This window comes from Camelus ferus, chromosome 19, assembly GCF_009834535.1.
Source record: "Camelus ferus isolate YT-003-E chromosome 19, BCGSAC_Cfer_1.0, whole genome shotgun sequence".
In the NCBI taxonomy this organism is placed as follows: domain Eukaryota; kingdom Metazoa; phylum Chordata; class Mammalia; order Artiodactyla; family Camelidae; genus Camelus; species Camelus ferus.
The window spans coordinates 27,706,621-27,850,799 of record NC_045714.1 but is presented as its reverse complement, the minus strand read 5'-3'; the positions used below and the strand labels follow the sequence as shown (position 1 = coordinate 27,850,799).

The 144,179-nt window shown below is 42.0% G+C and overlaps 2 long non-coding RNA genes across 2 annotated transcripts; both read left to right on the top strand.

The window, feature by feature from the left end:
* Positions 1 to 22,479: 22,479 nt before the first annotated feature.
* On the top strand, positions 22,480 to 60,919 carry LOC116657949. Its single transcript, XR_004313128.1, has 4 exons — positions 22,480 to 22,604; positions 23,512 to 23,755; positions 25,659 to 25,732; positions 59,084 to 60,919. It is a non-coding gene; the product is annotated as an uncharacterized LOC116657949 (long non-coding RNA).
* Positions 60,920 to 69,490: 8,571 nt separating this feature from the next.
* On the top strand, positions 69,491 to 125,947 carry LOC116657948. The gene is made up of 7 exons (XR_004313127.1): positions 69,491 to 69,694; positions 107,302 to 107,401; positions 116,947 to 117,049; positions 118,946 to 119,030; positions 122,554 to 122,622; positions 124,868 to 125,081; positions 125,814 to 125,947. It is a non-coding gene; the product is annotated as an uncharacterized LOC116657948 (long non-coding RNA).
* The last annotated feature ends 18,232 nt before the right edge of the window (positions 125,948 to 144,179 follow it).

Genomic DNA, 144,179 nt, shown 5'->3' with positions numbered 1-144,179 from the left:
TCAGGCTCTTGGGAACTGCAGCCATCACCGTGGGAACAAGCCTTGGCTGGCCTGCTGGAGGAGGAGAGACAGTGTGGAGAGAGGCCCTGCCACGTCAGACATCCTGGCCCCCCCAGCTAAGGTCCCAGATTAGAGAGTGAGTCCATCTAGCTCATCTACCCACCAGCTAACTGGCCAGCTGACCACACACACATGGGCGAGGCCAGCTAAGACCAGCAGAAGAACTGTGCTGCTAAGCCCAGCCCAAGCTGCCACCCCTCAGTATCATGGATTAAATCAGTGGTGGCTGTTTTAAGCCACCATGCTCTTTGTGGTTTGTCTCCCAGGAACAGTTGATTGACACAAAAACTCTTCTAATGGGAAGGATAAAATTGCAGTGGGCAACTGTAACGTGGTTTTTAGGAGCATGGGTTTTTGAGTTAGACCCTACCTTCTGGTTCCTAACTGCGTGCTCTTGAAAAATTTTATTAATCTCTTATGCCTTGCTTTTCATGTCTTAAGAATGGAAATAATAATAAAACCTCATGTACTTAATCTGAAAATAAAGGTTAAAAATGTATGGGAAAGACTCAGATAGTCCTTGGCATATAATATATTTCATGTCCCATAAATTGCTAGAGATGTGTGTGGGGTGGGGAAAGGCACAGTAACACTGGGGGTTGCAATCAGAGACAAAGGGTGATGTTGTCAGGTACACTGCATTAGGGAGAAAAAAGGAGAGTCTGAGTGTCCTCTCTACTATCTTCTGGCTGTGTAATTTTAGTCAAGTCATTTTGTTTTCTAGTTTTGTCCACCTTGGAAAAAAGTTTTACTGATGGATTAGACTACCTCAGTGGATTTATTCATATTCCGGGACCGTGATTCTATTTATTTTGATTCTATTGTTCATAAGTATCCATTACTTTTTTGAGAAGAAATTCATGGAGATCAGAGCCAGAACTTTCCAGGGTATAAGATGAAGATTTAGGCTAAGAGTCAGGCAAATTCAGACACAATCATAGCTGCACATATTAATGTTGTTAGACAAAGCTAATTACTAAGGAGATCCAGGAAGGAAGTATGGGTTTTGAAGTTCATGGTGAGTAGATTTCTATAAGAAATGGTGCCTTTCAGAGGGATTAGTCATGGCTGGATCACTGTAAGGTGAGAACTATGGGCACACAGGCATTAAATCACATCACAGACTTCCTATGAAGTTCAAAGGCGGGTGTGTTGAGGTCATGTTAGCTGCTGTAACAAACAAACTCAAAATGGGTAATCACTCGGATATGATAAAAGTAGTTTCATTTGTTCTAGGCGGATCTGCCAACCCAAGATCCGTCTGTTTTCAACACGTGGCTTGATTGGATCAAGTGGAGATGAAAAGAGCATGGATGATCACATGTGGGAGATCTTATGGTACTCACCATAAAGTGGCCACCTACATTCCTTCAGCCAGAACACAGCCACGTGCCCACACCTCCCTGCCAGGGAAAATGGGAGACAGAGTCTTACTGTGTGTTCAGAAGAGGACTCACTCCAGTTTTTAAGGATCAGTCGGACGTCTCATTGATATATAAAATCTCTTGATTTTAAAATGTTGGTGATGAATTTATAAAAAAACAATAGAAGTGTAGAGCTTAAATAAAATTCATTTGCAGGTCCAATGTCACCTGCATATTTCAGGTCTAGGATCTATGTTGCGCTAAATGGGAAATGCCTAGAAGACCAGATAAGAGCCTGTGGGGGCAGATAACCTGTGGGTGACAACCAGGCCGGGGAAGGCTCTACGCATAAGGGTACAGGGCAGAAATCAGCCTAGGTTCTTGTTCGGGCTGCATCCCAGGGCCTAGGAGAAGCTACAGGGGCTGGGGAGAGGCCCTTTGATCAGAGATTTCCAGACACCTTTCAAAGAGAAAACAGTCTTTTCCTCCATTGTCACACAGGGGCAGGTGGCAAGACTGAGGACGATGGCTAAGAAAGGAGGAAAAAGCAAAATGCCTGGGTCAGAGGACATATGTCCACCTGTCTTCAACCATGTCCTGCCCGCCTGCATCACCCCAGAGAAGATGGGAGAGGAGCCAGGGCACAGGAAAGGGATGATTTCACCGTAAGTCACAGAGGCAGTGGGTTATTTACCACTCCAAGGCTCCGTTTGTGTAGACACACATTTCCTGTAACCCTATGAGTACCTGTCAGGCTTGGGGTTCACACAAAATGTGTTCTAATCATACTTTTTGTAATTTAGAAAAACGGCAAACACTGGAACCAAAAGCCTATTGTTTTCTTATTTTCTTGGGAAATTGGTAATGACCTCAAAGGTAAGCCATGAAGGCATATTTCCATTGTATACCAGTATGGCAAATTCTGTCTGACTGTCTGGTGTTCCAACCTCCATCCTAATCAGTCAGTGACAAGTTTGGGAATGTGAGAAATGGGTCGACTATACACCACGCCATCCTGCTTGAGGATTTTATGATCTCGGGAAAGAGGGAAGAAAGATATAGTTCAGAAAAAAAGCAAAACTGTGTTCAGTACAGGCAGGACATGGTAAGTGAGAAACGAGCGGTGGGAAGGGAGGATCCCGAGGCCTAGGTGGGGGAGGGGGAGGGCCTGATGGACTGGCACGAGGTAGGGAGTAGGACTCACTTTCCTGCCATACACAGCAGTTGTACCTAAAGATGCAGCAAATGCTATTGCTCCTGACGGTCTTATTCACAGATTGATTGTGACTTCAGTCCCTTTTAAAAAATAAAAAGAAATGAAGGCCATTTCCGCAGGTATTTGGGAAGCTTTGTTGAATTTGAGGCTTGTTTTATCACAGTACCTTCAGTTTGGCAAGATGTGATGGTCACAGGAATGGTGCACGGTTGTAGGCTGTGCTGACAAAGGGGCCCCTGCTTCCCACCAGAGGAGTGACCTCCTGGGTTGGAGACTTAGAAATGTCCTTTCCTCTGAAAAATTCTCTGCCAAGAAATCAGCAAAGCTCCCAGAAGTCTCTGCTTAGAAGGTTTGAATAAAAATCCTTCTATGGTCCTGCTCATTATTTATGTCAAAATGAGAAATATGTCCTTCACCCATGATGAGAAGTATTTCACTCTTCTTCATGGTTATAACCCTTGAGACTACGTCCTCCACTTGGCAGCATTAGTTGGGAGGGGAAAATCATGCCAACTTTGGACAACATATGATTGTGTATTTCCAGTTATGATCCAAAGTCACACTTTAGACTGTAAAACTGGTTCTATCTCTTTGCCAAGTTGGGCAAGGAATCTTGGCTGAAAGATGCCTTTTAAAGACCTGGAGGATTGGATTGGATGTCGAGACATTTGTATCTGGGCTTCTTTGATGCCACTGTTTGAAAAAGCAAAGGCATCCTGGCTTTGCTGTTTCTTTCCATTTTAATGCAGCACGAATGATCCCTGAGCCCACAGCTCTTACAGAATGTTGTGTAGCTCAGCAGGACTTCATTTAGAAATATTTAGAATCCTCTCTCTAAGTTGGCGTGTCTCGAGTAATTATTGTTTAATAATGCCATTTCTACTATTATTATTGCTGCTGGGTTATTACATTTTTGGTTATGGTTATCATACCAATGTCTCTTTATTATAAAATAAGTTGATGACTGATGTTCTTTTCAGACAGCCCCAAACTGTCCCAGAGAGATTAAAAGTGAAAATAATTTATGTCACACTGCTGAGGAAACGAAATACCCAGTGGTTACGAAATAAATCTGTCAAAGCTTCTAGGAAAATATTAACTGGGAAGGTGGCTTCAGACTCACTCGGTGTGGGTACTATTTGCTGTTTTTCACTCGCGGACCAGCTTTAGGTATCAATATCTTTGCTTATATTAATCTGCTTTAGACCTACCTAAACTTATAAATCAACATTTTGGCTTTTCTGATATTCACCCCATTTAAACCCATCTAGAGTTGTACGTAAAAATATGATTTTGATATTGCAGTTAGATTGTAAGGGATGAGAGTGCTAGCCCGAGCCACAAATTTGGAGACAGGAGGTAATTTTAGCATGAACATCTTCTACACTGACTCCTTGAACACTTCTGTACTGTCAATCTCTTCTGACACCAAAAATATTAAAAAAAAAATGTCTAGGACACAGGAACAAGTTGGGCTTGTTAAGAGCATGTCAGCCAAGAAGTCAGGGACAGTAGACTGCAGGTGGCAAACGAGTATGAAGTACATGGTCAGCATGAGAAGCAGCCTCCGCCGCCCTCGGCAGGGAACCGGAGACCAGTTACAGTCTCGTGATATGATAACGATTCAACAAGTCATTGTGTGCTGCCTGGGTTCACCGCAATTAACATTTTGGAATTGCGCAATCTCTGTCTCTGGACTCATCAGTTGGCCCAGCTTTTGTGTCCCTGGTCTGTCATTTCTCCCCGGTCCTGGGAGCCTCTAAGTGCATAGCTAAATGAATTCATTGCTGGAACAAAGATATGGTGGTCGAATAGAGATGGCTATCTTTTGTTGTCAGACATTCAATCCCATATAGCAATCCAATTACTTAAGCTGTTTCTATCAGTCTTATGAGGGCTGGCCATTGAGGCCGGCTAGAATGCTGATCACTGTGTCTTGGAAGAATGTGGTGGAACAGATTAGCGCTTTAATGAGAGACTTTCTGAAGGCCAGATCTTTTCCATTGTATACATATCGAGATCTAAGAATCATTTTTAGGCAAAAGCCCGGAGTCACTGTTACAAAGACTGATCAAAGGATGGCTGGAAATCTGTACAACTGCTTGAAGAAATTTTATGGGTTATAAAATATTGGCATGGGTTCTGTCTGTTATGGGCTATCTGCTGAAAATCTCTGGTAGGCTGGGAAAAGGAAATTGCTTATTGGCATTTATTCTGTGGGATGGATATCTTTGGAGTTTGCATTTGAACTCTTTCTTCACTGTGTTACAGGTCAAATTCTGTGCTTAGCACTAACATTCTAGGAATGCAGGCTACGCAAAATCAACACAAGCCTGGCTCCATATTCTGCTACCCAGAAAAACAGATTGCGAGAGAGTGGCTGAGACGAGGGTGAACAGACGATTGCTAAGGACAGATAGCAAGGGTGGAGTAAGATTGCAGTGGTTAATGTGTAAGGTTGAAACCTGAAGTTAAAATGAGAGTTGGAATGAAGTTTGAGAAACAGCTTAGGAAACTATTCCTATGACTACGGAGAAAGGATGCTAATTGAGGTTCTGTGTTGTTGCTTTTTTTTTTTGGCAATTGGTTTTAATGTTGAAAGAAACCGTATCTGGACTCTATATGCTATGCCTATTGCTTTGGGAATATTTTTGAAATATCAGATGCGAAGAGGTTTTATTTTAGAGGAAAGCCATCTACTCATATGTGGAAGATTTTAAGCAAAATAGAAAAACTATTTTTTTCATACACGTATCTTATTACTTCAAACAGACCCCAAAGAACTCATCACTCAGCTTTAATAATTAGTCATAGCTAATTATTGAAGATAATAATAATTATCATAGGTCTTTCACCTATGCCTTCTAACTTTTCTGGAAAAATCTCTGGCTTCATATGATTTCGTCCATCACTACAACACTCTAAGAAATAAGTAACTCTTAGGAAGGCATCAACTGCACAGCATCATCATGAAATATTAACAATAATTTCTTAACATCCATGAATTTTCACTTAATTAAATTTCTCATAAGCAGAAGAATATAAAGATATTTGGCCTATTTTTTGGAGGTATTTTTTGGCATGGCATATTTTACATAATTTTAGACAGTAAATGCCCCTCTTTTTTCCCAGGAGATTGTTGTTCATTCCCTTCGACATAGACTTATTCCAGATTCTCTAAAGATATTAAAAATCAGAGTAAGGATATATTCTATTTGTACGGAATTTTGTAGTTTTCAAGATATTTTTATGTGTGTAGATGTTTTGGCTTTCATGTTAGCCTTTGTGAGACAGCTGGATAGATTAGAGATAAAGAAACAAACATAGCTCTTACTTGAATTTAACTCTTTTGACCCCAGCACAATGTCCTGTTGATTTTCACTGTCTCTTTCTCAGCAGAATGATTTCTATCAAGAATTAAATTCCATGGGCTTTGGCTTAGACTGAATTTCAGATAGTGATTACACTGCTCAATTATGTATGATCTGAGGTGAATTATTAACCCCGTGGAAGCCCAGTTTCCTTGTCTGGAAAATGGTGAGTTTAACAATGGACCTCCTGAGTTTATAGAAGACTAAAGTTAGGAGTGTGAATAAAGGGTGGGAAGGGATGCCTAGTTCCTTGTATGTTTCCTTCACAACTAATGGCCTGGCTGAGGCCCCACCTTTCACAGTTTGACTTTGTATCTACTTCCTCACATCCTGAATCTGAGCTGGACTTATGACTTGCTTTGGCAAGTAGAATGCAACAGAAGCAATGTTGTGCCATTTGTATTTCTGCCTGTTCTCTTGGACTCGTGCCATTACCATATGACAAGCCCGGGCTAGCCTGCTGTGGGGGTGAGAATCACCTGGAGAGCCCAGTGGTCTCAGTGGAGATCATCCTGAATCAGTCTATAGTCAGTCATCTTCAAAAACATGAAAAAGCTTAGCTAACATCAATAGAGTTGCCTATCCACCCAACATGCAGCTGACCACATGCATGTGTGAGTCCTGCCAAGACCAGAAGAACAACCCAACTGCCCCCCTACACTTGAGAATGGTAATATATGCTTATTGCTTTAAGAAGTTGAATTTGGGGGTGACTTGTTATACAGTGATAGCTAACTGATACACAGTAATTGGAGAGAAAATTCATTAAATTTGATTCATTGAAGTATCTGGTCACTGTTGAATCAAGGGTTAAAGTGTATGATTATACAAATCCATATAGAGAAAAGGGAGATGAGTGTGGTATGGGATAAATGGGAAAGACCTCTTGGAGAAAGAAAACTTGTGCTGGGTTCAGAAGCCTGAGCAGAACTTCAGAAAACAGGAGGAAGTAGAGAGAAGGTATGTCTATAATAAAAAGGCTTGGAGGCATGAACCTGCACAGTGGGTATATTAGTTAGGATGGGCTAGGTTATGATACAGTAACAACCATCCCCCAAGTCTCAGTGACATAAAGCAATGGAGTATATGTTCCATTCAAGCTAATGTTCATCACACATCAGTAGGAGGAGTCTGTTGAAACTCATCTTCACTTAGGGATCCAGGGCAATGGAGGCTACAATCTGGAAGATTATGGGTCTTTGTGGCAAAGAAGAGAGGGGATGAGAATAATGCATTGTCTCTTAAATGCTTCTACTCAGAGGTGTAGACAGTTGTGTCACTTCTGTCTGCTTAGAATTTATTGGCCAGAGGAGGTCACATGGCCACATTTAACTTGGTGAGTGCCTGGAAGGAGAGGTTTAATAGATATTAGTAAATAGTTATAATACTCCTCAGGGAGGGGAATGGCTTGGGAAAAACCAGCCTTATTGGATAAAGGTTATATAGCAAATAAATGGCAAGAAATTAGATAAAATGGGAGAGGATTACAGAAAGGCTTTTGACCTAGGAAGAGGAATTTAACCTTGATATTAGGCAGTAGGAAGCCATTGTAGGTTTTTGAGCAGGGAAAGGGCACGATGACAGCCCTGTTCTAGTAAGACTAACCTTAATCTTGCAAATAGGATGGAGAGAAGAAACTGATAGGAGGCTGTTATGCTATTCCAGAAAATTAAGGCTTAGAGTGCTGAGCAGTGGTGGGGACTGAGCTAAGGGGGATGTGTGTATGTGTGTGTGTATGTGTGTGTGTGTGTATCTGACACGAGACACTTCAAAGTGAGATGCAGCAGGATTTGGTGATGGACTGAAATGGTAGATTAAGATCTGGAGGATCGATGTCTTCAATATATACAGTCCTTTTCCTAAAAGGTAGGAAGAAAATGAGCAAGAGGAGGAGGTTCAAGCTAACTCATGAACTAAGGTAGTTTCAGACCTTCGGAATCTGTGTGGACTAAACACTGAAGTAAAATAATGGCTGATTACACAAAACAAAACAGAAAGGATCGCCTTCAAGTCCCAAGTATGGTGTGTGTCTGGGTGTGTATGATGTGTGTGTCTGCGTGTCTGTCTGTCTATGTGTGCTTACAAAGAAAAGCAAATAGACTTCCTTGGATTGCTCTAATACCCTGCTCATTTCTTTATGAGATAAAACTACAAAAACTAACAAATGCAGAATTCTGCTTTTGCTTTTTACTGAGAAATGCAAAGGTGCTAGTGCTGCTTTCTTTTGTTGAAAAAAAAAAAAAAAAAGAGAGTTGGAAAGGTCATCCAAGATAGGAATAAAGAGAGGCAGAGGCGAATCAATGTTTAACTTGGAAATATTTTTCGGTTAATCATCTCTGACGGCTCACACCAAGAGGCACTCCCAGAGTGTGGGCACCCTTGAACTGGAAGCCATGAAGATTCTAGTAAAACTGCCAATGTTAGGATCTATATAATCAGAAAGGCTTATCCACTGTAGCTTCAACCTAAAATGGGGAGGAACTCTTCAGCAAATATATATCTAGGGAGATTTTGACCTGTAGACTTTTGCTTCCAAATCTGATGGTTATGAAACCATAGGATTTTCCTTGTTTTGAGATTTTCAGAGAAAAACTGAGGGCTTTTACCTGGTAAGAAATTTGTTGAAAGGTGTGGGAAATCGTCTTGGAATCTGGGTTATGGCTTTCTTTTCCTGTTTTCACTGCTGGCATACATAATTTTACAGAATACTACATAATATGGTGTCTTAATTTAAGGCTGTTTTGACGATTTTTTGCGGGGTCATTTTTATCCAAGGAAGCCAATCTTTAAGAAAATTATGGAAGCTTGATGGGGCTAGTGGGGCTAATATTTGCCCTAAGAAGAGACAGACTTTTTAAGTCTTTTCTCTATTTTAGTGTATTTGCAGATGGTCAAGGATGAGGAAATTATGATTTTTGATAGACTTTGTTCATTTGCTCTTCTATACGAGGTGAAATAATGATCTATCAAACAAAAGAAGTAATGCATTTGGCCTTTGAATATAATGTACCCATTGCATTCACATAAAGCTCAGTTTGTAAAGAGATCCTTAGTCAAAGTGTCACCCTTGACTTCAGGCCACTGTGTGGAGCCTGGGTTGTGCTGTTCCATGACCCATCACGCCAGGGAGTTTCCTACACGACGGACTTTGCTTTACAAGCAGAGAGTAATGTGACTAACGCCCAAACAACCAATATTCTGGAAGCGCAAAGATGTCTTTCTCTTGAGACCTGGTCTTTTCTAGCATTCTGATTCTAGATACGTGAAACAGCTTGTAATAATTCAACATCAGTGAAATTCCGCGAAGCTGTGTTTGAATTATTAGAGATGTCTTGATTTTATTTTTGCATTTGGGGAGCTTTAAAAAAATCTGATTTTTAAATGCTTTGGAGGAATTGATACAGATTCCATGGATTTTACAGGAAATATGAAAAGTACCAGCTTACATGTGTCTCTTTTCTTATTCAAAAGAACAAGTTCTGATTATCTTTTCTGTTCTTTTATGGTGAGTGGGCAGCCAGATGCTGATGGAAACCTAAAAAAAGCCTTTGATTATGGCTTGGATCTTGAATCTTGCAATGCTTTAAAATAAATGTCATTTTCTATTTTTTATTATTAGCTATTAAGTTATTTGGGGTCTGGGTTTCACTTCTCATCTTCTGCTATAGCCTTGGCCATCACCTTGATCCACCAGTAAAGTTTGACCAGGGATTTGTTGTTTATTTATTTTGGCCAAATTTTATCTCCTTCAGATTCTCCTGAACAGAGGACAAATGGTAAGGACTTTGCCTTCTGCATCAGGTAGCTATTGTCGTAAAAGAAACTACACCAACCTCTGGCCTAAAAAAGTAAGATTTCTGGATCTTGGGTCAGCTGGACTGTCCTTCTGTTCTTGGCTAGGCTCCCCACGCATCTCTGGCCCACTGGGGACCAGGTAGGGAGCTCTGCTTTTCTAGGCTGACTATAAGCTGGTCCAAGGTCGCCTTGAACGGGACAGTTGGGACCTCCTCCATGTGTCTCTCATCCTCCAGCAGACCTGTCTGGGCTTGTTCACGTGGGGGTGATAAAGATCCGAGAAAGAGGAGTATGCAAGTCTTCTCAAGGCTCAGACTTTGGAAGGAGCACACTGAGACTTCTATTCCAAATTCACTAGCAAGTCATAAGGCCAGCCTAGACTCAAAAGGTAGGGAAATAGACTTCCTTTTGATGGGAGGTGCTGCAGAGTCACATGGTAGAAAGTGTGGATACGGGGAGGCCATTCCTTGGAGCCACCAGTGCAACCAATCTACTGCATCTTCGTTGGGAAGTAATCTTCAACTAAGCTGGTGATCTCTGCCCCAGGTGAAAGGTCCAGGACTTATAGTCGATTGCGAGAGCTGTATTTCTCAAAATGTGGTCTATATGTATTTCCTACATCAGGTTCACTGTGGGACTTGAGGTGCCCTGAACCTACTAATTACCTACTAAGTTTCTGGGCCTGGGTCCCACAAATCTGTGTGTTAATCAGTACCCCCACCCCCACCCCATAACTCTTACCCTCAGGTCTCAGAATCTCTGCACTAGCCTCTCCTACTCAACACAATGAAACATGCAGACACAAGTAAAAGAATTTTTTTTTTCTGATACAGAAAACTAACTTTGAAATTAATTACGGAAAACAGAGTTGGATTTTTCCAGTGAATTGCCTTAAATAAATTCTTACCCTTTCCCAAACTATGATAAATATAATATGTCACAATTACACTAGATTAATCAATAAACTCATCCTGATAAAGTAATCATTGCTTTTGTTCTTCTATTTTGTACCTGCAAGGGGTCCCTAAGAACTGATGCATCTCAAAATTGGGCCATTTTCCCTTCCTTACCAATAATGTCCAAGTCAACATTTCTTTGGTTTCTTTTATAGAAAGACCCAGAAAACTTCCATTATGTTATCCCCTCTAGAAGCCTGTGGTGTAGCAAAGGTGAAAAATGTCTACATTTATACTTCAGAAGAAAAGAACACAGATACATGGGAGTTATAGATTTTATTCAGTGCCTCCTAGCATGCAAGTAGGGAAGGAAAAAATACATCTTTACATTTAAAAAATGTGTATCTTTATCTTCTACTCAGAAGACTTCAGTGGGAGTCATCCAGGTGCCCTTCAGGTAGAGACTATGTGTGTGTGTGTGTGTGTGTGTGTGGTGTGTGTAGTGTATGTGTGTATGTGGTATGTGTAGTGTATATGTGTGTGTGGTGTATGTTTGTGGTGTGGTGTGTGTGTGGTGTGTAGGTGTAGGGGGGGTGTGGTATATGTGTGGCTTGTGTGGTGTATGGGTGTGTGGTATGTGTATAATGTGTATGTGAGAGTAGTTTTATCATTTCACTGTAATCTTCCTTTGAGCCATTGACTGAAAATTTAAGACATTCTAGAAGATTTGGGGGGGGGGGCAAAAATATATTTTAATGAAAACTCAAAGGAAATAAATCTGAAAAAAGCAAAAAGAGCTTTAAAAGAAGACAAGTACTCTAGTTAATCTAGTCTCTGTGCTTCCAGTCTTTTCTGGTACTAGTTTAGCCTGCTCAGGGGACCAGATCCATTATCTGAAAGCAGCATTGGGTCACTCACTTTCCTCTTTTGCCTGAAAACCCTTCAAGGCAAAAAACATTTGCCTCATTCAGTTGTCAAAGTCACATGCATTAGGAGTAGGGGGTGGGGGAGTCTGTGGTAAACTGGAAAATGGATGTCTTATTGAGAAGTACCCAATGCAAAGTTTTAAAAGAAAAATTGGATCTGGCCAATAGACCACATTTGTGATTCAATTCAGGCCTTTGGCCACTTGTGTGCTACCTCTGAGGTGGCTCAAGTCCAGACATTAATCTGGCATTTAAGATTCTCTATGACCTAATGCAGTCCTGTGAACAGAGTGAGATTTCTCACATTCATTTTTTTTAATTCTTATTTTTTTATTGAAGTGTAGTCAATTTACCTTGTTAATTTCAAGTGTACAGCAAAGTGATTCAGTTGTATATACACATACACGCACATATATATCTTCAGATTGTTTTCCCTTACAGCTCATTTCAAGAAATTGAACACAGTTCCCTGTGCTATACAGTAGGTCCTTGCTGTTTCTCTAGTTTATATATAGTAATGTGTGTCTGTGAACCCACACTCATTTTCATTGCAGCAAGATGTAGGGAAAGATCACCGGGCCTTGGAAGTCTTGGGATTGAATTTGATTCCACCATTCACCGTGGTGTCCTTACAGCCTCAGATGAGTCACTTTGTCATCTCTAAGCCTTGTTTGTTTTTCATATGTACAGTGTGGGTAGTAATGCCTGCCCAGCCAACCTCACTTATTTCCTAAGAAAATAAAGTGATAATCAGAGCTGAACCACCACTCACACAGGGCTATTGAGCACTTGGCATAGCGAGGGTGTGACAAGGGAACTAGATTACATGGTTGTATTTAATTTTAATTCATTTAAATTTAAATTCAAAACCTATTTAATTTAGTTCTTGTGAAGCCTTTTTTTTTTTATTTAATAGAGTTACTGAGGATTGAACCCAGGACCTTGTGCAATGCTAAGCATGCACTCAACCACTGAGCTATACCCTCCCTGCCAGTTCATGAAAACTTTTAAGAATGGTTGAAACAAACTTGACAATTTGTCAATCTACATTTTTTTGCTGAAAACTTTTATGAAATCTAAATGCAGGTCAAATATTTCTGATGAAAATTTAACATCTGAATTGAGAGGTCTAAATGTAAAGTACATCCTAGATGTTGAAGACTTAGTATGAAAAAAAGAAGGTAAAACAGCCCATTAATAACTTTTTATGTTGACTACATGTTAAATGATAATATTTCAAACATATTGGATTTAAATTAAGTATATTGTTAATGTCACTTCTCTACATTTCAAAAAAATGTGGCTATTGGCTATTTTAAAATATCACGTGTGGCTTACGTTATTGTATTTCTATTGGGCACTACTGCTCCACATGAAAGCTTTTAATAAACTGTGATGTTTTTATCAGCAATAAATGCTGCACAAGCAAAGTATAATACTTGTGAGAGTAGCAATTATCTCTGTCTTGTTCCTCATCGAAGAACTAGGGCCTGGCTTTGTTCCTGGCACAAAGTAAAGGCTGGATAAAGATTCTTTGAACAAATAAAAATTTAAATAAGTTGAAATATTTATGAAATAGACATGATTCAAATGGTGTCTGTGTGGCATTGCCTATAAAATCAGGTGGCTGTAAATTGACACCGAAGTTGCTTCCAACTCTAAGAAGCAGTGAGGACACCATACAATACAGTGCAGTATGCTTCTACTCTGTGCACAGGTGTGTAATCTCTTTGATTTGGCTGCCCAGCTGGGATTTAGCTATAGTATCTTCACACAACACATGCCAATGCAAGAAAGACATGCAAATCTTCATTGGATGACGAGAAGTAACTCACATGGCTAGGCTCTGATTAGGAATGAGGGGAGAAGAACTGGCCAACTCAGCACCTGTATTTCAGATCCGATCCACTTTGTCTTTGTTATTTTTGATTTTCAGCCCAATGTCAGTCTTACTAGAATAATCCTCACATTAGCAGGCTTTCTTGCCTACAGATCGGAGAGTGTGTTTATGCTCCTGAATATTCTACACCTTGAAGTGAGAATTTTCTCTTGGGAGATAACGTGCTTTCGTGGAGAATGAATTGTCGCCTCACATTTTCCATCTGTCCTCAAGGAAATATGTTTATTTTCAGTGAACAAGATAAACCCTAGAGGGAATAAGTGGTAAATTCCCCTAAAAGCAGTAGGTTTCACTTTCCTTCATTTCACATGTAGTAGAGGACTCTTTTGATAATTCACATATCAGCTTTCTGAGCTCCCTGGAGCTCCTCTTGCAAGGAAGCGTGTATATGGTGTAAGTTATTTATGCAGTATGCGTATATGTGTTTCTGTTTCCATGGGAAATGTTACAGTATGATTTATTTGCCATATCTAAAACTTAATATTTTGAAAGGCTAACTTTCATTCCATGGAAATTGAAAGTGAGAAGCTTCACTGTGTCATGTAAGTTTTTTGGAAATGAATGACAGCTTGTCATTTTCCTCTGTTTCTTACTGATGGAAATTGTGAGGGATTCCAGTGTTTTCCCCTGAGAGATTATCTTCCCTTGGCTGCCATCCTAAGTTTTCAGATGTTTACTCTAGAAGCAATTCAAACAAAAGGGAGGAAATGCCCTGGACTAGTGGCTGCATGTAATCATCATGAAAAATGCTTGATATTGAATCAAAGGAGTGGGAAGATGGTGTCCTGATTCCAGACTTGCCCTCCCACCTCTGGGGACAGGACTCTTCTGGATAAACGAGGATAAAAGGAAAGCATGTTGTGGCAAACCTGGCCCATTTATAGTGCATGTATTTCCCTTTTTCCCCTCCTTTTTACAGTAATGTCACCCTGTGAATGAAGAAGCCTGATGAATTGTGTGCTAATGTAATCTAAGGGTTTTTCCTACCCTGTGATGGCATTCAGTGAGTTAAGTGTCTACGATGTTACTTACATAAAAATAAAACACAGGAGCATTAGAATAAAAATGGATTCAGGCAGGAATCATCAGTGGGTATAAATCTAGAAGTAAAGGTTCAATGAAGGACAGAAAACTTACTCAAGGTATCTAAAAGTACAGAAGGAACAAGCTAACTCTACCGTGAAGCCATGGAAGAGCATCTTAACCAAATGATAGAAATTAACATCGCCAAAAAGGGGCAAACGGATATCACAAGTCCTGAGATGGGACACTTTGAGAAGAACACATCATTATAGAGTATTCCAGCCCCAAAGGCGATCCATGAACCTCATCACAAGGAAATGTCAAAGAAACGGAAATTGAGGGACATTCTATAACATAACTGAAAGGCTGAGGGATGGCTCCCAGGCTCAAGGAGATGAAAGAGACATGACAACTGAATGCAATATATATATATACACGCAAACTGGATCCTTTACCCCCAAATAATTATTTTGATGGCCATTATTGGGGACCCATAATGAAATTTGTATATGGACCATCGATTAGATGAAAAACTATTACATCAATGTTAAATTTCTTGAATTTGATAATTGCAATGTGATTATGTAAGAGACCTTATTCTTAGGAAATATACATTGAGGGATTACAGAGTGAGGCATCAAACATGCAGCCTATGGTCACATGGTTCTGAAATAATTATATCTATATTTGTGTGTATGTGGATACACACTTACACACACACACACACACACAGAGAAGACAGCAGGGCTGCCTTAAGCAAACACTGGCAAACTATTAAAATTTGTTATATTGACATAAAGGGTGTTAAGCATTTGTAACTTTTCTCTGCATCTGAAATCATTTCAAAAGAAAAAGCTTTTCAAACTAGAGCCCAGCCTCCCCACCACACACATATATACATGTGTCTATTGGTGGGAAGGTTTTCTGGGAGAAGAATTTAGAATACAAGCCGTTTGAACATTAGGAGAAACTAGAAGGATGAGCCATGAAAATGCCTTCTCATAAATATTGTTGGAAGCAGGCTTTTTACAATGACAGACTCCAGGAATTCTGTGTCCATCAGGGTAAGCCCATTAAAGACATTTCAGATGGCTGCAAAGCCCCGAGAGTCCAGGGTGTAAGGTGATGAAGCCCTGGTTTGAGGGTTGATTTATTGGCTGGCTTAACCTGCTTGTTACCGGGAACTTGCAGAGCAGCAATCTGGGTCACGGCTGTGTGCCCTGTGCTGCTCCCCCAGAGGGAAGGCATGAGATTAGTCGCAGGAAGAAGCACGTGAGCCATCCGTTAAGTGCTGTGGTCCCAGTCCTGGGGCGGACGTTGGCCAGCTACCTTCTCCGAGCGCACTGGTGTGTCTGCAGTGACTGAGCCCCGCAGACAATTGTGAAGCACTTGGAGGGAAAGTTGTCTTCATGCAGGCTCTTGCAACCAGGCAGCAGTCATCGTGACTCACGAGATTTCAAGTGAGCAAGCTTGCTTTCCCTGTAGACTCAAGGCTGAGGCAGTGCACCCACATACGCTGTGCACAGAGCCTTGTAGGAAGGGGTGCGCCTGCTAACCAGCCCCTTAGAAAGAAGCTGTTGTTCCCCGCCTCTAGGGAAAAGTCTCAGTGGGATCTCCCTTAACCTGTAATCGGGTGTTCCACCAATACACAGTTAACTCTTTATACAGACCTTTTGTCCTGCTCTAGGAAGCACCCTGTGGGGTTATATAGGAAGGAAAATTCAGCCATTTATTACTTAATCACATCACTCAGTGTTAGAGGTTTTCATTGTCTCATAAAATGCTTTCCAGGGGTAGGGAAAGGTGGTTTGGGAGAAATTTTATTGACTCGCCTTGTTTCCAATTTTGTTAGCTTTCAAACAAAAATACATGTGCCCTCTTTTTATTTGTTGATTTAAGAAAAACGACTTTTGTGCAAGACTGGCTCATTTTTGAGGCCATTTTGTTTTGTCCTGATAGCAATATGCTTTAAGAATTATTTTACTTAAGTGTAGATGGCATAGAGGGTTATAAATCATCAACATGTACTTGATTATGACAATAATTGTTTTTGAGTGTCGTAGATCAAAAACACAGCAGAGGATGGAACCAGTGTAGATCCAGCCAGCTTTCAAAGGTATTTGCTTTAAAAGAAAAATGAAGTCCTGAGACGAAGGCATCTAGTTTTCAAAGTGCTGTGCAGAATTTCAACCTCATGATCTCTTATCAGCTCTGAAAGGGGACGCTGTTGTTGTCTTTGCTGTAGTAATGGTTTAAAAAATCTCCATTTTTCATTTGCAGTATACTGTATATATGTACTTACATGCAATATAATGTGTATGTGCAGTCAGACTGTAATATTTCTACCTAATAAAACTGAAAAAGGAGAAAAAAATTTTAAAAGTTTTCATTTTTCTTTCCGTGGATAGTGTTCTGATTTTATTTTTTCACATGATATGAATTGCTCTATGGGGGGCTTGCCATTCAAGCTGGGGATTACAAAAGTCCCTACTTTTTCACTTAGTACGGAAAGGAAGTAAAAGAACCAAAGAAAAGGATTTGATTTGATTTTCCAACAAAGGCTAGGCTGGACACACCGAGGCACAGCTCGAAGCTTTCTAGCAGGGAGTTCATTTTCTACGTACATGACGTATTTGGCAGAGTTATATGGTCCCAAGGTTTCTGATCGTCTTAAAAAATTCCGTGGCTTAGAACACAAAAACAGGAGTGGGATTTTTAAGACATAATTGCAGTGGAGTCAAAAGCTCTTTGGAAGCCCAGCAATTAAGGTGGATTCCTGAGATCTCTTTCCAAATAGAGAGATGCTGGTGTCTCTTTGGGAAATGCCGGCCTGGAGAGGAAGCAGGAGGTTTCATTTTAATACCTGCTAAACTGGGGCAACGCTCTCGAGTTCTTGAGTTGCTGCTGCCCTTCAGTGGTGTTCTTACCTGGATCGCGACTTTCTTGGGAGAGAAAGAATGATTCCTTGGGCTATTGGTCTTCTTTAGCTGGTGGAGTATTTTGAGATGTGTGTGTGTGGATATATTTAAGTTGGATAATTCCTAAATTTCTTTCATTCAGAAGAGCTTGTGTGCCTGTCTCGTGCGGCAGGAGCAAGTCTCAACTGAGAGACAGAGAAATAAGCAGACGCATTCTCTCTGCAGGCCTTCCCAGAGAGTCTACTTCTTCTCATCACTGTTCATAGCAGTGACAGAAAAGGAGAAAAAGGAGATAATTTTCCTTCTCTTTCTCGTTCATGTTTTGGCAACTGGACAACTTTCCCTTGGGACCAAAAGCATTAAGGCTGACCCTTCATTTCCTCAATGTGGCAGATTGACTTTGGTTAAAGAATCCAGTTGAACTTCCCTGTGAACACGAGGGCCACTAACTCCCTTTCCAAAATGCTGACTATCTACATGACTGCTCTATACACAGTGCTTTTTTCCACCATTTTTTCCCCCCGTGGCGCCAAGCTCTGGCTCTATTGTAAATTACGTCCAGCCATTTACCACATTAAGAAGCAGGTTCTTTTTCCATTTGGTGAGGTGCTGATTGGTTGTAAAGCGTCCTTGTAAAATCTGTTCTTGCTGTTAACCTCCTTTGTACGAAGAAAAAGTATTTGGAATTTGCCAAAGTTGCTGAACATGGGGCAGAGCAGTCGCTTCTACAGCCTCGTGTTTGTTCAATTGTTTGAAAATTCTGAGCCTGAAAGAACCCTGGGGAGTCTTCTGATGTGTTCCTCTGGCTCTGGGTGAATCAGCCGCTCAAGATGGTCATGCGTGTTACTGGGGCTTTCCTGTCTCACAACCTCGCATCTCCTGGGAGGGAGATTATGAGACTTCTCTTTGTAACCTAATATGATATGTATCAACTTATACACCAAGAATTCATCCGAAAAACTAAGCTGACATCTTTCTGGACGGACTTTAAGACAATTTTGGGTTGTTTTCTCCTTGGAGATACAGAACTTTGATCTAACAACACTCCATATATTACTCAGCCACCCTGAGGGGCCAATCTCGGTTCCTTTAACCATTTCTCTCCCTGCTCTTTTCCAAACCTATAACCAGTTTATTTTTGATCTTCTTTAAGTAATATATTCTTTATATATCTGTGACTCACTTTTTAAATTGAAGTATAGTTGATTTACAACGTTGTGTTAGTTTCTGGTGTACAGCAGAGTGATTATACATGTATATATATATTTTTTTCAGATTCTTTTTCATTATAGGATATTTCAAGTTATTGAATATAGTTCCCTGTGCTATACAGTAGGACCTTGTTGTTTATCTATTTTATAGGCAGTTGTTTGTATCTGCTAATCCCAAACTCCTAATTTATTCCTCCCTGCCACTTTCCCCTTTGGTAACCACAAGTTTGTTTTCTATGTCTGTGTGTGACTCATTTTTTGGGGGAGGGGTGGAGGTAATTAGGTTTATTTATTTCATTAATTAATGTAATGGAGGTACTGGGGATTGAACCCAGGACCTTGTGCATGCTAGGCATGCATTCTACCACTGAGGTATTCCCTAACCCCTGACTCATTTTTTAACATGCAAAATTTTGCACTGCTTCTGCTGTTTCCACTGTTACCTGCTTGATTCACATGCCAACTATGCCTCATTTAGCCAGGCCAAGAACATATACGTGATCCTGTGGTGGCACAGCCCTCGTGACAGAGATGGCTGCAAAAAACTCATAGCAAGAGAATAGAGAAAAGGATTAGGCCTATCAAGCTGTGTTTCTGTCTAGAACACAGACAATAAAGTAAGTATATTTTCAATAAATGAATTCGGCATAAATAAAATTTCCTTCCTATATTATATTCCTTGCTGCCCATACCACCTACCTATATTATTAACTAAACAAACAAACAAAAACCACTTTCTTATTAAAATATTTTGAAATTTAAAAGCTATTCCTTTTTTTTAATGTCCTTAGGTTAATGGAATGCATTATATTGGAGATTTTTACACTAATTAAACCACTTTCTTGGGGTAGAGAGTTAACAGTGTGGTTGAGCTCCCAAAGACTGGTATTACCCAGAAGCTACTGTGTTCCCCAGAGAAATGCTGATAGGAAGAGATTCCCAAAATGCAGTGGGCCTTTTCAGTTAAAACTAGGATGGGCGTAACTTCTTTACTTCCTGAAGTGTATCAGTTACAAATATGTGGAAACAAAGAAGATTAAGCTATTATGGAGAATTTTCTCCTGAATAATTCGTATCATTTTTCCTGTGTAAAACTGTTCATTCCCCCAACCCCAGATGTGAACTAAATATTGAAGGTTCATTACATTTCTTCTGAATATCAGAATTCTGACCATGATGTTAAGTTTGGGAGCAGGATGAGTTTTTAGTGTCCCAATAAACAGGATGTAATAAACATTTTTATAAAGGGACAACACTTTGCCATGTACTTCAAACATTTTTTAAAACATTTTTTAAACATTTTTTAACATTTTTTATTGAGTTAGTCATTTTACAGTGTTGTGTCAAATTCTAGTGTAGAGCACAATTTTTCAGTTATACATGAACATACATATATTCATTGTCACATTATTTTTTTTTTGCTGTGAGCTACCACAAGATCTTGTATATATTTCCCTGTGCTACACAGTATAATCTCATTTATCTGTTCTGCATGTTCCTGTCAGTATCTACAAATTTTGAAATCCCAGTTTGTCCCTTCCCACCCCTATTCTTCAATACTTGAGGAAAAGTAACTTACAATCTTAGCCTAATTATGCATGCCTCTGAGGGTAAACAAGATCCTCTTTCCAAATCATGTTTTAGTAAAAATGATCCTACTCTCAACACCCTCAATTTTATTTTATTTTTTTAATTAATTTTTTAAGGGAGTTATTGGGCATTGAACCCAGGACCTCGTGTATGCTAAGCAGGCACTCTACCACTGAGCTAGTCCCTACCTCCCCCCAATTTTAAATCAATGAAATTTTAGTTTTCGTCACTTTGTTGATAAATTTCTTCCCCTCTGGAAACTTTCCCAGTGAGCTGACTTTCGGCAGGATTTGACTTTGCGTTGACCACGTTGAACGCTGAGTCCTCTTACTCTGTAGGGAATGAGGATGTGAGAGCCTATGGCCAGGGAGCTGCTGTTGCTCAAGCCTTTCTGGTGCAGGAACCCCTGGACTATTTACATGTCCTTGACCATTTGACTTGTTAGTCTCCCTTGTCAAGTAACTCATCTAGAGCCTTGGATAGTTCTTCTGTCATTTTCCTGGCTTAAGATTCTATGCTTTCTCATCTCTATCAAATATAGGCTTGAAACTGTGCAGAGAACAGATGGAATGCTATTTAAATGTCCACCACTTTATACTCATGTCCTCCCTTCCAACAGATACAAGAATCCCTGGCTTTTTATGGCAACACATCCACAACCCTCATCTTCTTGTCCTTCCTTCCCACCCTCTTTGCCCTTTAAAAAAAAAAAAGTCTTAGCTAGACTGATAAATTTTTAGAGTATCGTGCTCTGCAGTGCCTTAGCTGGAGGGTTAAGAGAAGAGATTTTAATTACTCATGTATTTGTTGGGTGTCTACTGGATACCAGCTACTGAGGTCAACTGAGGTTGAGTTTTGCATCTTCAAAATGGCAGCAGTAGAGCACAGGCTGAAGCAAAGATGTTCTGACTTGGTGTGCAAACGTTATTAGAGATGACTTCACAGTGGCAAGTTGGAATAGAGCACTTGGGACCTGGCTAGTGAGGTCCCGTAAGCTATAGGAAAAGCACAAAGTTGTGCCCTTCAGTGAAGAGTGACAGCCATCCAACAATGGGCGACTCTTTCAAGACTTCCTTCAGGAAAGAAAAAGGAAGTGTCTACTGGCCAAGGCAGTTGTTCACCTGGTTGAAGAGGCTTCTTAATACAAATTAAACCAAATCATTCAAGAAGACAGATGAGGGCTGCTGAGGTGGTGGGGCAGATTGGCTTGAAGTTTCTTTTTACTTATATTGCCTCAAATGCTAAATACTCATGAGGTATTTACCATGTGGCAGGGTTTATTTTCATCCTTTTACAAGCTATCGAATTTAAACTTCATAGTAACCTCTTAAGGTAGGCGTTCAGTATTATTTTTCAGGCGGGGAAACTGAGATGCAAAAAGCATGAGTATCTTGCCTAGATTCCACAGACTGAGAGCCCTTCACCAGCAAGTGGGGCTCCTTGGCATCAGATTACCTGTGCTACAATGTGAGAGAAAGAAGTGCAACATGTCCTCTAAAAGTTAGTTTCCTAGAGATTAGGGTAATCTTGTTTGCTTGAACATAGGCACTTAGTCATATAATAAGGGGGAGCGCACAATTGGTTTTAATGTGCATAGACATTTTCAGGGAATTAGCTCAGAATCTGGAAACTTTTCTGCCTGTGAAGCTCTTGTAGGTGGTTTTGCTCCTCTAGAAAAACTCATACTCTAACGTTTGCAAAGCAGAGCCTTTGGGCTCCCCTGGGAGAGCGAGAAGCAGTTTCCTCTTAAGCTGATTGAGTGAAAGCCCCAGCAAAGTGGCATTTTATAGAAGAGGCTTGATCAAAGCCAGTAAAGCTGAGTATAATTCCTTAAATGTATCTTTATGTAAACAGGGCAGACTCAATTCGATTTAAAAATAACACAGTTGAGTAAGTGAAACAATTGGAGATATGCATCGGATTCAAATCGAATTCAGCAACGGCAACAAAATTATCTGATGAGGGAGATTTTGTGTCACATGTTCAAAGCTGGCTTTAAGTCCTTAAGAGGTATGAAAATAATCAAAGTGTTTTCTTTGCTCTTAGCTGTTTTGTGAAAGAATCACAAATGGTTAAAACGTTTATGTTGATCAGAAACCACAGTTGAGAAGCGAAAAGAAAGTGTTTCTGTGCAGAAAACAGGGAGGGAGGGGACTCCATCTGTTATTCTAGCCTGTCTCAGAATTCTGAAGCTCTTCCTGCCTCAGATCCTGACTTCAGGCTGTCGGAAGCTTCTCGGAGAAGAGTGTGCCTTCTAACGTGAGGAGAATCAGAATTGGATTAGGGATCCCCAAACTTTGATCATCTTCATCACCTGGAGTGCTTTTTTTAAAGGTACAGATGTTCCGGCTCCTCCCCTAGAAGTTCTGATTTTGCAGGTCCAGATTGGAATCTGGGAATATGAATTTGAACAAATCTCCCTAGATGGGAGTCTTATAATCAACCAGGACTGGGAACCACAATCTAGTGCACACATTTTACAGAGAAGTAGGCTGAGGCTTGGCAAGGATAATTTAATTACTCAGTTTCTATTCTAGAGGTGAGCTGAAGCTGGAATTTCTTTCCTCCTCCTCTCCCCCCTCTTCTTCTCTTCTTCTTCCTCTTCCCCAGCCTCCACCCCCTCCCAGCTTCTGTGCTTTTCTCAAGTCTCTGAGTACATATGCATTGGTCAGTTAGGGTTGAGCGTGTGTGTGTGTGTGTGTGTGTGTGTGTGTGTGTGTGTGTGTGTAAGGATGAAGACCTATCAGAGGAAGATGCTAAATATTGGGCTATTCATTTGACATGTGGTCAGATGAGTAAAAATCTCTGACTCTTGGAACAAAATTGTTTATCCTGTGAAAATATAATTGTTTAGCACACAATCTTCTGGGAGAAGTAAAAGTACACACACACACACACACACACACACACACACACACAAGAAATAAGATACATTTTCCAAAGAGCTGTTCAAGAATACATTAAATTTCCTTTGTCGAAGGCTTGCAATTATGTAGAAGAGTCATGATTAACATCTTAGAAAAGATAATTAGACAAGATAGTAAAAAATCATCCTTTTACTTACATTTCCCTCCACAGTGCATTTTCTCTCCATTGGATTTTGCACTCCTTGAGGTCAGGGACTGTATCTTATTCCCACTTAGATCCCTGGATGCCTGATTCAGTGTCTAACATATAATAACGATCATAACAATGACTTATTGAACACTTACTTAATTTTCAAAATAATCCTATGATACAGGTGCTGTTGTAACCCCATCTCACACAGGAGGAAATAGCTATGCAAACACCGTCTGGTTTCTCAGTGAGCGCAGAGGAAGGACCACCAGTGGCCTGGGATGGACAAGAAGAGGTTCAGGACGAGATGGGAATTTTGCCAAGGCTTGCGGGGTGAAGATAGGTTAGATGAAGACAAAATGGAACAGGATGATGCCTGGCAGAAAGAAGGATTCCCAGTCTACTTGAGAAGATGGGAAGGAATCAAGGTGAGCATGCTTGAGAGTCGGCTGCAGGATGTCTCCTGGGAGCAGGTTTGGGCAGAGAGGCAGTGGGAACTGCGATTGGAAAGGTAGTTTGGGATAGGCTCGTGGATGGCCTTGAAACCTGGGTTGAGAACCTTGATTTTTATTCTGTCCACATTGAGAAGCTCCCAAAGGCTTTGAGCAGAGGCGCAGCGTGCTGGAAAAGTGATTATTTAGGATGACCGTCGTGAGTGTGGGGAAGTCTGAGGCATCAGTTTGAAGTCCCTGTTCAAAGAAAATAGGGACATAGGGAAGAAGCACCAGTTGAAGGGGATAAATTCATCTTTGCCTTGATTGGGTTGGCATGCCCACTTCGGGTGGCTGTCTCTAGCCAGCAGTTAGAGCTATAGGGCTGGAGACAAAGACATGGAATGTGGATTTTTAAAGTTGATAGGAAATGAGATCTCCAAGTAGGAGAATAAGAGAAGGAAGAACAGAGGGTCCAGGACCGAATCTTGTGCACCTCATATATTTGGGAAGCAAATAGTTAACTGGAGTCTGGCATGTAATAAACTTTTGTACTTTATTAAAAAGTACCTTCCTGTATATGATTAGCTGTTTAATGTGTTCATCTCTTATGTGTGTGTTTATCCAGAGAGATTTTTTTTCCCCACCAAGCTATTTGCCCTCTGAAAGTCTTGCAAGAATCTCAAATTTAATACTATTTCCCTAACTAGGCTTTTCAGTTTCCATACTTGTCTTGCGTTCGATGTCCTCTATTTCTAGCGACATCACCCTATCTTTCAGGGTCAAAATCCCTGATTCCCCTTTATATTCCGCTTGCTTCCAAGGCCCAAAAGGTTAATTTCTTTGTACTACTTGTAAGTGCCCACACTGCAGGGCTTGAGTTCAGCCCCCAGTGCCTCTACCTGGGGATGTTGCAATCACCTCTTAATTCATCCTCCCAAGTTTACACTCTCCTCCCTCTAATCCATCATACACGCTGCTACCACCAGGTTCATCTTCTGGCATCTGATCTTCTGACTCACCCATCCCTCCCTCTTAAAAACCTTGCTCAGACTGAATTTGCTGACAGTAGCGGTTTTGTATGTGGTCCCCCGAATGAAATCTTGTCCAGAAACTCCAGTATGTCAACTAGATGAAAGCAGTCTGTTCTTGTCGCACCAGGAGAGTATCCTGGATCTTTGCCCATTCTGTCTTCATAACACGAAGGACTCAGCAGAAGAGATTTTGAATAAATGCCAACTTCCTAAGCCCCATAGTTGTGGCCCTCTGAAATCTTCTCCCAACTTACTTTTCCATCTTATTTCCCATTGGGGCCAACTATGTCCCCTACAGTTGAATCAAAGGGAACTGTTATTTCCATATTCTCTCTCTCTTCCCCCACTTTGTATCCTTTGCTCATACGAGTAGAATTCTCTTCTGTTTAGAGTAACCTCTCTTCATCTGCATATATCCAAATGCTGTCTTTTAAGACGCACCTCAAAAGCATCCTCAATCCATCCCCTCTTATTTCTGAGTAAGCTCCCTTCTCCCTAACCCCTCATTGTCCATTATTTGGGCCTCTCTGAGGCATGTATCACTTTTCTGTTTTGTATTAGAATTATTTAGTGTCAATTTTCTCTCCCTCATAGACTGCAAAGTCCTGGAAATCAGGGTAATTGATGGATTTGCCCTTGTATTCAGGGACTGGGACACACCTTGAGCTTGTTGCTCAGTTATTTGCTAAACAAATACCAAGTTTGTGAGCATCTTGAAGGAAGGGATGAGGGCTTCATCATTACTGTGCGTTTCCCATCATGCACTGAGAAGGGCTGGGCTTACAGCAGACCTCGTATTGAGTGTATAAAACTGGCAGCCATTTTATTTTACTTTGCCACTGTAATATGCATTCTTCCCTTTTCAGATGTCTTTTGGAAGCCAGTGATGGGAGACCCTCTGGAGAGCCACAAAAGAACAATTTGTTCATCCAGCATGGAGGTAATGGGAACAATATTGGTTTCTCCATTTTGTTCGTGGCATTCGTAGGCTAAAAGAGGTAAAATGCATTTCAGACAATTAGAGGCAGAATCTTAGAATGCCTTTCTTTGTTATGCCTCTTCCATCCTAGATCATCTTTCCAGTAAATATTTTGTGGCATGTTCCCCTTGAGGTCATTTACTGCATGTCACTGTCTTTAGGGCAGACCTTCCGAAGGGGTCTGGAAAGGATCCAAACTAAGGGTTTAGAACTTTTATAGTTATGCATCTCTAGCGAGGTGTATACAGGGCTTGAGTTGAAAGAGCCCGGAGGACTGTGGCAATAAGCTTCTGGGGAGGGCAGTGGGATGTCTGAAGGAGTAAATTAAAGTACCAGATGCCCTTTATACTGCTCAACTTCTCAGCGTGAGTCATTCCCAACTTCCCAGCTTGGGTCACAAGTTTATCTTCTCTAAGGGCTGAAAGCAGTCACAGCAGCGGGGAATGATGGATGGAGATTTTTGGAGGACGGGTGTGCACGGAAGATCTGTTGGGGTCTTGAAATTCTCCAGGAGGGTTCAAGAATTTCTCGTGGCCTAAATTCAGTCAATGAGAAGAAAAGGTGTTGGGGGAGGTCGGACATAAATTGTTTGACTTAATTGCATCCATTTCAGTATCTTCTAGGAAAACTTGATTGGGACTGTGAACTAACCAGGGGGAGATTTTGTGATCACAATATTTTTTTAATGAAAAAGAAACCACATAATGAATTATTTAAATTAAATGCAAGCTACCAGTCCTCATTTGTGTATTTTTCTCATAAAGGCTTAAATCTCTTAAAGCACACAGGCTTAGAGATGTGCCTATTCTGACGTGTTCCTCAACTCTTTTGCAGTCGGAATTGCCCCGAGTTTTCCATTGAGAAGAGAATCAGGTAGTTTTCAGTAAAAACTCACTATATCTTTTGAAAATGGAAACAATGTGCATGTTTCTGAAGATTGGACATTTTAGTGTCATTTCTTTGGTTATAATATTCTCAGTAATCGTATGTTGGCCCATTCTTAGACATCACAATCTAAGAATCCTTAAAAAGACCTATGAAATGAAATAAATGAATCTTGATTTTAGGTGGAATTCAAAGATCTCTTAGCATTTCACAGAGAATGAAATCACAGTGTTTATCTCTAACACTGAATATGCCTTATAAAGCCAAGATTAACCACATGGTTTCAGAGTTTTATTGCTTGGTTTCAGTTTCAGCTTCTCCACTAATTTATCTGTGTGACCTTGGTCAAGTCATATAACTTCTCTGTATCTGAATTTCCTCATCTGAAAATGAGAGTAAGAACAGACTGTGTTCGTATTAGTCAGTTTTTCACTACCAAAGTGCTGTGTGACAAACAGCTCTCCCTCCAATCTCAGTGGCTTAAGACCATGGATAATTTTTTCTTTCTCAAAAGTCTGCAGATCAACTGCACAGCTCTGTTCTAGGCTGAAAGGTGGGTTCAGTTCTACTTCATAGGTACCAGGCTGAAAGAGAAGTGATTCTTGGAGGAGGAGGAGGTCAGAAGCACATGACAGTGAACCTGAACAAGCCCATTCAGAGCCTCTACTTGCATAAATTTACATCTCGTTGGTCAAATAAATCATATGGCCAAGTTCAACCTTGAGGGAGTCAGAGTGAGTAGCTGTTCACCTCGCCTGTCTGGATTTGAATATGGCCTCTGTCATTTACTAACCTTGCATCTTGATCCCTGTGCCTCAGTTTCCTCATCTGTAAAATGGGAATACAGGCACACCTCGTTTTATCTTAGTTCACTTTCATGTGCTTCACAAATACTGTGTTTTTACAAATTGAAGGTTTGTGGCAACTCTGTATCGAGCAAGGCTATGGTCGTCATTTTCCCAGCAGCATTTGCTCACTTTGTGTCTTTGTGTCACACTCTGGTAATTCTTGCAATATTTCAAACTTTTTCATTATCATTATACTTGTCACGGTGATCTGTGATCAGTCATCTTTGATGTTACTACTATGACTTGCTCAAGGCTCAGTTGATGATTAGCATTTTTTAGCAATGAAGTATTGTTTAATGAAAGTATGGACACTTTTAAAGACATAATGCTTATGCACACTTAATAGACTACAGTATAGTGTAAGCATAACATTTACATGCACTGGGAAACCAAAAGATTTGTGTGACTCACTTTATGGTGGTATTTGCTTTATTGTGGTTGTCTGGAACTGGACTCATGATATCTCTAAGATATGCTTATAAAATAGTGTCTTTCTGATAGGATTGTGTGTGTGCATGGAATGATTTAATATCTGTGAAGTTCTTAGAAGAGCTCCTAGAATCTAATAAATTCTCTCATGTACACATGGTCTTACCAAGGCCAACCCCACGTGGGTTAAGTCTTCATGCATCTTTGCATCCTTGTACTCCACGTTCTTGGGCAGAAGAGTTTCTTTTATGTTGCCAGTGCTACTTTGGACAACTCCATCTGATTGTGTTGTCAATCCAGAAGCATCTAACCCAAACCTCCATCCCTACATGGAGTCAGTTCACCAAAGTGTCTGGTGTGAGGGGGAGGAGTGAGTTGCTAAAACAGTGAGATCAACCTTCCGAACCAAACAGGGTAATGAGAGCTGGCCCCACAGAAGATATGACTGCTAGGAAATTCTGTACCGTGTTTATACAAAACCAAGCAGGAAATGTTTGCCAATGGAATAAATAAAGGCATCTTCTGGTTACATAATGTTTTGTTGTGCCCCAGTTTGAGGCTGTTTTGGAATCGTTGCTTGGTCTAAGGTTTGAAGTGTGGAGCTCAGAGTGACTGTCTCCTCTTTTGTTTCCTTGCTCTTGATACTTGGAACATCAGTTCTTCTCCAGTTCCCCAAGGTCTGAGTTAAAGTTGGACCTGAATGTGACTTCGTCACTTTGCTTGAGACAGCCCTCATGCTCTCCTTTGTTTCTAAACCTCTGACCCAGGGGATAGATTCAAAATGGGTCAGGGTTATGGGCTGGGATTGATGGGGCTCAGGGCCAATTGTTCCATGTGCCTAGAGAAAGGGGAGGATCTATTGTCACTAAAAATGCTTGCATTTGTTGAAATTCCAGTATGTGCCAAACATTCTGCAAGACATAGTCTTAGGTTCTCATAAACGTGCAATGTAGGCTATTCTGATCCAGAGATGTAGTGTGGTTTTTTAAGAAATGTGTTCTAGCTCAGGAGCTAGCGTCAGCTAGCGCCCACATCCCTGCTTTCTCTGCTCTATTACACTGCCTTTCCTGGAGTAGAAATTAAAGCAAATATTTCAACTCAGTTGCCTAAGTTTCCCTGTGTAACCCAGGAAAACAAAGTGTTTTCTCACCTGGAAGGAAAAGAAATATAGTTGTAAAAATAATCAAAGAAAATCTTCATGATTTGACAGAATTTAATTTGTCTAGACAAGCACATTTATGACAGCAGGTTTTGAACTTCTTACTACCTTGAAAAGGGATCAAAATTCCCCACCCTACATTTCATAAAAGCCTTTACTGAGTGCCTGCTGGATGCCATGTCCCATGTTAAGTCCTAAGGGGCAAATACAGCAAGGTGCAAAGTCGTTACATAGCTCTGACAGATCAGGGAACTTGGTGAAACCCATTTTGCTATCTCAAGCCTTGATTTGTTTAAGTATAAAATATTAGTGTTCAAGAGCTCTCTGAAATTCTAGGCTATGGTGAACTTGGCTGAGCGTTAGGCCCTCAGAGAAAAAAACTCTACTCTCTGGTCTCTTATCTCCTGGGGAAGCTCCTATAGTTCATTCAGAACTTCTGGGAAAGTCAAGAAAACATATCCATCACTCTGTTTCTCTAAAGTACCCCTTAGGGTCCAGTGGGGCCAAAGGAGAACCATAGAAAAAAGCAGAAGTAGAGGCTGCAGTGGTTTCTGACATTTTCTGGGCATTTGATATGGCTCCTGCACTATGATCAGTGTGTTACTTGGACTGTCTTTACTCATTGAGTCAATTAGTTCAATGATTTAGAACAGTGCATGGTGCAGGTGAGTGAATCTAGGAAGTTGAGGAGAGGGATAAGTGTTTGTGAGTGGATGGGAAAGGGGGCTTAATTTGGGGTGGATAGCTGGCTGCCCAAGTGGTTAGAAGTTCACACTGCGGGGGGTGGGCAGGATTTCTTGGTTGGAAGGCCAGGGACCTGCAATTCAGTCAAAAAATGGTCTATGCTACTCGTCTTGAAGCCTCATTTGCTTGGCACACACATTGTTTTTGCTTAGTTTGAATGTTTATTGATTGGGGGATGTCTGTTGGTAGAGATTGTAGGGTCTGATTCCATCCACATGGCTGTTCCCTGGTGCTGTCACTTGGCTCCCAGCAGACCCTCTTTGTACCAGGAGTCCGTGTGTCTGAAATTCCCTCACTGAAGGCTCATTCATTAGTGCTCTGCCCTTTCCCTGCAAGTTTGCTTTCTCTAAATTTATTTTTTTCTTGAGGATTAATGTACATTCAGTGAAACATATCTTAAATATATAATCTGAGTTTTGATAAGTATATATTCCCATCGATTGATTCACCACCACTCAAGATTTAGAACATTTTTCATCTCCCCAGAAAGTCCTGCTTTTTCTTCCTTCCTAGTTAATCCCTGCCTCTCTTCCCACTCCAAGTAACAACTGTTCTGATTATTTTTGTGCTCTAAAATATTTTATTTAAATTTGGCTTGGTATATGGTGATCCAAATTAAATGATCTTCTCCAGGGCCTGAATAATTACTCAACCATCTACTTCCCTCTCTGATATTGTGTCTGATAACAAAATAAATAGTTAGACCATGATAAACACAACTGTTCTGATTTTGATCACTATAGATTAGTTCCACCTGTTCTAAAACTTAATATACATGGAACCAAACCATATGTACCTTTTGAGTCTGCCTTCTTTCCCATGGTGTAATGGTCTTGAGGTTTTGCCATGTTACTGTGTATACCAGGAGTTTGTTCCTTTTTATGGCTGAGTAGTATTCCATTGTATAAGTATACCACAACTTTTAAAATCCATTCTTGCTGATGGACATTTAGGGTTGTCTCTAAATCTTGGCATTATAAACAAAGCTGATATGAAGTCCACATGCAAGGCTTTTGTTGGTACACACACTTATTTCTCTTGTGTAGATACAGAGGGGAACTGTTGGGTCAGAGGGCAGGTGTATGTTTAACTTCACGAGAAACCACCAAGCAGTTTTCCAAAGCAGTTGTGCCATTTTACACTTTAACTCAAGATTTTCTCTCAAAAGATCAATAGTGCTGCAAGGGAGATCTTTGTACTACTTTCTCTCTGACCATCAATTTCCCTCTCTCCCTCCCTCAATTTCCCTCTCTCCCTACCAAATAGATCAATTAGCCAATCTGAACATGAGGCAGGACTCAATTAGCAAACATTCCCATCTCTGATTACTTTGTGTTTTTTATTCTCTAATTCATCCTGTCAAAAAATTATTCTGTCAAAGGGTACAAATAAATGAAAGGGTGAAGTCCAAGGAGAAAGCAGCAGCTAGCATCATACTTAATGGTGACTATGGAATGCTTTCCCTTTCAGATTGTGAAAAACACAAGGATGTCCACTCTTACCACTTCCATTGAGGTTGTACTGGAGGTCACACCAGTCCAGTAAGGCAAGAAAAAGAAAAACAGGCATAAAGATTGAAAGGGCGAATACCACTCTTTATTTACAGATGGCATCTTTATCTATGTAGACAATCCTAAGTAGTCTACAAAAATATGCTAGAACAAATATTAAGCTCAGCAAGATTTGAGTACTCAATGTTGATGTGTGAAATCAATTGCGTTTGTGTATCCAACAGCAAACCATTGAAAAATAATAAAATATGTCATTTACAAAAGCATGGAAAAGCATAATACTTAAATTTATTTTTAACAAAAATGTGCAAGAGTTGAACACTTGGAAAAATATAAAACAGTTCAGGGAGAGAAGACCTAAATAAATGGAGAAATATACCATATTCATGGATTGGAAAACTCGATACTGTTAAAGTCAAAATGATTTCCAGAAGGAGGTGGTAAACATTTTCTGTAAAGTTCCACATAGTATACACTTTAGATTTTGCAGGTCATGTGATCTTAACTGCAGGCACTCAACCCTGCCTGAGTAATACAAAAGCATAGACAAATACTGTACATGAACAAGTGTGGCCATGTTCTAATAAAACTTTATTTACAAAAACAGGCTGTGGGCCAGATCTGTCCCTCTTCTATTACCCATTAGCTGAAAAATGAGAAGTAAGACCAAATGGTCTCAAGATTTCCTTCAGCTTTCTCTTGGAAAAAGAGAAAGGGTTCTTTCCTCTAACTGTGCCAGATAAAGGGAGTACAAAATAGCTTACATTACTGTTTATTTGACTACTTATTCTCTTGCCAACCTCGTCTTCATATATAAAATGGTGAAAATAAAGCCTACTTGATAAAGTTGATGAGAAGGTTTAGTAAAATAACGTAAAGATATAGCAATCTAGAACAATGCCAAGCTCATTCAGACATTCACATCCTCCACCTCATAACCCCCATTTACAATATTTTCCCATTTGTTTTAGGGGTTGATGTTTCATATGCTATTTTCAGTCAAGCAACTGAGGCTTCAGATGATAATCTTGTATGTGTCTGGGGAACCCAGCCTTTGGAAGTTCATGCCTGCAGACTGGGCCAGCTGCTGTATCACCATTTTGCCATGTGAGGGGCTGGGATTTTATCCCCAATAATCCCTCCTGTACACTCGCAGGTACCAGTCTCTGGAAGATCTGACTTTGATCTCAGTGGTCAAAGTGAAAAAAGAGTTAGGAAGACTTGGGGTGATGGCTCAGAAACAACCAGTGCTTAAGCTCCTATTGCCTTTTTAAGAAGATGTGCTTCTTATTGTAAATATTATAGTTCAGCCTCCCAGCATAATCCCAAATACTGTCATCTCTGGGAAAAGTTGACAAGCGGTGAGGACTTAAGGCCTTCCATCTGTTGGGAATAAAAACTGGTAGATGTACAGGAGTTTCCCCTCACCTTATACCATTGGACAGCTGCTTCAGTGACTTTTCTTTCACTTTCTGGTCTTGAGCTGCCCAAAGATGAGGGTGGGTACGCTGCTTGCTTCAGCCCTGCCTTGGATGGCATTTGTCTCGCAACTTTCCCATGCTTGTTTCGACAGGGAAAAAAAAAAAAAAAAAGAAAAGCGAAGGGATTGACATATAGCTGCCCTGAGGCTGGATTATCACTGAAATAGACTTCTTCAAATAAAAATAAGGGCCATTTTTGCTTGCAGGGCCTTGCAATGAAACACAGTTAATAAAAACTGCATGGGAAACTCACATTGCAGCTATAAAAAAAATTAAAAAATAGAATTCTTAGCTAAAGTCAGCAGTGATTGTTGGCTCAGGGTAGGAATTAGGGAGGAAAACATTCTGAAACTCATTGAAAGTGAAGAGGGAAGATTTATTACCCTTTATCCATTTGTTTAACCCTTCAGAAGGAAAGCTAGAGTCACACTTATTTAGAAAGTGATGAAGTCCTGGTTTTTTAAGAGTAGGACAGGCCATGTTCCCCATATGGATAAACTACTAAATAGAAAATCGGGCTACTTAACTTAAAAACAAAAGCACGCACCCCTCCCCCTGGAAAACTGCTCCAAAATAAAGACTTGATTAAAATCATCGATGAAAATGTTTCCTGTTCATTCTTCCTCTTCTGTCAGCCTCCATCTTTGTGTGGGTGTATCTGATGTCTCTGAGGTTGAAGACTGTGTATCTTTCCAGTCTGGAGGGCGGGGACACCTCTCATCACTCTCCAATCCTCAACCCCAACATCTTCATCTGGAATATCTCTTGGAGCCCTGGAGAGATGGTTTGTTTCTAGAGCGCCCCACTGGGCAGAGGTTTACCCTTCAAGAAGAGAGATTCCAGGATCCTTCCAGCCCCAATGTGAGGTACGACTGAGCCATCAGGAAGTGGTGATTGATTATCTGAGAAATTCCCCATCTTTCTGCATTCAGGGTTCGCCAAAGCCATTACTCTAATGGGAACCTAAGGGCTCCATTAATTCCCACTTAGGGCTACAAACGTGAAAAATCACAGCATCTAGACAAGTGGGCTTTTAGCTCCTGGTTGCTATGGGAGAGTTTATAAGAATATTTAGAAGTGACTCAGGGTCCTTTCTTTCTCTCCCCTTAAAACCTATAAACTCTGGTCATTTTCACAGGTTTTTGCTAATTAATGCCACCACTGTGGAAATGGGGGCTGTTCTGCAAACAAGCTGCAACAAATGGGATTTTTATTGCTGGTGGAAAAGCCTGGGGAGTAATTAGCAGATCCGCAGAGATCCCTTGACTCTGGGCATCTGCATGGTAATGGCCAACCCTGGAGATCACTCAGGGAAATGGGGTCGGAGTTTCCACCTTGGAGCGCATTTATATTGTCAGTTACAGCCTTCAAACTGCAGTTGGACAAATGTGGGAAAATATTCGGTGAAATACTAGACAAATGAACCTGATGTGGACCAATCTCAACTAGGAAAACTGGCTCTGCTTTGCTAAGCGCTGTACAGCAGCCAAGACTTGCAAATGAAATATTTTGATATCTCGTTAAACTCGAGTCCCCAGAGAGGCTCTCTCACACACACATGGTTGATGAGGGTCCCCCTCAAGGTGCTTGGGGGGGAGGAGATTACAGAAATGACAGACTTCAGGGGATCTATGAACTGGGATGGGAAAATAATTACATTTTTGTTTTCACTAACCTCTAATTGGAATTTACTACTCCTTCCCATTTCAAATGTGGGCAACAAACCACAGGGACATCACCTGCATCCGTGATTTGGACACAGCATAAATCAAAGATGTCTTTATATCACATTACAGTGTTGCAGATTATCTCCAGATATCATTTATGCTCATCATATCTTTGAAATTATGGGAGTTATTAGATCTACTGCTAGATAATATTTAAGGTGTTACTAACGGATATGCATATATTCTTATATCACATATTTTAAATTATGTTGAGCATTGTATTTTATGTAATTCATTTTTTGTAATTGTATTTTCTCTTACTCATTTAAAAATATCATTTTGAGAAGAGGTCATAAGTTTTATCAGGCTGATTAAGGCACTTAAGAACCCTTCCTTGCCCAGTTTCTTCTATTTACAGCTGAGGAAATTGAGGCATTTGGTGAGTGACAGAGAAAGAGCCAGAACCCCACAGCGTGTCTGGTCTGTTCCCACCATTGTAGGAATCTGCAGGAGAAGAGCATACCCTTGGTTAAAAAAAAAAAAAAAAAAAAAAAAAAAAAACATGGAACACTTCCCGAGAAGAACGTTTTTAAACCTAGGAAGTAGGGATGATAAGAAATTCCTGAGGCTAATCTTAGCCTGGGAATTTGTTTTCAAATTCAAATATACTTTCCTACCTTCGTTTTAGAGTGAGGACATTGCCAAGTTAAGTACATGTCGTTATTTTTTAAAAAAATCAACACAGAGGCACAATGATTCAGGCTATTTTTCAACCGTTGCACAGAATACATCATTTGTTACTTTCTGCACCCCTAGCAGCAGTTTTATCTCCTGAATATTTGAGGGGAATTGAAATGAAAATTTTAATCTGTGAACACAACAACTGTGAGCAACAGGAAACTGGGTGTTAGACTAGTCTCTCGGCTGGAATGAGTAAGGATAATTTGGATTACCAACTTCATGTATTATCTAGAATGAGATGCATTAATGATACACATATGTGTATATATGTCTCCACTAGTGGAAAAGACAAGAAGTAAATTTATTTCAACATCTCTTATGAAAGTGTGAGCTAAGCCTATACACCTGGTGTGAACACAAAGGTGTAAGAAATTCAAATAAATTCTCTTTCTCACAGTTCAATTGGAGGCAGATTTTCTTAAAGCAATCGACCTTGACACATTCTGGTGTTCTAAATTCATAATTCATGGAATTGCAAAACCTTAGCATGTAAAGAGATCTTATATATCACCTAATCCAGTAGTTCTCAAACTTTTAGATCTTTCAATCATTGTCTTTTTTTTTTCCCCCTTGGCCATTTGTCAATGTGACATGTGAATATATTCATTCTGTTTTTTTTTTTTTTTCTGGCTGTAAATTTTTTGTGTGTTAATCTTTCATTTAGAAATAATTTCAGACTTTTAAAAAAGTTACAAATGTAATATAAATAATTTTAGCCTACTTTCATCCAGACTCTCCAAATGTTAATTTTTTTTTATAATCACAATAAAATGATCAAAATCAATAAATTAACATTGATATTAGATCTTATTTAAACTTCAACAATTATCCTACAGCTGTCCATTTTCTGGTCCAGAATCTAATCTAGTATTATTTGTTGCAGTTAGTTTTTAATCTCTGCTATTCTTTTCTAATTGGAAACATTTCCTCAATCTTTCTGTCTTTTGTGACTTTGAACCTTAAAGAGTTTTGGCTGGTTATTTTGTAAAAGGTGCCTCACTTTGGGTTCATCGGATTTTCCCTTGTGATTTTTTTTAGGTTATGCAGTTTTGGTAGGAGTGCCACAGAAGTGAGATTGTGTCCTTTCTTGTGCACAGTATCAGGAGGCACATGATGTTGATATCTCATTATTGATATTAACTTCGATCATTTGGTTAGGGTGATGTCTGCTGGATTTCTCCACTATAATTAATAAGTATTGTATGGGAGATACTTTGAGGCTATATAAAAATCCTATTTCTCATCATACTTTCACCTACTAATTTTAACTGATGATTCTCACCTTAAACAATTACAAGAATACTTTATTACACTTACTTTATTGCACTTTGCAGATATTGTGTTTTTTACATATTGAAGGTCTACGGCAACCAGTGTTGAGTGCCTATTGGTGCCATTTTTCCAACAGCATTACTCACTTCGTGTCTTTGTGTCACTTTTTGGTAATTCTTGCAGTGTTTTAAACTTTCTTCTTCTGTTTGTCATGGTGATTTGTGTTCAGCGATCTTTGATGTTGCTACTACAACTAGCTGAAGGCTCTGTTGATGATTAACATTTTTTAATAATGAAATATTCTTTAATTAAGGTATATACAGTTTTTACTCATAATGCTATTGCACACTTAATAGACTGCAGTATAGTTTAAACATAACTTTTATATGCACTGGGAAACCAAGAAATGTGTGTGACTCATTTTATTGTGATATCCACTTTGTTGTGGTGGTTTGGAACCGAACCCACATTATCTCTGAGGTCTGTCTGTATTAGGTTTATATGAGAAAGAAGCAGTTTCACTCTACAGAAGATTCAATATTTAACATGAAATCCCAAATTTCCTTTTCTTGAGATTTAGATTATTGTTCCTAATTACTCACTCATTGCATCACTGAATTCCCTTCTGTCACTGTTTACCCAAAGTTATAAATGCCACGAGCATGTGACAGTTATGAATGTGCACACATAGTAAATGTACTTGAAAGGCAGGTGTGGTAATTCCTGAAGGTTCTTGTTGGATTTCAAGTACTTAAAAACACAGAAAAACTGTGCAAAGTGGATTCTTTTGTGCAAGAATGTAATTTGATTACACCCCATGAGTACAGCAGAGCACAATCATTTATACCTTCAAGGCCACAGATTCCTAATAACTACACACAATGTTGAAAGAAACCTTCCATGTGTCAAAAACATAAGCTTCGTGCTGTACTCTAATACCCATCAAGGTGAGCTGGCCCAAGGATAGAGAGGGAAGGTTGTGATGGGGAGTAATATGTCAGAATTTCACTCACTACTTTGGAATGGGCTATGAGACTTTGAGATATACCCGGGCCTCTACCAAAAAGAGAAGTGTCTGGCTTCCTTGTTCTGGAATGCCTGGGGCCAGCAGGTGAAAAGACCCTACTATGGGGCTATCCCCCCAAACTGTGAATGAGAATCAGCTTCCCACAAGAGTGATATTTTTCAGGGCTGACTCCTTTAAAAGAATGGATATACAAAATAGAAATGTTAGTGTAGGAGGGTTCATTTTTCTTTCCCAAGATACCAAACAAAACCTCATGAGCCTAACAAGGTTATTTTATTTCACCTTAACTTCATCAGAAGCCATCCCTACTTATAAGCCCTTCCGTTCTGAGAGAACTCAAGTGCTGGAAATGTCAGCCTCCACCATCTCGCATCAGTTTTTACTGTCAAAATTCCTTCTTGACATCTACCTGAGAAACTGCTTCAATAAAAACCCAATCTTTTAAAAGCTAGCCATGGTAGTAGACTCGAAGCTTGTTTCCTGAACTGCTCTTCCTAATAGTGTAGTAAGAGCTTCGGATGAATTTTAAAGTATGTTGATTAAGTGTGTGTGGACACAATACTGAGACAGAAAACAATTTCTAGATGACAGACTTAAGCCGATTTTAAGATTGCCTTAAAACCCAACAGGTCATGACAGCTGAGTTTGGGGAAATGTAACAAGCCTGAAATTAACAGGGCTGTATGCAAGATGGCTCATTTGGACCAGAAATGATCAGCTGGCATAAATACAGATCAAAGAGGAAGCAAATGGACAAAAACAATACAAAACAAAACGTTGATTTTGAGTTTTCTTTGCAAATAAACCCATGCTAAAAATGCGGAGTGTCTAGAAGTATAACTTTTACAGTCCGTTCCTTGGGAGTCCTTGAATGTGGAATCTAATGATCTATAAGTGAAGACCTTGACCAAAAGGCTGGGGGGCCTTGGGCCCGGTACTTAGTGGTCTGGTGAGGAGGGTGGCAGCAGCCCTGGTTTTCTTGGTCAGTGGAGTTGTGTGCTGTTTATTAAGTATGACTTTATCCTAAGCTTCAAAACCTGTTGCCTATTTTCTTACTTATGATAATCTTTCAGAAATAAATAGGTTTTTAAAAATAAAATACTGACAAAAACCAAAAAAAAAAAAAAAAAAAGAAGAAGAAAAAGGGAATGAGAAAGAAACAAAAAAGTCAAAGAAGATTCTGAAAGAAAGTGACCAATTTGGCATAAAGAACAGTAGTTGAATTAAACTTGTGTTATGGAAAAACATCTCAGATATTCTGGGTATAGGAAGTTTGATTCAATGATATTGAACTAGAGAGGTAGGTGGCATATTTTTCATCAAATAAACATTTACAAATATTCTCCTGCTTTGTAATCCCCTGTGGTTAGTGCCAAAGATACATGCTTATTTTGGAGAAAAACAGAATCTGAATATGAAGGAGATTGGGGGGGGGCGTTGTTTGTTTTTGCACTTTGCCTACCCTTTGGTCTTGTCCCAGATCCACAAAACATTCAACAAGAATAAGGAATGAGAAAGGAATAAAAGAAATGTGAGTTTCAGACATTGAAAACAAAATTATGGTTACCAAACGGGAAAATGGGGGGAGAGAGGGATAAATTAGGAGTTTGGGATTAACAGATATACACTACCATACACAAAATAGATGAACAATAAAGACTTACTGTATAGCACAGGGAACTATATTCAATGTCTTATAATAACCTATCATGGAAAAGAATCTGAAAAATTATAAATGTATATATTACTGAGTCACTTTTCTGTACACCTGAAACTGACACAACATTGTAAATCCACCATACTTCAATTAAAAAAAATTAAAAACATGCAATTGTGGAAATTAAAAAAAAAAAAAAGAAATGTGAGTTGAGAGAATATTAGGCAGGTTTTCTGCAGAATGTGAAGGGAGTCCATTGCCTATATCCTGAACCCAATTCTCTCCTATTTCCCTTCCCTGTCAATACCTCACCTTTCATTAAGGCTGTCCAAGGAGACTCATGCAAGCTTGAGACAGAAAATCAGTTCTGAGCTTGAGATAGAAAATCAGTTGTGAAGATGAACTGACAACACGCTAGACAATAGAGAAGTAATTCTTAAGCAGGAAGCTTCCAGCAAGGCAGCTGATTCAGATATCTGCGAATGAGGTGTTTAAATAGAAAGAGGTTGCCTATTTCTTTAATGATTTTTGATTTTGGTTTTGAATGCCCTGAAGAGGCTTATCCTTGCTCTGCCTCAGTCCCTACAAGAAGTGAAGCCGTGAAGCCACTTAGAACCAGCACGTAAACTGCTTCTAAATGATCAGAAACCTCTGGAGTTTTCCGCTTCAGCTCACTGTATGCCTTTAAGCAACAGAGATTTAAAAGTCCTGAGATTATAGGACCGTAAAAAGACACATTTACATGTGGTCACATGCAAGGTTTAAGACTGGGAGTGAACCACAAAGGGAGGGCTTTGTACAAGCACAAAAATACAAGCTCCATTAATGACACAGCAGCTCTAAGAGGAACACGAGGAAAACACCCTAACTGGGGTCTCCTCTGAGCCCCGGGTGTGTGTTCTGGGGCTGCAAGGCTGCATGCCTGCGACCCCCTGCTCTTTTCCATCAGCTCCTCCTGGGGCCTTCTGCAGCCACATAAAATGCAGCTAGTAAAACAGGTTTCCGTGGGAGGGAGACTTGGGAGTGCCTGAATTTCCTTCTTTTTTTGCTGAACAATTAAGCAACAAAAACAGTCTGGGAAAATAGAAGACGTTTCAGAGCCCGCCATGCATTCTGCACATGCCGAAGAGGGGGAATTTTTGTAGCCTTTTGACTCCTAATCCTGTGTTTACTTGTTGGCTAAGTGGAATTAATTTATTTGGTCTTACAGAGTGTAGGCTTTCCTTCCCTCCGTGAAATTTCTCTTCTCCCTCCTCAACCAAAAGAACGACAGGCGTATCGTAGATGGTTGAAGATAGCTTGGGGAATCTACTGTTATTTGATTGGAAGAAATGGTCTTAATAAGCTAATTATTCAGTTAATTCAACAAGAAAAGATATTTTATGGCTCATGGGCTACACCTCGTGTGGGACATGGATATCTAGTGAACAAGATATTCAAAGACAGAGACATGTGGGGCGGGGTGGGTATAGCTCAGTGGTAGAGCACATTCATGGCATGCATGAGGTCCGGGGTTTGATCCCCAGTACCTCTATTAAACAAAACAAAACAAAATAAATTAAAAATATATTTAAAAATTGAAATACTACAAAAAAAAAGATGGAGACACATGAATAGACACTCATGGTCAGTGTGGAAAATGGACATGAGTTTCATGTGAGGAAGGCCATTAAGAGGACTGGGCTCTTACCCACATTTGGGGGCTTGACAAAGGTTTCTTGTTGAAATAGAAACTGAGGCCCAGAGAGTGAGAGGTAGTTCATCAGGTAACAAGGGGAAGGAACAGAGGGCAGCAGAGGTGAAGGCCTGACTTTGGATGAGCACTCAGGATGTACAAAGCAATAAGCGTGTTTACCATCACTGAGGTTGTAGGAGCTTGAGATCACATCCCAGGAGCAAGAGATGGAGGTGTTCTCCCTACCTCGGTGGTGTCAGGGTTGGGTGGTGGAGGGACCTCTGCTTCCCCTGACACATCCCCATCACATCCCGATGGGCTGCGTGGACCCATTACACCTCCGTCAACCATGCATTATCTAGACCTTTTCAACTGTCTGTTTTGTTTCTTTAAACTGTACCCATTTGGGGATTCATACATTGTTGGGTAAAAGAAACTCAGCTTGAAGTAAAGAATGAAAGAGGGTTCATTTGTTCTGTTATGTTGGGAATAGGGGAATAATTTGGTGTCTGCCTTATCCCCACCATCTGAGCAAATCTGAGAGGTTTGCCTCCAAAGAAATCTGCAGAAATATTTGTAGATTAAGACACACTAAAGGGCAGGGAAAATCACCCAGCAATCCATGTTCCTTGACCTCTCAGAAGCCCATTATCAAGGCCCCCAGGCTCCAAAGGGTCATTTGCCTTCCCAACATATCACCCTCATGGGGTAAATGTTTGATAATGTGCTCATTAAACATTAATGTGTCAAACAAGCATGAACACCCTTTTTGACACAGGGAGGAAGTTACAATCATGGAATCTTAAGCATCAGCACGGCAGGGGTGCATTTGGAGTAGGGAGAAGAAAGGCCCTTCTTAGATCACATGGCCCAGATGGAAGGAGCACTGGATGTTGGAGGGAGCAGATGAGGATGCACGCCAGACCTTCTGAGTTACGCGCTGTGCTGTGTGACGTTGAGTCAAATCAAAATAAATAACGTGTGTAATGTGTTTAGCACACGGCCCAGCAGGTAATGAGCACTTGGTAAGTATGGGCTGTTATTATGAGCTCTGGAGTCCGGGCTATGTGTTAAAGGACATTCAGTAGTGAAACTGCAGCCATCTTGGGTTGCTGTGGTGGGTGAGGATGTAAGTTGTATCGGGAATGTCATGAGGGGCGGGCAAGAGGGAAGTCCATTTTCCACTTGTCCCCAAGGTCAGATGGCATGACACAGAACACAGGGACCAGGAGAGTGAGTAAGTGAGATTGTCCTAAGTCCACATTTACTTAGGGCAGCCCCTACCTGACTACTGCAGAAAGATCTGGTGTGAAGCCAGCTAAGCAGCTTGTTGGCTTCAGCTTGCTACTCTCACAAGACTTGTTTCTTTCCACATGTTCCATAGATTCCCAGAACATTTATGATTTGAAAAGGCTGTGCACCTGCAAGGTAGTACTCTATTGTTACGTATCCACTGGTGAAGTGGTCCCTGTAGACGGAACATCCTGGGTACAACTCAAGCTCCTCCCTCTCGACTCCTTCCCGTTTTGAAGCACATATTTATGTTTACTGACTGGGACTGGTTCTGGAGCCCAGTCTTCTCCTAGTTCTCCTACTTGTTCTTTGCCAATATCGAAAATTTTATTGAGGCTATCCTGGGAGACCCAAGCAGTGGTAGGAAGAAAACGTAATTTGGAAGTCAAAATGGGAGATGATGGAAAAACAGGATCTAGTACAGAAATTTAAATGAAATGCAAATGGAGGGGGTTGAGTCACAGAGCACTGAAGTGAGTTCTGTGTGCATTTGATAATGATGTTGCTGTCCAGTGGCTACTCATGGTTGGTGGTTATATGGTGGTTACATGTCCATGGCCCTCATGGTTTTCGTGGAGTCTTTGTGGTGCTCCCTCAACTCACACTCCTTGTATTCACTTCTTGCCTTTTATTCTTGTAGCTGAATATTTTGTGTATATGGGACAGAAATAAAAATCTGAGGAGGCATCATCAGAATGGTGAAAATGAAAAAGATGGAAGATTCTGACTGTTGGCAAGGATGCCAGACATTGCTGGTAGGAGTATAAATTGATACAATTCTTTGGAAAAATGCTTGGTAGTACTTACTAATGCTGAACGTAAGCTACCCTAGGGCTCAGTGAGTCTACTTTTATATATGTACTCAAAAGAAATGTGTAAGACAGTCACCAAAAGACATGCAGCAGGATGCTCAAGTACCCTCACACTGAAATTCCCCAGATGTCCGTCAGCAATAAAATGCATAAAGTGTGGCATGTTCACAAAAGGGGGTACTCTACAGGACTGAGAGTGAATGGTCTAATCTTAAATGACACCCGTCAATACAGTTAAATCTTAAAAATGTTGAACAGAAGAAGTCAGGATACAAAAAAGAACACTGTATGATTTTAGTCATGTGAAGTATAAAAACAGCCACTACTAATCTGCTATTTAAAATTAGTACAGAGATTATCCCTGGAACTTTAGCAGTCAGAAGAAAGCATGGCCAGGGACTTCTTGTGTGTGGATTGTGTTTTGTTTCTTAGTCTAGGGTGTTGGTTGCAAAGGTGTGCTCAGTTTGAAAAACTTAATTGAACTGTATGCTTAAGTGTATTTTTCAGTATATTATATTTCAGTATAAGTTTTTAAAACTATATTGGCAAGATTAAGTTTATTATATCCACCACCTTCACCTCTCCCATCCTAGACACCATTAGCAATTTTTGTGTAACCAAGCTGGCCAGCTAGTCAACCAGCTACAGACAATTCCTGCAGTCCTTAAATTTATACAACGTTTCAGACATAGAGCATTTTTACATCATTATTTCAGGATGGTATAGTCAATGCCTTCCTCTAAAAGCTGAGGCTATGATGAGGGGGCTTTAGTTAATCTTAAATTGCTAATGTAATCCAACTGAGCTATAGGTGAGATTTCATAAAGTAGCAAAAACTCTAAATTCACAATTTAGAGTGATACTTTTTAAGAAAAGCATATTTAAGTGAAGTAAGCTAGAAAGAGAAAGAAAAATACCATGTGATATCACTTATACGTGGAATCTAAAAAAAGGACACAAATGAACTTCTTTACAAACAGAGACAGACTCACAGACATAGAAAATAAACTTATGGTTACCGGGGGAGGGAGGAGGTGGGCAGGGAGGGATATATTGGGAGTTCAGAATTTATAGATGCACACTATAAAGTACATAAACAACAAAATCCTACTGTATAGCACAGGGAACTATATTCAACACCTTGTGATGGCAATGAAAAAGCATATGAAAAGGAATATATATATATACACATATATATAATGAACATATATATATATATGTATATAAAATGAATCACTGTGCTGTACACCAGAAATTAACACATTTTAAATTGAATTACTTCAATTAAAAAAGAAAAAAAAGCATACCTACAAAGCAAAAGTGTACTTTTAAAATAATTTTGAACCCCAGATTTCATGTGGATCTCTTAATACAGAGCAAAGAAAATTAACAAAATAAGTCTTAAAAAAGCTGAGCCTAGAAATATCACCCACATAGGGCTATCATAAATACTCACCAAGATCTTGCACGTAGCTGCAGTTCCTGGCACTGGCAGGCACTCCGATTGGTGGCAATCCTGAATCTCTAACTGAACTTGGGATCAGAGGAAGGAGGAAAAATGAACAACCACTGAGTAAGCATTACATGCCAAACGTTGCTCATAAATTCATAAGCTGCTATATAAGTCACGGTATTTAATCCCCTATCAACCCTGTGGGGTAAAAATGATTACCTCCATTGTCCGGATGAGATAAATGAAGCTCAGAGAGCCATTCTCCGACGACAGGCTGATATTTGAAGCCAGGCTTGCTTACTTTCAAAGTTTATTCCACAAGAGCACATCACCTCCCAATTAGGTAGAAAACTAACCGCGTTGTACTTTAATTTCTCTAAACATAGAGGTTTCCTTCTGAGGTAGGAATCATCTCCTCAGCTGGTTTCCTGAGGACCCTTTTGCTTGTTGAATTGACTTAGTGGTAAAGTAATTTTTGAATGAAGTGGGCAGAGGGATCCGGAGAACAGCAGGGAAGTCTCCGAGGACCTTGTGATTTGGGGCTCTCACTGCTGGAGTTGTTATGCTTTGCAGTCATTGCATATTGAATAAATAATTCCAATTTCCATGGGGTGGGATGTCTGGGCCCTCCAACTTTTGATACTTGTTGACTTATTTTATCTGGTTTATCAGATTAGCAACTAAAACACACTTTCTTCTTAGTCAAGAGTTTCCCCAGGGTATATCAGAAAAAGTGGTTGATGCAGATTTGTTAATATCCGCTTCCACCTCTGCTGAAAGGAAAATAATAAAAAGTCCAGGTACTGGCCGAAAATAACTTTAACTAAAATAGGTCCAGAAGTGCAGCTCTGGTCCTCACAACCAAGACCAAGATACGATGTGGTCTACTTTCTTTGCAAATTAGAACTTTGCCAACGTCTGTTTTGGCCAGATGCCCATGACAGCTACATAGAGAAAGGCTTGGGAAGAAGATGGGGCAGAAGGACCAGTACATGTGGTTCCAAGTATCGTCCTAGACACCCACAAGTTAGATGTCATTACTCTTAATTTAGGAAGAGAAAGTTGAGGTCACAGAGGTCAAGTCACCTGCTTAATGCCACAGAAATATTAAATGACAGAATCAAAATGTAGGTCTATCTCATAGATTGGCATATTTTTTTTCCTGTAAAAGGCCAGATAGTAAATATTTCAACATTGTGTGTCACACAGTCTGTCATAATGACTCAACTCTTCTGTCGTAGAGAGAAGGCAATATAGATATGCCTGTAGATATGCCTGTGTTCCGATCAAACTTTATTTCTGGACGTTGAAATTTGAATCTCATAAAATTCTTATGTGTTTCAAACTATTATAGCTTCTTGGATTTTTTTAAAGCCATTTAAAAATGTAAGGACCATTTTTAGCTTGCAGGTGTACACAAAGAGGTGTGGAGCCAGATATGGCTCGTAGGCCACAGTTAACTGATTCCAAAGCTCAGGCAAGCTGTTTTGACTTAGCAGATTGTTTTATCTAAAGTTCCTTGGACTCAAAACCTCCCTGCCCAGCAAGCCTTGGCTTTTATGCTCAACATGCTCTGATTACCAAAAAGAGACCTTTGGGCACATCCTGGAGGGATGGTGAGTGTGAGTGTGTGTATGTGTGTGTGTGTGTGAGAAAGAGAGAGAGAGAGAGGGAAAAGGGGCACAAAGAGTGGACGGCAAAAACCATTAAATCATTTTCTTCTCTTATACCAACTAGCAGATACTTCCATTTTTAAAACCTAGGATGTCCTGCCACCTGTTTTCTAAAATAGGAGGGACTTAAAATAATGTCATCATGAAGGTTGATTGTATTCTAATGAGTGGGGAGACTGCCTGGTCTCTGGTGCCTGGAATTCAATGGATGTCTCATATGGAATTTGCGAATGTTAATGTTGGTTCACACTTGGTCATGGGGCTTTGCAGGTGCTGCCCACTGAGATTTGTGGATGGAAGCTGCTGAGGCCCTCCAAGTTATCTGCTGCTTCTTTAGGTTCTGGGCATGTCAGTTCATGGATCCAGGAGACACAGCTGTGCTCATGGCTGAATCAGGACAGATCTCGGCCCAGGTTCACCGAGGTCTGGTAGGTCCAACTGGAGAACCATGCATGAAGATGGGAGAGAAATAAGTGGCATTTTGAAATGGTAAACTGGAAGGAATCCTTAGGCAAACCCAACTTATGAGAAAATGAGCACCCAGATGTTAGCCAGTTAGTGCTGAAGCGAAGAGTGATGTTTGCACAAATACTGATTTCTTTCTCTGTATCTAGAATTGAATCCTATTTAAGATGGCCAAATGCCTTGAATTTGGTTTCTCCATATGGAATTCAAAATTACAATGTCAAGTCATGAAATAAGTGAAGGACACCCCAAAGAGTCCAACTCCCCGTCCCTGCAATGTGACTTTCTAAAACCGTATAAATTAAAAATCAAATTCAAAGGGTGAACTCTTTGTACCGACTCTGTAGGGCTGTAAGCAAGTGGACAGATGGCCCAGCCCTTCCCCAAAGCTTTGGTTAATTTTTGGCGACTTCACTAGGGAACTCTCATGATATCTTGTGGGTCCACAGAAGCTGTGTGTCAGCCTCCAGCAATTCCCACAGATCACAGATGTCCTGTCGTGTGACAACGTTCTGCTCCAAAAGTCCCTTGAAACTGTGGATGAGTTTTTCTTATAGAACAATGTTCCAAGGGATGATTATCTTCCCAAGCCATCATAAAAGGCTGGTGGGTTCCCTGTGTGGCTGAACCGGACTGAAAGCTTGGAGGCTTCTGGGGCCCAAACTTCCAACCCCCAGTAAGGCTGCCTGATGGATTGGAAAACTGGTAGAGACTCTGCCATATCCTGTTCTCCTCCTTTTGGAAGAACTTGGCAGCTCTTGAGCAGTGAGAGGGAGGAGGGCCTGCAGGAGTGGGGGCTCCGAGGGGGAAGCTGAGGTCTCCTTTGGAAGCAACGGAGGAAGGCTCCATGTTAAAGGGGAAAGGAGGAGACAGGAAACCTCCATTAAACTGTTTATAAGTTGAATTGTTTCTAAGGCCGGAACTGACAACTGTGTTTTTACAAAGTCAAAAAGGATGCAGTGAGTTCCACAGCCTTCACTCGGGCATATACAGTGCTTAAGAAGATCAGAGTGCAGGACAGGTAGGTTTCAAAATACGGAGTGTTGGGACAGTGTATAAATCCTTCCAATCTGAAGATTCTCGAAGGTTTTTGCTGATGCCACTTGAAAGGGATTGGGATATTCATGGACTGTGGCATAGTTCAAATTGCCGCCTAAGCAAACAATTATTTTGTGTTTGCCTCTCCAGTGAGGCAAGGGAACATGTTTTGCGTTCTATCAGCTGGGCTTTTATTGTTTTTCATGTTAGGACAAATGTTCTTTGAGAGGTGGGGTCTTGTTTGAGGAAATGTCAAGCTGTCCAGCTTAGATTTATTGCTGATTGTGGCAGGTGCCAAATGTTTCAAGAAGTTGGTGTATGCATTTATTTTCCTTTCCCTTGGAAGATTTTTCTGGAACCAGGATATGTTCTCTGCAGGAAGAAGGCAAATGTATTACACTTAAAACAGGGTATGACAGAAAAACCTAAAGAAGGCTTGCTGTGGATGGATTTACATCATCTGAAAGGCATTTTATGCACCAGGTTCCAAAGCTGAGAAAGGCAGCTAAACAAGGAATGGTCATTTCGGGCACAGGCTTGTGGTATATGATGTCTGGGTGGGCCAAAGAGGCATGATTTATGGGATCTCATAAGTCTTGCTGGCTCTAAAGCATTTGTCCTCCAATGTCCAGAAATTCCCATCTTTGGCATAGTCCTCGGAGAAGCACTGAGTTAGACCAACTTTCCCACTCCATACCCCCCAGACTCCCCCAGGCAGGTCAAGTTCAATGGGAACCTTTTGGCACAGAATACTCTGGAGGCTTATGTTTTATCTTAAAAATTGCTAGGAATTTTCATCCTTTCCATAATATATCCATGTTTTATTTCACTTAAAATGTCACCCAACCTCAAAATCTTTGAGTAAAACCGATGTTCCAGGAAGAGGAACCATGTTCATCCCGCAGTCCCAGACACTCCCGGGAACACTGTCTTATCTCCTCCTCCTCTGGAGGATCCTATTTTGAGAAAACAAGGATTTCAATCATGATTCAATTGGTGGTCCAGCCATTGTCCTTTGAAACATACGAATCCTCCCTTGGAACAATGTGTGAGTTCATTTTTGCATGAGGAGGAGGTAATTTGTTAGAGGAGTTTGTTGCCATTTTGGAAAACAGTACTCAGGCCTCTGAGGGATTGGATACTAGAAAATCTTCAGTGATGAAAAGGGGGAGGCTTGAAAATATGAAGTGTTATTTTAGAAGGGTAAACTTGGGTGGAGATGTGGGGAAACTGGTTGTTGGGGGTGGAGTGTGGTGGGACTGAGGGAGAAGCAGAAGCAGGGAAAAAAAAGGATGGAGGTCTAAGTGGCAAATCTTTTCTGAGATTTTGAGATAGTTTTTCATTCTTCTCAATCAATGTCCAACCTCAACTCCATTCTGTAGCTCCAACCCCAACAACTGTATTCCAAAGGCAGCATCTCCACCTGGAGACCCAAGTCAACATACCCACAATGCTAACTCACCTGTGAATGACCCCGCCTACTCCTTTCTCCTGCTGCACCTCAACCTGGTGGTTTCTATGCATCTCTTTGGCTTCATCCCTGACACCACCAACTATGGGCCTCACTATTCCAGCCAGAGCCTGGGGAATCTTCTATTTTTTCCTTCTTCCAACCTCCCATGAACATCTCCGATTGATCATGAAATCTAATCAAGTAACCTCAGAAACGATCTTTTATTTTTTGTAGAAATTACATTTCCTGCAAGAAACACTCAAAATTTTTTGAATTCTCCGCAAAGTTTCTCAGTAAGCTTTTCTGTAAGCTGTGAGAACCGTTTGAATCAAGTTAAGAGGGGAATGCTGTTCTACATTACTTTTTTTTTATTGAAGTGAAGTCAGTTACAATGTGTCAATTTCTGGTGTACAGCACAATGTCCCAGTCATGCATATACATACATATATTCATTTTCATATTTTTTCATTAAAGGTTATTACAAGAGATTGAATATAGTTTCCTGTGCTATATAGAAGAAACTTGAAAAAATATCTATTTTTATATATAGTGGCTAACGTTTATAAATCTCAAACTTCCAAATTTATCCCTTCCCACCCCCTTCCCCCAGTAACCATGAGATTGTTTACTATGTCTGAAAGTCTGTTTATGTTTTATAGATGAGTTCATTCTGTCCTTTTTTTTCTTTTTTCTTTTTTTTTTTTTAGATTCCACATATGAGTGATATCATATGGTATTTTTCTTTCTCTTTCTGGCTTACTGCACTTAGAATGGCAATCTCTAGGTCCATTCATGTTGCTGCAAATGGCATTATTTTATTATTTTTTTATGGCTGAGTAGTATTTCATTGAATAAATATACCACAGCTTCTTTATCCAGTCATCTGTTGATGGACATTTAGGTTGCTTCCATGTCTTGGCCATTGTATGTAATGCTGCTATGAACATTGAGATGCATGTATCTTTTGAAATTAGAGTTCCCTCCAGACATATACCCAGAAGTGGGATTGCTGGATCATATGGTAGGTCTATTTTTAGTTTTTGGAGGAATCTCCATACTGTTTTCCATAATGGCTACATCAAACTATATCCCCACCAGCAGTGTAGGAAGGGTCCCTTTTCATCACACCCTCACCAGCCTTTATTGTTCATTGACTTTTGAATGATGGCCATTCCGACTGCTGTGAGGTGATACGTCATTGTAGTTTAGATTTGCATTACTTTTTAGAAGTTTCCCTCATATCCCCTCGCCCTTACTCATCCTGTTGATAACAGCAGATGGTCCACCGCGTGTGATTGAGACTCACACACCCATCCACCCGCTTTGAAGCTTCAGCCCGGGAGCTCTGTTGAGACCTGTATCTGCCGCAGGAGTCAGCTAGTACGTTGCCCAGTTAAACATCCATCCGGGATTTCATAGGGACTTGAGAACCCTTGTTTTTGGCTAGAATCCTGGGTTTGAGGTTTCTTCATGTAGGACTCTGAAAAGGGATTTGGAAATGTTGTCTGTAATCCCAAAGTATGTATTTGGGAGGCTGCCTTTGCCATTATCCACCTAATAATTCAGGCTCCCGAAGCCATTTCACCCGAGGTCATTCAGTCCTTTGGAAGAGTCAAAAGGAACTGACCCAGGAGGCCGAGGACCTGGGTTCTAATGCTGGCTTTGATGGGCAGGTCAGTCAACATTTGCAGCCCCATTTCCCTTTATCCAAAATTGAGATGGCTGGAATTGACAACCTCTACATCCCTGTCCAACTCCAAAATTCTGAGTGGGATTCTGAATTCTGCTCCGCCACCAACAGTATGTCCCCGGAGCTTTGCCCATTACTCATGAGAATGTCAACATTTGGGTAAATAGATATTTTGGGGTCAGCTCTATAAAACCCCAAAGTACGTATTGCATGTTGACTTTGGCACTTGGACAAGCTGAGCAGGGCTGTGTGGAGCATTTCACCATGCTAGCTGCTGGAAGGCAGGGCCTGGGGAGGCGGTCTGGGTGAGCTGCTTGGAATGAAGAGATAGCCTGAGACCCATGGCACCAATAACCCTGCAGGAGGAGAGGAGGGACAGGCCCGGGAGTGAATCTAGGTATCATAAAAAAATGGTTAGAGCTGTTAGAAATGGCTTACAACCCTGTCTCAAAGCCGCATTCTCAGGCAATAGGAGGGCTGTAAATAGATCCACACAGTTGTCCAAGTAAAGCAGAAGAAAAAGAAGGGAGAAGCCAAATCAAATAGGTTCAACCGAAGTTTTGGGTGAAATTGCTGAATGTTGCTCACGCCTTCAGAATGGGGAGCTTTCTGGTCAGCAGACGCACAACTGCAGGGCCCTTGGAGACAGCCACAGGCCAGCCCTACCCACCACCAGGAGCCAGCATGGTCGAGGAGACCCAGAGGCAGAGACACTGTCAAAGGGGTGGCCTCGTACTTGGAGGACTTGGAGCATTGCTCTATTGTTACTCCAGTGAACAGAATTTAAAAATGATCTGGGGCTCCCAAGCCTATGTGACTGAGAATTACAACACGGTGGCATCTCAAGAATTTTTTTTTATTTTAACATAATTTCAAACTCCCAGAAAAGTTGCAAATTTATACTGTATACCCTTTACATTTGGTGTTTTACCAATCCTTTCTCCCACTTATTCTCTCCCTCTCTCTTACTTCTTTCTGTTTTTCCTTCTTTCTTCCCCTTTCTTTATCTTCCTTCCTTCCTTTTCTTCCCTTTTTTTTTCTTCTTTCTTTTTCTATCTGTCTTTCATGTGTGTGTGTATATATATACACATAATATATGTAAAATATATATATTTTCCCCCAGAACTATTTGAGGATAACTTGTAAAAATAATGACTCTTTACCCTTAAATATTTCAGTGACTATTTCCCTCTTTCCTGAAAACAAGGACACTCTTACATAATCGCAGTGCTATTACAAAATTAATGAATTAACATTGACATAGTACTATTATCTAGACCTCATTCATGTTCCCGATTGTCCCAATAATGTTCTTTAAAGTAACAGAAAATCCGGGATAACATGTTGCCTTCAGTTAACATGTCTTTAGTCTTTTTTAATCTGGAAGAGCTTCTCAGTCTTTCTTTGTCTTTCGTGATATTTTTGATGAAAACAGGCCAATTATTTTGTGGAATGTCCCTCAATTTGGGTCTGTCTGATGCTGTGGAATTTCCTTTTTGCTTTCTGCACCACCCCCTGAAGTACAAATGCCCAGCTGGGATGTGGCTGGCTGCAGGAAACAGCTTCCCCAGCCCAGCAGTCTAGAGCTCATGCAAACTCCCCTTTGCCCTGTCTTGGGGTTTCCTCTCCATCCTCCTCCAACACGGTTTCTCTCTCTGCCAGGGCTGTGGGAAAGTTAGATAGCTTGCTTGTTGGAAGTTGGACTTATCATATTGTTCCCCACATACGTAGCGTCGGATATGGCAGATGGATGCTTTGATTCTATCAGAATTCAACGGTAGAAGCATTAAATACTCATTGAACAGTGGGGGCGGGGGGATGGGAGGCATTCATGTTGTGTAACTTAGCTTCTTTAAGGAAATAAACTTTGAGTTCTAAACAAATGTATGTAAAAATTGATTTCTGGAGCTTAGTGGACTCTTTGCGAAGGGGGGGGGATTCTATTTGTTTTATGGTTAAGTTTGCTTTCTATCTTGGCCTCTCCTTGGGTAGGTTTCATTACTTAGGTCCCCAAATAGCTTTACTCAAAAGTGGTTTCCCCTCCAAGTTGGTCCTACGGCATGAAATCTGGAAATGAAAATGTTGCAAACTTCCAGTGAATCTACCCATGATTTACCAGGATCACTGACTCAGACATTTCATTATCAAACGAAGGAGGCTGGAAGAATATGGGACAGTGTGGAATGAGAGATCTACTCCAAGTGTTGCATCTGTGACTGACAGACAATTGAGGTGTTCTCAAGGACTTGGGCATTTCGCAACAAACCTGCCAGTCAGCTGAGGAATTCCCTCCATGAGAACCATGGACTCAGATTCTTAGCCGTGCAGTGATTGTTACAAACTGCCTTCAAGTCTGAGAACCATTTCCAATGTCAACCCTGAAATGAATCTTAGCAAGTTCATCTGAGTAGAAGGGGCATCTCTAGCTTTAACCAGTAATTAGAAGCCAACACATATAAATACTTGAATGAATAACTTAACTCTTAGGACACAAATAAGAATTAAATCAGTTCTTGAAACACAGTTCCAGTTACCAGATCTTAGGAGTCAGGTGAGATTAGCACAATTGCATTTTTGTATAGTGTGAAAAACAATCTCATGTTTTAGAGGTCACTGTTGATAGTGGACATACTTCCTTTTTAATCGATCAGTCAATTTTTTTTTTTAGGTGTAATGTAAAGAATATTGTTCTAGAAGCCAGAAGGATGCCTTCCTAATCATCAATCACTGGCCAGGGACTGGATACTAACAGTGTGACAGACACTACACAACTCCTAGGGATAGAAAGACAAGTGAAAAATAGTCCTTATTCACAAGGAACTATAAATGTAGGAGAAGAAAAGATAAATTAAAAAAGAGAGAAGTTCCTCTTTCATGTGCAGCATGAAGCATTAAAAATAGAAAGAAGCACAGAGGATTGTGGAGGTAGAGATGGCCAATGGCTAACTCAGCTAAAAATGGTAAGAGGAAGACTATGGAGAGAAGTTACGACTGAGCTAAGTTTGCAGAATGGATAGAAGTCAGGCAGGTGGATGGGGCAGGGGAGGGCATCATGGGCAGAAGCTGTAGCACATTGAGCACATAATGATGGGTTGCAGGTTGGGGCATTGAGGGACAGTAAGTTATTCAATATGGTGGAAGTAAGGGAGCAGCAGGAAATAGAGCTGAAAGAGTAGAAAAAGGAAGATGATGGCGAATCTTGTAGATCATGTAAGGAGCTTGAAATGTCATCTCAAGATTCTGAGAGCTGTCAAAAGGACTTCAAAAGAAAAAAAAAGGCAGAGGTATTGGGTGGCAGGGGTTGGAGCAGACAGAGATTAGAGGCAGCTAGGGGACTGCTGTAACAGAATACTGAGCAGAAATAACAACCTGAACTAAGATAATGGTCCTGAGAATAGAGAAAATTGTATAGATTAGAAGTGTGTTTCACAGATGGAAGCATTAAGACCAGGTGACTGATGGGATACAAGGCTTAAGAGGAAGCCTCAGTTAAGGGTGACACTAAGACTTCCCCCATATCACCAGGAGGGTGACGTTACTGTTCACTAAAACAGGGAAACTACTAGTTGTTTGGGGGGAGAAAAAAAATGCTGCATTCAGATTTTCATACATGTGGAGTCTGAAGTGCCTGAGGGACATCTAAGTGATGATATAAGAAGTTGGAGGTTGGGTTCCAGATCATTGGAGAAACTGAAGTGGAAGATAAGACATTTGGAATTTATTGGTACATAGGTGGTAATAGAGCGAATAAGAACAGATGAATCCAGGAAAACGTTCAAAGTGAGACCAGAAAGCTACAGAGAACAAGCATTTCAAGACTGGGCTTAGGAAGAGGATTCTGCCAAGGAGAGACTGAGAGGAAGCAGTAAGAAAAGTAGAAGGAAAACCAGGAGAGAGGGCATTCATGGAAGATGGCGAGGGAGCAGGTGTTAAGGGTATCATGTAGGCAGAGACATCTTATGATAAGGACCAAAATGGCTTTATTATAAGTTTTGCCAGTCACAGGTCACCCTTAGGGAGAGAACTTTCTATGCATCAGGTGGGGGGATGAGGCTTGATAACAGGGTCAAGGAGACTGGTTGAGGAAGAGGAGACAGGGAGTGGAGGGGACACCATCCAGGAGCTTGTTGGAGAGAAGACACAGAAGACAGTAGCTTAAAGGAAGGCATAGGGTATATATAGATGGGGGAGAAGTAAAAGGGAAATGTGACTTTAAATGCTGGAGTAAAAGAGCCAGTAGAGAGAGACTAGTAGAAGTTTTTGCAGGGAAAGAATCAAAGATTCTGCATCTAACAAAATGATAGGACCCCGGGAAAATCCCATCACCTCCCTGAGTAGCAATCTCTAATTTCTCTTCTGGTTCTGAAAGAGTCGTGGTCCTGATGCCCACTGAGTTCAGCAGAGGGCGTTACCAGGGTGTGCCTGGGGGGTGAATGGTGAAAAACATGAAGGGACCTACACAAGGGCTGGGATTGAACACATGGACGCAGAGCATCCGTGGAGAGCGCGTACTATTTCAGAAGCGTGTTTTGAGAAATATCACTTTATTTAGAGAAAACATCATGTGTTCCTATATTTTTCTGAAGATTTTGTTCACCATAGTTCAAGGTCTCTAATGACCCTGTATTTTAGGAAATGTGGCTCTTCAATGTTCATTTCATGCGACTACATTCATGTAATGGTACTGCTAACTTTTGTAAGCACATCCTAGTGTCCTCTGGGACTTTGCATTTTTGGTTTGATGTGTCTACATCTCTGTTATTCTCTTTTTAAAAGCCAGCAGTTTCTCTAGGAAAATTGCACTGTAGAATATTAAAGGGGGGGGTGTTAATGAAAACCAAAGTGAATGGTGTATATTTCAATAGTGTCCCTGGAGCCTGGGTGGGTGGGGGATCTCCCATTTGTGGCAGGAAGGAGGCAAGGATCAACATGAATTTGTTCCATATCATTATCTTTCCATTTGAAATCTACTTCTGGCTGCACGGGATAATGTCCAAAATCAATTTCAAGGTCTCTCAGGAAGGATGAGTCAGTACCAACTACATTTAGGTCATATTATCTCATATCTATCCTGAAGCAACTAGCAACATTACTAGTTTCTTATGATAATTTCCAGAGATATTCTGCAAACACATTCTGTTTCCATCATATACATTTATACATATGCAAATACACACAAATACATATATGTATATATGTATACTTATACACTTTTCTCGTTTTCCTCCCAAATGGTGGCACATTATATATAATATTCTCTATTTTCCTCTTTTTCTTCTAATAGTACATTTTGGTGATTTGCTTCACATCAGATTAGATTGTTTCATTCTTCATAATGATTGCATATTTTTTCATGGTATGTATTACCTGTAATTTATTTATCTGGTTCCTTAATGAGAGGTCAGGTGTATTAGGTAGTTTCCAGGATTTTGCTGTTCCAGGCAATCCTCCTATATCTCATTTTGCACATGTGCAAGTTTATCTGTAGAGTAAATATCTAGAAATGCTATTGCTAGGTCAAAGGGTATGTAACATTTTAATGTGGAAATATCTGAACAGGTTTGAAAATGCTCAGAACAAAGGGCAATTGGTTTGAGACAAACGCATCGCCTGATTACTCACTAGGGAAAGTAGGATGGAAAGTCAGATGGGAAGCAGATATGCGGCCACACCCCTGTGTCCTTTCGTGCAGTAAAACAAAGAGGTGAGTCAGGACCGAAGGAGATGAGAATATCCCTCTTCGGTGACCCTGTAACGATTGGCCATTGTGTGGCCAGTGCTTCTGAAGATTCCTAGCCTATGAAATGGTCCATGAGGTCTACACCTAACTTTGCACGCCAGATGCCCAACTCCTAGGAAAAGCTCAACATTTTTGCATCGAGAAGGGAGCTCGTCAGCTCGTACTTTAGAAGCTTGTCGTTCCAGGCCAGTCACCTCTCTGATGCCAGGTCCTGGATAGAGCTATAAAATAGAAACATCAGGGTGAAGGAGCAAGTTTTGAGACTAGGTAAGTAGTATATCAAAGCCAGAGCAATAACAATGAAACCAATCTCCGTTCAGATAAGAGCCTGGTATCTCTGCAGCTCCAATCTCTTGTCTCCTGTCCCCCCAACATCAAAGAGATGAGATAGACAATGCAAGAATTGGGTGTCATAAAATCAAGAAGGTGTCCCACCCCTTGCAATCCACTCCCTTTGGAATCCCAAACCATCATAACGTTTCCGGGGCCAGAGTCCCCCATAGCCAGGTGATGTTCCCACAAGGAATTAGGCATTTATTTCGACAAGGAAAGATAAGTAAACCTAAGACACCAGTTCTGGTAGCAGGCACCCCCTGCTCCAATCTCCTGCCATTTAACACAGGAGGCGTTTTCCGGTGTGTTAGTAGGTAAGGTCGAGGAGGAAATGGGGGTAGTCTGGAGAATGCTTGTGTTACCTGGAGAAGACGTGAGAAAGCAGAGTGAAGAAAGAGCTATGGCCTCCCATTCACCCATATTTATGCCTTTACCAAAGAGCACTGGAGATGGATGTCTCTTTTCCTGATTTAATGTTTCTGAGTTCAGGAAGTACTGTGAATAGCAGTTAAGTCAGAGTAATGGGTTCTAGACCCAGCTCCTCTGTTCTCTGAGTGACATAGAATTAACCCAATGAGGCTCAGAGTCTGCATTTATAAAACAAGAGTGATAATAGTACACTTATCTCAAAGATAAAATGGGTAGAGACTTGACATACAGCCTGGCACATGCGAGCTAGTTAATGACTGTTAGCTGTTATCAGGAATAAGAATCCCAGTGCGTCATTTGTGTTACAACTTGGTTTGCACCAAAGGTGCAAACTTTGTAGAAAATGTATAACACTTTATAGCACCCACTGTCTCAACCCTCGGACAGCATCATCACTGTGGTTTCTCCTCCCTGGCTCCCGTGTGTCTTCTGTCTGTGCAGACGTGGCCCAGGAAATTGCGTGGCAGGAAGATGTAATGCCATTGTATAGCTGGGAGTGAGGACAGTGGTTTCTAAAGTGTATTCCTTGAACCAGCAGTGTCAACATCACCTGGGAACTTGTTAGGACCTACTAGAAATCTACCCAATCAAAATCTCTGGGGATGGGTCCCCCTATCCACCCCTCAAGGCTTTAGGTGATATTGATACCAGGCAAAAGTGTGAAAACCACTGAGCTAGACTCTGGGATGATGCTGAACTTCCCCACTTCACACAGGAAGAGCTGAGCAGAAGAAGAAATCCAAGATGGCACGCCTGCAGCTCACAGCCAAATTTGGGTGCATGGCTTGACCGTCTTGCCTGTTCTTGAATGCTCTCCGCTCTGGCTGGGAACAGCCTGTCAGGCTGCAGATATTTCCTTTTCTCTTTCTCTCCCCGCTTCTCTCCCACAAGACACAAGATAGTTCCTGCCCAGGCATCTCAGATTACCATTTTTTTTCCCTCAAAGCCAATTAAAGGTCTCTAATCCCTCCCGTGTTTACCTAAAGGATGAATTTGATCGGAAGAGATGAATGGGCAGAGCAAAATCCTAGAAGGGCTTGGGAAAGGAAGTTTCTGCTCCAGTGGTGGGAACACACCCTTTCTCACTAAGCTTCTTATGAACTAGGGAATTTTCTGAATTACCATTCTCCATCCAGCCTGCCCCTTTCATCTCAAGTCCTCGGTTATGCTTCCAAAGGCACTGTCTGACTTCACCCTTAGTATTAATACTTTTGAGACTTTTTCCCTGCCAGTACATCTCAGGGACCCCCAGAGTAATAGTTCAAATCATATGAATTATCCATTTTTGTAGGTCAAAAGGAGGTGAATATCAGTAATTTTTTATGATTAAATTTAATATACAGACTCAAGTTCACTTATCTGGGACCCTTCATTGTGTGTTACTCAGATTCCTTTTTAAGGACATCTAGGGATAGCAGATTAACTCCCTTGTGAGACCACCTCGAGTTTGTCACTTCCTGGCTGAGGTCCTTGTACAAGTTGCTTAACCTCCCAAGTCCCACTTTCCTCGTCTCTAAAGTGGGGATGCTATCCCCTTCCTTACAGGTTGATGTAGGACCTGTAAGGGAAAGCAGACACAGAATATCTGCTGTGGTGCTTGAATTCTAATTGATGTTCTATGCTTTGGTGGCCTTGTTCAGTGAGGCTGCAGGTAATACTCTTGAAACTCTCATTTCCACCTTTTCTGCTCTGATCCTTCAAGTTGGAATTGTTACTTACAGAAATAAGGGGTCTGGACATGTTTTTAAGGCCCTTAGACAGTATGCACTGTTATGAGATGATAAGAGAGTGAAATATTTTTTCTGCCTTAAGTAAACATTATTCTTCTTCATTTCAGAGCAGTGTCAGAAGAATTGATTTATGTTTTGGCATCTCAGTAGGAGAAGAGAAAGCAGCCCAGGAAACGAAGGCAGAAAGTTACGGCCTCATCATTAATGGGATTGTGCAACGTCTGAGGGTTGACCTCACCCCTGAGGGTCTCCGTTTTCCTGTCCTGCACATGAAGATTACACGCATGCCTCAGTCTACTCAGGGAGGATGGAAGTGATGGACACGGCTAGTGCTTCATGAAAATGCTTTTAGCATTTGGAAGGTGGAGATGTTGCATAGATACAAGGTGTTCTTACAGAAGGATAATCATTTCTCTTGGGCAATCGTCATGACACCAGGAAAACTTATCTTCTATCACAGTTCAAAAGCAGAAAAGAATTTTTTTTTCCAGTAGAACCATCATCACCTAAGCGATGTTTTGGAAGGTGTAATAGGAATATTCCCAATGGCCTTTAAGAGCAAGGTTAAGAGCTACCTGCACGTGGTTCCTCCTCCCCTACACAGTGGTTAAGAGTCCTGACGGATTGTCTTTCTGGCTACTTATTAGATGTTAAAATGGTAAGTGGGAATCGGATACCCTGTGAACTGGACTGTTGACAGGAGACCCTGTGAATTTGCAAAGGCGGGTGTTGATTGGAAATTCGCGTGTGTTCCCAGCTAGTCTTGTATACGGAGCCGTCCTGTTCTTCTAGCTAAACGAGGAGAAGCACTTCAATGTTCCCATTGATAAAATGACTCGCCCTCTGCTTGTAAAATGTTCTGTGGCTTCTTGGTCAACTGAGTTGAATAACGACAGGTGTGCGGGGCCACACACAAGCGGAGACGCAGGGAAGCCTCACTTGCCTGAATGCGAAGCTGTTTGCAGAGAGATGGGGAAAGTGATGTTTGCGTGGGAGAGCTGGAGTCTGCGGGCTTGCGTGTCTTTCCTGTTAGGTTGGAGTGCTGGTAGCTTTTGGTTTCTGTCAAACTATGCAGTTGAAACCCACGCACTCAAGACGACTCATGTAGGACTGGAGACAAACTCTATCCTGTGACTCAGGCTCTTTGTCAATTTTCGCCACCCACTGTGAGGGCCCCAGTGGACTGCTGAGTACAGACGAATATTCTGATACACCTGTATTCCTGCCTTCAAAACTTTCCAGCCGTTGCCGACGCTCCACTCATGGGGCAGTCACTCTGTAAACATTTGTTATTTTATCTTTCTCTTTTTCTCCTCTTTTCTCTCTCTCTCTTTTTAAATTGAAATATACTTGACATACAATATCATTAGTTTCAGGTGTACTGCGTAATGGTTTGATATTTACGTACATTACGAAATGATCACTATGGTAAATTGAGTAAACATCTGTCTTTATATAAAATTAGTACAATATTACTGACCACATTCCTTAGGCTGCATGTTACCCACCCCCATGAATGTTTATTATATAACTGTAGATTTGTACCTCAATCCCTATCACTTATTTCATCCACCCCCTTCCCTTCTGGCAAGGTGGACATTCTTGGTCTTCCTTAGAGAGTAAAACATGCAAGGATGGCCTCGTCTTCTCCGCTCTCTTTCTCCCCATGTGTTCATTACTATGAGTGCAAGTTTACATACAAATCCCCAGTTTAAGCAGCTCCACATAACCATCAGCAGATCTGCAAAAAGCCCTCAACCAAGTCTATGCTCTTTCTGACCACTTTTTTGTTTTTTTTTTTAAATCTCCTCTGGAGAAGACAGGCAATCAGGATGACTAAAAGCTGCCTTGGAAGTTAAGCAAATGAAAAGTGAATTAATACCCTGACTAGCCAACCCCAAAGCAGATCAAGACGGAAAAATTCCATAGTTATACCATTTAGGCCAGCGAGATGGTAATTAAGGATTTTTTTTTTTTTACATTTTTTTTTATTTGACAAATGCCACTTTTCTTGTGTAACCCTAAATAGATTGTGGCTTCCAAAGAGGTAATTTGGCGGGGAACATATATCTGTTTAAGACAGGATTTGGCATGTTAGCTCGATTAGAGACATAGGAACTGAATGCTGAGGGTGATAAAGTGAACTTCACTCCAGAACAACCTCCCTCTTTACGGCTCTTCAAAACACCCCACAGCTGAAACAGGTATGTGGCCAGGGCAAAAAGCCTGAGCTAGTACAACTATTTCAGATGTCATTGGAAGAGTTGAGCTGGGAGCTGTTGCTTTTACCATTGATCACATGGAGCTATAGGTGCCCTGGTAAACCAGGTTGGGCACCACTGTTGATATTCACCAGGTGATCTAAAAGCACCTAAGACAGAAGAACTGGTTACGCAGCATTTGGGATTGTGGCAATTTATATGTGGTAGCTCAGTCCAAACCAGCTTTCCCACTCTCCATCCTGGTTTGAGCTGTTCTTTTTCAATTCAGTCCTTCTTTTCTCCTCAGACACAGTAAAGTTGTAATTCAAGGGTCTGGGAGGTTCTGTTTATTTAGCAGTAAGCATTAGCTGAGAGGGGGCCACTCAATGTGGGAATGTAGTCTCTGTTCTGGGCTAGATGCCTCTCTTTACAGCCCCGTCCTGCCACTCTTGGAAGCTGGGTTTTTTTGGGTGAGGTCCTGCTTGTTTCTAAAAGTTTTTCAGACTTGCTTTGACTGTAGCGCCAGCTGCACGAACCTTGTCTTTGTTCCCTAATGTGATCCTAGTACTTAGAATACTTCCTGGCACTTAGTAAATGCTCAGTTAATAATTCTTGGGTGAACAATGAATGGCTTTCCAATGCCTCTCAGAGAATGTAGTCCTCACAGATACAAACTCTACGTTCTAAATTTTTGAACCGTATTGTTCTGGGACCTGAAAGATGATCAATTCTAGCCCCTCCTATGATATATATATATTATATATACACACACACACACACACACATACCAACTCACCCCTTACCCTGCCTCTTACATACATGAACTCAAACACACTTAGGTCATCTGGGCATGTCCCTTACCTGATCATCTGGAAAGTGTCCCCCCCACCAAGGAAGATATATTTGGACTCCTTCAGATGTGTATCTTGATAGGGCACCAGTGTTGATATCCAACGAGTATTTATTCAACAATTACATGAAAGTTTCAATTGTTTATTTCTAGAGTTCCAAACGAGCAACAAGTTTAATGACATGATTTATAAGAGACACGAAGACTACAAAACCATCTTTAGCAAACATCTTGATTTTGTGAAATATCTGTGCCGACATTACACATAACACAGAGGTTATTAAAAGGCTTAAGTCTTTATTGCTTCTTAATATTCTGAATGGAGTCCAAAATGGTTTTAAAACATCCTTTAACCTGCCTATAAATACTTCCTAGTTCATATTAACACAGAGCTTTTTCCTTCTGGGTCTTTTACTTACAGACATCATTTCATTTATTTTCTTAGGATTCTGGTCTATTTATTACCAGGCTGGTCAATTCCACAGTCACCTCCTCTCTGGCGAGCCTTTGGTTCATCAGACATAGAGCTTAATAGACAGTTAACCCATATTTAATTCACTTGGTTAATTTAAAAAGAATTAGGGGACAATAGAGGTTAGTAAGCTTTTCAAACCCTATTGAACATCTTTGCTCTTTTCTGCATAGTACAAAAGGGACCTTGTCATGCCTCATGGTCATCACCAATGCAGGAATCATCACAGCACTGCAGAAGTGTGACCATGCCAGCTCATAACACGCCACACACATTGATGTCAATGGTTCTAATCAGAAGAGCTGTTTCTTATTCATACCTAATTATCTTAATTGCCATTGTTTCCCATTATCCCACATAAGTAGGTAAGAAATACATTAGTTAAAAATTGTCAACTTCAGGGTGGGGGTGGGTATAGCTCGGCTGTAGAGTGTGTGCCTAGCATGCATGAGGTCCTGGGTTCAATTCCCTAATACCTCCAATTAAGAAGAAAGAAAGAAAAAGTGAAAAAAAATTGTCAACCCCACTATGCAACAAAGATCACAGAAATTTTATCACATGGTTTACTAAATTTATTTGCTAATCTTTTGTGTTATGAATCCACAGTCATTTCAGGGAAGGAGGGCTGAATTCTAACAATGTGAGTTCTGGAGTGTTTGTGTCTTTGTCCTGTGGGAATATCTCGCCACTAACGGGCAACTTCTAGGCATGGGATGCTACTCTGTTTGACATTTAAGTGATGCTTCGGGTCAGAATCCAATGGATGCTCCCCTTTCTGGCTGTGATCTCTTCTTCTGGGATTTTATCTTGTGCCTTGGCCTGGGAGATATTCCTTTGCTGCTTCATATCGTCAATCTTTCTGTGTGTTTGTGGACTCCTCCCACAGGCTTTGGGATTATTGTTTTCTTATTTCTAATATCTGCCCCTGGTGGATGAGGCTGGACTAGAGGCTTATACAGGTTTCCTGGCAGGAGGAGCCGGTGCCTGCCCATTGGGTGAAGCTTGGTCCTGGACCTCTGGTGGGTAGGGCTGTGTCTAGAGGCCTTTGTGGCTTAGGAGTTCTGCTGATGGGTGGGGCTGTGTTCCCACCTTGTGTGTTGTTTGGCCTGAGGCTTCCCTACAGGCTGTTGGGTGGGGCTGGGTCTTGGTGCTGGTGATCCAATCAAGATGTCAGCCTCCAGGAAAGCTCATGTAGGTTAACACTCCCAGAATGTCCGCCACCAGCTTTTATGTCCCCTGGGTGAACCTCAGCCGTCCCCCAGGTCCCCAGGAGACCCTCCAAATCCAGCAGGCAGGCCTGGCCCAGGTTCCTATGAAATCACTGCCTCTGCCTTTGGACCTGGTGCACGTGAGTTTCCGTGTACACTTCCCAAGCGAATGGAGTCTCCGTTCCCCCAGTCCTGTGAGGCTCCTAGAGCCAAGCCCCACAGCCTTCAAAACCAGATGTCTTGGGGTCTCCCTCTCTTCCCAATGCCGGGACCCAAGCTGGGGAGCCTGATGTGGGGCTTAGAGCTCTCACTCCTGTGGGAGGGCCTCTGCGACTTAACAAATCTCCAGCTTGTGGGTCGCCCCCCTGGGGGGTCTGGGGCCCAATTATATCGCGAGCATGCTCCCCCTGTGTCCTGCTGTGGTTCCCTCTTTATGTTTCCAGTTGCATAAGATCTTTTTTTGCTAGGTTCCAGTCTTTCTTCGATGGTTGTTTAGCATTCAGTTGTGGTTCCGCTGTAGTTGCAAGGAGAGGCGAGCTTGTGGTCCTACCACTTGCCATCTTCTCACTCATCTGGCCGTGATCTCTTGAAGAGGTTACTCTCTTCTGGGAGCCACTTCAAGAACCAGCAGTCATGTTTAATAGATCAGCTGCCTCATTCAGGCAGCTGCAGAATTCAGACACATCCTGGAGCCATTTCACGTCACCCCCAAAGCTGAGAGATTCATTACAAACAGGTCTCTGGGTTTTAGTCAAAATAGTTCGATTTTCCTTTCTAAAAAAGTTTTTAGTCAATTTCCTTTCTTTTCTTTTCTTTTTTTCTTTTCTTTCCCACCAATCAGCAGATCAAAACTCTGGGCCATTTCTTAACCCTAATTCAAACATCACTTCAGAAGTTAACACATTTGAGTTCCAAAAGCAATGCTTTTAACTTCTGTCCTGTGGTCAATAAGAGGCTAAGCCGATCTATAAACAGTGTCAGATGGTGTCTCACACATGGCACTTAAGAAACCGTACTCCTGATACTGCCTTGACCTCAGGGCCTCCAATCAGGCCGTCTCAGTGACACTGAACAGAGAGGCATCAAAGAAAGGGCCTGTGCGGTCCTGAGACCCTGACAGCCATGCAGCCTCCAGGAGAGGGTGCTGACGATGGGCCTGGCCTGGACCTGATGGGGCCACTGAGCATTTTGAGTTTGGCTTGTGGCCTGACTGGGGAAGGCAGGTTTGAAGCTCATTTTCTGTCTACTGATTCCATTTCTCATCTCACCTGCTTCTCAGTTTATTGAGGAACTTTGCACTGGGCCTTGATGGATTCAGGGGTACCTTTTAAGGAAGTCAAAACAAGGTAAGCTCAGAACTAGGGAGGCTCCGAGTCACCTTCAAGAATAGCAAGATGCCCATTTGCTGAGCAGGACAGCATTTCGATGTGGGAAAGTCCTGCAAACAATGTCAACAGCAGAGACTGCTGATTTCCTAGAGGGACATCCCTGGCAGGTGGTTCTGGGGAATGCTGAGAGCTTCCGGTGTCTGTCTGAGGCTGTCCTGGGACCTCCAGGGTGTTCATGGCCTGTTTACAAGGCTCACACCCTCAGGAGGGGGTTAATGAATCAGCACCCAGCTTTTTGCCCATCAGTGCACAATTCTAAGGTGGGTCTTGTGCCCTCAGTTTCCCACAGCAGCCCACGCACGGACACATTTCGTATTGGCTTTCTTTCCCTTTCTCGTCTCCCTGCTCCCCCTCTCACTCCGATTTCCGGGACACTTCCCAAATAACCTACCTGCACCCAAGTCCTTTTCTCAGGGCCTGCTTTTTGGGAAACCCAAACTATGCCAGAGTCAGATAAAAATTCAGTTGTCACAACAAAAAGGATGTAAGGGACCCCTTGAAAGCTCTGTCTCCACCAAGTTGATACCCTGGAGCCTTGGTTTAGATTCCCCAGAAGCAAATCCTAAGATGAGGATTTCACCACAAATAGTTTATTTGGGTGGTGATTCTAGGAAATGTTGGCAGGGAGCAGGGAAGTGAGACGGGAAAGGGATGGAAAAAATAAAGTGAGTGTTACCAAGCTGGTTACCACTGTGGGCAGCTGGGGCAGGACCCTGTGGAGGCTCTCTGGACCTCTGAAGCACAGCAGAACACGCCTCCAAGTTGGCCCACCTGAGGGGTGAGGAAGCTGCCATACTGACCCCTCAACTCCTCATCCATCACTGACTGAGGGCTGCTCCAGTCTGGCTTCCTGAGTTCATAGGTTGTTGTGCAGACCATTGGATGCAGAGTTGGAGACTTGTGTTCTTATCTCTGCTCTGCCCTTGACCTTGGAGGAGTTGTGACCTTGGAGGTCATGTGACGTTGGAAGAGTTGTCTTGCCTCCCAGGACCTTGGTTTCCTCTAGTGCTAAATGAAGGAGCTGGCATGAGATGCTCTGCAGGCCCCTCCTGCCTGAAATGCAGTAGCCAAGATTCCACATGCAGAAGTCGGTGTGGTCACAGGGCTGTGCTGTGTGGGTCACTTGCTGTGAGCAGCCTCTGATCTGGAGGCATTTCAGGTCAAGGGAAAGCTGAGCTGGAAGAAAACTTAGAGCTGGAAACTTCTTTTTATGATTAATAGCAGTGACGCTTAAGGAAGCACCATGCCTTGTGCAAGCTCACCCAGCTAATTAGGAGGTAGAGTTGGAGCCAGAATCTAATTTCCTATTACTCAATTGATGACTCTTTCTATTAATCCATGAACCACACTTTTTGTGTCAAGCTCAAAGGAATAAGCTTTCTTAGATGGTAGATGAATGGCTAAAGAAACACTTGACCCAAACACTGTGATCATGAAGTTGAAAAACATCCTCATTTAAGGGTTTAACCCACATCTCAGAGGCTATAGCTCCTTAGAAAATTCTCTTCTGCTGAATTGGTTCTATGTGTTACCCAGAGACTTCCCAACCCCACCTATAGGGGTCGCTATCAAGTGAAAAGTTGGACCAACAAATGGATTTTTAAAAAATCCAACCTTACTGTGAGTGCTTGGATCAGCAGATGTACCTGTGTTATTCAGCCATAGTCAATATATATGCAAGATGGTGCAGGGTGGTCATAGTGGTAGCCAAGGAAAGGGAACAGACTTGTGGAAAGCAGTGGGGGAATCCAGACTCTTTAGATGTGAAAGGAATTTAGATGTGAATTGAGAATGTAAAGATGGACCAGAACTGCTGTTTCCTGCTTGAACTCATATGAGTATCTTGATTTCATCCATCGAATGACCAGCTAGGGAGTGACACCTTCGACACTGCACAGGACTGAATGATAGACTAGTGATCAGAGGGTGAATTACAGGTATTATGCAAACCTCTGGCTATTTTCTGGCCTGATCTATGTGTGCTATATCATGTTCCATCTGGGCAGAATTCTAAGTGTTGGAAAACCCAGCAGAGTAAAAGTCCACTCTACACTCTTATGTGGTCTGTGAACCATCATCATCAACATTACTTTGCAAGGTATCGATCGGTCCAGACCTACTGTCTCAGAATGTCTGCATTTGAACAAGATCTCCAAGGCATATGCTTAAATTTGAGAAGCACCATTGCAGACATGAAGTGCTACTCAAGACAAGTGGGTACTTCCTTGAGTGGAACCACTGAAAAAACGCTCAGCCAAAAATAGGCTGCTGAAGGAGACCTTACAAACAAGTGGAAAAACGGAATGTAATTCAAATAATCAATACAATGGCTTCATGCTTAGTGCTGCTGTGAGCTAATATTGAAACAATGTTAAATCAAACACAGAGCTTTCAAGAAAAACCTGCTTTAGATTTTTTTTTAGGTGTGAATGTACCTGTTATTTATAGTTATCCCTTAGTTCATTTCACAAAGGATAAAGACATACTGCTATGAGATCTGTTATTATTGTAGAGAAAAACTCCAGAAGGGCTGTTGTGATTCCCACTCAGGGTTTTCATTCGGTATATGAAAGTCTCAGAACTGCCAAATTCCCACCTCATCTTTGAACATACAGAGGTAATTGTCCATCTCAGTTCTGAAATAACCCCCAGCCTTTTCTTTCTTTTTTCTTTCTTTTTTTTTAGATAGGGACTCTCAGATGTTTGTAAAGAATGGAGGTCAAAGTTGACTTTTGGTTTTCTTTTACAAAAATTATCGAAGGAATCATTTACAAAGCAAATCTTAACTAAATACTTTTCTTTGGGAGAAGTGGTTGAATTTCTAAACAGAGAAAACTTTTAAAAGCAACCTGAAAGATGTGAGAAGCATCCTTTCATTGGTAGGGCTCAACAGGTTAATTACAAACCATTTTTTTTAATAACCAGGTGAAACATGCAATTGCCTCTTGATGACCAGGCTTGGAGAGGGCACACAGGCACTTCTGCCATGTTTCCTTCGCCAAAGGGAGTTATGTGTCCAATCCTAGGTTCAAGGGATGAAAAATAGACTCCAACACTTGATGGAAGAGGCTACTAAATTATATTGCATGGGAGGGAAATCATTGGGAGAAAGTTGCAATCCATTTACCACATCAGAGAAGGCTGACTGCTACAGTAAACAATCCCCAAATCTCAAGATTTTAACACAGTCCAGGTTTATTCCTTGCCTTAAGTATAATCCAGTAAGGGTGGGCAGGGGAGTGGGTGAGGGGCTCTGTTCCACACAGTTGCTCAGAAACCTAGGGTCATGTCCAGCTGCTGTGTCATTCAAGGCCACGGAGCCTTCCACCACGTCTTCCGTTTCCAGCCAGTAGATGAGGGAAGAGAGCAAACACGTAGAAGGAACATCTCCCAATCATCACAACCTGGAGCTGTCCTACATATCACTTCCTCCACCTTTCTGATGGCCAGAACTGGGTCACATAGCCGAACAGAACAACGAGGGAGGCTAGGATATGTGGTCCAGCTGGATTAGGTGGAAAAGGGAAAATGATTTTTTGAACACCTGGCCAGACTCTGCTACAGCTACAGACTTTGTGACTGTGGAACACACCCCAGGAGAAGGGCACATTTCAGAACGTCAACGTGTGACCCTGCGGGGTGGACAAAGTTTAGGAAGATGAGGTCATGATCAGGAAGGGGAGGCAGACCCAGGTCCCTGTGTAAAATACCTGGGAGGTGAGACAGGCTTCTGGGGAAGGGTTTGGAGAGACTTTGGATGAGCTGGATGCTTTGGAGGCCGTGGAACTGTAACAGGAGATGGAGTGAAGGGCATAGGAAGAGCATTGAGCCACGTGGGGAGACTGGAGTTTGTGTGCTTGTTTAACATTGTTGCCTTAATGTGGATGGCTATGTTCGTGCTGGTCAGAATAATGTACCCCTTAGGGCTACATTAAAAAGCGATGCTCCGTGTCTCATTTGCATCTTGAAAATATGCACATACAGGTGCGGGCCAGAAAGGGCTGCGCTCAGAACATGCATTCTTACGTGAACTGCAAGTAATTGCACAAGCAAACAGGAAGTTGCGTAGGTATGCAGGGAGCTGCCTGTTGGAGAGCCGTGTGTTGGCACAGGCGGGCGCGTGCCTTGTCCGTCTGTGTATTTTAAAGAATTCTGCGGAGAGGAGGGAGGAAAAGCAGGCCCTCGGGCATCTGCTTCTCTAATGACAGCTGTCCTTTGCCCTTCTCAAGGTTTCCTTCCTGGGCAGAGCCAGGTTCAGAGCGTGTTTGTGGCCTCAGAAGACTATGTCTTTTTCAAGGTCTTAATGGGAGCACCCATGCGGGGGTGGTTTGCTCTGAAAGTTTATCCCCCTCTCCCCGTCATTCACATGTTGGGACGCCAATGCCCAATGTGATGGTGTTAGAAGGTGGGGCCTTTGGGAGGTGGATAGGTCCTGAGGGCGGAGCTCTCATGAATGGAACCAGTGCTGTTATAAAAGAGGCCCCAGAGAGCTCCCGGGCCCCTTCCACCAAGTGAAGACGCAGAAGAGCCTGTGACCCGGAAGAGGGTCCTCACCGGACGTGCTGGCACCCTGATCTCGGACTTGCAGCCTCCGGAACTGTGAGCAGTAGATTTCTGTTGTTCGTAAGCTGCCCTGTCTGTGCTGTTTTGTTATAGCAGCAGGACAGGCTAAGACACAGGGTTTGCAGGTGGCCGTCTGGACGTGTGTTAGTTCTGTGCTGGGAGTTTGTGGTTGTCTCTTTTGCCAACTGCTGAGCTGCTGAATAAGCTCCTCCTCTGAAATTCTCTTTGCTGGGATCTCTGTGTCCCGGTTTTCCTCCGGATTCTGCCGGTCACTTTCCCTCGTCTTTATCACTGGCCTCTTCCTCCATCTGTCCCTTGGATGTTTCCCTGTGAGTCCGCCCTTAACCGTCTTCTGACTTTCTGGACCAGCACTTTTCAGTCGAACTTTCTGCAGTGGTGGAAATGTTCCATATCTGAGCTGCCCTGTCCCATTGCCGGTCACCACTGACTGCTTGACATGTGGCTAGTGGGCTGGAGGAACTGAATTTTACATCTTATTTAATTTAAACTTAAATAGCCACAGGTGGCCAGTGGCTGCGTGTTGTAGGCATAGCTCTAGAATAATCTTTATGGGTAGTAATGTCCCCTGCAGTGTCGTCACCATAGTCACCATCACCAACATCGACCCATTATTGCTGATCTGAATCTCTTGCCCTGCCTGCACTCTGAGCTCATTTTTACAAATACCTGTGACACCTTGACTGGCTGGCCTGCGGTCCCCTCAACTGCGCTGTGCCTAATGTTTAACTCTGTTCACAGCACACATTCTCTCCTGGCCTTCCTTCTGTCACTTCACCCTCATTTATGTCTTAGAAGCTAGTTCTGATCTCATATGCTATCACTGAGGTGGATCCAGGTTTTGGAAAACCTAAACTTAATACAAATTTAAAGGGTGCTCTTTTTTAATTTAAAAAATTTAAAAACATTTAAAATAATTTGTTATGTGATACTGTTGACTTAATTTTGGGGGGGTAATTAGGTCTATTTTATATATCTGTATCTTTTTAATGGGGTACTGGGGATTGAACCTGGGACTCATGCATGCTAACCACACACTCTACCATTGAGCTATACCCTCCCCCATAGGGGTTGCTTTTTAAGAAAAAGAATATAGAAGCGTGAATACAAAATTAGATTCAGAGCTGTGGAGGGGCCTGAGCAAGTGAGAGAAGTATTCCTGAAATTAAGCTTTATTCCCTTTACTATAAACTGGCTTCAGTTTATCTTTAGAATATTTTACAGTTTCTGGGTTTGAATTTCAATTTGACCACTTTCTTGCTGCATGAACTTGGGCACAGTACTTAGCTATGCTGAGGTTCAGTGGGCTTATTGGGGATAACAATAATAATACCTTTTCAACTGGGTTGTTTACAAAATTAATAAGATAATATATGAAAAGACTGGTATGTCTAGGAGGTATTCTCTGATGATAATTTTATTCCCGTTCTCATTACATAGGGAATAAATAGTACCAGCAATAATAATGGTAATAATAATAGTAGTTAATGTATCAGATCAACACTTTACATAGTGTATCTCACTTATTCCTACAGGGTAGGTGCTCTCCTTGTCCCCATTTTACAGATGGGAAACTGAGGCCCAAAGAAGGTAAGCAACATGTCCAAGGTCTCCCATGCGAGTAAGGAGAGGAGCCGGGATTCGAACTGAGGCAGTTGGACCCTTGAGCTCTTAGCCTCAGGCCGTGAGCTGGGCATGTGGGATTCTTCACAACCCCCTTTGCATCAATGTGCTGAGTTCCCTCCATATGTGTTGATGTTCTTGACAGTCACTAAGCATTCCATGACTTGCTTGTGTGCTTCTGTTTCTTTCCTCATGCTGTTTCTTTTCCTTGGAATGTCCTTTACTCTTCCTCAATCTCCTGTGCGTTCCCATGTGCTGTATTCGTGTCTTAATGTAACAACCTTTACTGCTCTCACTGTAAAGGAGTTGCCATAAGGTTTTTTTTTTTTTAATTTTATTGAAGTATAGTTGATTTACAATGTTGTGTTAGTTTCTGGTGTACAGCATAGTGATTCAGTTATATATATACATATGTATTCTTTTTCATATTCTTTTCATTATAGGTTATTACAAGATACTGAGTGTAGTTCCCTGTGCTATATAGTAGGTCCTTGTTGTTTATCTATTTTACATATAGCAGTTTTATTTCCCCATTCAACAAAACGTTCTTTGTATGAGTTTCACAGATGCTTATCTCCTGGGCAACCAATCTGTTGTTACCTCACAGGGGAGCTTTGAAAAATACAGATGCCTGGGACTCCCACCCTCAGGCCACATACATCATAATATTTGGGCTTGGGTTGAGATTCACTAACCTAAAGGATTATGTTTTTCCCTCTTTGAGCTGGTTACTAGAAAGCCAAGAACCAAGTCCCAGCTCAGCTCTGCAAGGATGCAGAGCCTCTGGCTTAATTTCATCTCATCCCCTCATTTTCCCTTTACATTTTATTTGAAATTGTAAGTCACCTTGGCTTTTGGCATGCCTTTTTGTGGATCACCTAGCTGAATCTTTCAGTCACTTACAAGTACAAATATAAATGGCGATGATGCAATTGATGATGACAACAGACTTACTCTACAACGATCAGAAACTTCCTTGACGGCTGCCTGTTGGCCCACACTCTGTGGAGTGGGCCAATCCCTAAACTGATGGGTAGAAAACAGAAGATAAAATAAATTGAAATTTTGAAAAAAAAATTCTCTTTCAATCTGGGTTGCCAGCCAGTCCAGAATGAGTCCACGGCCATGGCCGTTTAAATGCAGCTTGCATGTGGCCATTGGTCTGGTCGTTTCATCTGACTTGGCCCCTCCTTTGATTCTAGCTTTATTGAGATGAAAAAATCTGCCTGTTAAAAAGGGTGTATGAAATGAAATCTTGCAAAGCAAATTCCCTTGTTTATTTGAAACTACTGACATATAAATTGCAGTGTCTAACTCTACCCCCAATTCTCGTTATTTGGGGGACTTCCTGCTCAGGTGTCCCCATGTGGTTAGGTAATGACCTCTGAGTACACTGAGCAGGTACTCCGGGTACAGCTGCAGGCTTTTCAGTTTCCCATCTGCTGGCCTTCGTCCTGACTCATCTGAAAGCCAGCGTAGGGGCTGCGGCTGTGAAATGACTTTTTGTCCTCACATTTTAGGCGTTTTGAGGGCCCCAAAAGGCAAAATGGAGAGGAGTGGCTAGGGGAAGAGGGCCTGGCAAGGTTCCTTGATCTCCAGCTCGCCTTCTGCTGATGCCCGCAGATGGTGGGGGCTGAGGGCAGGCTCCTCAGGTGGGGGCTCCAGCCCTGGCAGCCTCGTGTGCCCAGAACCTCCTTAAAAGCTGATTATCCGGCTTGCCTCCTTTGTGAGCCGGCTCATTACCATTTCATTGTGTTGGGGCAATTCTCACCCTGTGCAATGAATATTGACTTCAGAATCGCTTTTCCAGCTGAATTACAGGGGGGCGGTCGGAGGGTCGGCGGCTTGCCCAGCCCCAGCCGCTCTGGCAGCTACTTGAATAGTCTCCAAGAAAAGCTGTTTGCTTGAGCATTTAGGGATAACAGAGACTGTCACAGACCGCTACAGTGATTTATTAAAAGACAGGAAAACAGGAGAAAAGACCTTTACTGATTTCTTTCACCAGCTGCCTGCTCGCCTTGCTTTCTTTCATTCTGTCTCTCTGTCTACCCCTGTGTCTCTCTCTCCACTCTTTTCTTTTTTATTCTTCCTCCCTCCTTTCCTCCTTCCTTCCTCTTTTTCTCTCTCTCTTCCTCTCTGCCTCTCCCTCACTCCATGCCTCTCTGCCTTTCTTTCTCTGCCTTCTCTTTGTTCTCATTTTTTTAAAATGAGAGAGGGACCAAGACTGCTGTGTTTCAGGCCAATGCTTGAGGGACTTCGTGCCCGTTTTCTACACCTAAACACCACACCGCAATTATAGGAGCCGGCTCTCCAGGTCGGTTATCTGAAGGTGAGGATAGGGGATTGAGGGTTTGCAATTGTGCATGGGCACAAGCACGCAAGCGCGCAAACAAGCACGACCGCACACGGGCATGCACATGAGCAGAACTATGCCCACGCGCACACACATGCGCACGCATATGCATATACGCATACACGTGCGAGCGCGCGCACGCGTGCACACATGCACATGCACACCCATGGACACAGGCACGCGCTTTAAATGGTGCGCCGCTGTCCTGGAAAGTGGAAACTACTGGGGAAAGGGAGGCAGGTTACTCCTCTTCTCGCCCCCTCCTCCCTCGAAAGACTCCGGTGGTCCTGACCTCTGGGCCCTCCCCTGGCGCAGGGCCCGGCTTCTGCAGAGGCCACCCCAGCGCTGTCGGCCTGTGTGACTCTCTGGAGCGGGTTCCCCGGATGGCCTTCTTTACCTCTTCTGGTTCTTCTCAGGCCTGTTCAACCCCCGCTATGTCCCTAGTGGCTCCTCCTGCATCAGGACACCTGACAGATGCAAACGTGGCTGCCGGGAGGGCAAACCTTCCAGGTGCAAATCCAAGAAATTGTCTTGGATGATCATTTCTGCTGAACCAAGCAACCTAGGGACCAGTAAGCAAACTGTGTCAGGGGGACACTGGGATCAGAAGGTAAAAGGGCGTGCTGGTGACGCTGAGTGCGCTGGCCACTGGTGGGCGATCATGGGTGGGGGTAGCTTTTCAAAATTAAGCCCCAAGGACTTGGTTTTCAGACCTTCTCTGAGATGCAGGAACATGGGCCTCTTCTTTGTAGCTTCCAGTTTTGCACAGATGCGTTCTCTTGGGATCCACACCCAGTCTCTCTGCTTTGCCTTTGGAGGTTATTTCTGTGCCCCTCCCCTCCCCACTCCAGCGCATCGTTCTCTCCCTGTCCTCTGCGGAGCCCCCACCTTTCACTGTGCGGTTCCCAGATGCCTGTGCCCTCTTAGCTCCCTCCATGAGGCTCTAATTAGCCTTCCCACAACCCCATAAATCAGCGGCCCCACCTCCTCTGGGGTTTGCTTCCTTCGTGGAGGCTGCAGGCTCACCTTTCCCTGCCCAGATGACAAATCAGCCATTAATCTCGGTTGGAAAAATGTTTATTGGCTGGCTTCCTTCAGCAGCCTCTGAACCGTTTGCAAATAAAGACAAGGGATCTGGGGTGACCTCTCTAGAGATAGGAGCTCACAGGTGGATTTATTCTCAGGTTTGATTTTTTTTTCTTTCTTCGTGAAGAGGATAAATGTATAACCGCCTCTTGGTGCTTGTGACTTCTTATTTTTGAAGAGGTTTCAGATCTGTTGGGCTGAGGTGCGTTTGTGTCGGGCAGACTAGTTAGTTGCTGTGCTTGCTTGGAGACAGGGTGACCTGCGGGAGGAGTGAACGGGGTGGCTTGACTGGGTGCTCAGTGACTGAGCAGTTCAAACAGGGTGCTGCCATGATATTTCCACGGTCAACGGACAATGGTGCAGAAGAGTATGTGTTGGACCTCTGCATCAGCCTTGTGGTTTCCCTGCCTGCTCTCCAGGTGTTGAAGGGCTCCCGTCTCCCTTCTTGGGCTCCAGGCAGTTGGGTCATTTTATAATCTAAATTCAGTCCCCAAGAAGAGGGATGAATTCATCAACTGAGGTGTGTCTTTAAGGATGTGGAAAATAGGGGGGAGGGTATAGCTTAGTGGTAGAGTGCTTGCCTAGCATGCATGAGGTCCTGGGTTCAATCCTCAGTACCGCCATGAAAAAACAATTTAAAATAAATAAACCCTAATAACCGCCCCCCAAGAAAAAAAGGATGTAGGAAATAAACCTGGAAAGCTCAGGGGAGGGTAGGAAGGGCCTCTCTTGAGGGAGAATAGCTGTGAGGGATGATCGAGTTTTCAAACGTCATGGCTGTGGGTAAGATGTGGATGTTGGGTCCTTAAGTGTCCCATGTGGATGTTGAGTTCTTAAGTGTTCCACCTCTGCTCTAACCCTAAGGAATTTTGTGATGTGGGCATTTAGGGTGTTGGGCCAGGGCAGAGGGGTAGATACTTTCATGGTCCTCAAGCCCCAAGCAGATTGTGCCTTTCAGGAAAGATTAATGGGGCTTTGTGACCTCAGTGCAATGGATAAACTTAAAACCTGAAGCCCCTCGGGACATGATCTATAAAATGGTCCACACCAAAATAAGATGTTGGAGTCTGTAATCTTGATGTTTGTTGTCTGGTGATAGCACATTTGTCCCCACTTCCCCATCCCAACAGTTACTTTAGACAGACAATTACCCATTCAACTGATTTTTAAAAAATGCTTTTTGGTCACCAGGGCTTAAAAGAGGAGGCAACCTACATGCTATAAAAAGTATTCAGCATCTCTGTCCTTTCCTCCCTACACTCTTTGACCTTGTCAAAGAGATGTGTCTCCCTCATTACTGGAAAAATCCTTGAGGATTGCAGTACTGTGATTTTCATCTTTGTGTTACCATCTCCCTCCCAGGAGGGATGGTCCATTCTTTTTCTTTTTGTGTCCTTCACTCAACATACCGTTTTTGAGATTGATTGTTGGATGACCACCATGGTTGCACAGATGACCTTAAGCAATCCACTGAATTTTTACCCCCTTGGAATGTGTCACTGCCACTAGGGTCCAGGGGATATTACTGTTATCCAGAATGACTAAACTGCCAGTACCCATTTTGAACAAGAGCCTGGGGCTGAAATCAACTGCCTCCCTAGTCCGTGTGTGCTGGGGTTGGGGTAGAGTGCTCTGTTTTCTTCCTGGTACTTGGAAGGTACTTTCATTGGAAGCACTTTTGCATATAGCTTTAGGTCTAATAGAAACAATTTTATGACTACTGTATTTGGAAGAGGGGGTTCTTTGTTGAAGACACTTCTGTGGTCTGGCTAAGACGCTTATCTTTTGTGCAGAATATAGCTCCTATATGACTTGCAAATGAGCCCAGCCTGCTGAAAATGAAGGGATGTCTTGACCGTGGTATTCTTTGTCCTGTCTGGCCTGCAAGTCCTGACTTTGGAGAATTTTCTAGACACACTGTGCCTATGTGCTTCCTCCATTCCCTAATCGCAGGCAACTTAGGTTTGCCTGGCTTTGGTCACACTTCCAGCTAATTCCCAGGGTGGGTGTTGTACCAGTCTAGCTTCTTAGGGCTACACCTTGGGCACAGCCCAGAAAGTCACTTTAGTACGTACTTAACTTGACTCCTTTGCCAGTGGTGCACTGTTAATGATTAATGTCTTGTCCTTCATAATTAAAGATAATCATACCACCCCAGAGGTTTTATTTTAAGTTTATAGTTCCCGCTAGCAATGCTTATTGACTTGTGCAGTTACATTGTCTCATTTAGTTCTTAGATGGTAAAGAATTTTAGAGCATTGAGGGCTTTGGGGGTCATTTTTTAATATAAGAAATGAAAATACATGTCAGAGAGCTTCACTGATTCATGAAAGTGACCGTACTAATTAGTGTTGGTGGCTGGATGGCTGAGGTGGAAGACCCTTACCTTCTAGGACAACATTTATATATAAAATCTTTGTGCAAATATGGAAGCCAGGAGGCCTATGTGTTACAGTAATTAGTTTATTAAGTTCCACTGATAATATGTAGCCACTGCTACATTCTTCGTAGATGGGTGACGTTTGAAGCAGAGGGTTTTTATCCCAACTTGGGTGACTGGTGAGAAGATAATTTCACCTGTCTCCACTTAGTTATACTGCTTGACGTTAGTAACATTTCTGGTGTCAAGAAATTTGGGAATCATCTGTAGTTTTCTGTTCGAACATATTCTTTCTTGCTTTTGGCCTTGTGTGTCGGCTAAACCCAAACTCTGACTCCTTACTGTTTCATCGTTAAGTACAGGAGGAGAGAGGGAGGTAACCCCCATCTGGCCTCAGGGGCTCAGGACTCCCCAGTTGTTGCCTGTGAGAGCTGAGCATGTGGCTCTGAGGCTCTGGAGGATGTGGCCTTCGGGGTTATGGATCTGCTGGCTTCAGAGGAAGTCGACCTTGACTGTGAAATAGAGAGTTGGAAAAGCAGCTTTACCCAAGGGCCCACAGCTAATGATTCCAAAGTGTTGACTAAAGTATCAGGGTAAACAAACAATAGCGGGCTTTCAGAGTGTTTACTTAGCTCTGTGCCTTACAAAGGGGTTGCGTGGGCTCCCGTCCACCCCACATTGCTGGCTTGCATCACCACCGTCTGTCCGTTTTGAAGCAACTTAAGTGATTTTGACCTTTTGTTTAGGTTGTGGGTCAGCGCAGAGAGGAAGTTTTCTATAAACCACCGTGATGTTTGTCTCAAATCGGAATAGGCATGTCTTTGATTAGAATTCCTTTCAGATCCAGGAATGGCGTCAACAGGCTGGATGGATGTGTCAGACAGGAGGGGCATGTGCCTTACACTTGTCAGATGTTCACTCTCCTCATTGTGTTTAATCAAAAGCATGGCAGATGATGTGAGATGTTTCATTATGGTTTAAATCACTCGAGCAAAGTGTGTCCTGGCCAACTGTCCCCCTTCTATTGTGTTTTCATAAGCAGCATTAGATGTCCTGGTCTTATACCCAGGAGCTACTGAGGAATTTCTCAAATGGAGAAATTTTCTCAGATTTCAGCACACAAGGTAATTTTGAACCTGTAATTGCACATGGTGCCATTTTCAGAGAGGCTGGTACTACATTCAAGAAAAACTAGGCACATGAACTCTGTGCAGAACAAATACATGAAAACTGATATCAAATTAGCATATTGAGCATGCTGGATATATTATTATTATTCATTTCTCCAAATTCTTTTTGAAATGTGTGGGGGGGGAAATGTACATGCATTTAATCAACGCAATTTTACTAACTTGGAACTTGAAGTTCGACAGACTAACAATGTAGATCAAGTTTCTAGTAACAGAACTGAGGCTGAGTCCAAGGGGTCCCAATTCTTGCTCCTGGCCTGACTCAGCTCAGGGCGCCACGCCAGCCTCGGATGGACAGTCAAGTCTTTTTACTCTGAGCCGAGTGGCAGCTATCCTCTGAGCCCTCCACTGCGTTTGAGTATTGTCACCACCCCCACCTCATCCTGTCACCACTCATGAACCCATCAGATGCCAAGCAACTGTCCTCAGGGCATTTCTCCTGCAAGTCCCCATATGTCACACTTTCTCTGACCCCTTCTCCCAACAAGGATTAACCAATCCTGTGTCCTATTTCCCCAGAGTCAATCTAGATGGCTTGATAAGTAAAAAGGAGGTAACAGTAGGGGTTGTCGTGGCACCTTGTACATCTGAGCTCTTCCTGGAGAGCAGAGAACTTTCTTTCATGCCTTGGATCAAAGCATGCCTATGGGCGTCATCCTAAAACATCAAGACCATTGGGTATGGATAGTTGATGCTGAATAATAAATGAATGAATGAATGAATAATTTGAGTCTAGTGTATTTATTCTAAACGGGAAAATTAAGGCTCAGAAAACTGAAATAGTCCGAGATTTCAGGAGCAGTGGAGCAGAGACCAAAGCCAGATCTCCCAGAGGCCACACTGACCTCCTTCAGGGTCAGCTCAGGTCCAGTTTGCTCTAGGAAGAAACGTCACTCTCTCTTTTTCAATCCCTTGCTTCCTTTTGACCCATTCCTCCCTCTGTACATCTTAGCACTTGGTTCCACCGAATGCAACACATTTTACTGTTGCATTGTACGTCATTCCCATCCGAGCTCAATGCCTGGTGAATAGAAAATTCTAAGTGTTTGTGGAGGAGTAAAATGCAAATGGCTTCCAATTCTTAATACACATGAGTCTTACTTCCTGAACTGGGGGTAGACACCTGTGTTCTATTTTTTTTATTGTGTTTACTAGAGTCACAGTTATGCCGCAGACACATAGTAGGTGTTCAACAAAAGATTTCTTGACTGTAATTGAATTTCCTGGTAGCTGAACAATTTCCTGGTAGTAGACAGACTGGTGGGTAGATATAAATTAGCAAAGCAGATATAAACCATGTGTTGATCATTGAAAAGTCGTTTCATTTTTCGCCAAGATAAATGCTTTTTTAATGTGTAAAGAAATCTATAATTTTCTGTGCTTTGAATTAAAGCTCCTACTTCCCCAGGTTTCCTGCCTGCTTCTGGCTGCTCTTAATGAGCTAATTTACCCCACCGAGGTGAGAGGTTTCCTCTTGGGAAGGGGTTTAGATGGGCCTCGCTCACATCCAGGGCCCCAAAGCGTTTCCTTACAGGGCTTTAAACACTCTGAACGTATTGAAGAGAGAAGCCAAGAAACAAATCTGTTGTTTTAAGCTTTATTCCTTGAGGCTCAGTGGCTGGGCTTTCCTCCCGCTTTGATCACACTCGCTGGAGTGACTGGGCTGGAGACTGCGGAGAAGGGCTGGGTCTCCTTCGGAAGCCCAGTTCAGCGGGACCCACCCAGCTCCACACAATGAAAATCAAGTTGTCAAGCCTTTGAGGTGGCTGTGAAGATTTATTCTTCCTGGGCAAATTGGTAAGACATTTGTATTTTAAAAAAACAAAACAAAACAAAACACTTTGATGAACTCGATAAGGAAGCCCTGGTTTGAAGGTGGGAAAACATTCTAGAGGTTTTTCCACCGCTGAACGGGGTTCTCAACATTCATTGCCAAGCTTGACCTGTGGAAATGAACTTGCCCTTCAAATTAATGACAAGATCGTAAAGGGGGCGGTGAACACATGGGGATGACGGAACACGTGCTTACTTTGTCTTAGAATATAAGCCTCCATGAGGCAGAAGCTGTCTTAGAAACCTTCTCCATTCCTCTCCCGGGCCCCCAGTTGCCCACTAGTCTTTTGATGGCTCTGTTTTGATTATATTAGTTATGTCACTAATTATGATCCTATTGCTTCCATGACTTCTCCCAGTTGAAGCAATGGAAGATGCAATTTTTATTATGCATATAATGGAAATACTTTCTGTCCTTTCTGAGGCCATGTGGGTTGTTTGTTGTAGGAGCGTCACACACTGTTCCCAGTATGTTTTGGTCACATTCAGTCCTCGAGGGATCTAGGAAAGGAAATGGATGTGAAATATCTTTCTCTTATATTCCAGAAAGCCTTTTTAGCCAGGAACATCTGCCAATGTCCCTGAGATGGTTCTCTTTAACATCCTTTGGTTAAGCAGACCATTATGAACAGCTCTTAGAAGGCTGTGAGCTCCAGACCAAAAAAAAAAAAAAACAAAAAAACCACCAACAACAAAAAAACCACATACACACACAAAAACCAAAAAGCAAGAAAACAAACAAACAAAAAAATCCCCACAGGCATTTATCCACCGGTAGCGGTAGAAATTCTCCAATAATTGGGGGTTTTTCTTGGGAAAATCAGAAAACCATCCTTTGCTTCTGTTACTGGGACAGCCCTGTCTTGGGGTGAAACTGACAGTGTTGCTCAGTGGAGAGCCCCTGGGCTTGTAACAGATGGAAGCAGGTTTGAATTCCTTGGTGGGCACTTGTTTGCTATGTCACCTCGGGTAGATGCTTAATTATTCTTGCTCAATTAACTCAACTGTAAAATCAGGGTAATTGCGTTTTGCTGGTTGGAGCCATTCAGGTTGTGAAGATCAAAGGCAGGCTCAGGTTACTTGGGGATTACGACAAGAGACATGGGCACTTTAGGAAATGTGGCAAATGGTCATCGTGCAGAAGAAGGCAACCCCTTCCTACAAGGCCCTGCCATATTCATGGCCTGGTTTCTTCTCATCTCCTCGTCTCTCTGCACATCTGTCTCCACTCTGCCTTCGGGGGTTTTTCTTCTTTCTCCTCTTTCCATGGCTATCTCTCCTTGACCTTATCTTGCATTCAAACTCCACCAGTAGAGAGGATCCCACTGAATCAGGAGGTTACCACCGAATAGGGAGCCCCTGTTGGTCAGAGTTCTCATGCCAGACTTCCTCAGCCTGTGGATGGTTGCCTTTGGCGCAGGATCCAATCCCTGAAACCATCTTCAGCAGCTGGGTCAACATCCCCTACATTGTTCAGTAGGGGACAGCCCTTGATAATCTCCATTTGCTCCTCCAGATCTGTTCTCCATTCTTCTCTGCCCTGCTATGTGTGCCCTGGGGACGGACCTCTGAACTGTTTTGCCTGTGCTCCATGGCTGTGGGTTTCCTGTTAGGCGTAGCTGATGGGAAGCATTGGAAGGAGATCAGACAATGGAAGGGAGAGAAGTTGGGGCATTTGTTGTTCATCTCCTCCCGCCCCCCTAACCTGGCTGTGGTTCCGTCAGTGCCAAGCCTCTGTCCATCAGCCCCGCTAGCACGGCTACCACTCTCCCTAGCATTTTAGTAACAGTCCTCTTCTCCAGGCCTACAGGGTAATGGCTTCCCACTTTTGCTGGATCCTGGGCGCTTCACCATCCCTAGCTGGTTTTGTAAATAGTCCCTTCACTCAACTCAGTGAGCCCTTTCAGTGGGCCAGGTCTTTCTTGTTGGAACCTTGACTGGTACAGGGATCGCCACCCGCATGCTGTCCAGGACAGACACTCAACTTCAGGGAGAGTTGTAAGAATTAAATGGGTTTATGTTCCTAAGGGTCTAGTGTCTTAAGAGACTCAATAACTTGAAGCTCTTAACAGTATTACTTCGACCACGTTTGTGTGGAAAAGCTGATCAGTGGTAGTTAGGAGGCAGAAAGTGCCATCCAGTGCAATAACCTGAAAGTAGCCACTTTCAAGATCACAGGAATGATGTTCACAGGCTCACCAGAGGCACCATCTTGATTTTTCTGTAGCAAATTCAGAGAGATGGGAATGTGACAAGGCTTTGTGGGATATTATTTAAAGACACGATATGGGGCATCCATTGTTATTACGTTATTAAAACAACATGATAGAGTGGGGCTGAGCTGAGCTAAGAGGAGGGCAGGAGTAGTAACTCAAAGTGAGGGAGAAATAGGGAATAGGGTGATGGCTGCTACTGTCCCTTTGCAGTGAAAAGTTCTGGGCAACCAAGAGTCTGTGACAGAATATCAGGAAAGAGATGACATTTATAGCTAATTAGAAAAAAAAAATCCCAAAATGGTAGACACAGAAGGATGGGCAGATGCAGCTTAGCTCAAGTGTCATCTTGTATGGATCAGTAAACCAAAGCCTGGGAGGCTCAGTCCATGGGTCAGGAGGACAGATGTGTGGTCCATGCATGGCCATTCATCCTCCCATGTCCTTGATGCACATAAACAATGATCATGGCACTGGTTCCCATGCAGCTCAAGCAAGAGCTAGATTCCTTCACTCCCTGGAGTCCATGTGCCATCCCCTGGATGGGGTCTGTCGCTCTCAGACCCAAGGTTTAGTGATTATAGCACTTGTTAGTGACAGAGCAGAGCAGGGCTGATTTTGCCTTTTAAATCTCAAGTTTTCAAGTTTCACAGTTATACAGATTATATGAAATAGAGCTTTTTGATGACATGTGTAATTCATGATAAGCTGCAGCAGCAGGCGTGAGAGGGAAGGGGGTTGATACAGACAGGTACATTCAGCATTTGTCATCCAGCCTGAAAGTTACAGGCTTATGAGTTCTTTCATTTTTCTTCTTATTGCCACCTTCCTCTGGTCTATTTATGCATTGGTTTAGACCACCTCCATAAGACCAGTGAGAGGAGACTCAGATTAATCTCTTTTTCTCCTCGTTTGGCCATAGGGTTTGTTTGGCTCAGTTTCTAGATGAGCTGCCTCCAGCTCTGGTTACTCACTGTTGTTTGGCCACCGCTCTGGCAAAACTGAGCACTGGTTTTAACAAACAACGCTGCCCACTTAACATCACACGTCATTCAGCCATTTGAAAGCACCATAAGATTTGCAGAAGACACTTCTTTAGGTTTTTTTTTTTTAACCTTTTGCTCTCAGTGACCTATGGGGTTGAACCATGTACATGTGTTGATATTCATCTATTTTTAAATTACAAAAATGACAGCTCCATTTAGTTCAATCAACTTACCACTGATACCTTTGCACTCTTGTAAAGAAATCCCTGAAAATGTGAGTCTACAAATGGTAGATATTGGTAAACAGGATTGTTTTGGACTGAGAGCAACTGTGTGACATCTAGTCATGATCTAAGATACCTGTTGTCACTAGGTCAGTGTCCCATCGAGGGAAGGCAGCCCCACCCAGCACAGCCACCTGCCTTACGCTGCTCGAAGGTTATAAGCTCCAGGTGAAGCAGATGCACTGAATGACTTTCACATTAACCTTGCCAGCTAATAGGTGTGATGCTCATGGAACTAGGGGATTATCTTCTTCCCCCTGTAAGTTACCACCTTCTACAGTCAATATTGGAAATATGGGCCCCAAAGACCTAAACGTTTAACCTAAACAACTGTTGTTCACTCAGTTGTCTAAAACCCACCAGTTTTGCTCACTCCCTTTATGTGCCCACACTCTGTGATGATCGTTGCCACTTGGCTCTTAATTTACAGGTTTCATACAGAAATAGACTCATGGATATAGAAAATAAACTATGGTTACCAAAGGGGAAAGAGGGTGAGGGGTAAATTAAGAGTTTGGGATTAACAGACACACACGACTGTATATAAGACAGATAAACAACAAAGACCTACTGTATAGCACAGGGAACTATATTCGGTTTCTTACAATAAGCTATAATGGAAAAGATGCTGAAAATATATGTGTATATATGTATGTATATGTATAACTGAATTGCCTTGCTGTATAACTGAAACTAACATTGTAAATCAGCTATACCTCAATAAAAAATAAAATTAAAAAAATTACAGGTTTCATAGACAGCAATAATACAGTAGGTAGGGACTTGGTCTCCAGCCTCTGGAGTTACAGGAACAGGTTTCTCAGCCCAGCTTTGCTGCTTCTAGGTGTGTGTGGGATTATCCTTCATAGCTGTAGTTTCCCCCACCTCACGATGGTGCTAGCAATTGAACACACTCCATGAGTTGTTAGCTAATGCATGTAAGATGCTTCCACGAGAGATACCTAATCCTCAAAAGTGTTAAGTCTTACTGGTTGTGGTTGTAGTGGTTGGTAGGATGTTATCGGTAGGATGTTGCTCCAGCATGGTTTGCCAAGTTGGGGTGCAATCACATTCAGCCCAGAGCCCTTTTACCTGCTGGGAGCCTCTCTGCCAGCTTCTGCCACCAGCTGGAACCTCTGACCTTCAGAAGGTTTTCTATGGGCACACGGAGCTGCCTCACCCCCACCAAGAACCGTGAGTGCCTGGGAGTTTACATTCCTGGCCAGTCCCAGCCTGACCATCTGTAGCCAAGACTGACAGGTGGAACTATGAAAGCCTGGCCCCCTTTCCCTAATGCAGGACAGACTCCAAGGTACAAAGATGCTCTAGAGCTCCCCTGGGGACCAGGCAGAGGCTGGGAATTTGTGGGAAATTTGCACCCTTGCTTGGCGTCTTCCCCTTCCTGCCCAGGGACCCCCTCTCTGGTTTCCCTTGACAGTACTTCCTTAAACAGATCACAAGAACAGGAATCCTTGCTGCAGCCAGCCGCAGAGAGTACTGTGTTTTGTCTACACAAAAACCTCCATGTAGGAATCCCATTTTACACATGTGGGAATGGAGGCTCAGGGAGGCCACGTGACTTCCTGAAGTTCACTCGCAAGTAAGTAGCAGCACCTGGACTCCCACCTCCAGTGGCTCTGTCCTGAAAGGTGCACCTGTTTCCAAATCACTTCTCTCCATTTCCCCCAGTTCTTCCTGAGAAAAAGAGAAAGGCTCTAGTGAGTGATCTTAGGAGGCCTGTGGGATTGAGGCGGCAGAGAAAAACTTGAACCAAGTTAAAGAAAAAGGGTGGCAAATCTTATCACAAAGGCTGGATCCTGTTGCTTTTGAAGCCACATGGCAGAGATTCTCTGATAGCAGCGAGAAGGGCCTGGGAGGGGACCTGAGGGCTATTGTATTTCTACACGCCGGCTACACTGCAGCCTGCTCGATGCTGGCTTCGGCTCGCTTCGTGCTTAAACCGCTTATTAAAGTCTAGACGCAACATAAAAGCACGTAAATTGGTTCCAGCCATCTCTAGTAAAAACTTCAACTGGAGCTAGGAAGTGATTGGAGCATCTCTTGGTGTAATTAAAATCGACTCTTAAAGTTTCTTTAGCTTAATTGGTAACACTTTCTTTGGAAGCTGGTGAAAGCGTCTTGCTGGGAAGGTTAAATGCGTTTCTGTGTATAAGATCAGAATTCAAATACAGTTTTATGGAGACATTTACAGTTATGTTCTAGCCGGGTGGTCTTTTTTTTTTTTTTTTTTCCTGTATCTTTTCTATTTAAGATTTATGCTGTCATTCACCACAGCCTAAATGTGTTTTGATAAAAAGGAAAAAAAATGAACCGTTGCTGACGCATTTCAAACAGAGTTGGTAATATTTTGAAGCTTTCAGTAAATGGAATGGCAGTTGGGCTGAGTCCATGCTCCTTTTTTCCCTCAAGCCCTACACGCTGGAGTCTAGTGCTTGAATTTTGTTATGCAGAAACTGGAAGTAGCTTCTACCATTCAGCTGCGTCCAAAGGTGGGAAGCTGGGCACTTTCTAAGACGGTCATGTCATTGCTGTGGTTGAATGCATTTGACCCTGTTATCTGAGAACACATATGTTTACACACGGGAATGTATTTATCTGCTTCGGGAACTTTCTCCCTCATTTTTGCTTCTTGAGGGCTCTGTCAATGACTTTTAGCTTCTGAAAGTCAAGAAGCCCATCTTTAAAGGTTTTGAAGGGTGATCAGAGATGAAGCTCTTAATTCCTTGGACCATCCTTCATTCAGACTTCGGGGAAGACCTGCTTGATTTTACATTCTTGAGCATTCGATTCTCACAATTCTCACAGCCATGACTTGGTTCTTGCCTTGGCATCTATTTCTACCCATCCCTGTGGGCCAGAGTTTCAGCCATCCTCAAATCAGCCTCAGCGTCGTCGCTTCCTGTGTGTATGTGGGTTACTGGTTTGCAAACAGTGCTATGAGAACCGTAATGGAAATAAAAACCACTCTGGTCCTTGGATCTAAGTGCCACGACTGTTCATATTTCTGTGTTCTTCCTCATGCTTGTCCACAGGTAGATATATTTTTATATGGTTTTTGTCTTCACTGTAGGGATACAATTTTTAACCATTAATCTTTTTTTTAGAAAAAATAACAAAAGTTACATTATCCCATTAGGTATGTACTTGCAGAGCATTTTAAAATATAGGAAAGCATTGTACGTACCATTGTTCAAAGACAAGGCCTGTTAACATTTTCGTATTTATCACTTCAAACTTTTATACATGCATTCCTGTTCTTCCTACATAACTTAATTATATTGTATATATAGTTTTGTTTTCTGACTTTTTATTTCAGATGATGTAAGCATATATATTATTGTAAATCACTGATAAATATCATTTAAATTGTTACATAATATAGCATACTAACAGGCTGTCATTTGCTTTAGTATTCCCTTGTAAGAAGGTAACATTCCCTGTTTTTTGGCTATTATAATGCTGCAAGTGGGCATGATAATTGTAAAGTCAGATTTTTTTTCCTGTGTTCAGGATTATCTTCTTCCTGTAGATTCCGAAATATGAAATTGTGTGATCAAAGGTAATGAAAGGATTTCAGGCTTTTGTTAATATTGTCAAATGGCTTTCCAAAATATTGTTCAATTTACAGTCTCTGTAGCGACATTTAAGCTGTTACTCTTGGTTATGGTTATTTGGATAGAAAAATGGCGTCTTGTTTAATTTGTGTAGCTTTGACGAACATGGTTGTCTAGTCCCCCTTTTGTCATCCAAACTCTGTCTCTTCTGGAGTGAGTCATCTGTTCCCTTCCTTTGCTCACATAGCTGTTGAATCTTTGTACTTAAAAAAATATTGATCTGTGTTATAGATGTGACATAGATGTTAAATTTATCTTGTTCTTTGTGTTTTCTGGGATTTTTGGAGGTGTTTTCCTTGTTTGGTGGGTTAGGCGATGAGAATGTAGATACCATTTCTACTTATTTTGTGGCAACTCTGGGCGTTCTGGAAGCTCAGTGGTGGTCTGGAGCTGACATCATCTCTGCTGTCCAGGGAGACAGACACACTCTCCAGCATCCCTGCCACATGTCAGTTGTCAGCCCAGGGTCTTGGGATGTCCAGCCCACATGACTTCCTTGAGTGTGGAGATCCTGTTCACCCTTTCAGGCCTAAGTCACATGTAACTTCCTCTTCTCATTTCCTGGCCTTCTCCTTCCATGGCTGCTTTTTGTAATAACCCCGATTGTTTGTTCTTGATTAGAGAAAGAAGCCTTCTCAGGATGCAGAAGAGAATTTGGAGGGGGACAGAGTTTTCAGGTGGGTTTTATTTTCTTGTAGAACCACGCAGTAAAGCTACTGAGGCTCACCTGAAGATGGGCAGAAAGGAATGTGGATGGGAGAAAGGGATTCCAATATGAGAGAAGAGGAAAAGGCATAGTTTGTTGTGTTTTCTTAGCCTCCTGCAAATTGTCAAGGGTGTGCGTGTGCACGTGCACGTGCGTGTGTACATGCATTAGTGTAGAATCTACTGAAAAGCAGAGTCTGAGGCAAGGATTTGTGCACAGGTAGGTTATTCTGGGGAATGACCCCAGGGAGCAGGAATAGGAGACTGGGAAGAGAGACACAAAGAGGGAGAGAAAGCTAACGTCAGGGAACATTATTGAGCTGGTTTTGGCTGTGGGCAACTGGGGCTCAGTCCAGAACAGAAGCTGTGTAGGATTGTCTTCTGAGAAGAAGGGAGTATTTATCCACTGGTTTCCCTCCCTCACTGTCAAGGATGCCTCCTGAGTTGTTCGTTCCCTCCCACTTCCAGGCTCCCACTTGCATGAGAGTTGCTGGTTGGGTTCCTGCTGGTGTCCCTGGGGCTGTGACAGTGAAAGCCCCAGGATAGAAAGTGCAGTTGAGGTGAGGTGTCTGGTTCTGCCTCCTACATCTGGCTGCTGCAGCAGTGCTGTGGCAGAGAGACAGAGGTACTGGAGGTAAGGCACAAGGGGGTCAGGTGCAGTGTGTGTTGTAATTTCATATATTCTTTTTCTCCTTTAGTCTGGTTGACGTGGCATCTGAGCAGAGGCAGCATCCATCTACTCTGATCCTGATTTTGTCTTTTGGACCCCACACTCTCACTTCCTGTCAACGCAGTTATCCCTCATTCACTCCTCCCACCTCCTTTGTTGCAGGCCTGAGTGAACAGGACATCCCCTACCCAATGGTTCAGGGATGGGCAAGTGATCCAGTCAGAGTCAAGGAGATTCAGTCAAGGCTTTCCTAGGACTGTTGGAAAGTGACATCCTCTCTTTTCTGCTGGAAGAATGTAAGAATGTACCACTCAGAACTCAAGAAAGAAACAAACAGTGGAAAGTAGGGCCAATATCCATGGGGAAACCGTGGTCCTGATGGGATGGCTTCATTTGAATTCTTGGATTCAGTCACCCATGGAATGTTTCAGTTACATTAATCAGTTAAATAACTGTTTTTGCTGAAGCTGGTTTGTCTTAGAGTTTCTGTCACTTGCAACCAAAAGAGACCAATAGAAACTTTGGGTTTACTCCCACTGAAGGTGAATCTTACTTTTTTGCTTTATTCATTTGCTTTTTCACTCAAGTCACATTTATTGAGTCTCTTCTCTGCCTGGTACTGTGAAAAAGTTCAACCTCTAGTTGCATGGAGGAAAAAGGGAATATAAATTAAAGCTCAAGACTCCTGAAGTCCTTGAAATATTGAATATACCTTCAGGTAGCTTTGGCTTTGAGTGATAGCTGAATTTCCAGAAGGCACAAAGGACATTTTTTGATTCTTTTTTTTTAAACATTTTTTTTATTGAGTTATAATCATCTTACAATGTTGTGTCAAATTCCAATGTAGAGCACAATTTTTCAGTTATACATGAACATACATATATTCATTGTCACATTTTTTTCACCGTGCACTACCACAAGATCTTGTATATATTTCCCTGTGCTATACAGTATAACCTTGTTTATCTATTCTACATATGCCTGACAGTATTTACCAATTTTGAACTCCCAGTCTGTCCCTTCCCCCCTCCCTCTTGGCAACCACAAGTTTGTATTCTACGTCTATGAGTCTGTTTCTGTTTTGTATTTAAATTCTTTTTTTTTTTTTTTTTTTTTTTTTTAGATTCTGCACATGAGCAATCTCATATGGTATTTTTCTTTCTCTTTACGGCTTACTTCACTTAGAATGACATTCTCCAGGGACATCCACGTTGCTGCACATGGCATTATATTGTCGTTTTTTTATGGCTGAATCTTAAAATGACCCAAGAAGTGGGAGAGAATCAGGCCTAAGGGAAACTGTGTTTGTTTGAGTGAAGGGGAATACCTTTTATTGAAAATACATAATTATAGTAATATTTGTAGAGTATGTAGAAATTGTCACCAAGTATAATTTTTATTACTTGATATATCAGTTATCTATTGTCATAGCAGTGCAGCATAACAAGTAGCCCCAAAGCCTGAGATGCATATGACAAAAAACACTTTTTTTCACAAATTTGTGGTTTGGCTGGGGATTCTACTGCTCTGAGCTGAGCTTGTTAGGGCTTCCTCCCGTGCCTCTTATCAGTTTCCATTCAGCTGGGTATCTTTGTTGGTCTTGGCTGGGCTCCCTCACGTGTCCAAGACCTTGACTGGGGCAAGCAGGGTCTGCTCCAGTCTGTCTAGCCAGGGCGTGCTCACTTGTGAAACAGAGGAGCAAGAGACTGAGTGGAAACCGTGCAAGCATGTTTCAAGCCTCTGCTCACATCACCTCTGCTGCTTAATTGATCAGATCAGAACATGGCTGAGTCCAGGGAGTTGAGGTGGGCACTGCACTCTTACACAGCCAAGGGCAGAGGATCCAGGGAGACGTAAAGAGTTGAGGCCATTTTTGCAACCTGTCTGCTACATGTGGTTGGCTTATATATAGTTCATGAAGATAAATATGCATATCATTGGTTTGGTTTGTTAGCATGCAGACCATTTAGCCTCTGAGATTCCTGAATAATCAAGGTCTCCACAGATGGGTCTTGGTCAGGTCAGCTGTCCTTCAGACACATGGGACTTGCCCTTTTCTCCATAGAAAGAACCCAATACTTACACCCTCTTTTTTAATAAAAAAGAAAAATGCCTCTCAGACTTAGAATGTCCTGACTTCCTTTATGGAGCTTAAATTTCCTAAGCTGGAAGCTGTGTATGTCTTTTTTGCCAGAGTCGGCTCTGGGCCTATGGTTTCCAGTCTTCTTGAAAGAGAGAAAAAAAAGAAATTCCTGGGGCACTATACTATGTCCTTCCTTCATATTTTATGTAGATTTTTAAAAGGGCTGATAGCTTTGGGTATGAGTGGACCATAATGATTACTACAATTGGCTTTTTAAGAACTCTATTATAATTTTACTTTTGATTTTTTGATGTTATGGATTTTTGCAGTATTTGACCTTTACAGTCCCAGGCAGTTTAATCTAAAACGACTTTCTGCTCTCTGTCCTTTGTAGAATTCCAACCCTGAAGGGTTACTGGGGTCAAGGCACTGTGTAGGCCCCTGTATTTAGCTACCACTTTTGGTTGACTATGAGGACTTTGGATGTGGATAGTCTAGATTTGAAACCAGGCCCTACTCCTTATTAGTTGGGTGGCTTGAGTCAGGTTATTTAATTGTTTTCAGCCTCAGTTTTCTCTTCTATAAAATGGGTGTCCCAATACAGACTTTGTGGTGTTGTCATGAGGGTTAAAGGAGGTAATGCCGCGTGAAGCCCTTTGGCCAGTGCTTAAGAGGTAGTAAGCACTCAGTTAATGGGGGTTATTCTTATCTTGTGAACTTGTTTCCCATTCGTGGTCATCAACAATGTCCTTGAGCACCAGGTTCCTGTCCTGAAGAACCTCCCTAGGCTGGTGATGGCAGCTCAGAAACAGTTTCTAGGCCAGCCATGGTCCTAGGAATGACTCCAGCAGATGGGACATGGCGGGAGGGAGGACAGGAAGGCAGAGCCTTGTCCTGCTTGTCATGGAGGTTGATATGTCTCTTTCCATCATTGTCCAGCTGCTCTTCTGCCTTGAACCTCTTATGTGCCTGCTTTTGGTCCCCCTGTCCTTTCAAGGGGCCTTCCCGCTCTAACAAGACGTTATGGAGATACAAAGGTGAGACCCAGTGGTTCTCAAATCTGGCTGCACAGTAGAATTGCTTAGGGCACTTTAACAAACCCTGATGCCTGGGTCCTACCCCAAGGATTTTGATTTACTTCATCTGGACTGGGGCTCAGGCATCAGCATTTTCTTTAAAAGTTCCCCAATGTAATGCTCATGGGCTTTTAGGCTGAGATCTACCAGGCCCCCTAAGTCAGGGCTTCTATGCAAGATTTCCAGTTCATTCCACTTCGATTATTACTGCTTGTCATTTGGTTGCTTCAGCCTATAAACCTTCCTTAGGAAGAGATGCTTCTTTTCTTGATAGGAAACCTGCATTCTCTGGTGCATAAGCTAATGGCTTTATCCTAATGTTCTGGGAGCTGGCAGTGCCTCACGGTATCATTAGCCTTGTAGGCGGATTGGGGAGTTTTCCTCTGAGGACCCCCAAATGTCCTTCTGAAAAGTGATGACCCAGACATGTGCAACAGGAATGTGGTGTTGTCATGAGGGTTAAATGAGGTAATGCATGTGAAGCCCTTTTCCCAGTGCTTAAGAGGTAGTAAGAGCTCAATTAATGGGGGTTATTCTTATCTTGTGAACTTGTCTCCCATTCACAGTCATCAGCAATGTCCTTGAGCCCCAGGTTCTACCTTATGTTTAGGCTGTGATTTATACAAGGCGTCATGTTTGATCTGAGAGGTACTGCAGTGCAGTGAAGGGTCTCAAGGTAGGACTGGGAAAATATGAGTTGGAGTTTGACTTAATGTCACTAATTAGTTATTGGGTCTTTGGCCATAGCTCTTAAATTCTCTGAGACTTTGTTTCCTTTCTTGCCTTCTCTAGAGGATTCCAACGTGAGGTGTAGACTGTATATCACTACGTCTTTGCTCCCCTTGGTAGATGAGGAAACTGAGGCATAGAGAGGACAAGTGAGTCACCAAGCCATATACAAAAGCTTGAGGTTCATTGAAGTCAGGCCCCCATGGCCCAGATTCTCAGCCTGGGGTAGGTAGTACCGCCCCACACTAGCCAGTTGTCCAAAGGGCTGGCAGGTTTATCATCTCAGCTGCAAGAACTGGGAATTAGAGGGCCAGCTCTGGGCAGAAACCAGGTTCTGTCCCCCGACCCTTGCCCTGTTCTTCTGCCCTCTCCCTCACTCCTAGGCCAGAGAGAGGCCTACGAGCAATAGATCCCCTTTCACGGTGCAAGTGAGCAGCCGTGAAAGCTCAGGCCAGGTCTTCTGCGTTGTGTCGGCACAGGGGTGTCTGTCCTAGAGACCGTCTCTGAGCACAGAGTCAGAGAGCAGGGCAGAGACTGCCTAGACGTTTCTCAAATGTGCTTTCCCTTCTTCCTGGCACATAACAGAACTACATTTCCCAGCCCCCTTTGCAGTTTAGCTTGGTCACTGACTGAGTTCCGGCTGATAGAATGTGGGTGGGGGAGATGTGTGCACCTTCCAGGCCCTGGAAGTCTCCTGGGGGCATCCTTTGTGGGGTTTCCAAGTCTGTTCTCCCCACCACAGAAGCCGTGTATTAGAAGATGGTGAAGCAACAAGATAGAAGGAGCCCAGATCCCTGGATCAGCGCTTGAAGAAGCACTACCTGATCAGGAAAACCTGCATTGAGCAATTATAGGAGCAAAAACAAAACAAAACTGCTGATTTGTTAACCCCTTGAGGTTTTAAAATTTACTTACTTTATTACTTTAGGTAGTTTTGGAGTAATAGAAAGAAGATTGCTGGTTTGGTGGGGAGATGCTTCTCACATCCAGAGGTCTCTGTGGGACCATCTGAAACCCCATCCTTCCAGAGCACCTTCCTCAGTCCGGTGCTCTGTCACTCCCTGTCTTACAGGTTTCACCTGAGGATCCTCCTTTATAAGTCACATGCTCAAGAATCCCCATCTCAGGCTCTGCTCCACGGGGTCCCAATGCCCCCAAATAGAATGTAAGCTCATAAGAGCAAGAATGTACTTTCATTCTCTGCTGAAATTCTAGTTACCCAATGAGTGAATGTTTAAGTGCGTAAGTCATTAGACACTGTGAATAAATATAAAGAAATACCAGCCATGAATCTCATTCTGTGTTTTCTCAAGTCTTATCTCAAGTTACAGGATCCCCTCTTACACGTGATTTCACTTTCTCTCATATCAGTAACCCACAGTCAGTAGCAGTCTGAGATATTAAATAGAAAATTCCAGAAATGAACAATCCATATGTTTTAGATTTCCCCTTCTTCCAAGTACCATGATGCAATCTTGTTCTATTCAGCTTTGCCCTGCCTGGGATCCCCAACCATGGGGATCGTCTGCTCCTGACACCCAGCCATCTACAGCACGGCGCTACAACCCAGAATCACCTGAACCCAATGACCCTCCTCCTGAGACGTGGTCAGTGGGTCAACAGTAGCCTAATGCTGCATCACAGTGCCTACATCATTCATCCCTGTATCTCGTCACATACGCATTTTATCATCTCACATCATCACAAGAAGGGTGACCACAGTGCAGTAAGATATTGTGAGAGAGATGACATTCACACAGCTGTGATTACAGTATGTTGTCATAATTGTTCTATTTTATTATTTGTTTTTGTTGTTGATCTCTTACTGTGCCTAATTTATAAATTAAACTTTATCATAGGTATGTATGTGCAGGAAAAAACACAGTATTTATAGGGTTCAGGACTAACCATGGATTCAGGCATCCACTGGGGGTCTTGGAACATATCCCTGTGGATAGAGCAGGGGGCAACTGTCCTAGTTTCTATGAACCTTAAAAGAATGTAGACAGCATCACGTATTTAGTTTTCATTGTTTTCTTCTTAATGGGTAACCATAAAGAGACACTGCCATTTTATTTAATGCCCTTATTTTTTAAATCCAAGTGAGATTTAATTGTGGAAGTAATTTTTAAGACAATTTTTCTTTTCTTGGATCAGTTATTTATATGCTTATTATTATTTTTTTTCCCCAAAGATAGAGCATCTGAGAGAATTGCTTTCTTTGAGTAAAACTTGGAAAGAATTTCATATAAATTATAAAAGTTAGCCTGGCTGTGTAGGCAAAGAACATAAACATTTTAGAGACCTTTTAAATCCAGACATAATTCCTTTAAAAAACACTATAGCAGACAATGTGCCTTTGCTTCAGAAGGCCTGCTTCTGGCACAAGGGAAGTGGGGGCTTCTCAGCTGAGCAGTGGGAGAGAAACGGTGAGGAGCATGCAAAAAGCGATTGCTTTAAGCGTATTGGCTTTTCCTTTCGTATCTGCAACGTGATCCTATTATTTTGAAGCAATGAGGTCATTTAAGTGTGCAGCGCTGGAGATTTGCTATTTTCCTCTATTCTTTCCTTTAAGTCTTTTTGTCAACCATGTTCTCCTGGACTAGCAGAGCAGCTGTCTGGGTAGTTATAATCCCATTAAGAAGGCCTCTATTATGTCAACAATATATTTATAGAGAAATTAGTCACCTGGGGTTGTTGGGTGATTCTTCTGTTTCGACATATTGTACCCCAGAAAAGCAGGACTATCCCCTTCTTGGGAGATAAGACCTGCCACCTTTTCACGGTGCCATATTGACTGAAACCGATTAGCAACTAACATGGAACTTGCCTTCCTCTGTTTGCAAAGCCCCCTTAATCTTTGCCACTGATCATATTCCTCTCAAGCTTTTCTGATAAAGCTGAGGTTGTAGATGTGTCTGGGTGTACAGAGCTTAGAGTATTAAGTGAAAATATGACAGGCATTAAATGACCATCCTGATGGGAAAGGTGGGGAATCTAACCAACAAAGACTTTCTAAACCTGCTCAAGTGCATTTGAGCAGTGTATTGAAATGAGTAGTGACTCTTCTTCCGCAGATTCCATTCCCTTTTCTCAAGAGATTTTACATTCCTGCCATCTGAGTTCAGGTCTAATTATCTCCTAAGAGAGAGAGAAAAGGCAAAAGGCCGAACTGCAGTGAAGGACTATATCAGATTATTAAACTATCCACCATGAGTGGGCTGAGATTTAGTTTTTGGAAATTCATCATGTTTTGCAAGCCATAAAAAAATAGGCTGTTTTTAGTAGACTTTATCATAAGAGAGGGTGACACTGAAGTCAATCCATAGACTGTGGCATGTCCTTTGTATTGATTTTTCTTTAGTTTTCCCAAACGTGAAGGACTGATTTTTGAGACACCAAAAGGATCCTCTTCAGGATGGCTTCAAGGGGTCTCACTGTAACTCTTCAATAGTTTAGGAAATGCCCAGAGGCAGAAAGAAACCATCTATTGGTTAGAATGTTGGTGGGAAGTTGCAAAAACAGGTGACTATACTTCAATTAAAAAAAAAATAAAAAGAGAGAGGTGCCAAGAAAGGCAACCTTCTGAGTTTCAACTTCTGTTATCACTGTCAAGGCCAAGTAGGCTTTCAGGAAAACCCTTATCAAATGTGCAGAGTAGACGTAAGATTTAAATAAAGGGACATAAAACAGATGAGTGAAGGAAGAACAGCAATATCAATATAGCATCGCTGAAATTTCCTCAGCTGTTTAGAATTATTTGAACATCAAATTCAAAGTGAAATGAAAAGAAGAAAGAGGCATGGGGCAGGTCTACAGCTCTGTGAGTCGGATGTTCTAAAGCCCCTTCTATCTTGCCCTCCAGCTCTTCCCACTCCTCACCTAGAGAGGGTTTCTTACTGTTTTTCTCTGTGTTCGGCCTTTTCTCCCCACTGCCATGTAGCACTTTGCCCTATTCAGAAAGTGCACACCTTTCCACCTTGGGCATACATAGGTTTACATTTGACAAAATTGAGAGTAAGGTACAGGACTCTTAAGACGTCAGATTGCATAGGTTCAGGAAAACTGGTTGTTTTTGCACGTGCATAAATTCTGCAATTTTAACAAGTTAGCAAACTCAAGTGATACATTAGAGAAACAACTTTTGGTGCTTCCATGGCTCCAACATACTCATATTTACTTTCAAGGCCCCCAGAACTCAAGAGGCCAGTTTCCCACATAGCTGGTAGATGGTCATATGATAGCACATCCTATATTGATCTTAAATTCATCTTTTTCAAGTTTATTTCTCCTTGTGACCACAGGGAAATTCTCTGAGAGTGGGATGCTCTAGAGCAGTGCTGTCCAGTAGAACTTTCTGTGATGGTGGAGGTGTTCCTTACACTGTCCTGATCAGTAGACACTAGTCACTGGGACTATGGGGCACGTGAAATGTATGACTGAGGGACTAAGCCTTTAATTCTATTAAATTTTAATTAACTCAAATCAAAGTAGTCTCATAGATCTAGTGGTCACTGTATTGACAGCTCTGGTGAAGGAAGGAGCTTGATTAGTAGCCAGGATGGGGAAAGATGGTCTGAACCACATATCTTGAGAGACAATGTAATGTAGTGACTGAGAGGGTTGACTTGGAGCCAGACTGGATGGGTTCAAATCTCCACCTCTGCTGTTTTGAGCTGTGAAATTGTGGTGGTTACTCACTCTCTCTGTGCCTTTGTTTTCTCATCTGTAAATTGGAACATAGTGACAAAAATAATCTCTACCTCATAGTGTTTGTGTAACAACTCATTGACTGATTCTTAGAAAACACTTAGAACAGTGCCCAGTACACAGAAAGCCAAAGTTAAAAGAAGACAATACCAATGGCGTCATAGCTCTGAAACTCTGCTCTTGGAACCAATGAAATAAATTAGGAAAATTAAATGAAACGTTGAACTAGTCATAGATGCTCAATCACAAGAGTTTTCATTCCTCCTTCTCCCCTGCTTTCAGCACTCTTTATTAATTAGTTCATATATTCATCTATCAAGTATGACAGCTCTGTGCCAGTCTTGTTCTGGGGGCTGGAAAAATGATGGTGAACAGAACATTGTACCTGTCCTCAAGTTCATAGTCAGGCGAGGGGGATGGTTGAAGACTGAATGTAAATATAGCTTCTTCAGGTCTCTCTGTATCACACCCCTTCATCATGTGACTTTGCAGGAGCTCTGACCCAGAGGAGTTTTCTTCCTCATTCTCAAATCTAGGCTCACCTCGTGACTTGATCTGACCAGGAGAATATGGCAAAAGTGACCTGGTGCCGGTTCTCAGCTTAGACTTCAAGAGGCCTTGTGCAAGTCCCTCTCCATCCCCTTTCTCTCTCTCTCTCAGTTCCTGGTCCAGCTGCTCTGTGAACAAGCTCAAGCTAACATGCTGGAGGATGGAGACCACGCAGGTGGACTGGAGCCAAGTCAGCCCAGTGAAGACCATCCTAGACCAGCGAGTGCCCACACAGCTGACTACAGACGCATAAGCAAGCATCTGGGCACAGCCCATGAGCTCATGTTTGAAGCCAATGAGTATTAGGGGGTATTTGTGCGAAGCATCACTCAGCGGTACAGAGGGAGTCCAGTCAATGTGGTAGCAATCACCATGGAGTCACAGAGATAAATACAGGGTCTCCTAATGGAAGATGTTGCTATGTCAAGGCCTGAGAGATAAAGATGTGGGAAGGAGATGTCTCAGGTCGAGGGAACAGCATGAGAAACCCGGAATACATAGAGCAAACCTTTTTGTTTTTACCTGCAATCAGGAACTTAGGGTTAGAAATATTCTTTTACTCAAGGGACTTCATATGTAGCTGTGATGTCAAGGTTCATACATGAATAAAGAAGTCACTTATTACACAGAGTGAACTGTATTAACTGCTGAATTCGTTCAGACCCTGGTCCCAGAAGTGGGATGAGCAGAGAGAGAGATCAGTGAGGACTGAAATCAACAGCCAGGCAGACTTCTTGGTTGATGAGAGAGCTGTGATGGGAGGCAAGGAGTGAGCAGGACGTGCTGGGAGAACGGGAGACAGGAGAACATTCCTGGGACCGCTTTGGGCATCGTGTGAGGAGGCCTGCCTGCTTGGTCGTTCTTGACCACTGAACACCTACTGTGTGTTAAGCCCTGTGGGAGGAACCATGGGAGAAGAAAAAGAGGCAGGAAACATAACCGTGTCTTCATGAAGTTGAGTTATGCTTGCCTTTGGGATGCTGAGTCCTCTCAAGTTACATCTTGGCCTTGACACATCATAAGCTCAGCCCATCATTCTCCTCCATCTGTGCGGCTGAGCATGCTGCTTTGTGGCAGGGTGCAAAGAGGACCAGGACACTGTGGATCAATGAGTATACTTGTACATGTTCTCTGCAGCAGCTAGGGGCTTGGTTGCCAGTTTTCCCAGAAAATGTTGTCTCCTGACCACTTTCCAAAGAGACTGGAGGGTTCCGTTTCTTAGCCTCCTGAAGTGTGGATTTCACACTGAGCTGAAGATCTGAGCCCCAGGACACTGGCGCCTGTCGAGAGCTTTATCTTCTCTCCCTAAGGTTTCTACTGAGCCTCCTTAGGATTTAGAGGCTTAAATGGTGTGTTTTTTTTTTTTTTTTTTGCCAGAAGTCTTTGTGAAACTTGATTATCAGAAATAAAACAAGAGCAACCCCCACCTCCTAAAAAGGAAAATCTTAATTTGGAGCGATGGGCAGCCCAGACAGCTCTGGCACTGGCTCAAGCTGGCCACCCTGGGCTGAAGCAGGGAGTTGCTTATTTGTGAGAGACACTTTTGTTGAATCTTAAAGAAAGTTGTCATCAGCACTAAGGCTAGACACACGGGGACATGCGTTGGTGATTACTCATGGTCTCCTTTTCCAGTTTGCAAGTGTCTTTGGGATGACGGGGTTGGGAGGTGGGGCCAGGCAGTGTTTTTAAAGACCCACATGAGCCCCCCTGGCTAGTGGAGTTGCCATCTCTAATCCTGTCTGCTCTTACCTAGGCGTTCCTCGTGGGCTATCAAAGGCATTTGAAAATAAACAAGGGAGACGGTTTCCCAAGGCCATCCTCACGGTCCATTCTGACACTCCTGAGACAGTCGGCCAAAGCTGGTCAGAGGGACCAGCTTTAGAGAGTGGAATGAAGGCCACCACTTCTCCTGGTCTAGCACTCTGAGAGTCTGTTCCTTATTAGTTAAGAAGTGAGACTTTACATGTTATCGTCAAGTGCTTGAGTCAGAGCTTTTGCCATAATCTTTAGAGAACTATTGTTTGAATGGAGAAATGTACTTTGAATATTATTTGTGGCTTCTGGACACTCATTTCAAACATATTTAAGTATAGGGGGTAGTTCCTGGCTAGGAAAGTTCTTGTGGCTAACTGTTTTGTCTCAATTTATAATAACCATTTGGAAAAAAAAATGGCAATTTATATCTGATAAAGGGGACATTTCAATAATATATAAAGAGTGCCTAAGTATCAATAAAGATAGGCCAAAAACCCAAAGGAAAATGAGAAGGCATGATCAGATAGTTCTCTAGAAGCAAATTAATCAAACTTGTCTTGTATGTATAAAAAGACACTCAACCTCAGGCATAATAATAGAGATACATATTAAAACTACAATGAGATAGTTTTCACTTCCCAGATTAGCAAACACCTAAGTGTTTAATAATTTACTTGGTTGAAAAGATGTGAAGGAAATGGATCTCTCTTATGTCTTTGGTGGCCATGTAAATTGGTACAATCTGGGGGACAGTTTGGTACTAGTTACTGGACTAGTTACTAGGTCCTTTGACCTGGAATTCTGCATCTTGAGATTTATCCTACAGAAATGCCTACACGTGAGTGAAATGATGCATGCACAAACTTATTCATTGTGGCACCGTTTGTGACTGTGAAAGGTTGGAAACAATTCTAAATGCCTATCAATAGGGGACTGGATAAATATGGTATGGTCCACCACACAATGCTGTGGAGCAGTTAAAAAGGTTGGGGCAAATCCTTCTGTATGCACTGTTGTGGAAGACTACCCAAGATACATGGTTATGAAAAAACATGATGGGCCCAGAAAAACTTGTGCCATGGGCCATTATCAGTGTAAAAAAAGAAAAACATGTGTTTGTTTGTGGATAAAATATCTTTGAATACACACATGAACAATAAAAATAGCATTTTTTTCCAGAAGTGGGGAACTGGTGCTTGGAAGACAAAGGCAGGAGGGATCTATATATATTTTACTGCACATCCTGTTGTATCTTTAGAATTTTGTACCATGTATATGAATGTGTTGCCCATTAAAAATCCAAGCCTTAATCAGAATGCTCAGAATAAGTTTTCTTTGAGATTTTCTTCCATCTGAAAATTTGGAATTATTCTTCCTCAAGACCATGTGAGACACTGCTTGCTTCACAATGCCTCAGTCCATCACCGTCTCCTCCCCTTTTCCTAATCCAGTGCCTGGCAAAGAGCAGGGGTTTTCAGAAATATAAATGAAGGCAAAGGAGGTGTGAGATGACTTCTTACAGAGGCTTGCCCCTCCCACGGTGGGTACAGTCCCACGGAGGAAACAGTGGGGCTGGGTTGTGCCCATCATGATTTCCGGGGGAGTAATTTTACACTGAAGTTGATTACTCTCCTTTTTAAAAGAAAAACTCAAGAAAAGAGACGGACTTTCTTGAGACTGTGGCATTAAAAACCTGTATATTGATGGAGCCACTGTCTTAGTCACAATCACTGTCTTTGGTCACTGACTAATTCTTTCCGAGAGGATGGAGAGTGAGCAGAGGAATCTGCAGGCATCCTCTTGACCAGTGGCATGCTGGTAAAAGTTTAATAACTGGCTTCTTGGGTAAAAAACCCAAACCCTGATTTGTAGTGTTTGCCAGTTTCCATGGTGTAAATTCTACCATAGCTGATTCCAAGCTACCAACGTGACATCTCTGAATGTGAAGTTGGGAGGATATGATGTCAGCTGGCTCTTTGACCCAGGAGCATGCAGGTTCAGCACATCCCTGGTTATGAAGAGGCAAGAATTTTCCTTTCATAGTTAACAGCAGAGGCTTCAGAATGCAGGCGGACTCTTTGAGGGGCTGGCATCTTAGAGACGTTTTGTGATTCTTCCAAACTGGTAATTCTCAAAGTGTAGTCCATCTAAATTCTTGGGCCCTTCCTCCAAACCTGAATCAGGGACTCTGGGCTGGGGATGAGTCCCAGCAATCTAGATTTTAAAAAGCCCTGCAGGTGATTCTGGTGCATGCCAAAGATTGAGCTCCACTGATCTAAGTTTCTGTTTTCCCTGGAAAGGGCCAAGATTATTAAAAAAATGTAAGGCTGTGGTAACGATGAAACAGAATGATGATTATAAAGCACTTGGCATATAGTTTATTAACTGTGATAATAAAGGTGATTTTTCTGTGGCTCAACCAGGCATTTAAGAGGCATTAAATGAGTCTAAAGTATGCTCCATTTCTTTTCTTATGTCCAAGGGCAAGAGATATGCCAAGAAGACACATTTGTAGCTTTCTGAACAGTTGGACCATGTGTAATTAGCTTTTTTAATCCTGTTGAAGTGTAGTTGATTAACAATGTTGTGTTAATTTCTGGTGTACAACAAAGTGATTCAGATATGTGTGTGTGTGTGTATATATACATCTCTAAAAAGCATGCTGTGGGAAGGAGTGCTGGTATTCTCTCTCTCCTCTCTCTCTCTGTGTATATACATATATATATAATATATATGTATATATATGTGTGTATATATATATATATTCTTTTTCAAATTCTTTTCTGTTATAGGATATTACAAGATATTGAATATAGTTCCCTGTGCTATACAGTAGAACCCTATTGTTTATCTCTTTTATATATAGTAGTATGTATCTATTGGTCCCAAGCTCCTAATTTATCCCTCCTCGCTCTCTTCCCCCTGGTAACCATAAGTTTGTTTTCTATGTCTGTGAGTCTGTTTCTGTTTTGTAAATAAGCTTATTTGTATCATTTTTTTTAGATTCCACATACAAGTGATAGCATATGATATTATTTCTGACTTATTTCACTTAGTATGATAATCTCTAGGTCCATCCGTGTTGTTGCAGCCATGTGTAAGTATCTTAATTCTCATAGCATCATTTGGGAGAAGTGAATACCAGCACTCTCTCCCCATAGCATGCTTTGTAGAGCTAGATGCCTCAGACTAAGGCCATAGAGGTGATTTCCACTCAATTCCCAGTTCCTTGGCAGTTCCCTGCCTTTGCTTAACTGAATAAACCAACTTCTCATATATGCACCAAAACCCAGCCTCCGTGAAAAGAAGATGAGGAGTGGGAGATGTGGGGAGCATGTTTGGAGTCCTAGGACTCGAATCTCAAGAAAGGCTTGGAGTTGGGTAGCAGCCCTTGTGGTCTGGGGGAATATTAGCTTCATTTATTCAGCACCTGCCACCTGCCAGATGTTACAACCTAACTTTTTGGCATTTTCCATTTTACAGATGAGGAAACTGAGATGGAGAGTTCAAATAAGGTGCTCAAGGTCACAGAATACAGCTGGGCTCTTGCATATAAGAAAGGCACAGAGCCAGTCCTTAACTCACTGTCTCTTTTTCTTCATGTATCCTTTCTTCCCCTTATGTCTATCAGTGATATGAATCTTGGGAATAGAAGGACCATTCACTGCTGTTTGAGGCTTTTTTTTTTTTTTTTCCTTTGGGCATATTTCAGAAACTGTCATCCACTAAGGTCCATGGCATTCTTTCCTGAAGGCATGAAGATGAACTTCCAAAGGAGTCAGTGCAGTGCAGTGGTGAGGGCACGGAGGTCCTGCAGACCTGTGGGGGGATTCGGGCTCTACCACTTATTAACTCTCTGACTTAGAGTACATGACTTTTTTTTCTCTCTAAGTGCCTTAGGTCAAATTCCTTAGAGGCAGAAGCTCAGATGGAGATTTTTGTGCGAAAGATTTATTAAGGGAATGCTCCCAGGGGAACTCTGAAATAGAATGAGGGAAGGAGGAGAGGGAAGGGGAAGACCCTGAATGTAGGATCTAGCCTAACTGGAATCCAGCTTCAGCCTGATCCCACGGAGAGCTCTGCCATGTAAATTGTACCAGAGACTTGGTCCCAAGGGGATCACCTTTTGTACCCTTGTGTCCTTCAGGTTTTGCCTAGGGGCTTCAGTGGAGGGATGCACTCTCCCCATGGAGCATTTCTGTCTTAGGAAGGCAATTCTCAAGAGAAGGAGGCAGCTCTGAGCACCAGCGGCTGTTACTCACAGCTGGGTCTAAATGGGATCAGCACAGGGTAGCAAGCTCCTACTATGATCACTCTCAGCCTTTTCTTTTTAAAATGCAGATTCTAGTGCCCACTCAAAGGGAGCATTATAAGGATTAAGTGATACAATGCATTCAGAGGATTAAGCACAGTGCACAAAGAAGTCACAAAATCAACGTCAATGTCAATTCCCTTCCTACCCAGTTTAAGAGAGTGACCTCATTTCTCCGAGTATTTTCTCAAATATCCTTCAGATTAGAAGAAGAAAACATTCTGGGAAAGTTATTCACTTTTTCATTAAAAAATACTTCTTTAGCACCTACTGTGTGCTAATCACAATTCTAAGTGTTGGAGTAGAGTTGAAAATAAGGTACAAGATCCCTGCTCTAACGGGGCTATCATTCTGCTGTGGAGGAGCGGACAATAAGCAAAGAAATAAAACTAGCAAATATCAGCTAGTGATAAGTGCTATAAAAATATATGATGGAATCCAGGATTACTAGAAAGCTATATTAGACTGAGTGATCAGGGACATCCTCTCTGAAATGATATCCACTTGGTGGGCAGGAATGAGCTGGTCATTCAGAGTCAGGAGAGAAGACTTTCAGGCAGAGAGAACAGATAATGCAAGTGTGCTAAGGCAAGAAGACAGCTGGCAAATTCAACATGCAGAGGAAAAGCCAGTGTACTGGAGTGGAGAGCACAAAGGGACAATGATAGGAAAACAGCCCACAGGATAAGGTTGGATGGTAGGTACAGACTAGACCTTACAGAGCCACAGCGAGGTGTTCTAAGAAACTTAGATTTCCTTAGAAGTCTCAAGGGAAGCCAGTGGTAAGTTCATACAGGGGAGCAACATGAATTTATATATGGTTAAAAAGATCATTCCAACTGCTTGGGGAGGAATGGATGATAGAAGAAAACATGGAAGCAGAGAGACCAGTTGGTAGGTCATTGCAAAGATAATATTGTCTTGGAACAAGGTGGTGGAACAGTGGAAATAGACATTAACCGATTCAGAAATAGATGTAAGTGTTTGGGAGGCCATGCTGGTAGACTGGATGCTGGCCATGAGAGAAAAGGAGAAATCAACGATGAGTCCTACACTTATGATGTGAACCTCTGAGAAGATGGTGCAGCGATTTACTGAGATGGGGCCCAAGTATCTTATATGTCATAGAAAGAGGGAGGTGCCACACGTACAAAATAAAGAGTAGAAAATGTGAAATTAGAAAAAAATGGCGTAAATGAGTTTAATTCTACTGGCTAGAAAATTTAATATGAAATGTATTTGAGTTTGAAAGTCCTGTTCAAAGGAGTTTGGTCTGGTGATCAGCGATTTCAGAGAATGGCAAATGCAAATTTATTCTTCCAGTTCTAAGAGGAAGTAGTGTCTGGGGATATTTAGGTCCTGGAATCTTGGAAGGACTGAGGATTTACTTACTTTAGAATTAGAAGTTTTTTTTTTTTTTTCTTTCCAATCTAGTCATCAAAGCCGAAAGTACCAGGGATAAAGTTCTTTTCAAATGAGGATATTTTCTGAGTGCTATACTTTGAAAATCTCAATAGATGGGTAGAAAGAAAAGCAAAATCTCAGCTTTTTCCATTGGCCCAACTTCTTCTGGGGGGACAAGAGGCAGGAGCTAGCGTTCTCTTTCCATCATATTCAATAGTAAAAATTATGAAGCAAATGTAGCATTTCTTCTTCAAAGATTTAAAATTAAGAAAAATATTTTGGGGTTGGAAACTTGGGAGCAATGTGCTGTGCTGATCTGTCTGTCCAAGACCAAAAATTCCAATGAGCTTAGAAGAAAACACAACAGAAACCCTCCTGGAGCTTTGTTCTTGGTTAACTGTTCTCCCTTCAAGGCAGACCTTATTCTTTCCAATTAGCCTTCCTTCTACATTTTTTTTAAGAACCCCCAAAGGTTAAGGAAGAAAGATCAATATAGAGGTGGTTGAGGTGGTAAGATTCTTTTTCTATCATGGCCATATTGTTAGATTCCTGACAGCAGCTCCCAGGGAGCCCAGGGAAAGAGTAGGGATTCCTTCAGAGCCATCAGAAATCATCTAGTGATTATCCAGTTGGAATTGGGACCCTCCAGTCTGGAATCTCTCTTTCTTCTACCCCTCCAGTAGCAAAAGGATAAGTTCTTGGTGCGGCTGAAGAGAAGTAATTGTAGGTCCTAGCTGAGAGTTTTAATTGTGCTAACATTTCCTCCAGTCACCTGTGAACTTATCTGGGTGGGTATTGATTAGAAATTGTTATAGAATCAGTTAGTCACCAGCATCAGGAAATTATGCCCAATTCCAATACAATTGAGAAGACTAGAGGGAAAAGCATTATTTCTTGATGTCTACTATGTCCCTAGTCCTACACTGGACATATTATACATATTACAGGATTTAATCCTTACTTCAACACCTGAGCATTGTAATTTCCATTTCCATCTCCATGCGAGTGCAGTCCTGACTAGCTGGATCTGGGATGTGGATACATCAGTCAGGAGACATTGGGTGGCATCTCTTTCTCTAGGTTACTATATATATTGACTGATTTTCATTAGATTCTAGAAATTTCCTGTAGGAGAACAGTAACTTGAATTGGATGGACTTGGCAGGAGGAAAGTTTCAGACAGAAGCCAAGCTTCAGGGAGGGACTCTAGAGACCCCAGTGAGAATTCATTCCAGTAGAAGGAAACAGCATGATGGGGCAGAGTCTGCAATAGAGTCTGGATTGATGTTGATTTTGGGTTTAGCACTGAGGTTGGCACATGACATCCTGATAGCGTGTATGAGCCATTGAAAGACAAAGGGTGATACTTGCAAACTAGAACTCTAGTTGACACTGTCCAGTGGAACTTTCTGTGATGATGAAGATGTTCTAAATATGTGTTATCCAGTACAATATTCACATGGGGCTATTGAGCACTTGAAATGAGGCTAATGCAACTGAATTTCAATTAAATGGCCACATGTATCTAGTGCTCAGCACAGCAACATGCTGAGTCCTTACAGTGCTGTGGGATCCCCACAGCTAAGCATAGCTTAGTAAATCCAAGTTCAAGACATGGAAGGTAGTAGGGGTGAAGTAGGGTAGAGCCTGGAGTAAGAGGGCATAAAGCCCAGGTCACTTTAGAGCCTTAGAGGAATAAGCTTATGTACTGAACTTCTTGTTTAAGCAGGGGAAAGTTTAGAGCTGGCAGAATATGTTCATTAATGGCCTCATTTGGACTCACATGACAGTGAGCTTTGGGTTGCACTCAAAAGGGGACAATTAGGCTCATTGCTCTACAGGGAGTTCAGCACCTGCTCTAGCCTTAGAACATTGAATGTGCTCAATAAATATTTGTTTTGGATGAATAAATGGATACATGGCAAATACAGGTACTCATACTCACCTGTGGTCATTGCCTCAGTTAGCTATTGCCATAGTAATGCTGTGTAACAAACTGTCCTTGAAACTCAGTAACTTAATACAAGATTCTTTTGTCCTTGCCCATAGGTCAGGAGATTACCTGGGATGGCCTGTGGCATGTGAATTCATCCAGGGACACAAGGAAAGCTCTTTTCATGGAGATGGCAACAGCACAGGAGTTCTTAAGGTGAGTCCTCAGAACTATCATGTTGTCACTTCCATCCATGTTCTATTGGCCAAAGCACATCTCCGCACTCAGCCCAAAGTTAAGGGTTGGGGAAGTACTCAGTAGCCACAGCACAAAGGGGAGAACTATGAAGTTATATGGCAAAGAACATGGTTCAAGGAGTAATAAAAAACAGAGGCTCTGAATTTGATCTGCTATAATCGTGTGACCAGGATCAGACCTGCAGTTTATACTTGGTTTTGTCCATTTTCACAGTCTATGTTTCTTCCTCTGCTCCAAATGCTTCACATACAATCAAAGACAGTTTTACCATCCATGTGACTCCTAGTCTCCAGGGCAGATGTTATGTTTCCATCCTTTAAAAAATCTGATATTCTGCTTTCAAAATTTTTGTTATTTATCTCATTGAATGATTGTCATTTTTGTGGTACTGGACTGCAATCAATCCACATGATTTGGCTCTGTCATAGAGCTGGAGGTGTAGTCTCATGGAGGTTCAAAGAATCTGTTAGTCTGCACATATTTTTGCTTTAATCGTGGACTGTCTCAGTTACCAAGGGCTCAGGACACTGCTGCCAATGGCCATAGCACAAGAGTGTGGAACTTTCAGGCCCAGTGCTCTGGGTTTGGTTTTCATCTTTGACTGAGGTTCCTTGCTGCTGTCAGAACCTACCATTGCCTTTCAAAAGAATTTTGTTTGCTTGAAAAAATACATACAGCAAAATTCTCTCTTTTTGGTGTATAATTCTCTGAATTTTGACAAATGCTTGGGCATGTAACTACGAACACAATCAAGATATAGCCATCACCTGCAAAACTCCCTTGGTAGTTCATTCTTCCCCACACTTCCAGTGTTTTCTAGAATGTCATATAAATGGAATCATGCAGTGTGACCTTTTGAGTTTGGCTCCTTTTAGTTAGCATTGATGCATATGGGACGTGTCATATTGTTGTGTATACCCTAGTTTGTTCCTTTCTGTTTCTGACTTGTATTGCATTGTATGGATGTACGATGCTTTGTTTATCCATTCTGTGGATATGAAACATCTGACAGTTTCCAATTTTTGATAGTTATGAAAAGGCCACAATAAATATTGGCATATAGGTTTTTGTGTGAATGTAAGTTTTCATTTCTCTTGGATAAGTACTTACGAGTGGAATTTCTGGATTGTATGGGAAGAATATGTTTTAATATTCCAACTTCTTATGGGAATATTGGAACCCAAACCAACATTTTAGGAAACTGCCAAATTGTTTTGCCAAGTGGCTGCACCATCTTGCATTCCTACCAATAGTATATAAGAGTTCCTACTGTGACTTTTTATTTCTCTATTTTCCTCTTGCTTCCCTATGTGAATTTGCAAACCCAGATCCCATCAATCTCCTCAAATTGATGTTTTTTGCCTTCCCTGGTGTTTTAAAAGTGGCTGTTGTCTGGATCAGACCTGTTTTGGAATAAAGTACATCACAGTTCTCCACGTGGTGCAATAGGCAAGAATACTGGAGTTCGAGGGCATGGAATTGGGATATAATTTGCACTGTGCATACAAGGGCCATTTTCTTCTTGACCATTGGTGAACTAATACAAAAATAAGGGTGCTGATCTAGAGACTATGTGTAGTTTCTATAAAGCCAATTCAGTGATTTCAGGTTTCTTAGCCTTAGCTGCTTGCAAAATTTTGAGCCATCAGCCTACCATCATTTCTGATATTTATCAAGCTGAATTCCTGACTTTGGCCTTTGCCATTTCAGTATGTGCTAGCCCAACTTTCAACTGCCAGCATTGCCTTTTTTTTTCATTTAAGAACATTTTCTTGCCATCAAAGACCACTTTGCTCATGCTCACGGTAGATTGGAATACCATGGAATGAACACCACCAAGAATAGCCCTCAACCACAGAGGGACTGAAGAAATTGATTGAATCAGTGTGAACACCGCACCTTCCTCACCCTCTGGTGGGATATCTCAGGTTCGTGGCTCTATACTGGCTTCACGGTTACCCACTGGGTTTAAACCCCAGTGGCCTATCGTAGTAACTTGCTTATAACACGAGCTATTGGCTGCCTTCCCTTCCCTATTTGATTTCCCCACTCTCTTGTTGGTGTTCCTTTACTTCCCAGATCAATCACTTGAAATCAGTCCTTAACTCTGTGTCTGTATTTTGGGGGGAAGCCACACCAAAACTAGACTATTTCTGATTTCTCTCCTCAACTCTTTTTTAGTTGCTTTCACTCCAGACCTCCATGTGTTCTATTCTCCATTAACTGAGTCTATTCAAACTTATATCTAGTTCTCCAGGTCCTGACATGTTCCTAGTGTCCCTGCTCTCCTGCAGCCCATGAACATGATGTAGCCTTTGCTATGGTGGAAAGATTATGGTTATGGGAGACACATTTGTGTGAAGTTGGATGAGCAGCTTAAACTTCTCCAAGTATCAGTTATGACACTTGTAAGATAAGGTTACTGGATCCTATCATGAAGATGGTTTAGAAACGTAGAGTTCCCATGGATAAATTAGTGGATGGTATAGATCAGCAGCATAAGTTGGTTCTCTTGCTTCTCATTGACTGATCACTTAGAGACCATGTCTTATTTCTTTCATGGCTGACCATTTTTCAAGAGCACACATCAAGGAGTCTACAGTATTTGATTTTTCATTGACCTGGGAATGTGATGTGATATATTTGTGCCACAGTTCTTGTCTTGGTAGGTTATTTCAATAAAATAAATAATTTCTATCAGTGTTGCAGATTAGAGATTAAAGCAAAAATTACAGTGTTTCATCAGTGTGCACTGAGGTAGAGTGGAAGAGGAAAATGTGATATGAAAACAATTGTCTTATTTTTGCTTTGAACCCAAGCATAATAAAAAAAGGGAAGACTCAGAGTGAAACAGAATCTTAGGGTCAGAAACAACATGAAGAGTCATCTAGTAAAAATAATAGTCATAATTAATGTTTATTGAATACTGGGAATGCACCAGGGAGTGTTCCAAGTGCTTTTTAGTTGTTCCCTTCACAACAATCTTCTGAGGTCATAATTATTATCATCATGCCCATTTTATAGATAAGGAAACAAGGCCAGAGAAGTTAATTAACTTTCTCAAGTTTACATTGCCAGTAAGTAGTGAGGCAGGAGTCAAACTCAGGAAGTCAGACACCAGAACCCACAATTCTAACTTCTGTGCTATGCTGAGTTTCACCCCTGTAGCCTGAGTAGCCCAGTCATGGAGAATCAATGGTTTTCAACACATTTGGTATCATATTGAATAGTCTTAGTTTTTTATCTAGTGTATAAATCAACTTCTAAGTCTTAAACCTTTTGCTCCTAGTTCTAACTTTTAGAAAAGATTATTTCTATCTCGACAGCTCTTTTGAGGCATACTCCAACAACACCCTTGCATTTTCTTCCCCCCAGTATAAATAAACTCTAAAAATTCCTGCTGCAAATCACTTGTGTCATATTTGTGTTTATGATCACAAGAAGGCTGTTGCACTTCCCTGTTTGTCATTGCTGGAGCTAGTTCTTCACCCAGGTATAAGTTTGCATTGGCTTTCTGTCATGCCTAGCCTTAGGCTTGTTTTCAATGAAGAGAAGTTCAAAAAGGCCAAGTAGAAGCAGAAATTCATTGTTCTACATGAAGAAATGAAGAACTCCAGAAACAACAAATACATGGGTAAACATACAATTTATTTTTTTCTTTTCTTATTTTAAAAAGTGTTTATTGATAAAAAAAAAGATCATTGACTATTTCAAGCAAAATAAGCAATGTATTCTGGGTTTTACAACATATATGACAACAATCCCATAAAAATGGAAGAAAAGTTAAAGGAAGAATGCTGTTGTAAGATTCAAATATTATATGTGATGTGGTCTAATATTAATTCATGATAGATTGTGATAAGAATGCATATTTTAATCCTTAGAATAACCACTAATAAAAATAACCAAAGAAGTATAGTTAAAAAGATACTAGAGTAGACAAAAAAGAATACTAAAAGATAATTGATCAATCCAGATGAAAACAGGAAAACAGAAACAAAGGAACAACAGAAAAAAGTAGAACAAGCAGAAAACAAATAGTGAGAGTATAAAGTTAAATCTAGCCATGGCAATAATTACATTAAATGTTAATGGACTAAACACTCAGATTGAAAGTCAGAGATTGTCCAACTAGATGAAAAAAAATAAAGTCCACCTATATTTTATTTATGAGGGATACATTTTCTATATAAAGACATAGAAAGGTTAAAAGTAATAAATGGAAGAAGACATATCCTGGAAGGGACTGAACCACTTAAATTGGGAAACTCTGCCTTACCTGAAGCAGGAAGCACAGGGTACCTACATAGATGCCCAAAACCTTAACAGAGAAGGAGGCAACATGAGAAGAATGACTTAGAGCAATGAAGTGCTGATTGACGATGGATGCTGAAAATATTTCCCCAGAGATCCGACAAGTTTAGCAAACAATTAAATAATGTCTTTTTCTTTTTGCTTTGTAGAAAATTGTCAATAAAAAGCCACATTTAGTGGTATTGAAATGTTGATTTTTCTGTCACCTCCTCCAGGATGGCTCTTTAGTTTCACTCAGCATCTGGGCTGTGAGCAGTGGCACTCACCTAACTTGGGTACCAATTTCCTTCCCCAGTTGGAGTTTGGTGATGGATTTAGCTGGCTGCCATCTTTTTTCCTAGTTCAGTATGCCCTCTTTTCCCGCTAGCCCCATGGCAGTGACTGTCACCAAAGCAAACAATGACAGAATATAAGAAAGAGAAGTGAACTGTTGGCATATTTATTGCTTCAGTTTTGATGGTGGACTGAAGGGTGTAAAAATGAAAGAGACGCTGCTGTGGCTTTGTCCCCCCTGCTTTGCTGTGAGGCTGTTATTTGGCAAAAAGTAAATTACTGAGTGAAACTTACATGCAGCAGATATGAAATGCGTGTCTGTCTGGCTCTTCCCAAGCTGAGGAAGCTGCCTAGGCCTCTGTGCAAGAAAAGGAAGCCTGGAATATCCCCTTTCTCCTTCTGACCTCCTGCAAAGAGTCTTGCTTAACATCATCCAAAAGGCCCCTCAGCTGGGCAATTGCAGAGATGTAATTTCATTGACAAAATTCATGCCTTCAGTCCTTCATGTGAGATTATCTAAAACTGTGATACAGAGTTAAACTGGGCTGGGGAGAAACTTTCTGCAGCGGGTGGTTTTTCTGAGATTGACTTTAATTAACCTGTCTTCTTTATGCCTGCCCACTGGAAAGGCTCTTGAAGGTGGCGTTTCCCCTCTGCTGTTCAAAGGGAATGAAAGTGACAGTTGGGTTTATTCTCAGCATTGTTAATTTGGTTGATATTGGGGCCTTTCCAAAGAAACCACTAAAGCTATCATAGAAAATGAAGGGTAACACATTAGAGAAGGATTCTGGAACATTTGGCTCTTGTGGTGGCCTGCATAATGCTTGGCAGAAAAAAAAAAAGGAAAAAAGAAAAGGATGAATTCATTATCTCCAAATAGTGGAAAATATTATAAATGGCAGTAAATGAAGTGAATGGGAGTTTCCACTGTAATGTACAATTCCTTAAGCCAGCCACCCAGAAAGAACACAGCCTGGTTTGCTGGGTGGGGAGTCTGAGCTGAAATGCAGGAGACCATTCTTGGGCTCTGAGTGCTGTTTGGGAGTCAGGCATTCCTTCTGCTGCCGTGGACCTTCTGGTTTATTGCCCATCTGGGCTGTGTGTGTCTTGTAGTCTGCCAAATTGAGCACGAATGAGGCGCTCACCTCTTCAACTTAGATCTGACCTCAGGGTGTTGCTTTCCTGCCTGACTCAGTCTCCAGGGGAGAAGAAAATAAGAGGATAACCTCTATTTTTGTGTGAGGAAATGGTCTCTCTTGCTTTTGGATGGCTCTCCTGCTCTGGCTGTCTCTGCCGGCCTGCAGAATGAAAGCCATGGCTGCATCCCATTATCAGTAGAATGCAGCGCTGAGCATGTCTACTCAGGCCTGGGCTGTGACACTCCTCTGTGGACCCCACCCTCCTATCCTGGGCTGAACCTGGGGGTTGACAGCTTTCTCACCCAGGACCAGAAGGCTACGTCCATCACTGCCACCACCACCATCTCCCTCTCCTGCTAGAAAAGACCCATGGAGGGCACCCCCCTCCTTCACCTAAATGGGTGAATTGCCACTGGCCCAGAGTGAAGGCGAGGTCCACCTGATGGACTCATTTGCTCTTCTGGCTGATAAAGCTGGTCATCTACAGCATAGCATCTTCTCTATCTTTCCTTAACTAATTTTATGGATTTTTGAGAAATTATGAAATGTATACAGGTAAATTATAGACTCTTGTTACCCAATATTTTGTTGGAATCCAGAAAGTGGAATAACTGTGTCTATATAAATTTTAAAATAAACTCATCTCTAGGGTGTTATTTTCTACTTTTTATCCTGACTACAAACTATCTTGTACTGAGCAAAAAACAGCCCTGAAGCTTGGTCTGTGAATTCTTGCTGGTCCATGGAAATTGAGGGGTACTGGTGCCAAATTCAATTTTACAAGTATTGTTGAGAAGTCACTATGTGCAAATTCCAAAAGAAATATGAGTCATAAGTTCAGGCCTTAATAAGCATAAAATCTATTTGAAAAGACAGAACAACACATCTGGGACACCTGATATATATTACCTCCTATTTGATGAATGTGTATGCATGTCTGTACACGCACATACCCATACATGCACACGAACACACATATGCATGCATCCACACGATACTTATGTACATATATACACACACCCATATCCACATACATACAGACCCGGACACATATAAATACTATATAAATATACATTATACACACATACATACATTCATAGATTTATATACACCCACATAGTACAGACATGTATACCCACTCACATGCACTCTGACACACATACACTTACTCTCTCACATGTCCATACACATACATACACATACACATTCTCACATGCATTTACCCACTCACACATATTTACACAGTCACACACATATACACATGTGTATATACACTCATGCACACACACACTCACATATACACACTCACATATACATTTATACTCTTCTATACACATACTCACTTTTAAATTTTGGTCAAATTTAATTATGGTCACTTTTAATTAATTAGTTTGAACCTTAGACCCCTATTAATTAATAGTCATGTGTCCTTATTTTAAAAAATAACTTTGATGTAGATGCTTCTAGGGCTTCACCATTAAGAATGGTGCTGACTTTGTTTTGAAATATATTTATGTATTTTTTTTATCATATTAACAGACTTTCTTTGTGTTCTTACTTTACTAAGGGATTTTTTGTTGTTGTTGTTCTGAGAAATTTGAAAACTACCCAGAAGTACAATGAATGATAACACATATTCATATTCCCACCAATCAGAATTGAGGATTGGAGGACTGGAAACAGTTTTCTCTCTTTGCATCATCCTAATTTAAATGAAGGAAATAAAGCACACAGAGAAAGTTGGCGTTTTCTTTGTCCTCCACCTGCAATGTGTTCCTCATGTTCCAAATCCAGGAGAAAATGTGAATTGAGCACATATCTTTTTCACTCCATTTTGATACACTTATATACACATGTATGTCTTGATGAATAGTATGTATTGTTCATTTTTGTGTTTGGAAATAGGACATAGATGTCAAGGTGTGTATTGTCTGAAGCTTGCTATTTTCTACTCAACATTTTGTGTGGAGCTCTAGTTTTCTGACTGAATAGGGAAAATTACATTAGTTTAACAGTTCTATGATATTCTAGTGCATGAATATACTGTTAATTATATGTTCTCCCATTGAAGTAATTTAGACTCCCCCCTACTATTTTAAAGAGCTTTGCAAATGGAAATAACTATAAATATGTGTAAATTTATGCAAGAATTTCTCTAGAATATAAGGAGTAGAATTTCTCAGTCACAGTGCATAGGTTTTCAGTTTTATTAGATATTACCAAATTGTTCTTCAGAGTGATTTGACCAAACTCCCACAAAGAGTATATGAAAGTTCTACTTCTCACCATCTTTGCCATCTTTTTTTATAGTTGCTGATGTTTTAATGTTACCCTATGTGGGGATGTGAGGTGGTACTGGATGGTGATTCAATTTACAGGTCCCAAGGAGTCATTTAAAAAATGTAAATAAATGTTGTTTCTATTTAATGTCTTTTCTGAATATACTGATTTTTTTTAGCTATTTGTATTTTAAATTATGTTAACTGACTTCTTGTAATTGAATCATCTTATGATTCTCATAGGTCATGATTTGTTATTCATTTACTGCACTACCAAATTGTATTTATCAATATTTAATTTATGAGTTGTGTATCAATATTTTTAAATAAATTTATAGTATAATTTTTTTCTAAGGCTGTTTTTCTCAGATTTTGTATCAGTTTTATGTTCTCATCTTAAAAAAAAAACAGGAAATATCCATTCTTTAGATTCTAGAACATATATAGTATAGGAAAAAATCTTTTTGTTTTCAAAAATCTTTTTTTTTTTCAAAATTCACCCTTGAAACAAGTGATCCTGGTGCCTTTTAGGATTTTAGATAGGGTAAGTTGGGAGGGGCTTAAGGAAGATATGGAGGTAACTCTTTATAAATGTTTAAAATTTCTTCCTTGGCTATTCATGTTGGATTTTTGAATCTCAAATTGTTTCAACTTTGCTATTTTTTTCCTTAGAAAGTTAGCTAGTTTTCCCAGGTTTAAAATTAACTCATTTATAGTGAAAGTCAGATATCTTAGTGATCTTTTAGAAGGTATAAAGAATATTACAACTCAACAATAAAAAGAACTCAATTAAAAAATGAACAAAGGATCCAAATAAACATTTCTCCAAAGAAGATATATAAATGTCCAATAAACACATGGAAAAATGCCTAAAGTCGTTAGTCGCTAGGGAAATGCAAATCAAAACCACAAAGAGATATGACTTCACACCCATTAGGATGGCTATAATCAAAAAGACAGACAGTAACAACTGTTGGCTAAGATGTGGAAAAGTGGAAATCCTCACACAGAGCTTGTGGCAATGTAAAATGGTGCAGTTGCTTTGGAAAACAATCTGACAATTCCTCAAAAAGGTAAAAATTGAGTTACCATATGACTCAGCAATTTTACTCCTAGGTATATACCCAAGAGAACTGAAAACATATATCCAAACAAAAACTTGTACACAATGTTTATAGAGGCATTATTCATAACAGTCATAAAATGGAAGCAACCCAAATGTCCATCAACAGAAGAAGAGAAAATATATACCTGTACAGTGGAATATTATTTGGCCATAAAAATTAATGAAGTACTGATTCATGCAACAAATGGATGAAACTTGAAAGCCTTATGCTCGGTGAAAGAAGCAAGACAAAACCCCCACAATTTGTATGACTCCATTTGTGTCAAATGTTCAGAACTGGCAAATCCATAGACACTAAAAGATTAGTGGCTGTCAGGACATGAAGGAGGGGGAGTTGGGGGTGATGGCTAATGGGTATGTAATTTCTTTCAGGGGTGATGGAATGTTCCAGAATTGGATAATGGTGATGGTTGCACATTTCTGCCAATCCCCCAGAAATAACTGAATTGTACACTTTAAAGTGGTGAATTTTGTGGTGAGTAAATTATATCTCAATAAAAATATATTAGTGATATTAAGAACATAGAATCATGGAAGAGATCTTAGAGGTCATCAATTTCAAATTTAATCTGATATGGGTGGTCAGGGATCTTGGGTTGAGATCTTTATTTCTCTAAACTGGGGCTCAAAACCATTCCATTTTTGACCAGCTTTAATTGCCAGAAAAAGTTCTTTTTTATTGACTTGGAATCTTCCTTCCTTAAACGATCTCCTACTGATTCTTGTTCTCCTCTAACAAGCAAAACAAAGGAAGTCTCTCTGCCACATGCTCCTCCTTCACATATTTGAAGATGGACATCATGTGCCTTCTATGTCTCTCTTTCCCAGAAATGCTAATTTGGGGATAGTGGCATTTACCAGAGGTTTCATTTTGTGTCTCCTCCCACTTTTTTTGTTTGTTTATTTAGTTTTCCTAAAACAACTGCAAACATCATTTTTGTTGCATAATAGGAAGAAAAAGATATTGGCAAAATACGCCCTCCCCAACTGAGAGTGACTTGATCGGGGCAAGGGGCAGTGGGTCTGTTTATTTACTTGTTGCAGGTCTAATTTGGGACAAGACTGTAAGGATTGTGACGACATCAGTTCACCATTGCTCTCACTCCCCCCATCCCTGACCTGGCTGATTGAAGGCCCTCCTCCACGTTCTCTTACAAAGCTTCTTGGGTTCATTCCTCAGTCTAAGGCATGGGAAGGTGGCAATGAAAGACCCAACTCAGGCATATGTCCTCCAAAGGTAGCAATTTCCCTCAGCATCTTCTAATTTTGCAGTTGTAGCGAAGAGTAGAAGAGAGGTTCTCTTTTCAAGAAGAGGCTAGAATGGCTAGAAACACAGGAAGAGAGAGAGCTTAAAAAAGCCACATGTCTAATGCAGGAGTGAATGGATGTTCTTAGAATCTGGGAGGAGAATAATGCACATTTCTTTCCCTTGCCCCAAACATGCTCCTTGGATAAAACTATCAGACACAGGACACAGGGCAGATGGGCCCTGAGTCTGAGCCAGTGCACCTGGAGTTGAAGTGCTCTTCCTTGCCTCACTGACCTGTGGTCCACAGAAGAGCATGCTGGGTACACCTCTGAACTGCAACTGACAGCCTGGGTTCAGATTCCAGATCCACATCTCATTTTCCTCATCTGTGAAATGGGGATGACATTGGTTACAATTTGCAGGATTGCTGTGAGACTTAAAGCTAATACACACACACATACATGTATATACACACAGGCATAGGTAAACCACACATATGCGCACACATAGAGAAAAAACAAGAGAGAGGGAGAGAGAATACTTAAAGTGGTTCCTGGCACATCGTGTGTGCCGTGTAAATCTATCTAAATGTTGCTACAGCCACCGCTGCTGTTGCGGCCTTAATCCTCTAAATCCAGTGTTTATCATACACTTACAGCCCATCTCAATTTGGATGCTAAATTTCCCTTTGTAGTTGAGAAAGTGCTGCATGAAAAAGTAGACACCCAGGCCTAAGTCATTCTGGAGGGAGCCTGGCTTTCTCCAGCTCATCCTTCACTTTCAACTGTTCACCTGTTGGGTCGTCAACTTTGGTGCAATGCACGCTCAGCCAGGCTGTTCACTTTCTGCTCAGTCCACCCTGGCTCCTGCTGACCCAGATTTGCTGTCTTTATCAGTCCTCTTCCAGCTCTTCACAGCAAAGAGAGGCTGCATTGCCATGCTGAATAGGGCGTGGTTCAGTGGGGCAGCCATCCAACCTCAAACCTCCCTCATCTGCAGGGTGGTTCCTGACTGCTTTGGTTATCTCAAGCCCCACTGAGTAGGGGGCAGCTGGAGCCTCACTTGTCCGGCTTCACTCCACCACCTCGTCCGTGGTGCTCTGACGCCCCTTTGTTCCTCCAGGCTGGCAGCTCCTGGAAGCACACTGGACTGTCTCCTCTCTGCCTACCTCTGCTCCATGTGCTTTGTGTTCTCAGCCCTGCCTGAGGTGAGTCACGTTCATTCCTTTGCTCATTCATTCATCTAGGAAGTCTTCACTGAGATCTGAGCACATGCTGCACTTTGCAGGGGATGGACGCAATCGTGAACTAGACAGACGTTAGCCCTGCCACCACCCACCTCCCCCCCGAGGAAGGCAAGTATATGGTAGTGAAGGTGGCACTAACTTTTCAGCATCCAGGATCACTACCAGAATTCTCCAGTGTAATCTGATGAAAAAAGGCATTTAGGCAATTCTAGAGGAGAGAGAGTTTGCAGGGGGAGGGGGAACAAAAGATGATGTTTAATTTTGGATATGTTAGTTGGAGGTACTTGGTAGAGACCCAAGGGGAGATGTGGCTATATGGTTCTAGAGCAATGCAGTCCAACATAAACAGAATGCAAGCCACATACGTAATTTTAAGTGTTCTAGTAGCCACATTAAAACAGGTCAAAAGGGACAGGTGACATTAATTTTAATACTATATTTATTTAACCAAATACATCCAAAATATTATCATTTCAGCATGTAGGAAATCCTGCCATTTGCGACAACAGGGATGGACCTTGAGGGCCTTATACTTAGTGAAATAAACCATACAGAGAAAGACAAGTACTGGATGACATCATGTATATGTGGAATCTTAAGAAAAAAAAAAGTCAAACTCGTAGAAACAGAGAGTAGAAAAGTGATTGCTTGGGGCTGGGGAGCAGGGTGGGGAAATAGGGAGAGGTTGGTAAGGGGATACAAATTTCCAACTATAAGATGAATTAGGTCTTGAAGATCTTGTGAAACATGGTAACTATAGCTGATAACATTGTCTTGTATGATTGTAGTTTGCTAAGAGAGTAGAATTTAAATATTCTCACACACACAAAAAGGAGCTATGTGAGGTGATGGATATCTTAATTTTTTTGGTTTGTATTTCTGTTAAGAAATATTTGTTTTTTTGTTTATTTATTTATTTATCTTCATAGGAATTAAAAATTTTTTATGTGCATATATTCATTTTCATATTCTTTTCCATTAAAGATTATTACAAGATATTGAATATAGTTCCCTGTGCTATACAGAAGAAATTTGTTTTTCTTAAATCTATTTTTATATATTGTGGTTAACATTTGTAAATCTCCAACTCCCAAATTTATCCCTTCCCACCCCCTTTCCCCCGTAACCATGATTGTTTACTATGTCTGTGACTCTGTTTCTGTTTTATAGATGAGTTCATCAATGTCCTCTTTTTTTCTTTTTCTTTTTCCTTTTTAGATTCCACACAGAGTGATATCATTTGGTATTTTTCTTTCTCTTTCTGGCTTACTTCACTTAGAATGACGATCTCCAGGTCCATCCATGTTGCTGCAAATGGCATTACTTTATTTTTTATGGCTGAGTAGTATTCCATTGTATAAATATACTAAAACTTCTTTTTTTGGGGGGGGTAAACAAAGTTTATTCTAGGAAGAGCAACTCACTGAGAGATAAAACTGTTTTAAAATTTACATGGATGTCTTAATTAACTAGATTGGGGGAGTTCTTTTACAATGCACACATACATCAAATCACTATGATGTACATTTTAACAATTTTAATTGTTAACTATACATCAATAAAACTAAAAAAAAATGAAAATTTGACACTTTTTTGTACCGTATCTTCTAAATCAAGTATATATTTTACACTTATAGCATATCTCAATTTGGATGCTAAATTTCCACTTAGAGTTGAAAAGTTTGTTGTTGAAAAAATAGATTCACATTCTTAAATTGTTCCAAACATAATGAAAAGCAATCCAATAACTGAATCGAGTATTGTTTTTCAAAAATATAAATAAATAAAAATAAAAATTTAAAATTTAGTTGCTCAGTTGATCTAGCTGCCTCTCAAGTGCTTAATAACCGTATGTGGTTATTATCACTGTTAGCAACAATGTGATTCCTCAGTGTAAGTGGGGGAACGGGCCCAAAGACTCTTCAGGGTACAGATGGGATTTGACACTAAGGGAATGAGTGAGATCACACAGGAAGGAGACGGAGAAGGAGAAGAGGTGCTCCTGGTGACCTCCGCGGGCCTGCCAGCTCTATGCTACTTCTGGAACTTCAGCCACTGCTTATAATGGCTCACTGTGATGAAGAGCCTATGTGCTTGAAAATGGGGCTGCTGAGATCATCACTGAGATGTGGATATCTGTCCGCACCTTTTGCTTAAGTATGAGAGTATGCAGGTGTTTGCCAAGCCCTCCTGTTTGCCGAGCCCTCCTGATCCCTGGGAGACCTGGGAGGACGAGGGGGAGGGGAAGGGGGAGGGGAAGGGGAGGCACAGACACCATCTCACGGCCTGCAGACTGGTGCTCTCTTGAGGTTCCTTGAGCTCCACCTTCTCTCCTAACCTGCAGGATGGGGTTGGTCTCTATCCCTTCAAGTCATCTGGTGTGGAAACCTGGACCCTTTACTGCTGCCTTTTATAAAAACTCCCCTCCTCGGAGGCCTTGTTGAATCGGGGCGCCTTACTGAAGGTTGAGGTCAGTGACAAAGTGGAGATGTTAACGGCGTCTCTGGCTTCCCACTGCCTCCTAGCCCCTCCTTTCTTAAGTGTCAATCTCTTCCTCCTCCCCCCGCAACAGGGCCCAACACATTGTCTGGTTTTCCCATAACAGTCCTGTAGCCTAAGCTGGAGTGCTTCCCCACAAATCCTAAATGTCTTGACAGACTCTTTCATCCAAGAAAATACAGTAGCCCCCTTAAAGAATTTAGGTGGATGAAGTGACCCCCGCTCCCCCACCATTACAGCTGTTTTCTGAACTGGGTCTTTAATTGCTTATCTCATCCTGTGTCCTGGCCCGTCTTTACGTGCCCTGGAGGGCCTGCTCGGAGAAAGCGGTCAGGTTATATTTGTTTAATGACTGCCCTGTTTCCTACTTCCCATAAAGCCTCTCTTTCAGAGGAGAGTTGAACTAATTGCTCCTTTGCCCATTTCATCCACGCCACAGACAGAACCACAGCTCGTTTGGTGGCTGAAGCTGACTGAAAGCTTCCTTTCCTCCAGATGCAGCCAGTTTATTTAATCACATGGCAGGGTTGGCCTGAGTGTAACAGTGGCCCAGGGTTGTTGGAACAGTGACTGCTTATGGGTGGTGGAGGGGAGGTGAGGGCCTTGCCTTCAAGATTTAGTGTGCTGCGGCCCAACAAATTGAACCTTTAAGTCTACAGACTTGCAATGAGTGCAGTCAAGAGGGGAGCTTTGGCTGGTTTTGAGCATCATCAAGAAAGAAAATATAATTGAGGTATTTCAGATGTCTACTGATGGCCGAGAAAGAGAGTAAGAATTTATGTCACCTTAAAGGGTAAAAATCCAAGAAATGCCATTGGCCTTTGGGGAATATCATATAGTCAAAGCAATGTGGCAGCTTGAGTTGACAAAGAATTATCTTGTTCGTTCCTTCATTTATTCACCAAGCATCTTCTAGGCTAGCTGATTGATTGGTTAATTGATTGGGTTTGGAGTAGATTTTATTTTCTGCATTTCTTCCCCCCAGATCCATTGTGTTACGGAGGAAGTGGCCACAATCCAGATGCAGTTGAAAGTAAATCCTCAAGCTTTGCAGGTGAGCTGGAAATCGAGAAGCAGCTCCGGTTCCACAGGGACCTAAGCTATAATGATGGTAACAATGAAAATGATACTGGCTTCTCTGGGCTCTTCAGTATTCCGTGGTCTTGAGTATGGCCATGTTTCCTTTCCTCCACCTCTTCCCTCGTTCAAATTGTGTCCCATCACTCTCACTCATTTTCTTTACTCATTCATCCATTGATGGACACTTAGGTTGTTTCCCTATCTTGGCTATGTTAAATAATGCTGCACTGAACATAGGAGTGCTTATATCTTTTTAAATTATTGTTTTTTTTTTTTTAAATCTGGATAAATACCCAGGAGTGAAATTTCTGGATCATTTGGTAGTTCTATTTTTAATTTTTTGAGGAATCTCCATACAGTTTTCCATGGCATCTGTACCAGTTTACATTCAGTGCATGAGGGTTTCCTTTTCTCCACATCCTCGCCAACACTTGCTATTTGTTGTCTTTTGAGTAATAGCCATCCTGACAGGTGTAAGGTGGACATCTCATTGTGGTTTTGATTTGCATTTCCTTAATGATTAGTGACATTGAGCATCTTGTCATATGGCTGTTGGCCATCTGTATGTCTTCTTTGGAAAAATATCTATTCAGATCCTCTTAAACTAGCATTTATTGAGTGATAAACATGTGTCACACACTATTCTAAGCATTTGCATCAACTCATTTAATCTTCTTAACAACCTAGTAATCTGGCACTGTTAGAAGCTAACTTGCTTGAGTTTACAGAGTCAGTAAATGGTGGAGTCAGAAATTGAATTAGGAGGTCTGACTCTAGGATCTTTTGACTTTACCACTAGGTAGGTGACTAGGCTGTTTTCCTGCTCTCATGGAATTTATGTTCTAGTAGGTAAGACAGCCAATAAACACAAATAAATATAAATATAAATATATATATATATATAAATATTTTATATTAAATAGGAAATATTATTCCAGACAGTGAAAAAAGAATATTGCAGAATAATGAGATTGATTAACTGGGAGTGTGGCTACTCTGGATAAATGGCCAGGCATGGCCACTCAAAAAAGATGCAAATGATGGTGAGAAGCTGGGCGCATGAAGATCTGGAAGGAGAGTGTTTCAGGCAGAAGGAATAACTGAAACAAGTTCCTAAGGTAGATTTAGTAAAACTGTTGATGCCCTGTCCGGATCCCTTCTCTGAGCCAAGGCACCCATTCCCTAGCTGCTGCCAGTGTTGGCTGCTCTCTGTTCATAACTGCAATTGTCCTCAGCTGGAAGAGAATGCCTGTGGCTATGTCCTCTCTTGGGGGTGGACCACAGCCAGTGGCTGGTGGGCAGAGCGGTACAAGATGCTGGTCCCTTGCTTCAAGGTGGGCCCTGGGATCACCTGGCTGAGCCTAGTTTCCAGTGGAGACCACATCTTTTCTTGGCTTCTTCACATTCCTCTTCTGCTTCCCTCACTCTCTTTCAGTTTTACCCTGAGAGCCTTCCCTCAATAAACCACATGCACAAGAATCCCCATCAGACTCTGCTACTAGGAACCCACATCCAAGACCATGGGAGAGAGCCCTGTGCTGTGGAAGGACAGCAAGGGAAGCCAGTGTGGCTGAAGCACAGGGAGCAAGGGAGGCAGTGTTAGGGGACGAGAGTACATATCGGGGAGGTGACAGCTGAAGGGAAAGGAGGCAGGCCAGGTGGAGAGCTTAGGTTTCATTCATAGGATGATGGGAAGACTTTGGAAAGTAAGTGAGGTATTCAAATGCCCTCTCCAGTTGTGGTATAGAGGGTGAACAATGCCGGTGGATGAGGCAGAGACCATCAATTGTAATATTCCAGCTAAGAAATGATAGTGCTTTGAACTGAAAAAGGGAAGTGATAAAGGAGGTAAGCAGAAGCTGGATTTAGGAGCTGTTCTAGAAGCAGAGTTAGGACTTCCTATTTGATTGGATCTGGCAGAGTTAAGAAATCTAGCTTAATCTATTTAGTCTTCAGACAAATGGCTAGGTTTGCTGGGAACAGGACTTGCTTTCTCCTTAAGCCCTGGAAGTTTCTTGAACAGGCTGTCCTCTCTTCATTCCAGCTCCCTCACTGGTGCACGAACCTGAAAGCTAACATAGTTTTGAATTAATGTGATTGAAAATGGTAGTTAGAGGAAGCAGTGGAATCTTTCAGTTCTGCGTTTCCCCGGGAAGGCTTCCCTCTATTTGTTGGTACCTGAGGGTGCTGGCTCCTTACTCTTTCTGTTTCTTTAACAGCTATGGTGTGGCTTGGATTGGATACTCCTTTTAAGCTGAGAGAAGCCAGCCCCATAGTTCCCTGCTTTCCTCTGGGCAGGCTGCTTTGTGCATGGCTTCCTGCCGCAGCAACGGCCTGATTAAGCAAAGGCCAAGGAGTCGCACAGCCCCAGCGAGGGCAGAAGGCTGTTCCCTCCTTGCTCTGGATAACAAGCGGATGTGAGTGGGAAAGAAAGTAAGTGCAGAGTGACTGTGTGAGAATGATTACCTTCTCCTGCGGAGGGCCTCCTGGAATATGGAATAGATTAGGACACTCGGAAGCTGCGAACACCGCAGATCACTCCGGGAGGGGCAGTGAGCATCCCCAGGGCCCGGGCCTCCCTGATTTCAGGGTGAGGCCTGGAATTAGCGGGAGGCCCTGGATGGAAAATGTGGGCTCCTGGTGCAGGAAGGGAGCTTTCCTTCATTCTCCTTTGTTCACAAGAGAGATTTTTTTTTTCCTTCTAGTGGGAGGTAGGACACATGTATAGCCAAAAATTTATTCACTCTGCTTAACTTTGCTAAATCAGGGAGGAAAATGTTAGCATCAGTGTCTTCCGGGAGAGTATCACTCCCAGAACTCCCTGGAGACTGGGGATGCAGTGACTGGAAGAGCAGATCCACTAAAAAGGAAAGTGAATCTTGCTCGCAGAGAGATGCTTAACAGACCCACAAATAATTGGAGGGACGGGTCCATACGGGCCTTTTAATTGATGGAAGTAAAGCATTTACAGTGTGAACAATAAGTGGAAAAGAGGTCACCGCTTTTCTTGATCCACTGTGCCCAAGCCAGACGCCCCCATCGCTTCCTGCTTCACGCAGTGCCGTTGTGCCTTGACTCGCAGCCAAAATAAGTACTTAATTTTCTATCTCTATGGGTACAAGCAGTATTTATCTAATTTTTGGTTATGCCTCTATGTGTTATCAGTGTTGTGCACAGTGTAAACTTTAAGAGGACCACGAGGCAACATTTGGTGCCAAATACAGAAGTCGGCGCAACGTGGCTCCTTTGGGTCAGGCTCTCGCCTCTTATCTCATGCTCCTCCCCCACGTTCTTCCCCCAACCAGGTAAAAATCATCTTTTACTTCTACCTATAGGCCTGTGGAGCCTCAGTCTGACACCAGTTTCTACCCCCAGCAAGAATCACAGAAGAAGCTTCCTGAAAGCTATGTAAGATGGTTCCTGGTGACACGTCGGTTCTGCTTTAGTCATGTGGAGCTGGTGGAGCCAGGCGCCATTCTTAGCGGGATGTCAGGCAGGTGGCTGGCGGTGTTCACCAGGTGTTAGAGAGGTCATGTGGAATTTAGGAGTGAGTCGGATGTAGGATATAACTCTGGGAAACACACAGTGAGGATGAGAGCCAGTGAGGTTCATCATGGGATAAAGATGGACAGTGCAGTGAGCAGAGAACAGCCTGAGGCTGGCATTCTGGGGAATAACCTCCATTAAGTGATGGACAAAGAATATGGGGAAAAAAAAACACTGATGGATACTTCAAATGAGCAGTAGGCCACATCGGAGGGAAACCAACATCACAGAAACCAAGGAGGAGAAGGGTTCATCTTGAGAGGCTTGAGAGGCATAAAAACAGGAAGGGCGGCAAACCAAGGCCTTTGATTTTGTTTGATCTTCGGGAAGACAGTTTTGAGGACAGGGGAGAGGGAGAGCCAAGATGTGTGAGAATGAGGAACAGGCCTCCCATTTGTTTGGTTCCTTCTCAATTTTGTGCTGGACAGTATTCAGACATTATCTTGTTTATTGAGGGATAAAGAGAGAAGAGGGAACAGAAGAGTAGGAGGGAGACTGGAAAAGAAAGCAAAGCTAGAGATGGAGAGTTATTGGTGTTTGCATGTTTATTTCCTTTTGGATGAGATTTGAGCACATGTTGAGGAACCAGACAAGCAGCCAGCAGAGAGGAAAGACAGAGCCCATAGTCATGCTAGGAGGCAGGTATAAGGGGTTAACTGGTCCATGTGGCAGGGAAAGTTTCTTCCAAGATGGGCGGGAAGGAAGAAAGTTTGGGTGGCGATCCAAAGAAAACTTAAGGAGTTTGGGAGGAAACTTGTGGGAGTTCTCATCAGATGTTCTCAATTTTCCCAGGGAAGTAGGTGGAGAGGTCATCCCTGAGAGTAAAGGGCTGGGGAGGCAACTGACCTGGACGAGAGCGAAGGTGGTGAGGAGGGCGGCAGTGGGGAATGTCGTGACAGGGAGGACACTGTGGGTGATATAAAGGCTTGCAGCCAGGCACCGAGTCCAGCTACCAATGTTCCCCATTCTCCATTGACTCTGTCCCAGCCCCCTTTGGCTCTGATGCTGACAAGGGCCAGGAGAGACTTAATGTGCTCTGAGATTTATTGAAAGGAGGGGAAATAGTAAAAGGGAAAAATTAGGAATTGTTCAAATAGCGATGGAAGACTTTACAGAAGAGGCAAGAGTTTAGAAGAGACTGATCTAAGAACACAGAGTAAGTTCGAGGGATAAGGGTCAGATGGGTCTCTCTGGAAACATGCCCCTCAGTTTTTGGTGGGAGGGAGGGAAGTGATTATTAGTCAGTAGATTGCCTGGGTTTCTCTTTTTGCTTCATTGCACCACTGCCGGAAGTTGATTTGTAATGCAATTCAGCCCCTGTTACCACATCTCACTTCAGATAAACAATGGATCAGGGCTTTTTCAGGTTACATGTGTTTTTCAACCATGAGCATTATGCCTGATAGAATATTTTCAGAGCAATAAGTACATGTTTAATGCTGTCTCCAAGCCAAGGAGGGAAGTTTTATTTGAAGTTTTACTTTTCAATACACTCTTCACCGTGACCTTGACCTTCAGTTTGTAGAGACTTCCTTATTTTTTTTTTTCCAGCTTTGGTGGAGAATGTCCCAATCTGGAAATCCAACGGACATACTTCCTCTAATTACACACCCATGACAGTGATCTCCATGGATATTTGAGTGTGGGCCTGTGCCTCTCAGTTTATCAGTTTGAATCTACTGCAGAGAAGGCTCAAGGTAGAATATTTGAAGATAGCTAGTGATGTTTAGTTTGCTGATAACTGAGCTGAAACTATAAGCACTGGCTCTATACTTTGCAGGTTGCAGTGAAAAGTGAAAGGGTGGGGTTCTTGTCCGAAAATTATGAACAATTTCAAGATGGCAGCAACAGAGCATTAAATCAAGTGTGAGATCCTCTAGGCATGGCTCCCTGTGCAGCTGTATGTGGCACGTGCTCACGAAATTGGTCCTGGGAATTATCCAAGGGCATTAATTCAAGTTGCAGAAACCTCACCAGCTTTCCCCATTTTTCACCTTGCGCAGTTGAGCTTTAGTTTTAGATACTTGATCTAAACGCTGAGCCAGGTTCTCCTTTAGCTCTCCTTGTTAAAAAAAAAAAAAAAAAAAGGATTAGCCCAATGCACCACTGTTAAGATGCTACCCTCTGGCTACTCTGGGAGACTGGATGGGGAGCCGGGAATGGAATGGTGTGATGGACAGAGGTGGGCCTGGGTCTACCTGGGGGCCATGTCCCTGTATGGATCATGTGTTGGCTCCTCAGTAATTTTCAACTCTTACCCCAAAGTGCCTTCTTACAGAACATGCCTGTAAGAGCAGGTATCATCTTCTTGGTTCTTTGAAAACAAAAGATTGGCAGCCAAAGGAGGCTACTCAAGTTAGGACAGTCTTAGGGGGAGGGAGGGAGGGAAGACCCCACTTTTCCATTAGGCACAAGCTTCCAACTCAAAGTACCTGTCCCACCTTTGATGATATTCACAGTAGAAACCCCTCTCCCTTCTCTGCTTTCTGATGGATGGTATTCTAAGCCCTGACTATAAAGTTTTGACTTCAGTGGTTAACAGTTTGATAAATCTCATCTGACTTAAAACTTAAAAAAAGTTTGGCATGGGGAAAGAGTTCTCCATCCTTGAGGGGGTTTTTGTAACTGCCCTGGGCAATGTATTAAGATGTCCCATCAGAGTGACAATGAAGTGGCAGGGATTTGAGGTTCAAGGAAGACCATGGGTTAGAAACCCTGAAGCCTGCTAAAAATTAGATGCAAACAAGTCTGCAAGTTCAGAATAAGGAGGTCAGAAGTTGAAGAGGGGAAGGCTTGGCGGGGATGGGTAGCCCAGTCCCTGGAGGGCATAACAGAAGGGTGCTGGAAGGTTCAGGGAAACAGCATCTGGGGGAGTGGTGGGAACTGGGAAACTGGGGCAAGTAGAAGGGTGGAGCCAGGAACCAGCTCTATACAGGTTTTGGTTGCCAAGGCAACTTGCTCAACATTTCCTCCTGTTTCCTCTAAGGTATGTGGAGTCTTGTTGCCAAGCAGAGGTGGTGACTGTTGGCTGAAGTGGGCGTGGTAGGAAGCAGAGCAAGAGGAGGCTCCATAGAAAAGAGTGAGAAAACATATGGAGTGTAGAACCCAACATCTCTGCAGTCCTTGGCATTCAGTTGCTCCAAAGAGGAAATCTATGCATTTTCTATTTTTGGTCTGATAAATAAGCTCGCCAAGAGCACAGACCATTTATCCTATTCTTGTCCTTCTATTCTAGAATGGATGGCACCATGATCGGGCCCTCATTCTCCACCCCTTGTTTCATTATTGAGGCGAAGTTTGGCTACAGTCAAAGACACACATTTGAAGGCTGTAGTTTGATGGATTTCTGTGAATGATGAAGGTGTTTTTATGAACATCTAGAGAATGATGAATTTCTATACCTGTGTAACTACCACCCGGATCAAGATAGAGAACATTTCTGCTCCTCCATAGAGTTCACGTGGATCCTGTTCCTAGTCAATACCTACCCCTCTTAAACCACCCGACCTGTTCAGGTCTTGAACCTCTTCTCCATTTAGACTCACACTCTGGGTAATCTCATTCGGTCTCATGGCTTTAAATACAATCTATATTCTTATGGTGCTCAAGTTTATATCTCCAGCCCAGGTATCTCACTTAAACTCCAAATGTATATATTCAGATATCTTTAAACATCCCTACGTGGATATTTAATAGGCTTCTCAAACTTTATAGGACAGAAACTAATCTTGTGATTTCACCCTCACCATCTGTTCTAACCCTGATCTCCCTCTTCTCAGTTGTGGCAACTCCATCTTTCCAGGTGCTCAAGTGAAAAAATTTGAAGTAATCATCAACTCCTCCCTTTTTCTCCTCCCTCACATCCAATCCACCAGGAAAATCTCATGGAAGCTACTTTCAAATTATATCTGGAATCCAGTCATTCCTCACCACATCCATCGCCATCTCCCAGACTTGATATACCTACCACGGTCTTTTGTCTCTTTAGAGTCTTTTATTCACAAAGAAGCCAGAATGATTCTTTTTAAAAAAGAAGCCAAATCAGGTTACTTCTGTGCTCAGAACCCTCTGATGGTATCTCATCTTCTTCATCATTAAAGTCAAATCCCTTCCTATGACTAATAAGGCCCTGCCTGACCATGCATCCTGCCTGTCTCCTCTGTACCTTCCCTTCCTCGTCTTTCCCCTTTGCTCACTCTGCTCCAGCCACACAGGTTTCCCTGCTGTTCTGTGGACAAGCCAAGTATATTTCCATCTCATGAGCTTGGCCTTTGTTTGCTTTCTCTGGAGTGGAATTCCCCCAGATACCTGCACAGACAGCTTACTTCTGTCCCTCCTCCAGGTGTTTATCAAATATTTTACTATAGAGGATTCCCCTAAAGCATCTTCTTTAAAGCAGTAACTCCTCCTCTCCCCATGCCATGTGGGAGGATGGAGGATGTACCAGATGTTGACTTGTTTGTTTGCTTATATCCTGTCTCTTACAGAGTTCCTTAGGAAGAGTTCTCCCTTTGTTGTGAAAACAAGCAGTTTAAAGAAACATACTTTTCTCTTGGATTCAGTTATAATCTCAAGGAGATCACATTTATTTTTATCTTCTACTATCCTCAGCCCAGTGATATGAATGCTGTATTTGTGAGCTTGATTGAATCATATAAAAAACTAATAGCTTAATCAAAAGAGCTGTGAAAGCTTTGTGATGTCACTAAAGGGACTGTGATTTTTACGTTACACATCATGTAATCTTGGGCAAGCAGGTTGCTGACCCTTTCTGAGTCTCAGTTTCCATATCTGTAAAGTGAGGGTCATAATTCTTTTCTACGTGCCTCAAAGGTAAATTCAGCATGAATCAAACATTTAGGCAGACTTCTTGGCATTTGGGGTTACAGGTATCTTTTTAGAGAGCATTGATTTAGATGTTACCTAGGAGCATATATAAATTGTAAGATGCCTCATGATGTGTGATATTAAAGTATTAAGGTGTTGAGTAATTATAATCCTGGACACTTCCATCTGAGGACGTCTCTATTTACACATGGGTGTCTCCTCAGTCATTCCAGTGGTGTATGTCTGAGTGCAATGTGGTTATTACATGAAATCTCTACTCTTCTGGAACCTTCTGTTACATGCCTCTGGTCTTTACAAAGTGATCATTAACTTCCAGGTGGCCTCCCATTCTGACTCCGGCAATGGGCCAATTTCTTGATTCTATCTCACAATGTGACTTCCAAAGTAAATGTCTATTAAGCCTTTGTATAAACATTCCAGGCCTGTAGCAAAATCAACTGAACATAAATCACACACCGAAAAGGGTTTAGGAAAATGTGTAAGTTTGAAAAATGAAACAGTACAGGGCAGTTTCATTGTGGATCTCTGGCCTCAGTTACCTCAACTAAGACTTTCTCTGGTCTACATCACAGTTCATCCTCTGAGGTGGTGGTTTTCAGTTACTCCAATGGGCTTTGCCCAAATATAGAGAAAACAAGCCCTCTGTGTGTAAAGACATCAAGATGCCTACTTGGAAATGGGCTTAACCGACCTTCTAAGTAAAAACCAGAATCTGCCATGTCCTCGTCACTGACTGTATCTTGTCCACATTTAGAGGGTTTGGCTGGAAATCAGAGTGATTGTGATAAGTTTTAATTGTTTTGCTTCAGTATTCCTTCTTTATTTAGAAATGGGTGGTGGATGAAAGTTTTTGCTTTTATAAATTGATTTTGGATTTTTTTTCCCTTGGAAAGAAGGATAATAAGATGAAATGAAAGCCCTTCCCTGAGGAATGAAGAGGAGTCAGAAGAGGGTATTTGACCAAAGTTAAGAAACTCGGTTTGAGGCTTGCCTTTGGGGGGCTCAGGTGTGCATTGTATCTTGTAAGAATAAACTTGGCAGCTTGACAATAGTTGCCCCAAACTTTACTTTTCCCAAAAAATATGACCCAGAAAGCATCTTTGTGGAGTGGCTCCTGTGCAGGGGAATCAACCCATTTGAAGATAGTCATTTTCAAATAGATTTTCACGTTTTCAGAGTAGAGCATTTTAGGTCAGAGAAAGTTTTCTTTTCCAAACACCTAGCAGGCACTAAAGCAATATCATGGCCTCCTTTTATGTCTCCTATTTTACCAATTAAAATATGTTGTCATCCTCACTCTCTTTTTTTCCCTGTTGAAAACCAGTGTAGAAGAAAAGATTTACCAAAGGGGATTTTGATGCTATGTAGGGATGTCACAAAGTCTGATAAGCATTGGATTGAGTTACCAAGAAAGATCACATGGTATGCTCCTCCAGAAGATAATTCAGGAGATGTTGTCCTTGGTTGAGCACATTTGACTTTGGGTTCTGTCTGGAGTGTCAAAGCACACAAAGACTTGCACTGTGTCCCTGTGGTCACTGATGTCACTGCCTGGCTCCTATTCCTTTGGCCACGTGAGGAAGGTCACTTGCAGATGCCGCTAGTATATGCCAATAGTTTCCTGCATCTCTTAAGACCAAACCCACCCGGTCCTGTGAGACTGCTTCTTCTATGCGTGGGACAAGCTGGTAGTCTTCACTGCAGGGCCACAGCCCCAGGATTGCCCTTGACAATGAGGGATGGAGTTGGTGGATAAACTCCCCAGCTTCATTCCTGCCATGTAAGCTCCTTGCACCCAAACATTTGTCTCGATCTGTTTCTAAGGGAACCCAAACTAAGGCAATGTCTGACCTCCTCACCTAGGGATTGCTTAGGCCAGGCGTGGAATCTGAGGAGCCTTTATGATATCACTTCTTATATTCAAATGATAAAATAATAATAATTTCTTTAGCACTCACTGTGTACCAGGCATAGTTCCAAATGTCTGTCTGTCGTCTGCCTATCTATCTATCTATCTATCTATCTATCTATCTATCTATCTATCTATCTATCTAACTATATTTAATTCTATGGATTGTGTATGATGACTATCCACATTTTGCAAATAGGAAAGTAGAGGCATAGTTATTTGCTCAATAAATATCACAAAGCCAGTAAGTTTTCAGGCAGGATTCAAACTCAGACATCTTCAGCCAGCATTCCTAACTCCCAAGACATCCTACCTCATCTTTTGAGAATCAAAATAATGGACATGAAGGTTACTAAAAAAAAATGCTCTATACAAATGAGAGGGATGGCTATAACTAAAATCTTCTCAACCTTCCCCTTTTACTGCTCTTGTGTGTTGAGAGGATTTCAGCAAAAGTCGAGGCTGGCTCCAAGTCCACTCCACTCTCTGAATGCTGCTTACAGAAGGGTCGAACTCAGTCTAAAAGGATATTAGATTCCATTTTCTAATTATTGTTTGTTTTTTGGAGTCACTGTAAAGACATCCATTGTCAAGATTAGGGAGGTTCCATTACAGTGAATCGCAAGAGGCACCGGGAAGCTGCTCACTGAGGTGTCTTAGAATTATGTCACCACCAAAGGATAATCTTGCTGCAGGCAAGATTGCTTTGGGCGTGTGTTCCAGTGTAGGTGCCAAAAATGCTAAGATTTGCAGAAAGGAGGGGAGAAAGGAGAGCTACTTCCTCTGTAGGCTTTGCTGCTTGGGAGGGAGACAGAAAAACAGCAGGAAATGCTCATTTCTTCTCCTGGGATCTTTCAGGGACCTCCCACCTGAACAGGACTGTTGAACTTTGCTTGGGTCAGGGAAGACTTGCTGGAGGATGAGCAGAGACAGTCCTTCCCTGCTCTGGAGCAGCTGGGGGAGCAGCCTAGTGGGAAAAGGTGTAGAAAAGGTGTGGGGACAGGTGTGGCTCCAGCCTTATGGCTAAAAATGACCCTCATGGGCAGCTCTGGCCAGGCAGTTGGAAGTCAGAACCCTGAGCAAAGCAGAAGCCAAGAGGCATTCTGCTTTTTCTTGGCTATCGCCAACAAGGCTGTTTTTAGAGGGGCATAAAGTTGGTCGTGATTTCACAGGCAAATTCCCACTCTACACAGGCCTGGGAAAAGCTGTCTAGATGTTGCAAAGGCACCAAGGTAGGGAAGAGAAATTCAGGATCTTAAACCTTTCCATGGCCTTCCAAGTATGAGTGGTGGGTACAGTTGACAGTGGAGTTGACCTCGGTTCACTTGGTGCTTTAGTGAACTGTCTCAGGACTTGGCACACAGCCACCCTGCCAAGGCAGATGGGGGGAATAAACACCATTAGCACATTGATAAGTGTTTGTTTTCCTTCAGCATTAGGGCTAAGAAAAATAAAGTGGGGAGGATACCAGACTCTGAATTAAGCCTTTGAAAGTCTTCCCTTTTTGACTTTTCTGTGATTGTCTACTTATGACAGAAACAATCAGAACAGAGAGAAAAAAATGGGACACATTTTGCCAAAATTGCATTTAGCTCCTTTTTATTTATGAGCAAGAAGCATTCTCTTTTATTATATCTTTAAACCAGTGGGGGGGGGGATGTTGTAGGTATAAACCAAGGTGTTCTGTGGCCTGCTGTCTTTTATTGAGTCCCTGGAAAGGATCACCAGGAAAGATGCTCCAGAGGGCTTCATCAGCCAGGCATTTGCACGAGAGGTGAGAGACCTTTCTGAAGTCCATTAAAGATGATTCATTACTATTGGTCATGCACATGTTTGTGTTTTATTACGTAAATGTGTAAATCATACATCGGCAACTAAATGTATATGCCACACTATTGTAGGCCTTGGGAGGACTAGCGGGGTACAAGATGTGATGATTATTCCCAAGGAAAGCCTAGTTTAATTAGTGAGACAAGATGACCACGTGTGTGATAGAGACAGCACAAAAGCGTGTGATTAAGTAGTGAGTTGAGAATTACTGGCTGCAAGCGCTGTTATTCTCTTAGTTGTGATGCAAGAGGTGTTGTGGAAACAGCAAAGCTTGAGACAGGTCTGGAAGGACTGGTGCAGCTGGAAAAAACTGGGGAGGAGTGGAGATGTTATTCTGGATTAGGAGAATGACATGCACAGTAGCACGGAGGTGAGAATGCACATATGTGTCTGTGACACCTGAAACAGGGCAGCCTGCTAGATTGGAGGGTTTTAGCAAACTATGAGGGAGCAGTAAGAGGAAAGGAAACAGTGCTAGAGAGGGGAGACAGGACTTATGTGTTCTAAAATCACGCATGCACCTTCCTCTCAGTTTGATTACAAATTAACATTAGATCATTCTGTTTTGTCCACTTGTTTAACTGTCATTTTTTGGAAGATGTCATTTGTGCATCTAGCTCTGTACTTGGGGACATGGGCCGTTTAGTTTGGGTTTCCCCAAGGGTAGGCCCTGACACAGAATCCAGGGCAAGTTGTTTATTTGGGAGGTCATCCTAGGAAACTCTAGTAGCAGGTAGAAAAGTGAGACAGAGAGGTAAATGAAGGCCATAGGGATGTGTCACCAAGATACTTACCAATGTGGGCAACTGGAGTTTAATCCCACTGGGGAGCAGCGGAGCTCAGATGAATATGTTTCAGAGTGGTCCTGTTTGAGGGGTAAGGGATTTGGGGTATTTATCCACCGATTCCCTTCAGTAATAGCTTGAGGGCTGCTTCTGAGGCATCAGATCCCTAACACTTTTGTTCCAGAAAAAGTCCACAGGAAGAAGTTGAAGGTGTTTGCAGTAGGCAATCTCGGTGCTAATATGTCAGTATTTTTAGGCTGGATGTTGGAGATCATGTACCTTAGCTGCCTTGGGCTGCTACAACAAAATAGCCTAAACTGGGTGGCTTACAAACAATAGACATTTATTTCTCATGGTCTGGAGGCTGGATGTCTGAGATCAGGGTGCCAGTGTGCTTAGGTTCTGAAAGCCCTGTTCCAGGTTGCAGACTGCTGACTTCTTGGTGTGTCCTCAGATGGCGAGAAGAGGATGAGCAAGATCTCTGCCCTCCCTTTTTATAAGGGCACTAACCCTATCCCTGAGGGCTCCACCCTCATGACCTAGTTACCTCCTGCAGGCCCCACTTCCAGCTATCATCATATTGGTTTCAACATATGAGTTTGGGAGGTCACAGATGTTTAGTCCATTGCCCTGTGTTTCACATCCTCTTATGAAGGTCAAGTCACCCTGGGACAAAAGTCCTTGACTAGCAGTTATTTATCTTTTCCTGTTTCTTTTCATGCATTACCATGGTCTGATCTGATGCAGAGCAGACTTTGGAAGGACAACTGTACAATTTGGGACGTGGAAGCATGAGGGAGAGTTTGAGTTATAATAAGACTCCACCTGGACTGGTTTACTTCTAGTCCAAGGATTTGCCGACACAGATGTAAGTGAGATTAATAAATAGGATAATGGCTCAAATTTGAAGGAACCAGAGCAGTGATTCTGGGTTTGACCCTGGGTTTTCGGTAGAGAGTATATTTAAGTGAACTGAAGTCATATTTAAGTTTTCATGGGGAAACTAAGGTGGTCTCATTGAAATTCAGAAAATAGAGTATCTACCCACCGTGCACCCCTCCCCCGACACACATCCCTTCTCCGGCCCTCCTGTGACACATAGCATTTCCACAGGCGAGTTAGGAAATAGAAATTTATTCGAAGGCTTAGCTCGGTCATTTATTTTTCTCTTCATCTGCAGCAACACTTTATGCCAGTCGTGTTATGATCCAACGGGAGAGACATGAATTAAAGAGAAACCACAGTAGAGAAAGCATTTAAGAGCTACATTCCTCCTTACAAAATTTTAATTTTTAAAATTTGCTTTGGTTTGTGTTCAGTTAATGAAGAGAAGAAAAGAAATAAGAAAGAAAAACCAAAAAAACATTTTGTTTTTCCATATGCCTTTGTGGAATCTTGGAATTGAAAGAAATCCTGAAAGGCCATTTGGATGTTTTAACTTTCTGTCAATATTTGTTGAGTGGAACTAAAGCTGTATTTCATATAAGGAGTAGACAGAAGACATACAGAGAGATTCAAGCTCCCTCAATAAACTGGTATTTGTCCATCCCTCCATCCATCCATCCATGCATCTTTCTTACCCTTAGAAAATTATTTTATGTCAAGTGCCAATTCTTTTTCAGCTCACAAAAAAGGAAAAAAAAAAAAACCTCTCTTTATTACAAGCATTAGTTTGAGTTAGAATAATTACAGCATCTCTCTCTGATAAGAGTTCATGTCTGGGTGTCTCAGGCTAGCTATTTTCCCCCTGGATAATTTTTACTCCTCCTTACTAAACTATAGACGGGAGGAAAGTCTTTCTAACAACGACAGAAAACTCATAAGATGTAAAACCAAAGATCGATTCAAAATGAAGTATTTGCACCTGGTGGAAACCACCAACATCAAAGTCAAAAGAGAAATGACAAACTAGGAAAAGTATTGTAACTTTGTCGAAGTGTTAGTTTCTCTATGCTTTAAAGAAGTCACACAAACCAATAAGAATATTACCAATATCAGCTAAATCACGGACAAAGAATAAAATGATTTACACAAAAGGAAATGGAAAAGAAAGGTTCATTTACTTTGCTTTTAAGAAGAGAAATGCAAAATAAAGCTAAACTAAGGTACAGTTTCACCTGTCAAATTGGCTAGGTTTGAAAGTTTGGTAATGCCTGGTGATGCCAATGGTGTGGACACTTGCAGACGTTTGAGCACAGCTGGGGGTAATGTAAATGGCAGGGGTCAGCACACTATCACCTATGAACAAAAGCCAGCTTGATGCCTGTTTTTGTACTGCCCGTGAGCTAGTAACTGATGCACATGAAGAATTCTCAGACACTGGGAGCCATAATTCCATAATCTTCGAGCCCTCCAGTAAATCCAGTCTTCTGCCACCACAGTGATCACAATTGGAGACAAATGCAGTGAGAGAAAAAACAACAATCAGCAAACAAAAGAAACCAAAGACCTTGTCATTTCGTGTGTAGCTCCTGGTGTTAGATATTCTAATGTGTGGCATTATTTGTAACAGAGAAGAATCAGAAATAATCCAAGTGCCCATTGACAGATCCACGGTTGGGAAAATGTTGGAATACCATGCAGATATTACAGGGAAGAAGGGAGGCCACTATAAATTGACTTGAAAAGTTGACCAAGAGATAGAAAGTAAAGAAAGCAAGTTCAAAATAGTATGTGTGATACGGTCCTACTTTTTCAAATGTTATGCACAAGAAAAATTAGAAACAGTGGAGAAGGCCACTCCACTGGCAGTGACTGTTTTTGGGGGCGAGTGAGAAAGGGAAATTTGACCTTTATGCTGCATATTTATGTAGTGTTTGAATGTTATTTATAAACTTCTTGGGGAATTAGAAAGAATAAGTGAATCTACATTTGTATTTAGCTCTGTGTGTAAATATCTGAGTTCCTGAAATGAGAGTTTTACAGTTAAGAATACCCATGACTTACCTAGAGAGCCCGGGAAAGGGTCAATGACGGGAAACTATAGTCTGGAATCTGGAAAGGAAGGTGCCTCTTAGGATTCATGAAATCTCACTCTTAGGAACAAGAAGAGTATATATTTTTTGACATTAGCTCCCTAAGAAAGAAACTGTACAGGACTGGCAATGTGGGAAAGAAGGCTGGTTGTCAGGATATAGGACCCTAATGTTAAAGTTCCATCTTGTGAATTTTAATAATGTGGAAATAATAATGCAAAGACTACAGTGGCTCCAGGATGGGGTTAGGAGCCATGTCCGTATACCACCCCCTGTAAACACCTGCTGTCTTTGTTATCATGTCCTGCTCTTGTTTTCGTAATTTTTCCTAATGCAGCTGAGACAACAAGACAGGGTGGTCCAGGGCTGGGAGTGGAGACACCTGGATTCTAGTCCTTCCTCTGCTCTGGACTTGCCCTGGGTCCCTGGGTTGCCCATAACCTTTCCCATTTCCTCAGTTTCCCATCTCCAGCAAGGGACTGACCAGGTTCCCGTGGTCTCAGATGAAGGCGTGAACATCATGGGATTTGAATTTTTCTTAGACAAATGTTCTCCGTAAAAGTGTGTGTGTGTATCTGTTTAACCTCATTTTTTCCCCCTGGCATCCTATCCAGAGCTTTCTACTGTATGTCCCTTTTGCATCTTCACTCTGAGGATCATAATGCAATGATAGGGCTGGAGGAGGATATAGAAACCAGCTGGTTCAAGTTCATCAATTTCCAAATGAAACTCAAAAAAGCTAATGACTTGGTCTGGACAGCTCTTCTCCAAGTTTAAGGTGCACAGGAATCACCTGGAGATCTTGTTAAAATACAGATCCTGGTTCAGGAGGTGAAGGGTGGGCGTGGGATTCTGCATTTCTGATGAGCTCCCAGGAGGTGCTGTTTCACAGCTGGAACTTGGGGACCAAGAGTATAGGACACAGAGCTTGTCAGACACAGAGGGTGACCTTGGCCGCAATTCCCCCACTCACCGTCTAGTGCTCTTTCCTACAGGGGACATAATTATTAATCCATTTATTGCAAGCCCTAAAGCTATCATATACATGAGAAATTTTGTGTCAGAATTACTTAAGGGAACTTTAAACATACAGGGTATCTGGGCCTCTCTCCCAGAGTTTCCATTTGGTTAATACTGGCCAAGACCTGGGAATTAGTATTTTAATAAGACTCCCTGATTATTTTGGTTTATTCAGCTCATGACCAACTTTTGGAAACTATTGTCTAAATCATTTAGGAATATTAAATTATATCTGGTATGATCTGAGTTTTAAACTTTAACTTGTTATTTCATCAGTACATACTGATTCCCTGTCTACTTCTTGTCACTTCCTTAACCACTGAAAAGATCAGTGTATTGAAGAAAAATCACATGCATTTATGACTGCCAATACAGAAACACACACAGCCACCCCTGCATAACGCACACACATCCTGACTCTGGGGGTGAGATGTTAGAGAAGATGTATTTTAGATTTCAAAGACCCTTGGAAAACCTTTTCCAGAAATGCATTGACCACCACCTCCTTTCTCCTTGTGTGCTGGGATTCACACATCCTAAATATCATCTTAGAGTGAAGAACACCTAGGCTTTATTCCAAAAACCTATGTTCCAAAGATTTCTGAATGTTTACTCGTGTTAACTTTGGGTAGATTTTGTCTTGTTTCTGGACTCTTGTGACAACCAAACAGTGGGATTTGCTGTGTCACCACCAGCATCCCTGTTGCAACCTGGTTGGGGAAATCACTCAAGAGCAGCCATCTGCTGGGAGGTGGCATAGCCACCTGGAAAGGGCTGCTTATGTTTTGGGTTTTCCTCTCCATCCTCTACGGCTCTGCACTGCTGCATCCTCCAAGGTGCCCACATGAGGATGGACTAACCAATCTTCACACAAGCACATTTCAGAGGTCTGCCTCTCCCAAGCTTCTCAGAAAGAGTTGTACTTTGTTCTAGCACCTGATTTCCAGCCAACAAGAGACTCTTTCATATTTTATCAGCAATTAATCGCCATCACTGCCATTTTATGACCTGACAAAGGCCTTCATCTCCATGGTTCGGTCATTGTTTCCTGCTATTTGGCGAAGCTTGGTGATCACCGTCCCTCCCTGTGCTCATGGAGGTGCCAGCTCAGATGAGTTTCCCAGCCTGCAACTGGGTGGGGCAGTGGCTGAGTCACGTGAGTTGCGTTTTGACATTTAATAAGACATGAGTTATCTTTGAACAATGTATCCCTGCCTCTAGCCTACTGTGGGCAACTGGGAACATGCTTTGCCTGCAGAACGACATCTCAGTAATGGAAAGAAAGGATGATTATTCAGAAGCACTGGCATCTGGAGGAAAATTTGGAAAGCATCAGGCCTTGGCCTGTTGTCACATTTCTCCTACCTCATCGAGAACCGTGATCCGGATGATAGGTGAATGATGATATGAAGTAAAAGATGAGGCACCAAGGTGAGAGGTAGTGGCCTCATTCTTCCAGCCAACAATGGACTATCCTTTATAGCTGCCACCTGAAGTGATTTGGTGGCACTCAGAGTACAAATAAAGATGTTCAAAGTTCAGATGGAACAAATTTGGAGTCTTAAGTCACCTCCAATAACTGTCTTGAGAGAATGGAGCTGTCAACATATTTAAGGAACTAATTTATTGTTCTGGTAAGAAATCGAAAGATTCTTACCAGATTCCCCGGATTCTCCGAGCCTTCTTGAGCATTTTTCATACTGTCCTCAGCAGTTCTTATTTATTTCATGCATACTCACTTTGTCTCCCAGATCGACTCTGTATTTCCCAAAGGTAAAGAGAAGGTCTTTATGTTTAAGGGACTTTTTTCTCTATAGTTTACACACAGCGTATAATAGAAACTGAACAAATCCTTGCTATTGCTAATAATAGCTACACTTAGGGGCCTCAGCTGTGTGCCAGTTATTAATCTGAGTGCTTTCATAACAGGTCACTTAGTTCTCACCACAACCCCTGAGATGAATATATTATATCTCTTTTGAGACTATGGGAGGGATGTTAAATTGATACTTGCTTAATGTCAGGGGCTAAAAGCAAACTTTGGACCCTCTATTTTTTTTGGCCCATTTCACTACACCATGTTATAGATTGTGCCCCTGTTGATAAGCCTTGTTCTGGGTCTGAGGTGTTTTTTCTTAACAGCTGACCCTGGCCGTCAGGGTCTGGCCTGAGACCCTTCTGGATGCAGGAGGTAGATGGTGTTATCCTGAGGAACATGGATGTGGAGGCCTGCTGTGAGCAAGGAGAGGGTGTATTCTGCTGCAGTGCTCTTGGATTATTTTTGTGTTTTTGATCATTCCTTCTGGGTCTTGGGTTTGGTATGAGCCCCTGCATTTATCTTTGATAAAACCCAATAGTTGAACAAAACTCTGCTGCATTTGCCTTTCTCAAAAATAGCCCAGCTAGAAGTTGAGAGAAAGAAGTCCTGGGAGAGTCGGTCCAGCGGTTGAGGGTCAGCTTACTCTGTGAGATGAACCTACTGGGAAAACAGCCACTGATCAACTTGGTTGCATCTTGGTGTGAATTAGGATAAAGGCCACACTTCGTCAAGATCTGTCTCCTTTAGCTGGAACATTCTCGCAGTTTACTGATTTTGTTAGAACTGCCCGAGGCCTAATATTCCTTTTCAACATAGCACTCTTGGCAGCTTCTAACTAACCAACTGGAGTTGGCATATGGGATAAAAACTATCTGTGATCCCTGATTTAGAGGTTTTGGGTTTTTTCCCCCTTTTTCTTCTTTCTAATGTGTCCTTCTTTTCTAACAAAACACCAGGGAAAGATGTGCTTCCATTTTGGTTGAGGCCACAGACCTTCCCTTGGGACAATCCTTGGGCTGGTCTCTTACCAAATCCAGCTGGAAAGCCAGGCACAGAACATTTCCTGTCGAGCTGCTTCTTTTTTCAAACAAGAAGTGATATTGTGGGTAGGGAGAGGGGAGATAGGTTTAGTTCTCTCTTGCTGTTGTTTAGAATGAGAGCCCAGAGAATTTTGGTGAGATTTGTTGGTCATTTGTCTTACTTGGGTAAATTGAAAATTCTGTATGCTGTCTTAAAACCCATTGGCACCTTTCCTGAATTTTTCTGTAAGTGACACAAAGGGAACTCAAATGTCTCCACAATTAGTCTAGGTATATGAGGGATACATCCTTTGGGGAGAAAACACATAACTTAAATGATCTGGAATATTCCAGGGTATTTGTGGTTAACTGATTGCAAAACATGTCTCCAGTTTTCTATCACTTTCTATATCCATAACACTGACAATGTGATCTGGCAGCTCACCCTATCAGTAGGTGGAAACTTTCCCTCCTCCCCTTGAATCTGAACCAGAATTGCAACTTGCTTTGGCTGATAGAATGGAGTCAAAGGGATGGTGTGCCCATTCTGATCCTAGGCCTCAGAGGCCTTCTGTGCTTCTGCTTGCTATCTTCTGCCATCACTATATGAAAAAGCCTGGAATATCCTTTAGTAGGGTGTGGACAGAAACGAGCAGTCCCAGCTGAGAGTTTCCTCAACCAGCCAGTCCCTTGCCAATCTAGGAACATGGATGAACTAAACTGAAATCAGTTAAGCCTGGCATGAATCCACAGAGCCACCTAACTACTCATCAGCAATAATAAATTGTGGTGTTTTAAGCCACTAAATGTTGGGCTGGTTTGTTATGCAGCAAATGCTAACCGATACATATTCTGAGTCTAAGGATAATTTTGATGGATAATTTATATAGCATGTATAGAGCTACTGGCTTTGGCATCTAGCAGATATTTATAAGTATCAATTCTTGTCTTCCTTTTTCTTCCCTAAAGAGATGTTCTCCCAGATTGGAGTTTTCAGGTTTCAGCGAGAAGACAGAATAGCAACTTGGAAGCTATATCACATAGGTTTACATAAGTTACCATATCTCATAACATTCTGTAGAGACAGGGAGTAATTTTTTCCCTAGGCTAGACAGACACTGATATTTCTTTCTTGCCTTCTTGAGCAGCAACCCTTGAAGTCATCTGCTTTTGGGGAAGAGGAAAGGAGAAAAAGAAACTTCAAACATTTAAAAGCACACTCCTGAACTACTGGGAAGTAAATGATCCTGTTTCTGGTTTACGTATTTTTTTAAGACAGAAGTTGTCAAAATATGGAAAATACTGTTAGGAAAATTAGGAGCCCTGGGTCTGTGTGACCTGGTGCAAGTCACCAGCTTTTTCTGGGCCTCAAGTTTCCTCACCTCCAAATGAGGAAGTTGGCCTCTCCAATGTGACTTCTAGTTCTGACCATCCATGACTCTCCTGGCAGCAACATAGTGAAGTTAGGAACATAAGATCCACAACCAGATTACTCACTTTGAATCTGGCCCTGGTGCTTTCTAGTTACATGCCCTTGCGCACATGAGTTAATCTCTCCATGCCTCAGTTTCTTTATGTGACAATGGGGCTGCCACATGGCGTGGTTGCGAGGATTACGTGATATAATCCGCATAACTGCTGAGAAGAGTGCCCGGCACACAGAAAGTGCTTAACAAATGTAAGCTATTATTTCATTTGGCATAGGGTCATGTCTTATGCAACTGCACTTTCATGGGATTTAAATGATGAAAGTTCAAATGGCGGACATCAACCCGGTCGA